Source organism: Beta vulgaris, chromosome 5 (genome assembly GCF_026745355.1).
Source record: "Beta vulgaris subsp. vulgaris cultivar EL10 chromosome 5, EL10.2, whole genome shotgun sequence".
Classification (NCBI taxonomy): Eukaryota; Viridiplantae; Streptophyta; class Magnoliopsida; order Caryophyllales; family Amaranthaceae; genus Beta; species Beta vulgaris.
In genome coordinates this window covers 27,357,208-27,492,202 of record NC_079206.1, presented here as the reverse complement: position 1 = coordinate 27,492,202, position 134,995 = coordinate 27,357,208, and the positions used below count along the sequence as shown (strand labels likewise).

Here is a 134,995-nt window from a genome sequence, read left to right as displayed (position 1 = left end):
CAATAACCATTCACAATTACATACTCATAAATATTACCTATAAACACAAATCTGAGAAAAACATAAGATTTTGACAGTGATATCACACAATCGTCCATCAGCGATTTGCGAACTTTCAAACACGTACATAATTCTTTTAATCTTCAAAGTTATTTCACATTAGTCGACTGTTATGTAGTTGAAAAAATGGAGATAATAGCAATTAGTTGAAGAGGGCTTTTATATAATTAAACTTAAATTTGATTCATTTTCATATAAAATCAGAAAACAAGATGTGTATGAAATTTAATTCATTTATGACACATTTAGTTCTTTTTTCTAAAACTTCCAATATAAATTTTTTGCCCAAAACTTTTGCAAAATATCCATGTTCAGAAATAAATTTTGAAAAACAAAACAATATCAAACCTTTTTGCGAACAACTTTTGCAACAATTCATTTTCAGAAAAAAAAATTACATTAATTTGCGAAAATCATTTCATGTGAAATCAGATTGTTATGAAAATTTTAAAATTTCATTTCACATATAATTAAACACAAAGTGTTAAAATTTAGAAAAGGAGAAAAATTAAAAATGACCATTTCATGCGAAATCAGATTATGTATGAAAAACTTAAAATTTCATTTCAATTATAATTGAAACTCAAAGTGTTAAAATTTAGAAAATGAGAAAAATTAAAATGACCATTTCATGCAAAATCAGTAAAATTTAAAATTTCATTTCAAATATAATTAGAACTCAAAGTGTGAACATTTAGAAAAGGAGAAAAATTAATCTTCACCGATTAAAGTGGCAAATAAGTATATGGTACAACTGTTCCTGGTTAACAAGCAAGATTTTTTTTATAAAAAATCCTCCTAAACTAAATCAGACAGGCAGTGCACAAGTTTTATTGCTCAAAATAAAAATAACCCAAACCAACCCATCATGATTCATTTGAATGTATCCTTGCACGCATCGCGTGCACAAAAGGCTAGTTATATATATTTGAGGTCTTGCGGTCAAATCCTATACTATATAATTTCTAAATTTTTTATTGTACATGGATTACATGAACTAAAACTCCCTAGGGAGAGCGCCACATAGCACAGTTTTTTGTGGATTTTTATTAAAGTCTGTTTTTGGAGAGACGGTCTCACGTTTCTTATTAATGTGAGATCGCTGATGTCATGCTGACATCACGCACGTGCATCAAATCAGCAGTAGAATTAGTTAAACGCTTGCACCTATTAGTTATGCTAGCCTTAAATTGATTCTGGATGAACTAGTTAAGCGTTGAAGTATATTAGTTAAGCACTGGAGTATATTAGTTAAGTGCTGGAGTATATTAGTTATATCATATATTTGAGATTATAATGCAGTTTATTGACCCTAACTTCAGTATCACACATGAACACATTCTCTTTTTCTTCTCTAATCCATCGAGACGCCCCAAAACCTGTATTCTTTTCCTCCATTCTCTGCATACAACTTGTATTGGATGTTTAATTTGGATGTAAGTAAAATATTTGAGCACGAGTTTGCAATGACAATGTCCACAAACACTTACTTTGTTTTTTCACCTAATAAGATGTTTATCATGTTTGAAGTGAAAGAAGAGTTTGACACATATTCATCACAAGAGGGTATATATACTGCTCATTGTTAGATGATAACTTGCACTTGCAAAAACATTAAAGAAACAAATCAGATCACTTTTGGCACAGAAAACTTAACTTTTGCATTTGAAAATTTAAATTTTTGATTTGAAAAACATAACTAATACTTAAATGTTATTAATTATTAATTTATTCGTATTAGTTAAATAATATGAAGTAATAGTTATGCTGCTAGGATTGTTGTATTTTAATGCATTGAGAATCATGCACATCCGTTCAATCACAAAAATACTACATAAGTATATGTTCAAAAGGTGGATTAGATATGTGAAGAGGAAAGTGTGGAAAAGAGAAATGAATAGATAAACCAATGTAACCCCATGTCGATGTGAAACCGTGTGAAAATTAGTTCTACAATCTCATTCTCAAAAGTCAAGATGATGAAGATGCAAGAAAGGCACTCCAAGAAGTCTATGAAAATACTACTGCAATTATAAACGAAGTCTTAACTACAAAACCAATCGTAGAAGAATGATGCTCATCAAGTACAACTACATTGGTTATTTTACACCCATATGGTTCAAAACAAAGAGAGGAAATGCAAGAAAGAAAAATAATTTTTGAGAAGACTAAAAAATATATTCCAAGAACCAAACATAAATTGATACAATAATTACTCCAAATGCTAGGTTGTTTTAAGTAATTTTTTTAAGTTGTCTTTTGTATTTGACATTTTAGATTTGTAAAAATGTTATTTCTTCGTTTATATTAGAAACCAAAATAATGCTCAATTAATCTTAACTAATTATAGAACAATACTTACTAATGTATTGAATTTGTTAACTAAAAAACAATGGAAGTCTATACAAAGATTACCAGCTCTAAACTATTGTGCTAAAATACTTAACTAATTCGCCAAAAATATTAACTAATTCGTCAAAATATTATCGTGAGAATTTGTGAGACGCGGTTCGATTTCTAACGTGAGACCGCCTTTTTTAAGACTTTGTGTTTTCATTACTCCTCAACCGACAAGTCGACAACATAAAAGGAGGAAGGAAAAATGACTTTGGTTTTCTAATTGGGTAAATACAAATCAACAAAATGCTCATTAAACGCGATATATAAAATAATATAATAATAACTTCAAAAAAATTAATATAACGAATATATTACAACAAGACAAATAAAAATAATACTCCAGTGCTCAAATAAAATAAGAATTTCTGAAACATAATTAACTTAATAAATATAATTAGCATTTAAGTAAACGTTCTTCAAAATAGGGCTATTACATACTACCAGCCTTATTTAAAGTTTCGTCCTCGAAACTTGAAAATAACAATTTAAGTAAAACCAAAATCTCAAACTCGTAAGATTTGAGGAATTCAACTTCAATTCTACCATCAGCTTCTGTATCTCCACTTCAACTCAATATCAAAATCGTGGAGCAAAGAAAACAAAAGGGGCAAAATTTCAGTAAAAGATTACAGTCATCTCATTCGTAGAGATCTAGTTTAAAATTCGTTTACTTCAGTAAATCATACATTTTTCTCAAATTATACACCACCATAGGGAACACATGACACTACACATTTACATAAATATATCCATATAGCATACGCCAAAGCGCAACAATCATAGACTCAACCTTCAACATTCCTATCTCCTGATCATCGATTCTCAACCACTAATAATCCCAAATCGATTTCAAACTATCCCAAAGATCTTTTACCCTCGCTAGGTAGCTAACTAGGCATACGATCGCAAGGTTGCTATGATACCATTTGTAACAGCCCACTCTTTCGAGCTGCTAATGGAATACACTCGACAACCATAAACAACAATTAACTCTTAATCAAATTACTTCGCAGCGGAAAATCCAGCTTAATTACACCAATAACTCGACTAATATTCCCAAATATACATACAAACGAAATAACAGTAACTATTCTCAAATCAGCTATCTAAATACAAACTCAATTCTCAATCTAGGACAACATCATAATCTTACTTCACTTCCGAATTCCGAGCTCATAACCACCAAACCTGCAAATTTAGAGAAGAAAGTACAAAACAAACAAAATTCCAAAATGAGTGGAAAACTCGTAACCTTTACTTCAGCCCATTATAAACATTTTATTTTTCTAATCATTTTCATCTCGTTACAACGCTGGCATAGTTCACTCTCTTAAACAAATCAGTGGCAAGTACGGGCTTTGGAAAAAGGACAAACGCTGCCTCCAAGGTTCTTTATGAAGCCCAGCAATACTACCCCCAAGGTTCGTTATGGAGCGTAGCCAACCGCATCAGGTCAAAAGACTAACGTGAGACCGTCTTTTTTAAGACTTTGTGTTTTCATTACTCCTCAACCGACAAGTCGACAACATAAAAGGAGGAAGGAAAAATGACTTTGGTTTTCTAATTGGGTAAATACAAATCAACAAAATGCTCATTAAACGCGCGCGATATATAAAATAATATAATAATAACTTCATAAAAATTAATATAACGGATATATTACAACAAGACAAATAAAAATAATACTCCAGTGCTTAAATAAAAAAAGAATTTCTGAAACATAATTAACTTAATAAATATAATTAGCATTTAAGTAAACGTTCTTCAAAATAGGGCTATTACATACTACCAGCCTTATTTAAAGTTTCGTCCTCGAAACTTGAAAATAACAATTTAAGTAAAACCAAAATCTCAAACTCGTAAGATTTGAGGAATTCAACTTCAATTCTACCATCAGCTTCTGTATCTCCACTTCAACTCAATATCAAAATCGTGGAGCAAAGAAAACAAAAGGGGCAAAATTTCAGTATAAGATTACAGTCATCTCATTCGTAGAGATCTAGTTTAAAATTCGTTTACTTCAGTAAATCATACATTTTTCTCAAATTATACACCACCATAGGGAACACATGACACTACACATTTACATAAATATATCCATATAGCACACGCCAAAGCGCAACAATCATAGACTCAACCTTCAACATTCCTAACTCCTGATCATCGATTCTCAACCACTAATAATCCCAAATCGATTTCAAACTATCCCAAAGATCTTTTACCCTCGCTAAGTAGCTAACTAGGCATACGGTCGCAAGGTTGCTATGATACCATTTGTAACAGCCCACTCTTTCGAGCTGCTAATGGAATACACTCGACAACCATAAACAACAATTAACTCTTAATCAAATTACTTCGCAGCGGAAAATCCAGCTTAATTACACCAATAACTCGACTAATATTCCCAAATATTACATACAAACGAAATAACAGTAACTATTCTCAAATCAGCTATCTAAATACAAACTCAATTCTCAATCTAGGACAACATCATAATCTTACTTCACTTCCGAATTCCGAGCTCATAACCACCAAACCTGCAAATTTAGAGAAGAAAGTACAAAACAAACAAAATTCCAAAATGAGTGGAAAACTCGTAACCTTTACTTCAGCCCATTATAAACATTTTATTTTTCTAATCATTTTCATCTCGTTACAACGCTGGCATAGTTCACTCTCTTAAACAAATCAGTGGCAAGTACGGGCTTTGGAAAAAGGACAAACGCTGCCTCCAAGGTTCTTTATGAAGCCCAGCAATACTACCCCCAAGGTTCGTTATGGAGCGTAGCCAACCGCATCAGGTCAAAAGACTAACGTGAGACCGTCTTTTTTAAGACTTTGTGTTTTCATTACTCCTCAACCGACAAGTCGACAACATAAAAGGAGGAAGGAAAAATGACTTTGGTTTTCTAATTGGGTAAATACAAATCAACAAAATGCTCATTAAACGCGCGCGATATATAAAATAATATAATAATAACTTCATAAAAATTAATATAACGGATATATTACAACAAGACAAATAAAAATAATACTCAAGTGCTTAAATAAAAAAAGAATTTCTGAAACATAATTAACTTAATAAATATAATTAGCATTTAAGTAAACGTTCTTCAAAATAGGGCTATTACATTCTACCAGCCTTATTTAAAGTTTCGTCCTCGAAACTTGAAAATAACAATTTAAGTAAAACCAAAATCTTAAACTCGTAAGATTTGAGAAATTCAACTTCAATTCTACCATCAGCTTCTGTATCTCCACTTCAACTCAATATCAAAATCGTGGAGCAAAGAAAACAAAAGGGGCAAAATTTCAGTATAAGATTACAGTCATCTCATTCGTAGAGATCTAGTTTAAAATTCGTTTACTTCAGTAAATCATACATTTTTCTCAAATTATACACCACCATAGGGAACACATGACACTACACATTTACATAAATATATCCATATAGCACACGCCAAAGCGCAACAATCATAGACTCAACCTTCAACATTCCTAACTCCTGATCATCGATTCTCAACCACTAATAATCCCAAATCGATTTCAAACTATCCCAAAGATCTTTTACCCTCGCTAAGTAGCTAACTAGGCATACGGTCGCAAGGTTGCTATGATACCATTTGTAACAGCCCACTCTTTCGAGCTGCTAATGGAATACACTCGACAACCATAAACAACAATTAACTCTTAATCAAATTACTTCGCAGCGGAAAATCCAGCTTAATTACACCAATAACTCGACTAATATTCCCAAATATTACATACAAACGAAATAACAGTAACTATTCTCAAATCAGCTATCTAAATACAAACTCAATTCTTAATCTAGGACAACATCATAATCTTGCTTCACTTCCAAATTTCGAGCTCATAACCACCAAACCTGCAAATTTTAGAGAAGAAAATACAAAACAAACAAAATTCCCAAATGAGAGGAAAATTTGTAACCTTTACTTCAGCCAGTTATAAACATTTTATTTTTCTAATCATTTTCATCTCGTTACAACGCTGGCATAGTTCACTCGCTTAAATAAATCAGTGGCAAGTACGGGCTTTGGACGAAGGACAAACGCTGCCTCCAAGGCTCTTTATGAAGCCCAACAATACTACCCCCAAGGTTCGTTATGGAGCGTAGCCGACCGCGTCAGGTCAAAAGAAGTAACCATCCTCCACCCATACCTTGCCCACTTTTTATTTTCAGTACATAAACTAAACCAGCAAAACATTTGAATATTCATAATATCGAATAATAACGTTTCCAGAATCAACACATTCATAACTATGGTCATAATACGAACTTAAGTATCAAAAGCAGTTTAAAGATCCATACACACATGGGTATGAGTAAATGATTTTACTGAACATAAAAGTTACCTGATAGCAATTCAAATTCCACCACATAATCTCCTTCATAATCCCGAATGGTTCTTCATTCCAAAATCATCCTCCAACAATCACCTCGCTACAATAACGATAATCAACAACTATCCTTAAACTAATCTAAACTACAAAGCGAACCCATAACCAATTCCAATACGAAAATTATCTACCTTAATATTCTCTTAATTCTCACTTCATAACTATAACTCTAAATCATTGAACTGAGTAAACTAAACTTAACTAGAAAACTTGATGACATAAGTAAGAAATTATAAAACATTCCTCCTTTTGAGAATAACAAAAGTTAGTATTACTAACAGCAACACAACACACTACAACACTTCAATAACCTATTAACAATGAACTACCATCACAACGACACAACAACAACCATCACAGCATCAACAACACACAACCACACCACAATTATAACATTACCTCCACCACCAACAATAATGCCAACCACAACATAACAACAACAATAACAACGGTGACCAACAACGCAACAACACCAAACAACAACAACAATAAACCAAAATCGTGGCACATCACCACCACCATAACAATATATCTCTGCTAAAATAGCAGCGCAGAACAGAGGGATGAAGGGGTTTTGAGGCTTCGGTGCGCGACAGCGGAGCACCGACGAGCAACATTAGGTGCGGTGAGGCGAGGCACATCAGGCGGAGCTACAGCAGCAACCACTAGGTGGTGCAATACACGGCAGCAGCGAACACAAACAACAACAGCAGCGATGAAACAGAGGAGGAGAGAGAAAACGAGAACATCAACGGCGCTCGCTCGCAGCGGCGAAACGAGCTGAGGCTCTGGCAAGCTTGGATTTCGACGAGAACAACAAGAAGAGAGAGATAAATGGGTTTCGGGTTTCGAATTTTGGGGGTTTTTAGGGTTTGTTTCACGGGAGAGAGAGAAAGGTTTAAGGGATGGGTTTGGGGTTTTACGGGGTTGGGTTTTAGTTTAGAAATGCCGACCAAAACAAAAATTAGGAGGATTTTTATTACTCCTCAACCGACAAGTCGACAACATAAAAGGAGGAAGGAAAAAATGACTTTGGTTTCCTAATCGGCTAAATACAAATCAACAAATTGCTCATTAAACACGATATATAAAATAATGTAATAATAACTTCATATAAATTAATATAACAAATATATTACAACAAGACAAATAGAAATAATACTCCACTGCTCAAATAACATAAAATTTCTGAGACATAATTAACTTAACGAATATAATTAGCATTTAAGTAAACGTTCTTAAAAATAGGGCTATTATATACAAAAGAATTACAAAGAAAAATATAAAAACTAATGAAAATATGCAAAATAAAAATCAGTTCATACAAAACAAACCACCAATTACAAAAAACAAAAAAATGTAAAAAAAATATAAATCAAAGTAAATTATCAGACCTGATAATTATCACCAAAAAAACCGAACCACCGCAGACATTGACCGCGCACATCTAGGTCTGCAGCAAAATTATCGAAATTAAACCTTGCAGAAATTTAATAACAAAAACAAGATAAAACTCTAGAAATTAAACCACTATTGTCACCACCGCAGACTCGTCGACAAGAAAAAACCAACGACAAGAAGATCTTCGATCTTAGCAACAACAAGAGAGGGAGGACGATGGATAAATTATCATCGGTGACTCGTCGAACTCAACGAATCATCAAAAAACCAACAATAAAGGAGAGAGAATCATCGAAATTAATCCTTGCATAAATTTAATAACAAAAACAAAATAAAACTCTAGAAAACAGAAAAACCTAAACGTCACCTTATCAGAACCCTCTCGTGTTTCCAGATCTTCGATCTTGGCATCGGGCGAGATCTTCAAGATCGACATGAAAACCATGGTATCATCAACTAATATTATTGATCATCTTAAAATGGAGTTGAGATATGAAAATATCGCCATGAATCGAGTTATAGTGAAGAGTTTCGCCATGGATCTGAATTTCAGTGAAGAGTTCGTCATGGCCTTGTCAAAATCAAGAAGTTGTTGGTTGAAGTCGAAGATGAGATAGGTGAAAATGGTGAAGTCGAGGATGAGAAGATAAGAGAGGCAAAAATGGTGATGGAAGAAACGATAGCCCGACAGAGCACAATCGAAGAAACGGAAAGACCAAAACCGCTAGTGATGGAAGAGAAAGAAGAATGAAAATGGCGAAACTGGTTGTGAACCAGTGATGTAGATGAGTGAGGGATGAGAGAATAGAGAGAAGACTCTGTCCTAGTAAACCCTAGTAAAATGGCTGTGTAGTAAAATGGTTGTGAACCCTAGTGACGTTGCCTCGGCCCTCTACGACCTATTGTGTTTTTTTGAAAAAAAATCATAGATCTATTGTTGCAGTTGACAGGCTAAAGTCGTATCACCTTATCAAAAGTAATCCTAAAGTCCTCTAACAAATAGTAGTCAGGGAAGTAGGGTCAAATCCACATAGAAACAATGTTCTTTTCCTAATTTTCAGTCAAATCTAGAGTATAGGAACGAGTGTTTGTGAGTAATTATACTAAACTAAACTATAACTATATCAAGAATTATCAATAATAAGAAGTCTAGGGCATAGGTTCACCAATGATCAATGTTTCGGGATGAAACACAAAAATCAACAATTAATAATGCAGTTAAATAGGTTGATTTGCTCTCTCAAGTCTAAATCAACCATAGAACGGTATTAACAGGCTCTCGCAATTTATTAATACCAACTCTACCTATTGAAACTAGCCCTAATATCAAGTTTATACCTCTCGGCGCATAACCTAATATTGCAACACTATAACGATCAAATCAGGCCAAATTCGATTGAATAGACATAAAAACATTCAATAGGAATCAACATACATCAATAAAAATCAATACTTATAAACATCCCTTCCTAATCGATCATGGATCCCCCTAAACCCTAGAAATATACTACTCAATCATAATTGGGGAAAACATATTCATAATTAAATAAGCAAACATGAATTAATAATCAAGGATTGAATAGGAATAAGAAGAGAAGAGAAATAATACCAATTGTAGAACCAATCCTGCAAAATCAAAGCTTCTATTGAAAATTCAATGTAAATTGGGGAAAAAGCAAAACTAAGGTTCTTGACTAATTGAGAGAAAAAGAGTTCTAATCTTCGATGAATTAATGATGGAAAAAACAAAAATAGAAAAATAAGATAGGAAATAATAATATTCCCCTGAGTCTTTATATCTTTCTATTTCCTAAAACAACTAGAAAAATAGAGTCTAATTCATCAAAAGATAAGACCCTATTCGACTAAACAACACGGAATAACCCGTGTGCGCAGGTTTTCGTCCTGCAAAACAGCGTCAACTTGTAAAGACCATATCTCGCAAACTGGAAGTCGTATTAGGGCGTGGGATACACCATTAGAAAGCCCTTCAAGTCTAGTTTCCAACCCCACTGGAATCACTAAATTCCGATATCTGCATAATGAGTTATGATCAAAAGAGTGCACATGACTCAGTTTCCATACTTCTTTTAATATGTTTCCGCTATGTTTTGGTTGCAATCTGACTCGAAGATGCCCTTTGGACTTCTCATTTGACTTAGCTCCTTCCTAGATTCTTCTCATGCTTAAGCTTGTCCAATAATACTCCAATTGTGTTCTCAATACCTGAAAACTATCAAAAACACCGAAAACACACACAAGAGTGATATCTTCTCAACTTAAGTAACTATATGCAATTAGGGACTAAAAATGCAACTAAATGATCCTAAAATGCAACCTAAATGCATCATGAAATACCTATATTTGCTTGTCCTCAAGCAATCAAACAATAGACACGAGAAGAAAATGATAACCTACAATATGGGACTAAAATAAGGTTAAGCACACAATCCAAAACACGAGAGATATCAACACTACACAAACCAAGCATCGAGTATCTACGAAACAAAGCCGCATAGCACGTCATGTGACCAATCAACTCAACAATCTTACCACAAAGCCTTTTCCCCAAGCTGGACTTAACAAAACTTGACAGACCTCACTATAGATATGTGCACTAATACCCTCTTGTGTTTAAGGCAGAAATCAATGATACTCAACGGTCTCAACCTATATATATCAACTCAGAAGAAGCAGTACTCTTTAACTTTGACCTTTTGACTCACCTTCAACACGAAAACGCAACACACAAAGATCAAGAGGACTTTCAAGGGTTGTAACGAGGCTAGAGTTAAGGGTATGGATCATATTTTGGGAAATGTGGTGGAAAAGCCAAGAAGGGAAGCAAATATCAATGTAAAAACGGCTGAACAAGGCATTCACAACTTCATATAACACCATCATTACCAAAATATCGCCACAATATCTTTCATGCATAGTAACCCATATATGACCTTTTCACTTTTCTTTCAAAATATGTTCACTTCCTTTGTTTCTTTCATTTCTTTTTCTTCATTCTTTTTCTATATTGCCAAAATCTCTTTGAACCACATTCGAATTCGATGATAAAGCTCATTAATAACACTTTCCTTCAACAAAACCACGCATCAACTACATCCATGTAATACAGTATGACCAAAACTAACACTTGCTCCCCCAAGCTTTGCTTGGGATAATATTCAAATGAGGTTAAGGGTTGTAATATGGGTGAAAGTAACAAACAAAGGTCAGGAAAGCTCAGCGGGGCTAGAGACGGGAAATATGTAAACAAGTAGAACTCTGTGCTAAAATCATGAAATGAACGCCTCAATCATATCAAATAGTGTACACAATCAAGTATCAAGGAGTACCAGGTCAAAATCAAGATCAATACATCAACTGAGGAACTAATCACTCATGAAAGAACATAACTGACAATATCGTCAGTTTATTAGGCACAGAAGCTCACATGGGTCAATTTTGTCTGCACAGTAAAGTTAAAGCCAGCCAGAGAGATCAAACAGTCTTACCAAGGCCAATCAATCGTATCATAATTATGCTATGAAGAATCATGAAACCACTGTACAACAAAGCTGAAGAGCTGTAGTAGAGATATCAACAAAGTTCTCGAAGGTGTGCCAACAATAATCCCATAGATGAAAACTAGAATGAAATGAGCTAGCTAAAATGCAACTATGATGCAACTAAGAAAGCAGTACATTTTTTTGGTTACACGTAAAATCCTATTCCTAATGAACATGCAAAAGCGTGTAACAACTACAAAGCAATAAAAACTACACTAGAAAGCACTAGAGGATAGAATATCCCTCCCCCAAGTTAAATACAGCATAGTGTCTCACTGTGTAAAAAGTAAGGGAAGGGAAAAAAGAAAGCTCACGCAACGGGAGCTTCGTCCATCGAGGATGGCTCAGGAGTAGTGTCAACGCTAGAAGCGATGAGGCCAGAAGCGTCTAGCGGCCGACGTAGATCACGGACCTCGGCACAAAGGTCCTCCACATGACGCTCAACAGTCTCGAGGCGAGATAACATCGTCGTCTGAAATAATGCATAAGAACTCATGAAGCGACTGAAGTGGGCTTCCATGGTCTCAGGAAACACAGTAGTGCTGGACGAGGGGTCCTCGAAAACTGGAGGTGGGGGTGCTGCGAGTGTGGGAGAGACGACAGCTGCTGGGGCTGATAGTGCAACACAATGAGGGCACGGGAATGTTCCCTGAACTATGCCGCCTACCTCTATAGTTTCAAAGATAGCACGAGGATGCCATAACCAAATACTAGAATCCTGAGGATGAGCACTAGGGAGAATATCATAGATGATTCACTTTTCTGTGGAATGACAAGGCTTAACGAACCATATATACCTGTTCTTAGCGTGGTGGACGAGCCATCCATAACGATCCATAGAGGTGAGGTTAAGGAGGTTGGTGGAGGCAGAAGTCACTTTAGAGGCTAAATCGATGCCTCTGTCTAGAGCAAACACAGAAACAAACCCACCCATGGAGATATCACTTTTTTTCACATCCCGCTCCCAAAGAAATCCACTCATAAGGAATTTAGCAAAGTTCACTTTTCCGTGCACAGTCACGGGAGACATAGAAAGAAACCACAGAAGTTTCAAATCTTGTAGAGTTACTTGCTCTGATTCTGATTTGGGACGGAAAAGTTGAAGTATAAAGCGGTGAAGCAGGCGGAGAGCAGGACAACCAATAGATGGGGACTTGCTAGAACCCGATGCCCAATCAGAACGCCCAGTAATCTTCTTCCAAAAGGAGATGGGATCAAAATTATCACAATTTGGGTCAGCTTGTAATTGCATGAAGGTAGATGGACCGACATGACCCCCTGTAGGCTAACCAAACAGAATATTTATCTCATCCCAAGACATGATATGCTCGGTACCCTCAAGGGTGAATACTACATCACCTTTCGACGTCCCGACTGCAAGGGAATCCATAAATTCAACTACGAGCTCAGGACAAATTCGCTCGTTCAATCAGAATACTCGGCCCCAATGATGTGTCTGCTCAATGTACCCAAAAACCCAATCAAAACTGATCTTAGTCACGACATTCAGAGAGAAATAGAGGGTAGGGGCGATGGTGCGCTTTTGGAGTGTAGCAAGGCGCGTTTGGGAAGTGGAGGGTGAGAGTGAGGGAGAAGGTGGCGGGGGTTGAGGGGTTGAAGTGGATGTGGTGGCTTTGGAAGTGGTGGTTTTAGGTGCTTTGGATTTTGAAGTTGTGGAAGTCTTTGAAGGTGGTTTGGAGGGGTTTTTTTTTTGTATTTTTCGTGAGTGCTCATTAGGATTGTAGATGGGTTTAGGTTTAGACAAGACTCTCGCCGATGATCTCATGACGCTTTTCAGCACACAACCAAGAACAATCACCACAAATCAATCACAACAACTGCACAATCAATCTAATCACCACACAACCAATGTAATACCAAGCAATTCAAGCTCAACTAAATGTCGCCAACAAGGGACCCAAAATATACCACGTGAAGTACAAGATTGATTGATGTAGGGGACTTGATTGAGGAAATCCAAGTATGTGTCCAAGAGTCCCAATTGAAATTTCAAAGCACATTCAAGAAGAAATCCCAATTCAATGAGAAAGTTTAGGGTTTGAAGATTATGTGAATGGAAAAAAAAGGGAGGTGGCTGTAATACCCCCAATTTTCAAAGATTATTTTATTATTATTTATTAAGATTTAATATTATTTTCGCTTAAAAATTATTTTGTGATAATGAGATTTCATTTGTTAACTATGTTTATTAAAATAATAATTTATTTTAACAAGCTTCAACTAAATCATTTACTTATTATTCATTTCATAATTAAACTCTTTATTTGTTTATGGATACCCTTATCCAAGTTGCCACCCATGTTGTCCATCCACATTAGTAATCCAAGCCCAAACATTAGTCCATAGTTCAAGTCCATGTGTCTTTTACCAAAAAAAAAAGTTAAAACAAAAAAAAAAAAGAGAGAGTGAAAATCAGCTTCTTTCACCGCCTCCCTCCCTCCTTCCTCTTCTTCAAAAAAAAATCAGCAGTAAAAGAATTAATTAGTTCAGCAACTTGCAATACTTGTCAGTAAAAATTTAATCTTCCCAACTAATATCAGACTTTAGGGGATAGCTTCACCTCCCTACACCATAGCCTCCATTAATGGGGACTTGATCAAGCTTAAAAATTTCTGACCAAATCCCTCTATAAATAGTGACTTCAATCTCATCAGATTCCTCAAGCAAAACCACTTCAAAGGTTTGCTTCACTCTCTTTCTCCCTCTTTAATTTCTGAAATTCTGATTTTTAAAGGTTAAAATAGAAAAATTCTAAACCCACCATTATCACCACCTTCGAACCACCACAAAAAGAAAATCCGACCACCTGAAACGCGGCCAACCACCGCGACCAACCAGCCACCCGCATCACCTAAGTCGCGCCTCCCTTGCGCGCAGCCCCTCGCCCCAACTCCGCGCCCAGCCACCTTCTGTCGCGACCCAACTCTGCCGCCCAGCCCCTCGACCCCGCCTGATTCCCCCTCGCCTGAATCCCGCCGGAAATCGCCGGCCAAACTCCACCCTCAAACCTTCCTCCTTCCCTTCTCTCTGTCGCCCCTGTTGCCTTCCCCTCTCCTTCATTCTTTTTTTTTCCTTCTGTTTAAATGAAGCTAATTCTTAGAATCAGTAAAGTGGAACCCCCCCTTCCCTTTTAAATGATTTTTGTTATTTTACCTTTATTTTAAAAACTAAAACTTTATAAACTCTCTTAAGTTCATTAAGAATTTCTGTAAAGTTATTTGAACTATTTAAATTGTTTACTTTATAAAAAAAGGGGTTATTTAGGAACTAACTTAAATCTCGTTAATATTGTAGACTCCGATTTCGTAGACAAGGACTATCAAGAGCGCTAACACGTTCGTGAACTTAGCTTTGGGCACGCGTCACGAGGTAATCTCCGATGTCCATCTAAACATAGATCCCGCTAGTGTAAAATGAATTGGTTACGTGATTATTGTATGCTTATAAAATTTATAATTATGGACTATAATTATGGATTCGAATAACAAGTGGACAAAGACTCTGGATTCTGATTATGACTTATGAATAACGACGATGGACGATGTACGATATGACAATGAGGTTACTATAACGTTATTAAAAATCGGTTAATGTTATTTAAGAATGATATGATTATTATTATATTATTATTGTTATTATTATTATAATTATTATGATTATTATTATTGTTATTATTATCACTTTATTCATGAATATTATTATCGTTATTAACTTTGAACTTTATGGAAGTTGGAATTGATAAGAAATTGTGATAACAAAATGATTATGAATCTGAAATGATAAATGAACTCAAGTGATTGATAATATGAAATAAGTTATTGAAATCTCTATGAATGGATTGAGATTATGATGGATTGAATATGTTCACACTGGTTTGAACAAGATGACGTAATTGAATAAGATGACGTAATTGAATAAGATGACGTAAATGTATATTGTGAATTATGTGACGACGTGAATTAAAAGATGTTAATCACGTAAAGTGAAATATCGGAGGGAAATGATGAACAGGTTGCCCTGTATGAGTGATTCAGCGGCCCCTACAGGTTATCTGGTTACTATGCTGATTATTCTGTTCATGTCTTCCTTCTAACCTGATGTGATCCAAGTAGAAGGGGTGTGCACACTAGGGACTCTGTTATGGCCAATATGATTTTTCGTAGGTGGTTACAGGGGGTTTCCCCGGCCTACAAGTAGGTGGTTACAGGGGGTTTCCCCGGCCTACTATGTTGAAGTAAGTGGTTACAGGGGGTTTCCCCGGCTTACTGGCGTTCTCTTTCCTCTCCTTGAATAATTGAGATAATTGAATTAATGAAATGATTATTCAGTGTATATATATGTGTACATGTGTTATGACTTCCAAAGCTATGAGTATACTATTTTACAAAGTATTTTCAACTTAAGTATTTTACGGGATGGAGTTGGAATTACTCAGTTTATCTGATTTTTGGGAGCTTGTCTCTCTTGTCTCTTTTCAATGTATTTGTGCAGGTGGGTGATCCCGCGGGTGCATGTTTGAGCTCGTGCTTTCACCTAGGGTCAAAATTAGCACACCAAAACCACTAAACAACACTTGTTAGCATGGTTAGTTTAATAAAAAAAATGAAGATTGAATTCAAGTGAATTCAAAAACTAAAAGAAACTATGAAAAGAAACTAAAAAATAAGAAGCGAATTCAAGTGAATTCAAGATGAAAATATTTTTGTTCTTGGCTTTTTCTTTTTTTTTTTTTTTTATAGAAAAATTAGGAGTAAAAGAAAAAGGAAGAGTTAGAGATTCGGGTTGCCTCCCGAATAGCGCTGGTTTATGCAGGTCCCGCACGACCATTTACCTCTTTTCAATGACTAGTAGGGGTAGGTGTTTGGAGGTAGAGTACCTCAACTAGACCCACAGGAGCGCCTTCATAGTACAACTTCATACGTTGACCATTCACCTTGAACCCTTCACCTTTTTCGTTCATAATCTCTACAGAACCGAACATGTTCACTCTTGTAACTGTGAAAGGGCCTGACCATCTAGACTTTAACTTTCCATGAAAGATTTTTAGCCCAGAATCATAGAGTAAAACCTTATCTCCAATCGTGAACTCCCAAGGGAGGATCTTTTTGTCATGCCACTTCTTGGTTTTCTCCTTGTATACTCGTGCACTATCATACGCTAACAAACGACACTCATCAAGCTCATTGAGTTGTATAAGACGTTTCTCCCCTGCAAGCTTTTGATCCATATTAAGCTCCTTGATCGCCCAAAAAGCTTTATATTCTAATTCAACGGGGAGGTGGAACGCTTTCCCATACACAAGCCTATACGGTGAAGTACCAATTGGTGTCTTGAATGCAGTTCTGTAAGTCTAGAGTGTGTCATCTAATTTCGTGCTCCAATCCTTCCTAGGCCTTGCAACTACCTTCTCAAGAATGAACTTAATTTCGCGGTTTGAAACCTCTACTTGCCCACTCGTTTGAGGATGGTATGCTAATCCAGTATGGTGGTAGACTCCATATTTCTTCAAAAGGGTGTCTAAATGTCGTTCATGAAAATGGGAGCCTCCATCACTAATCACAGCTCGTGGGACCCCAAACCTTGGAAATATGATCTTCTTGAACAAGGCTATGACTACCTTAGAATCATTAGTAGGAGATGCCACGGCTTCAACCCACTTAGAGACATAATCCACAACAACCAATATGTAACAATTTCCATTGGAAGATGGGAACGGTCCCATAAAGTCAATACCCCAAACATCGAAGATTTCAACTTCTAGAATACCTGTTTGGGGCATCTCATGCCTTCTCGAAATATTGTCGGTCCTCTGGCAAGCGTCACATGACATGATGAAAGACTGTGCATCCTTGAACATTGTCGGCCAAAAGAAACCGACTCATGGAGCTTTGCAACAGTCCTGGAAGGGCCATGATGCCCTCCATAAGGTGAGTTATGGCAACGATTCATGACTCCATTGACCTCCCATTCAGGGACACATTTTCGAAAAAGACCATCTGAACATTCACGAAACAAGTGAGGATCATCCCAAAAGTAGAATTTAACATCATGGAGGAACCTTTTCTTCTGTTGGTAGGACATATCAGGAGGTACTACACCGCCTACCAAGTAATTTGCGTAGTCGGCAAACCAAGGAATATGTGCTGTGACTGCGTATAAATGATCGTCAGGAAAAGAATCATCTATAGGAGTTGAGTTCATACCATCTTCATGCCTGATCCTTGACAGGTGGTCTGCAACTACGTTCTCTGCGCCCTTCTTATCACGAATTTCTATGTCGAACTCTTGGAGTAAGAGAATCCATCGAATGAGCCTAGGCTTAGCTTCCTTCTTAGAGAGAAGGTACTTCAAAGCAGCATGATCTGTGTAGATAATAACTTTAGAGCCAATCAGATAAGATCTGACTTCTTTAAAGCATAGACAATAGCCAAAAGCTCCTTTTCTGTAGTAGCATAGTTGACTTGAGCCTCGTCCAATGTCTTGCTAGCGTAGTAGATTGCATGCAAGACCTTATCCTTGCGTTGACCAGTGGCTCCAACGCATAATCACTTGCGTCACACATTATCTCGAAAGGGAGTTCCCAATGGGAGACGAATAATAGGTGCAGTTATCAAAGCTTGCTTGAACCTGTCAAAAGACTCAAGACACTCATAAGTAAAAACAAATGGAGCATCCTTAAGAAGGAGTTGGGTCAGTGGTTTAGCAATTTTAAAAAATCCTTGATAAAACGGCGATAAAATCTTGCATGACCAAGGAAGCTTCGTACCCCTTTAACATTAGCTGGTGGGGGTAATTGCTCAATCACTTGGAACCTTAGCTCGATCTACTTGGATGCCCCTATCAGAAACAATATGGCCTAAGACAACTCCTTCAGTCACCATGAAATGACACTTTTCCCAGTTTAAGACCAAATACACTCTTCACATCTTTTCAAGACTTTAGTGAGATTAACTAAGCATGTACCAAATGTAGTTACATACACACTAAAATCATCCATAAAGACTTCCATGATAGACTCGATGAACTCAGAAAAGATACTCATCATGCAGCGTTGAAAGGTGGCAGGGGCATTACACAAACCAAAGGGCATTCTACGATATGCAAAAGTGCCATAAGGGCATGTGAATGTGTCTTTTCTTGATCATCAGGATGAATGGGAATTTGGAAGAAACCTGAATACCCATCCAAATAGCAAAAATATTTATGACAAGCCAACCATTCAAGCATTTGGTCAATAAAAGGTAGAGGAAAGTGGTCCTTTTTAGTGGCCATGTTGAGTCTCCTATAGTCTATACACATACGCCATCCAGTCACAGTTCTAGTGGGATTAACTCATTCTTTTCATTTTTCACAACAGTCATGCCACCTTTTTTGGTACTACTTGGACAGGACTTACCCACTTAGAGTCAGCAATAGGGTAGATAATACCTGCATCGAGTAGTTTCATCACCTCTTTCTTAACCACTTCCTGCATGTTTGGATTCAATCTCCTTTGTGGTTGAATGCACGGCTTATGATCATCCTCGAGGTGTATCCTGTGCATACAAAAATCGGGGCTAATACCCTTAAATCATCAATACTGTACCCTATAGCCTTCTTGTGATTTTTCAGAACAACTAGAAGTTTGGAAAGTTGGCTATCATCGAGTGCAGCACTGACAATCACAGGATCTAACTCTTGCTCATCTAAGAATACATACTTCAAGTGAGAGGGGAGAGGTTTAAGTTCGGGTTTCTTTACCTCAACATTACACACAGATCGATCTAACCTCTTTACCTGTTGGCATCCATCAAGGTCAGATTCTTCACTTGCTAGCATCTTCTCAATAGCATCTACTTCATTGCTCCATATACTGCCATCACCTGTGGAAGAATCAAGACAAAGTACCGCCTCCAAGGGGTCTCCATAGAGAGCTTGGGGCATGTTATCATGGCAAATTACATCAACCACATCAATATACAACACTTTTCCTCTAGCATAGGACTTTTCAAAGCAGTGCTTAGATTAAAAGTGACCTCATCATCTCCAACAAATAGTGTAAGCTTACCATTTTTCACATCAATGACGGCACCGGCAGTATGAAGGAATGGCCTACCCAAAATGATTGGAATTTGCCTGTCTTCCTCCATATCAAGTACAACAAAGTCCACGGGAATAAAAAATTTACCTACTCTAACAAGCACATCCTCTAAAATACCTAGGGGGTATTTAACAGAACGGTCAGCCATTTGTTAGAGTAATATTGGTAACTTTAAACTCCCATATTCAATTTTGAGGAAACAGACAATGGCATAACACTCACACTAGCCCCCAAATCACATAAAGCTTTATCAATGAACAAACTACCAATGTGACAAGGTATAGAGAAACTACCAGGATCTTTTAATTTTGGTGGAGATTTATTTTGTAAGAGGGCACTATATTCTTCAGTAAAAGCAACTGTCTTCACCTTGTTAAAAGCCCTTTTCCTAGTCAAGATATCTTTCATAAATTTTGCATAAGCAGGCACTTGAGTAATTAATTCCGTGAAAGGAACATGTTACCTGAAGATTCTTGACGACTTCCAAAAACTTACCAAATTGCTTGTCTAGCTTACTCTTGAGGTGACGATTGGGGAAAGGAAGTTTGATAGGAGGAACCTCAATAGCAGGCTTTTTGGCTTCATTGGTCTCTTCATGTTCAGTTGCTTGCTTAGAGTTCTCCTTGTCATTTTTAGCTTCAGCTGGGACCTGTTCCTCATCATTTTTCACACTCAAAGTATCATCAATAGGCATGGTGGTCCATTATAGTGAGAAACACTTCGGAGAGTGATGGCATTTGCCGAATCTGTAGGCTGAACAGGTTGTGCTGGAAGAGCACTTTGTTGGCTAGTAGAGTTCGAAGTAGCCAATTGTGCCAACTGATTCTCCAACATCTTATTGTGAGCAAGAATGGACTCAATTTGTGCTTTGTCAGCTTGTCTATCTTTTTGCATTTGTAGCATCATATTTCTCATCTCAACCATCATTGGATCGGCAGGTGGTCTAGAGAAACCAGGAGGGTGTTGAGAAGGTTGTTGGTAGTACCTCTGGTTCAATTGTTGTGCTTGTGGTTGTGGTGTAGGAGGATTTAGGACATTAGTGCTCTTGTAAGACATATTAGGATGATTTCTCAACCCTGGATTGTATGTGTTGGAGTATGGGTTGTTCGGCCGATATGTTTGAAAAGCATTAACTTGTTCGAGAGAACTTCGACACTCTTGTGCCCAATGTCCAACTATACCACAATTATCACACAAAATCTCGGATGTAGTACCTAAAGCAGCAACACTTGCAGGAGAGGAGAGTTGCATATTATCAAGCTTACTGCTGATTGCATTCATCTATGCAGCTAATAGGGATATAGAATCTATCTCATGCTTTCCACCCTTTTTAGCTAGTCCGCGAGGATTTCCATATTGAGAGTTGTGAATAGCCATCTCCTCGATTAAATCATGTGCATCATCAATTTCTAGTTTCATGAATCTCCCATTTGCTTCAGAGTCAAGGATAAGTCTCGAGTTGTTCCCCAAACCATTGTAGAATCCCTGAACTAGGAACCATTTTTGTAAACCATGATGGGGACATTCTCGCTGAAGATCTTTAAATCTTTCCCATGCCTCATGTAAAGACTCATCATTCCCTTGGGTGAAATTTGTAATCTGACTACGCAACCTAGCAGTCTTCTCTGGAGGGTAGTACTTTCTGTAGAAAGCTAGGGCCAAGGTATTCCAATAAGTGATCCCAAGAGTGGCTCGATTAATCCCATTGTACCACATCTTTGCCTTGTTTCGAAGTGAAAATGGGAAAAGAATCTCCCGAATATGATCTTGTGTCACTCCCTGCTGCTTAATGGTAGAGCAATATTGGCAGAAATCCTGATAATGAAGATTAGGGTCTTCATTAGGTCCACCACCAAATTGTTTTCTTTCGATCATGTTTAACAATGCAGGTTTGATCTCGAAATTTACAGCTTCGATTTCAGGCATTTGATTGCTCTTGGGAAGTTCAGCCAAAGAGGGTTGGGAAAAGTCAGTAAGCCTCTAAGCCATCTCTGATTCTTGTGGAGTAATAGAGACAATGCTGCTAGAATCAGAGTCAGAATCCAAGGGAATATCTTCCCTTGAATTATCTCGCAACTGTCTGGAAAAGTTCTTCTGTCTATGAAAGGATCTTTCGATTTCAGGATCAAATGGCAGGCAATCTGAACTCAAACTGTAACACCCCGATTTTTGAAATAGTTTATTATTTATTTTATTAACTATATTATATATTTTAGTTTATTTAATAATTAAATTCATTTATCTTTAGGAATTATTTTGTAAATAATTTATATGCTTATAATGGAACAAGTTTAGTAAGTAATTTAACTAATAATAATAAAGAGGAAATATACTCACATATATAAAAGAAGGGGAAAAGGGAAAAATAAAACAAGAAAAGAAAAAGGAAAGAAAAAAAAATAACAAACACAAAAGAACGACATTCATAAACAGTGCTTCACCACCGTTCAGCACTTCACCATCTTCACCATCTTCTTCTCTCAAAATCTTTAACATTCTCCCTTCATCACACAACCACCACCGCACCGATGACACAACCACAACCGCCACTAGAGGTGACGCCATAGAAGTAGGCGGCGCAAGGAAGAAAAGGGGGGTCGTCGTTGCTGTAATTTGGAGCATTTGGTGCTCGAATTAGGGGCATTTGCAAGTTATTTCTCATCCCCAATCTTCTATATTAGTGGGTAAGATGAATTCCTCAACTAATTTAAGTTTTCTTTTAAAATTATGAAGTTAGGATTTTTAGATTGAAATTGAATTGGGGTTGCAAAAGTGAATGATTTGTAGGATATAATTAATGCATCCTACCTGCATATGTATTTGGCTTTACAGTATTGAATCTTGCTCAGCCTGTTTGGCTGATACTACATGCTTGATATATGCAGGTACATGAAGGCATAGAGCCGGGGTATGGGCGGAGAGCAACGTCCACTAGTTTTGCGTAAATATAATTATAAGAGTTCTGTTCTGGTGCATTTCTTATATATAATCAATATTTTGAGACTTAGGGTTGTAAATATTAATCCACCTAAATCTTTATCGGTTGGGTTGTAATAGTTTAAAATAAGCTTTAAATTAATTTTGGTGCAGGTAGTTCTTCCTTAGCGATTATTCTCATAATAATCGTGGAATAACACGTTTGGATTTCGAGTAGTTATACAGGAATTTCGTTGGTATTTGAAATGGGTGGAGTTGTTGGGAATTTGGATTTTGGATTGCTGATTTGTTGAATACAGGTTTAAAATTCGGACGCCAGTCCTAAATTAAATTTTAGGCAGTCCATTTTTCAAACGGAACTCTGCCGAATTTTCTGTAGAATTTTAATATTATTTAATTTAATGAATCACTCGAAATTCAGGGGTGTTATAGTTGGTATCAGAGCCTAGGTTAATAAAGGACTGGGTTAAGTTAAAGATGATCGATAGGAAACTAAAATTTTGACAAGCCGAGGTGAGAAAATGAGATGGGTTATACATGGGAAGTGTATATTCTGTGTTGTATATATGCTTATATTAATTATGTGATTGTTTTTGTATATCGTGATTTGAGAGTTAATATTCTTTTATGACAATCAATGTGTTATACTCGTGTTTTATCGAGATTCAAGTTCTTTTACCTTATGTAGTGCTTACAAGATGCACAAGCGTGAAAGAAGTAAATCATCAGAGATGCGCGCTTTGATGCGCCAGATGGCCGAGTCTAATAAGGCCATGACTGAGGCTGTGCAATTGCTAGCGGAAGCACGAGCTGCTACTACTAGCACTAGCAAAGTAGCTATCACTGAAGTTGCTGCTGTGCATAAAGCAATTGACGGGAAGAAGCTGCCTAAGTATGATGGAAAAGGCGACCCCGTGAAGATGGAGAATTGGATTAGAGAGTTTGACAAGATCTTCGTCACTCATTAGGTCCCTGAAGAGATAAGAGTAGACTCCGCAACCTACCATCTCACTGAAGATGCTGATATCTGGTGGACCAACAACAAAGATAATTTTACCACCAAAGTCACATACGATGAGGATGGTTTTGAGGAGGTGGAGACAAAGGAATTTGGTTGGAAAAAGTTCAAGAAGGCGCTACGCGCTGAGTTCTTCCCACCTCATATGAGGAAAAGGAACATATCTGAATTTGAACAGCTGGAGCAAGGAGATATGTCTGTCCAAGACTTTTATACTAAATACCTTGAGTTGTCTCGTTTCGTGCCTCAATTGGTCCCAAATGAATAAGAAAGAGCTCAGAGGTTCGAGGAAAAACTTGATCTGGAACTTCTTAGCAATATGGGAGCGGCCGACTTCACGACCTTGAACGAAGTTTATACTCGTGCTAGCAATGCCGAGAGAATCAAGGAGAGAAGGAAAGCCACAGAAAAGATGAAAGCTCCTACAAAAGAAAGTACCCAACAATGGGATAAGGGTAATAACTTTAGTCAAAACAAGAGCAGAAACTTTGATAATTGGGGTCCTAGGGGTAGCTTCAATAGAGGAGGTCGGAGTTAACAAGCCTCAAGGAGTGCTTAGAGTTCGTTTCAGCCCCGTAGCCAAGCCAGAGCCAATCCCAATCTCAAAACAACCCAGGACCTGTTCGTCGTTATTTCTGCAAAAGATGTGAAAACAATCATCCAGAGAGGGATTATGAAGGCAATAAGGTGACGTGTAATTATTGCAAGAAGGAGGGGCATAGAGCTTATAGTGTTTCACTAACCCTGATGCTAAGATTGGCCGCAATTATGAGGTGTTGAGGACACCCACTGCTAGTACAACTAGTAATCGCCCAACTACTTCTGCAGCTACAAATCGTAGTGTAGGAACGACTAATGCTGCTCAGGCTAAGAGAAGTCTTGAGAAAAAGAACACGGGCAACCTTAATCATCTTAAGCAAGCAGATGCAGATAACTAGGGGAATGCAGTGACCGGTACTTTCTCTATCTATTTTACACCTGCCTACTTAGTATTTGATTCAGGTGCATCACATTCATTTATATCTGAAACTTTTGCAAAAAGGTTAAACTTAGAAAGTGTCACACCTTGTGAGGCCGATATTTCTGTTCCTTCTGGTCTAAGTGTCACGTGCAATAGGATGTATTTAGATGTCCCTATAGCTTATGGTGAAACTACCTTATTCGCTGACCTAATAGTTTTTCCTTTGAAAGATTTTGATATAATACTAGGGATGGACTGGCTAGAAAAGTATAAAGCCAAGATAGACTGTCCGAAACAAAAGTAACAATAGAGAGTCATAAGGGTGTTCATGTGCTTTATAGTCGCCGTCCAGTGAAGATTATTTCTGCTCTTACATTGAAGTCTTATTTAAGGAAGGGATGCCCTATGTACCTTTTCCATATTCATGATACTAGTAAGGAAAGACCACAGCTCGGAGATGTCCCAGTTGTGAATGAGTATCAAGATGTGTTTCCAGATGATATTCTTAATATGCCTCCAAAGCGTGATTTGGAATTTAACATCGATTTGGTACCTGGAATGGGATCCATATCTAAGCCACCTTATCGAATGGCTCCTGCTGAGATGAGAGAACTGAAAACTCAATTAGAAGAGTTGCTAGATAAAGGCTACATTCGACCTAGTGTATCACCTTGGGTGCACCAGTTCTTTTCGTGAAGAAGAAGGATGGTACCCTACGTTATGTATTGACTACAGAGAACTCAATAACGTCACTGTGAAAAACAAGTATCCATTGCCAAGGATAGATGATTTGTTTAATCAGTTGGCCGGTGCAGGTGTATTCTCTAAGATCGACTTGAGATCAGGTTACCATCAGTTCGTGTTGCAGATAAAGATATCCCAAAGACAACTTTTCGTACCCGTTATGGACACTATGAGTTTACAGTTATGCCCTTTGGCTTGACTAATGCTCCAGCGGTGTTCATGGATTTAATGAACAGGTGTATTCAGAGCTTATTTGGATAAATTCGTTGTTGTGTTTATTGATGATATATTGATTTGTTCAAAGAATGCGAGTGAACATGAAGAGCACCTCCGTGCTGTTTTGCAAATACTGAGAGAAAATCACTTGATGCAAAGTTCTCCAAATGTGAATTCTGGCTCGAGAAAGTGGTTTTCTGGGTCATATCATTTCTAAGGAGGGTGTTTCAGTTGATATCTATCTAAAATTCAAGCGGTTTCTGAATGGTGATCTACTCCGAAGAATGTGACTGAAATTCGCAGCTTCCTTGGTCTAGCCGGCTACTATAGGAGATTCGTGAAAGATTTTTCCAAAATAGCTCGCCCATTGACAAGTTTGATGAAGAAGTGCACCAAGTATGAATGTAATGATGATTGTGAGAAGGCTTTTCAGACGTTGAAGGAGTGTCTTACTACAGCTCCAGTCTTAACTTTACCTAATGGGGATCAAGACTACGAGGTGTATACAGATGCTTCGAGAAATGGCCTTGGATGTGTGCTTATGCAGAAACAGAAAGTTGTAGCTTATGCGTCTAGACAATTAAAAGTTCATGAGGCGAACTACCCCACACATGATCTTGAATTAGCTGCTGTAGTCTTTGCTCTTAAAATTTGGCGTCACTATTTGCTTGGTATTTTATTCAAAATATACTCTGATCATAAAAGCCTCATGTATATCTTCACGCAAAAAGAGTTGAACATGAGACAAAGAAGATGGTTAGAGCTGATTAAAGAATTACGATATGGAGATTCAATACCATGAAGGCAAGGCCAATGTTGTTGCTGATGCTCTTAGCAGGAAATCTTCTCACTCATTGTACACAACACTTTCGAGAAGGTTACTTAGAGATGAATTTCAGAATTTTGGTGTCGAACTTGTCCGAGTTGGAGCACAGCTTAACTCCCTTACGTTGCAACCAGATGTGTACGATGAGATTAAGGAGAACCAAGCTACTGATGCACTTCTGAAGAAAAAGATGGAAGAAGTTCAAGATACTGAAGATGCTTATTTTAAGATCCATGCAGATGAGGTCTTCGTTATAAGAGTAGGTGGTGTGTTCCCGACATACCTGACCTGAAGAAGAAAATCTTAGATGAAGCTCATTTGACTCCATATTCGGTACATCCAGGAGGTGACAAGTTGTATAAAGACCTCAAAATCACCTTTTGGTGGCCTCACATGAAGCAACAGGTCGCCGAGTATGTTTCCAAGTGCTTGACTTGCCAAAAAGTCAAGTTTGAGCACAAGAGACCTCAAGGCGAGATTCAACCTTTGGAGATTCCAATGTGGAAGTGGACTCAATTTCTATGGATTTTATCTCTGGACTTCCAAGAACACCTAATGGTAATAACATGATTTGGGTCATTGTGGACCGACTCACCAAGTCTGCCCATTTCGTACCAATGAAAGATACATGGAAACATCAAAATCTAGCCGATGCATATAGGAAGAATGTTTTGCGCTTACATGGTGTGCCAAAGGACATTGTGTCCGATAGAGATAGTAGATTCTTATCTAATTTTTGGCAGAAGCATCAAGAAGCCTTAGGGACACAGTTGAAAATGAGTACATCATTTCATCCTGCTACTGATGGTCAGACAGAGCGCACTATCCAAACACTCGAGGACATGTTGAGGGCATGGGCCTTAGAATTTCAAGGCTCGTGGGAAGATAGACTGGACTTGTCTCGTATAATAATAACTATCATTCTTCAATAGGAATGGCCCCATATGAAGCCTTGTATGGCCGCAAGTGTCGTAGTCCTCTTTGTTGGAGTGATATTGGTGAATCTTGTGTTCTTGACCCTGAAATGATCCAAGAAACTGTAGAACAAGTAAAACTAATACAACAGAAAATGAAAGCGCACAAGATAGACAAAAAGTTATGCTGATAAATACCGACGACATGCAGAGTTTGAAGTCGGTGAGAAAGTACTCTTGAAAGTTTCTCCTATAAAGGGAGTAATGCGATTCGGGATGAAGGGAAAGTTAAGCCCTAAATTCATCGGACCATATGAGATCCTAGAAAGAATAGGTGAAGTTGCTTATAGATTGGCATTACCTCCAGAGATAGCTCGAGTTCACAACGTTTTCCATATTTCTCAACTTCGTCGCTCCATTAGTGACCCCTCACATGTACTCACACCTGATGACTTGCAACTAGAAGATAACCTTTCATATGTTGAGGTCCCTATGAAAATTCTTGATAGTAAAGTTCGAGCAACTCGGAAGGGAGAAGTTAAACTGGTGAAAGTATTGTGGTCGAACCACAAGAACGATGAACTTAGTTGGGAATCCGAGGATGCGATGCGAGCTCAATATCCCCACCTATTTCAATAGGTACGCTTGTAGTTACGAGGACGTAACTAATTTTTTTAGGGAGGGTGGAATTAGTATGATTTCATTTCATTTCAATTCTTAGTATTTAAAGATAATTTTGACTTGTATTAAGTGTTTGATTCTACCTGAAAGTTAATGGCATGTTGAAAGTATGCTAGTGAGATAGTTTATGTGCAAGTTTGATACTATATAGTTATTATCTTTCGCACTTTAATAATAGATAGTTGGCTAAACATGTACATTTAATGGGCTAAAGTAAGTGATAGGATTTTCGCTACGAGTTTAAGAATTGTTTCAAGTTTCGAGGACGAAACTTATTTTAAGGGGGGTAGATTGTAACACCCCGATTTTTGAAACAGTTTATTATTTATTTTATTAACTATATTATATATTTTAGTTTATTTAATAATTAAATTCATTTATCTTTAGGAATTATTTTGTAAATAATTTATATGCTTATAATGGGACAAGTTTAGTAAGTAATTTAACTAATAATAATAATAAGAGGAAATATACTCACATATATGTAAGAAGGGGAAAAGGGAAAAATAAAACAAGAAAAGAAAAAGGAAAGAAAAAAAATAACAAACACAAAAGAACGACATTCATAAACGGTGCTTCACCACCATTCAACACTTCACCATCTTCACCATCTTCTTCTCCCTTCATCACACAACCACCACCGTGCCGATGACACAGCCACAACCGCCACTAGAGGTGACGCCATAGAAGTAGGCGGCGCAAGGAAGGAAAGGGGGGTCGTCGTTGCTGTAATTTGGAGCATTTGGTGCTCGAATTAGGGGCATTTGCAAGTTATTTCTCATCCCCAATCTTCTATATTAGTGGGTAAGATGAATTCCTCAACTAATTTAAGTTTTCTTTTAAAATTATGAAGTTAGGATTTTTAGATTGAAATTGAATTGGGGTTGCAAAAGTGAATGATTTATAGGATATAATTAATGCATCCTACCTGCATATGTATTTGGCTTTACAGTATTGAATCTTGCTCAGCCTGTTTGGCTGATACTACATGCTTGATATATGCAGGTACATGAAGGCATAGAGTCGGGGTATGGGCGGAGAGCAACGTCCACTAGTTTTGCGTAAATATAATTATAAGAGTTCTGTTCTGGTGCATTTCTTATATATAATCAATATTTTGAGACTTAGGGTTGTAAATATTAATCCACCTAAATCTTTATTCGGTTGGGTTGTAATAGTTTAAAATAAGCTTTAAATTAATTTTGGTGCAGGTAGTTCTTCCTTAGCGATTATTCTCATAATAATCGTGGAATAACACGTTTGGATTTCGAGTAGTTATACAGGAATTTCGTTGGTATTTGAAATGGGTGGAGTTATTGAGAATTTGGATTTTGGATTGCTGATTTGTTGAATACAGGTTTAAAATTCGGACGCCAGTCCTAAATTAAATTTTAGGCAGTCCATTTTTCAAACGGAACTCTGCCGAATTTTCTGTAGAATTTTAATATTATTTAATTTAATGAATCACTCGAAATTCAGGGGTGTTATACAAACTCCTACACATAGAGGAACTAAAGAACAAACAATTAAGAGATTTCGTCCCAAAGAACAAGTGTTCTCTGAGACGAGAGTGTATAATCTAGACTCTAAAACAATTAACGAAAATGGAACAAAACCGTTTCCCCGGCAACGGCGCCAAATTTTGACAGGCTAAAGTCGTATCACCTTATCAAAAGTAATCCTAAAGTCCTATAACAAATAGTAGTCAGGGAAGTAGGGTCGAATCCACAGAGAAATAGTATTCTTTTCCTAATTGTCAGTCAAATCTAGAGTATAGGAACGAGTGTTTGTGAGTAATTATACTAAAATAGACTATAACTATATCAAGAATTATCAATAATAAGAAGTCTAGGGCATAGGTTCACCAATGATCAATGTTTCGGGATGAAACACAAAAATCAACAATTAATAATGCAGTTAAATAGGTTGATTCGCTCTCTCAAGTCTAAATAAACCATAGAACGGTATTAACATGCTCTCGCAATTTATTAATACCAACTCTACCTATTGAAACTAGCCCTAATATCAAGTTTATACCTCTCGGCGCATAACCTAATATTGCAACACTATAACGATCTAATCTGGCCAAATTCGATTGAATAAACATAAAAACATTCAATAGGAATCAACATACATCAATAAAAATCAATACTTTATAAACATCCCTTCCTAATCGATCATGGATCCCCCTAAACCCTAGAAATAGACTACTCAATCATAATTGGGGAAAACATATTCATAATTAAATAAGCAAACATGAATTAATAATCAAGGATTGAATAGGAATAAGAAGAGAAGAGAAATAATACCAATTGTAGAACCAATCTTGCAAAATCAAAGCTTCTATTGAAAATTCAATGTAAATTGGGGTAAAAGCAAAACTAGGGTTCTTGACTAATTGAGAGAAAAAGAGTTCTAATCTTCAATGAATTAATGATGGAAAAAACAAAAATAGAAAAATAAGATAGGAAATAATAATATTCCCCTGAGTCTTTATATCTTTCTATTTCCTAAAACAACTAGAAAAATAGAGTCTAATTCGTCAAAAGATAAGACCCTATTCGACTAAACAACACGGAATAACCCGCGGGCGCAGGTTTTCGTCCTGCAAAACAGCGTCAACTTGTAAAGACCATATCTCTCAAACTAGAAGTTGTATCAGGGTGTGTGATACACTGTTGGAAATCCCTTCAAGTCTAGTTTCTAACCCCACTGGAATCACTAAATCTCTGGATAATGAGTTATGATCAACAGAGTGCACCTGACTCAGTTTCCATACTTCTTTTAATATGTATCCTCTATGTTTGGGTTGCAATCTGACTCGAAGATGCCCTTTGGACTTCTCATTTGACTTAGCTCCTTCCTAGATGCTTCTCATGCTTAAGCTTATCCAATAATACTCCAATTATGTTCTCAATACCTGAAAACTATCAAAAATATCGAAAACACACACAAGAGTGATATCTTCTCAACTTAAGTAACTATATGCAATTAGGGACTAAAAATGCAACTAAATGATCCTAAAATGCATATGACTCATCAGCAGTTCCCACCAAAACCGCACCAATATTTTAAATTAATTAAAAAAATAATATTTTAATCTATTGTTGCGGTTTTGGGTGGAAACCGCAGCTATATCTCTGGTCAAACCAATCAAACATTTTTGAAAAATTCATGTTGACATCTATTGCTGCGATTTCCACCCAAAACCTCGGCAATATATTGATTTTTGATTTTTTCCTTTTCTTTTCGCGTGGTTTATTGTTGCGTATGGGTATAACCGAACAATTCATCCACAACAATAAGCAATTATTCTACTAGTAAATCACAAACATCTTCTCTTTTCTTTATAACGTATACGCTGCAGGAGGTAAGTATTTCCGAGTTCCATCATCAACAACATGTAGTTCTCTTCTAATCCCCATTGCCTTCAAATCATATCGATCTTTAACACCGTCTTTTGTTTCCACGGACATTCAATGATGTACTAACACTACAAGAAAAGCTACATATAGAGGCAATCATAAATTGCATCTAAATATATGTTTGTAGCCTCTAATGGTGATTAGAAGCAATTTTCTCGATGCCTCTAATTAGTCCATCGCTAATTATAGGTTGCCCCTAATGCCACCTTTTAGAGGCAGACAAGTTATGGTGCCGATAAAGACACTTCTGTTTAGAGGCAACCATATGTTTGTCGCTAATTATTGGTTGCCCCTAATGCCACCTTTTTGAGGCACAAAACTTATAGTGTTGCTAAATCCACTTACATTTAGAGGCGACCATAAGCCAGTCGGTAATTATAGGTTGCCCCTAATGCCACCTTTTTGGGGCACACATGTTACATTGTTGATAAGGCCATTTATATTTAGAGGCAACCATAAGTTCGTCTCTAATTTTAAGTTGCATCTAATTCAACCATAAGTCTGTCGCTAAAGGATGTTTTTAGATGCAACAACTACTAGAATTTCATGTGATGCTAAAAAATTGCTTTAGAGACAACTAACTTTATGTGATGCTAAAAAAAATGGCTTTAGAGGCAACTAACTTCATGTGATGCTAAAAATATGGCTTTAGAGACAATCAATATTCACGTGATGCTAAAAAATGGCTTTAGAGACAACCAACATTCATTTGATACTAAAATGTATCTTTAGAGGCACCACAATATACTTGACGCTAAAAAACATATGTTTTAGGGGTAATTATGTTTATGTGATGCTAAAAGGGCTTTTAGAGGCAACTTGCCCCAATGAGGTGCCTCTATAACCAATTCTTTTTCGTAGTGTAATCAAACTATCACATACATTCTTCTCGATATGCATCACATCTAGCGCACGCCGGACAAAGATGAATCTCCAATAAGGTAGGCGCCAAAAATATGGACACTTCTTGTATCCCTGTTTAGGAAGAGGGTTCTTTTTATTTTTCATACCAATAAATGTAATATGGATATCCTCAATCTTTCAAAGCACCTCCTCACCACTCTTCACCTTAGGACGTCCCACAAAATATTGTTTACTATTAAAAGTTTTTTTCAACTTATGATAATGTTGATTACAAGGAAGAAATTGACGATTATCATTGAAAACATTCTTTATTTCCATATGCTGTTAACTACATTCCTTCCAAACCGTCCTCACATATAGGACAAGCAGTCTTTCCTTACGTTGTATATCCTGAAAGATTACCATAAGCTGGATAATCTTGGATAGTGCAAAACAAGATTGCTCTTAAAGTGAACTTTTCCTTCTGATAAGAGTCAAACACTTCCACACCTTATTCCCATAAGATTTTCAAATCATCAATAAGAGGTTCCAAGTACACGTCAATGTTATTTCCGGGTTGTTTTGGCCCAGATATCAATATAGTAAGCATCATGTACTTTCTTTTCATACACAATTTGGGAGGCAAGTTGTAAGTCACCAAAATCACAGGCTTAGTACTGTGGGTGCTACCAAGGGAACCAAATGGATTCATACCATCCGTTTTCCTTTACGAATACCATCTATGAAACTCCATTGGGGTGAGTCAGTTGGGTGTCCAGCGGTATTTGGATCTAAAAACAATTGTCTAAACCTTGGTATTATTGGAAAATACCATAATATCTTAGGCGGCACTTCTTTCTTCTTGTACCGTGAGGCATTGCAAAAACAACTCTCTAACAATTCACTTCCATTACGGTATAACATGCAATCGTTATAGGGCAAGCATGAATTTTCTCATAAGGCAAGGCCATTGAGCCTAATACCTTTTTTGCCTCATATGTACTAATTCAGAGGACATTTTCCTCCGGAAACATGTCTTTCATCAATTCAAATCACCACTAGCCTTTAAATTATACAACTTAAGCACACCCAATAATTTCGTGTATTTACAGCTTGGTTATAATGGGTGCTCAGAATCACTTACCAACCTCTCTAATGCAATATGATCCTCATTGTAATCATCCTCATTTACACGCGATAAAAAGTCCTCTATTCCATCCCCCTCATTAAAATTATCCTCCATTTCATATCCATATGTTTAAAATTATGAGCTGAAGTTTCTTCCATAGATTCTCTGTGCCAAATCAAATGCGTATATGTTCTATCAAATGCCCATTTTTCCAAATGATTGAGTATATGGTCAACTCTTTGATGCATAAGTTTATGGCGCATAAAGCAAGGACACCGTAACTTAGATTGACCTCCACTATTTCCTGCAACAAAAGTTATAAATTCTCCAGTTCCAACATAATACTCTTCGTCCCCTGGCTTGGACATCCATATCTAACTTCGATCCATTACTACAAACCAAGTGACAACTGGTACAATTCAAAACAAATAAATTATTTCTAAACTCATCAATTAAAATGCCCTCTACTTCTTGAAATAATTTTTTTAATAAATTAATTAGCTCTCTTCATTACCATTCACTAACCCATCAACAATTTGGATAAATTGGATAAAACCCATCAAAAATTCAGATTAATTCTTGGTTATATCACTCTATATTCAGAAAATTAGAATATATTTAGAGAGAAAAAAAAGGAAAAAAAAAACCTGCTTTTTTTGGAGAGAAGCTTATTTTCGTTGATCTTGCGGCCACCGCCTTTGGTGGTGTTGCTGGCACCAACTTCATTTATCCGAAACTATCACCTTCGCCAATTTCTTCTCACCTAAAACCCACAAATTATTAACACCTTTAATTTATTAAAAAGATGATGGGAAAATAATGTAATTTGAATAAGCAAAACTTTTTTGCAATTGAAAATCGAATATTATGAAATTGGATTAGAGAAAGGAAGAGAAAAACTTACACTTTTCTCACACCTTCTTTTGGTGGCATACAAAATTCTGATGATTTGTGCTTTGCTACTGTCTCGTTCATTTTATGCTTATGTTATGGAATTGAATTGGAACTCTAGAAGTTGAAGAACTCAACTTTTGCGAAATTAAGTAAGATTAAATTTTTTGTTTAAGTGAGATTAAATTTGTATTCGGAACACTACATGACTAAAAAGCTAGAAAATGGGGTAAAAGGGAAACCGATTTTGAAAATTACAACTTGAAAATTAAGAATGACCTGTAATGAAATTGCGAATTGAGATGTAATAGTCGGTTTCTCCCAAAACGATTTGCTAGGTAGATTGAAATTGTGAATTGTGATGAATATTTCGACGTTGTTTGCTGCAATAGAATTGAGGTGTGACGGGAGGAACGTCATACGAAGATCAGAGCCAGAGGTAGAAACCTTGAGGGGGAACTGGAGCTAGAAACCGTGAGGGGAACTAAGGGTACAAGTTACAACAACCAAATAACCTCTGCTCTACCAGTAGGAAATCGTTCATAAGGAAGAAAAAGGGTTTACATCAACTTAGAACTTGAAAACGGCGGGTTTATAGCAAAAATTCAAGGATACGTAGTAAGTGCTCCTAAATTCTAGCCATGACAATTTTTTTTCAATTTAATTATTTTGACAGATTTATTATTATTATTAATACAGCAAAGATAACAGTTTTAATTATTCTCATAAAAAAATTAAAGCATCACATAATAATTTCATAGCAAAGATAACACACATTAAGATAAGTGTTAACAGTTCTACGGTTAAAACGTAATTTATACTTTACATAACGGTTGCTTAAATAAGAGTTAATTTAGGGGTGTTATGTTTACCCTTTTTTGTAGTAGTGACAATTTATGTTGAGGCAAGCAACTATTGGGTTCAAACGAAAGCGTAATAATTAAATTATGCAGCAGAAGGATTGTATGACTATTTTGGTATGGAATTGTTGTGGTATTGAGAGAAGGTGTTTCACGTCGAGATTGCATCATCTTTTGGAGGTACATATTTCAGATGTAGTGTTGGGGGAATCAAAATTAACACAACAAATGATCACTATTGCATTGAAGGGATTTAATCTCTGTCATCTAATTTTTACAAACCCAGAGGGGTCATGTGGTGGAATAACGTTGTTCGCAACCACTAACAAACCCTTTATAGATATATGTTCGAGTAACACTAACAGGTGGTCTGGTGTTATAGAGTACCATTGAAGAACCAAAGTTCTATTACTTTAAGTTTATCAATTGTTTTTGCATCTTATGTGACACCCTTTTTCTTGTACACTTTTAAATGTTGTTGTTCCCATCATGTATCAACTACCAAGTCAATCGTTTTTGTGTTTTTGTTGACATACAATATTGCTCTATTTGGATCAGATCTTATACACAGTTATAAGCCGAATACTTATCATACGGATTTTCAATCATTAAAAGGCGCAATTAATATATTCATGTATTTCGCTGCTCATTGTTAACACTTATAAGGGACCCAATAAATAGGTATTGGTTTCGACCAATACAAATCTGGTCCCATTAATCTTTCCTATACAACTTATCTGGGCCCCACGCCAAAATGTATTAATGAAAACATTGCACAAACCGTGTAAATAAACCTCCTAAGCACAACACATGCCCACAATATGAAAACAAAATGGGACACTTGAACTTCTAACTTTTAACAACAAAAAAATTTCAATTCTATCTCATTTACACTACTAGTTGACCTTAGTTTCATTTCATGTCCATCCTTAATTTCTTTAGGCTAGCTAACAGACCAACCATTTTTTATCTTGCTTCATTTTCAGCACACATTACATCTTCACAAAGTAGCGTTGACGCTCCTTGTACATGTTTTCCTTCACACACATATATTATCAAATTAGTGCACATTTAGTAGCCGTATTTATGTTTGAAGGGGGGAAATGGAAGAAGAGGATTACCAAAACCATGTCCTCAACAAACCAATCATCGCATACTTGGATGCCAAGTAGCATGTGTACCCCACAACTCTGTCTGGTGAAGATAACAAAATTCAAGTCAACAAATTCAATTAACACACGACACTATATTCATATAAACACACGACACTTACATATCATCTTGGAGCTTCAAGCTCAACGACACTTTTGGCCATGCATGGAATATGTCCAGTTTCCCACGTGCTATCAATTAACTTGAACAACATGTCCATTGCATACACCTTAGACACGTATTAAACATCCTAACAATGATAACTGTAGTTAAGGCAAATATACTTCTATTCATACAACTTACCAAACTTGGGTTAAGCTTAGATGATGACTTTCTGCTCCTTTTTTTGGTTCTATCGAGTCAATGATCAAAACCTCCTCCCGATTCGGGGGGTATGATGCACACCACCAATGCATGTTTTCCAACACAGGGACGAATACCTACATTGCATTTCATTTTAAGAGTTGCACGTTTTTTTCAAGAGTTGACATACGTGTACGTGTTTTGTATAAGAGTTGATATAATTTCATTTTATGCATTGCACATGTTTCCAAGAGTTGTACACATGCTAATTATACTATAGCTACAACTTACATGTGCAATCCTTGTTCCTACCGTGTGCTTCGAGTATGAAGAAATCACTTGTTGCAATGATGGTTCAGTCCAATCACCTCCTTGTAATACGCGTATCTACAATTAACAATATTTTTTGTCACATATACAAAAACAATACACGTATATCAACTTATATTCACAAACAACAAACCGCAAAGGTTGGGTCCAACACGAACCTTCTACTTTGGCCATTAATCCGCTTCTCCCAGACTCAGACATGAAGATTACAAGCAACTCTTACATACTATAAAATAAGTCAACAATATCAGGTCATGTAAAACATTTATAACAAATAAACTTCTGTAAATTCAACTTACATTATCATCATCCCATCCACGAGGTCGAACCATAGACGTGCAACTTTCCAACGATGCGTAGTTGCTATTACATTTAATCAGCATCTCATCCTTCAATGACCCTTTGTAGTTAGCTTCAATAAATCTAACAAGTTTCAATTTGTATTGCTTGTACTGGCACGATCGCCATATCTCCTCATACCCCTTTATCCTTTTCGTCGACCACTTTGTCTTGCGTTATCTCCTACTTCGATCACCTCTTACTCCTACATTTTCCAGCTCATTGATTGGGAACTCAATCAATGCACTTCCTTGCGCAACATCGCCCACTTTCTCTTCATCTTCATGCCATTGCTCATCATCAGGAGTCCCCCTCCCCAAGTTCCTCATGACCATCCACGTGCTCACCGTTTAACCCACTCTCATCTTGATCATGACCCCCCCAGCTCTTGTTCTTCTTTTATAAACCCACCGTGCCCAACAACCTTCTCATCGTGACCATCACCATCACCCTGCCCACCCTGCTCACTATCACCCAGCCCACCGTTCTCATCATGACCATCACCATCAGTCTATTCTTCTTGTTGACCTTAAAAACCCCATCTTCTTCTCCATGTAATGACCCTCCCTCATCTTGTTCTCCATGTAAAGACACCCCCTCTCTGCAACGCCCTCAATTACAATCTTAGTGCACAAATATTTACAACCAATCCCCCTATCAGACCACACATCCTTATTGCATTGTTCGCTACCATATTGGCCAACCCTCCGCACAACTTCATCAACGTCTACAGATTTCGTACATGCAACAAAATTAAGGTATTTAATATATTTATTGTTATTCCCATTAAATCATAATCAACCAACCACGACATGTGATTTTTAAGCCAACATCAGCACTTTCTACTACAAATAACGCATATTTCTTTGAATTGTACCGAGTAACATATTGTATATTTCACACAATAATTTAACATGGAACGACTTTGTACTACCAAAAACGCATCAACAAGACGGCTCCTTACCGTTATACCTTATCTCCAAATTGTCCTCTTCATTATCTTCGTCCTCAGCAACATCTACTACAACATGCTCAACATGATTATCTATCACCTGTTTCCCTCCTCTAACAGTCTCACCTACACCTATTGCATTGAATTAATTACACTACGCATTTTTTTATGACATTTCAACATATCACAGGTCAACTACCTACTTGGATGAGTTGATGACCCGCATCCTCTACTTATTTGGAACCTTTTTCTCTTCTGTTTGTCTGAGTATGTTGTTTTAACTTCTTCTATTAACTAATCCTACCTCACCTCAATGCCTTCTACCGAAGGTATGACATCCTTAGCTTTCATTGGATGCGGTCCTCCATATGCAACATCAACACACTACACAAAAAAATTAATACATAATCAAATACGTTAGCAAATTATTATTTTTTAGTTAAGTCTTACATTAACCTTCCTTACTCAATTCTATTACAACATAAAATATGAAGAGTACTAATTGTATACTAATATATATGTCAAATGTTATGTCCGTTTTTCAAAACATATAAAACAAATCCACTTACTTCTCATGCTTCAGGTGTGACAGATTCGCAGCTATGAAAATGCAAATATACTTTTCATGACATAATTCATGTTGCGGCACTAATATGGAAGAAACCAATACACTAGTACATTAATTGCATTCCACTCATTTGATAAATAACTTACAATATAACGTAATAAATATAATATAATCAAAATTTAAATTTACCCCAAGTTTGCGAAAGTCACCAGAATCCAATACATCATCCTTGTTCGCCTTGTCAATGTCGCCCTTAGTCCACACTCGTATTCGAGGGAAAGCACCCACAACAACGACGACATGAAGCATATTGATAGACATGCACTGACATGTTGTTGCACAAATTATATCATTCAGAACCATCATCAAAAAAGCTTTTTTGAACTCCTCCTCATATGTATCTTCTCCTTCCACAACCTTCCTAATTGTTATAGTTTTTATACCCCTACCCTCAGAAGGGGTCATGGACCATAGACATCCCATAATGTCATCACCTCCTCACTTGAAGTACCCATTTTCCTCATCTTCTTCAAACAATGGAAGAACTTTTTCACCAATTGGGATACCAAATATCCAATACACTTGTGCTTTACTCAATGAAATTTCAATGCCACCTGGTCCTAACCATGTCTTACTACTAACATCAACCCTACTACATAACCAGTAGTAAAAACTCCTTGGCAACCTAATCCCCTCCAAGAACAACAGTCCTCCAAACCCCATCTCCCTAACTAACCGCCACTTCTGCTCATCAAAACCCTCTACACACTTACCAAAGGCTTCCACACGACAATTCATATTACTTTCCTACAACATTTACAAGTCAACAGTTCATAATTTTATAAACTACCTTGTTCAAACAATTTATGTCTAGTTACAAAATAATTACCATGTTCAAACATTTACGTAGTTGTGTGGTAACTACATTTTCCTCTTCCTTGACCAGTCCACCTACACTCAGACCATCATCCTAGTACACACACAAATACAGAAAATAAGTATTTCAAATGTATTGTTTTCACATTTATATCTTCTAAAACATACCCGATATACTTATGCCTCAATAACTTTACACCTTCAATATTGTGAACCTCCTCCCTGTCAAAATTGTGCACTACACATTTAACCTCTAACATAAAAAAAATACACAACTAACATTCAAGGGATACACTGAATATAAAAGCATACCTTTACAACATCATCATCAACTACATATTCCTCATCACCACCACTTCTTTGACTTAAATTATCTACCATTTCTTCCATCTTTTAAAAGCAAAGACAAAGGCTTCTCTGTTGCAAAAATGCACTCGATTACACTAAGGGGACGTTTGGTTCACATAGTGGTATGGGTTTGGAATCAGGAATGAAATCAAGGTGGTATAGTTTGGAACTTGATACCTAATACCATGTGTTTGGTTTTATTTAGGAATGAAATTTTTTCTTCTATTTAATACCTAGAGGTATTGATATGAGCCAAACCCACCTCCCCCCTTGGTTTTCTAAACCCCATACCTTATGGGTTTGAAGTATGGGTTTTAAATCTATAAAATTATTAAACAAACACTAGGTATGGGTTTTGCTCATTCTAAACCCATACCTCATACCAAAATGATATGAACCAAACACTCCCTAATTACATTGCAATCATACCTTCAATTTCAAACACATAAACATACATAATTCACACAACCAATTTCAGTACTTAACCATCATTACTCATGCATTTGCGTTTACAATTTCAACATTATAATAGTTACTGATAATTATTCAGACTACTAATTCAACCAATATTCCGGAACTTCAAAACCATAATTTTGCTCATAAATTGTCGCTTTTCACAACTACAAGTAATTCATATCAACAATTGTTCATAATACCGGTAATTATACAATCTACAACCAACGAAGTACTTCACTTTCAACACACTTACCTCATATTTTGGCCTCCAATTTCCAGGTTTTTTTCCTCCAAATTCTGATTTTTTTTGCTCCAAATTTCGGGTTTCTTCCACCAAAATCCGGTTTCTTTTCCTTGTAATTCCGGGTTTTTTTCCTCCTATTTTCAGGATTTCTCCTCTAAATTCCGTGTTTTTTTCTCTCCACTACAGATATTATATAATTTATCTTGGATAATTTTGCACTGCAATAACGAGAGAGTAAACCTATTCAAAGACAGAAGAGAGAGATGAGAGGAAAAAAATTTAAACCCTTTCAAATTGATAGAGTACAGAAGGAAAAAAGTAGAGAGAAATGTGAGAGGACAGGACAATTATCCCTTTCAACATAGTATAGACGAGAGATGAGATAGAAACTAAGTTACTTTTTGCTTTTTTGCCTTCGTACACTCAGCAATCTCGTCCCTATCTTTTCCCTCCACGAAATTACCAATATACCTTGGATAGTGGATTGGCAATCCACTATCCGTTAGTGATTTATCATGCCTCGTCCCCTAACTGGCTCCGCCTCTTGTACCACACTTTATATGATATTTATCATCTAAGGTAAATAGCATCCATGACTTCACGCAATTCGAATATTGTAATATAGTATATCTTTCTCAAATTCTTATATATAAGTCGATCACGTTGTCGTATATGAAGTACAGAAGAAATAGTCCATGTCCACAAATGAAACGATTGAAACAAAAAATAGAAAAAAAAGGTTAAAAATGAAATGAAAAAAATGAAAAAAAAAGAAAAAAGATTTTATTTTGAATGGATTGAGCAAAAGCATTGTTGGTAATATTTGGAGATTATTGGTTGTCATATGGAGTTTTTGTAACATTTCTTGGTTACTTATGTGATACTTCCCCTATTTAGTTTTTGCACCACACCTCACATTATTTCCTACGCCCTTAACCTCAGCCCCATTACAACCCTAAAAGTCTTATTGATCATTATGTATTGTATTGATGAGAAAAAAGTGAGTCAAAAAGTCAAAGTTCAAAGGTATATGTTTTATCTTACTCGACATAATTTAGGTTTAGTTTCATTATTTATCCCTTAAACACATGAGAGTATGAGTGCACATAGTGAGATTTGTCAGGTTGGTTAAATACAGCTTAGGCGAGATGGTTTGGAGAGTCGATTGCATTACATGACGTGCTATATAGCTTTGCTCGAGATTGTTTCAATGCTTGGTTTGTGTAGTGATTATATCTTTCGTATTTTCAGTTGAGCGTTTGGTCCTATTGTCACTACTAGAATTAGCATATATTACATCAGTTTTTAGGGGCGTATTGCTACAGTTTTAGTACCACCGTAAATCAAGGCACATAAACAGGTTAATCTGTTGATGTGGTTGTAGCCCAAACCCACATCAGTAGGTACAATAATCTTTTGTTTTAGCAAATTTCTGGTGAGATCGAGTGATTTATTATAAATTCCAATACTGAAACTTTAATTTTATAAAATTTAAGCATTGATACTCAACTATTCCAACACAATTTTTTTTGAAATATATGTTAGACATTGAAATCCAACATAAACTTACAAGACAAAAAAAATTAAAACTGAAATCCAATACAAGCTTACATCACTAAGCAAACAAACTTACATCACTAAGGAAAATCAAGTATAGTAATAACAACTCGACAAGCCTAATTAAAAAAACCAAAAAAAATAAATAAACAAACCTAATAAAAAAATTAAATTAATTAAAAAAAAAACTTAAGAAATCAAATGAAAAAACTCAATGAATTAAAGAACTCGAAGACTTAAAATGCGACTGAATTCAGCAAACCATTTCTTCAGATCAATTTGAAGATGACGAAGAATGCAAAAATACTAAAGACGACGAAGGCGACTGAAGTCTTGAGATTTGTTAACGATGGAGCACGATGTAGATGAAGGAGGAATCAACATGCCCATTATCGTTGAAGTAAAAACTTAGAACTTATTAGATAAGTATCTTCCAGAAAAACCACTTCCAAACTTATCACATCTGACTTCAAGATAAATTCTCCTGCTAATTGACTCATTATCCTTATGACTCAACATAGGCAGACGAATTGGAGGTAAACCATCATTAATCTGTAGGTGATGGATGTAAATCAATTCCAACAATATTATATAACCAGTATAATGACCCCGAGAACCACTAGTGTACAATGAATTCTTGTATAGAACCGTAGCATGCTTCAACCTCTCAAAAACATATTTACGTTAATTCAAAGAAGCAATTGTGTGAACCTCATTCACAACAAACACCTGCCTCAAATCTAGTGTGTTATTTGCAACTGGAGCTAACAAAAAAGAAAAGGCAAATAAGACAAACAATTTTTTAAACTCTCCTCACCATCAACTACACTAACTAACCATAGTACTACCTCCAGCGAGAACAACAGACATAGGAATCTGCCCTTTATCTAAAAAAATACTACCTCTGGCTCGTTTTCAACTCAAAATGCGGATTGTCCGCAATAACTCCCCTAAAGACATTCACAGCATCCTTTCCTTCACATAGAGAAAACTGAAACACATTATAAACATCATATTGTTAACCTTGAACTCTTTGACCTAACCAACTCTAAACATACCAGAACCACCGTCAAATCTCTCAACTAATCATCCATTTAAAGAATTGTTAGTCCTAGAATTCTTTAAACCCATGAGAGATCCAAAATCGATTTTTATCACAACATTCCTTTGTTCAAGAGTCAAACCTTCATTCAATTCACACAACCTTTAACCATAATAAGTTGTTTTAAAGAGGTTTACTCTCTGGCTTTCAGATTCTACCAATATTTTGATCTTCATTAGAGCTTCCAAGTTATCCTTTTCAACTACAGGATTTAACCTCCTTTTACTTGGTGCATTTTTAATAACAAGTGTACCACTAGGATTATCAGAATCATTTCCTTCATTAGCAAAAGGATTACTAGAATCCACACAAGCATGATCTGCTATTTCAGACGCTAATTAATGGAATTCGGACGGTAATTACCGTCCGGTCCAAAGACGGACGCTAATTTTAGAAAAACGGATGCTAATTTGCGTCTGATTGTTATCTGACGGTAATTTTGAATTTACCGTCCGCTTACGGTGCCGGACGGTAAATCAAGACGCTAAAAGCGCGGATTTTGTTGTGTTCCGTCTTGATGTTCAGTAGAAAGATTACCAGAACCATGTGCAGCTTGCTCTAAAACAAAAAACCATTGTTCAAAACAAACACTCTATATCATGTTAAACATACTATATCATAACAAATATAATTACAAAATACACTATCATGTCAAGATGCTATATATACCAAAAAGTACAACATAATTACAAAATACACTATCTAATATTAAAATAAACTATATCACACCAAAACACACTATATCATGCCAAAAAAACAATATAACATAACATACTATATTAGAGGAAAACAATATCATGTCAAAATACACTATATCATGTGAAGACACACTATCAAAATACACTATATTAGTTTTTTTGTATAATTAGTGTATGTTGTGATTATATTGTAGTTTTTGTTATGATATAACATGTTTTCACATGATATAGTGTATTTTGACATGATATAGTGTGTTTTATTGTTTTGCTTTGATACAGTGTGTTATGCTATAGTGTTTTTTTTAAATTCATCCAGGTAGAGATAAGATGATTTAGGATCTAAAGAAATATTTCTGGTGGAAAGGGTTAAAGCAAGACATCTCGTAATTTGTGGCAAGATGTTTGATTTGTCAAAGGTAAAATTCAAGCGGAAGAAGATGTCCGAATTGCTACAGCCATTGCCAGTACCAGAATGGAAATGGGATTCGATCTCTATGGATTTTGTAACAGGATTACCTAGATCAAGGACGGGAAATGACTCTCCATGGGATTAACTTGATGCATATATCAGGGAAATTGTTCAATTGCACGGCGATCCAACCACTATTATCTCTAACTGGGATACTCGATTTATGTCACATTTCTGGGAGAAATTACAGGAGGGTTTGGGGTCGACTCAAAAATTTAGTACAACGTTCCACCCAGCAACAGATGGATAAAGCGAGCGAATAATCCAGATATTAGAGGACATGTTACGGGATTGCGTACTAGAATTTAAGGGCTCTTGGGAGGACGAATTGGCGTTAATAGAATTTTCCTATAATAACAGTCATCAATATAGCATCGGTATTGCTCCATATGAGGCCTTGTACGGGCGTAAATGTCGACACTAGTGCATAATTAGCCTAAAGTATCACCCCAAAAGTGTTACTTAAAGGCCTAAAAGTGTTGCTTTAGGCAATAGGTAACACTTTTATAAGTGAAACATCTGCCTGTGCTACCTATTATCAAAGGTAACACTTTCAAATGCTAATGTTTGACTTTCTCAAGTGTTACCCAAAATTCTCTAATGTATCACTTTTTTAAACTAATATAACATTTTTACAGTGTTACTTGTAATTTTTTATGCAACACTTTTTCATCTATAGTAGCATTTTCTATGTTATCTCTTGAATTATAGTAACACTTTATTAGATGTCATGTATCATTTTAGGTCAACAAATGTAACACTTTGTTAGATATTAGGCAACACTTATTATTAGCTAGATTTAAAGTTGATCCAAAAACCTAGTCATAATACATATAACTCTGCCCAATCCTAAATTAATCTTAAGATTGTGTCTTTCTTCGTCTTCAATTCCATGTGTCGCCCTATTCATGCATGCATGTTTCCAGAAGCACCATGCCTACCTACTACTCTAATTCATTATCTCCATCATCATCCTGCAGTAATGAGAACAAATAAAAAAGAATGTTCAAAGTCTTTATGATAACACGACTAATTATATACTTGTAAAAAATAAAACAAGTATATTAAATATATGAGGCATAACAAAACTCCTCTTTTTTTTAAACTGTGATACAAGGAAAGACCCTCCTGCTGTCCTGCACACCCACCCTCAAGACAACCCCATGCCCAGCAACCCTCTGCATAAATCGAAAAGAAATAGAAAATGAAAAATAATCGTAGTAATCACTTCCTCCAAAAGTTGTTCGATGTAATAATCAGCAGGTCTCCTTTTTATTTTTATGCACGTGTTTCACATTATGGCATATAACTTACATTTGGTTATCAGATTCGAAAATCAATTTCTTACTTAAGTTTATACTTGAGTCTTTTCTAAACATCAATGAGATTTGATTGCACCAGGATCTTACACCTTTCAAGTATTTTCAACATAATCTGGAGTTGATATAGCTCAATCAAAAATGTCATGATATAGCTGAATCAAATTCCTGGTTGCATGATTGCACGGGCATATATTTCCAAAACTTGAAGATGCACAGAAGAACGTAGCTAGAATCAGGATTATTTCAATCGCGTAGCACCAATAATAAATCAGCCATGAACATTAGCAACCCCATCATTTTTATGTTTCAATCATATTTTCAGAACTCATTTCTCAACATCCATGTAATAAATCAATCGAAATACTTGCAATTATACCTATAATTTGCAATGAAGTTAATGATAATATCCTGTACTGAAGATGAAAATAAGTTAAATTAAAAGAGAGATCAGAAAGGCTAGTACCAACAGAGACAACATCATAAGAGAGAGGAAGAAAAAATAGGGCAGGGCCGCTAGCTTGCGGCGGCCAACGAACAATACGATTAGTTACAGACATGTTGATGCGATCAACGTATCATGTATACTAGAATCTGTCTTCAAAATGGAATAAAGACATAATTCAATGGTAACTCGAAAAATCAGATCGAAATTTACAAAATTCATGGGAAAAAAGACAATAATTTGAGACAGACCTGCTGATCATAAGACTTCTAATGACATTTACCAATTTTCGTTGTCAAATTGTCTAAATTTGCAGCTTCCCAATTGCGTTGAAACTGATGGGAGGTTGAACATGAACGATTCATTGGAACTTCGAACAAAAAAATTGATGAAGATTGACAAATAAAACACTAAAATCGAACAACAAGATTTAAACAAACCGAGTAAATTCTCTAATCACCTGGAAGAACGATGAGGATTGAACGCCAATGGGAATGGACAAATTCAGGAGCAGAATTTAGCCAATTCGTCCTAGGAACTAAACATTCTTGAGTTGTATGTTTACCTGGAAAATGTGGTCTCCGACAAACCTCCATCGAATAGCTTTAAATCAATAAGTTTTCAAACTAAAACCAGTCTGAGTAAATCATTCTACTTCTATCAAGATTAATTTTTTCCAAAAAGATCTGACCAACACATAAAAACTTATGCACCTTTCAATCGATCAGATTCATCCTTGCCTGATCTTAAAGTTGAAACTTGCTGACAAAATTAAATGTTCAATTTTCCACATTGTGTTAGTACACTTTATAGTGTTAATTACATAACCAAAAGTGACTAATCTTTCAAACCCTAGATCAAAATACAAGTTCCCTACTTCAATGAGCTCGGCACTGACAGGTGCACCCTCATCTTCTCATGCATTCGAATTACATCAACTAACAAACCCACAAAACATCAAGATTATTCCATGAAACTAAAAAACAACCAATCATCATTCAACCAATTATGAACCAGAAAACACTAATCAAATTAAATACCCACCACCCGGTAATATTAATTCCAAACATCGAAAGCTAAATACAAATTAACCCAATAAACTAAAAAAAAGGGAGAAATTGAAGACTAAGTAAGAGAGATACCTTGGCGAATTTAATCTCATCTTCAAGCTCATGAAATCGATTATTAAGTTTACTGAATTTGTTAATATTCTGCTGATCTTCCCAAGTGACTTGGGTCTCTGATCCTGAACCATATAAAATGCAAATTATAAGTAAAAATCAGGCACGAATTAATCACCGAGAGATAAAGGTGAATAAAAATTAAGAATGAATTTGAAGATATTGAGCAGGTAGATTCACCTTTTGCATGTTTTGATGAAATGTCACCACGAAGGGGACAGAGAAGACGCGAGCAGGGGACAGAAGCACGTCAGAAACACCGCGCGAGGGGGAAACGACAACACGGCAAGCGCCGGGGAAAACGAGACACCCGTAAGGGGTGGCTGACGGGGCAGCAGCGCAAGGGATCAAAGAAAGAGAGAGCGGGCTTGGGTTGGGGCTTTCACGGGGAAGGAAAGGAGTTGGGGTGAGAGAAATAGAGATGGGTTTAGGGTTTTTTTTCCCAAACTATCCGACTAGGAAAAGAAAATAAAGGAGTAAACGACTTTGACTTTCTATTTTGGTAAAATACTGCTCAACCAATTGCACACGAAATAAAAAATATAAAATAATATTAATAACTTCATAGAATTTGTATGTAAATATATTATAACCACCACAAAAAAAAAATATTTATACGCTAACCCAAATAAAATAAGAATATTTAAAATATAATTAGCTTAATAATTATAATTAACGCTAAATAAAATGCTGTTAAGAATCGGGGTATTACACTTACAGAGCGCCTTACGTAATTTGTCAATATACCAATGCTTTAAGTTTTGGATTTATTGTGTTTGGCAGCTAATAAAGTGCCAAACATAAAATTTGGATTACTCCCCTAAAATAAATTACTTATAAAAACTTTACTTTACAAATTTTCAAAAAGAAAAATACTTATACTCTTAAAAGAAACCTATTCTAAAGTGTTACTTTAAATGTGTTACAAATATAAAAGTGTTACTTAAAAGTGTTACATTTTATAAAGTGTTACATCAAAATTTAAAAAGTGCTACATGAAAATGTTACTTATAGAAAAAGTGTTACATTAAGTGTTACATATTAATAAAGTGCTACCAAGGTGTTACATAAATATTCGAGAAACTTGAATTTTAAAAAGTGTTACCCTATACATGTTACCTTAGACCAACAAATAGGTGTTACATACATATTCGAATTACATCATCCCAACAAATAGGTGTTACATACATATTCGCGAACACCTATTTGTTGGGATGATGTGAGCCCTGGTATACCAGTTGCCCTAAGTTAATTCACGATACAATGGAGTAAGTTTGAGTAATTCGAGACAAAATGAGAGTCGCACAAAATCGACAAAAGAAGTATGCTGACTTACAAAGGACAAAGCTGAAATTCGAAGAAGAGGATAAGGTATTTCTTCGTGTTTCACCTACCAATGGGGTGAAAAGGTTTGGGCTGCAAGGGAAATTGAGTCCTATGTTTATAGGACCATTTGAGGTTTGCGAAGAATTGGCGAAGTTACATATAAAAGCCTTGCGGGTGGAATTGTCAAAGGTTCACAACGTCTTCCACGTCTCTCAACTATGGAAATATATACATGATCCTTCACATGTGTTAGCGTACGAACCGTTATAGATAGATGAGTTGTTATGCTATGAGGAGAGACCTATAAGGATCCTGAATAGACGGGAAAAAGTTTTACGGAACTAGACAATACATTTGGCTAAAGTATTATGGACCAATCATCGAACAGAAGAAGCAACTTGGGAACAAGAAGTGGATATGCGAGAACGACACCTCCAATTATTCCAAGGTATGTTATACGTTTCGGGACGAAAATTCTTTAAGAATGGTAGAGTGTAATATCCTGACTTATTAAGCTAAGATTAGAATTGATAATCCACGGTCATTATGCTAACGATGATTAAATTAAGTCGTGACCGTTAAGTTTTGAATTCTAGGAGTTGAAATGATTGTTATGTGAATTTTGTTGTCGATGTGGATATTATGTGTTATTAGCTAACTAATAATATGAGCTATGTGAGAATTGAGTAATTCATGAACTATGTTAAAAAAGTTAAGTATTATTTTATAGTTATGAGATTTGTAGTAGTCATTGATATCGTTTTGTTGTTCGGGGAATTGAGATTAAAGATTAATTAAGTCAAGATACTTTCATTAAGGTATATAATATACTTTGGAGGACTTTAGTTAAGAATAATTAGTAATTGAGGACATAATCTAAGTTAAAAGCCTTGGTAATTCTGGTTTATTCATAAGCAAGGGATATGACGATTTTACCCCTTATACTGAACCAAAAATTACGATCCTTCCCTCACCCATTCTCCATATATACAAGACTAAAGTCCTCACTCATTTTCATAAAAATCATTCCACAAGAAACATAACAAAACAACACATCTTTACTCTTCTCCTCTTCACACCATTCTGGCGAGCAGCACCCGCTGCTGTTGGCAGCTTGCTTCAGTTGGCTCCTAGCTCTGATTCTTGACCAAGGTGTTCTCCATACTAGGCAGGCATTACTTTTGAGGTTCCATTTCTGTATCATCAAGAAAAACCAATGAAGGTGAGTTGTAGCTGAATTTCAGCATTTATGAGGTATATTAGGTTGAAACTTGATTTCTTTGGTTTAAATGCTAACTTTTAAGGGATGAATGTTTTCTCTAAGGTCCTAAGAAGTTGCCGGAGAAGTGGTAAAAGTTATTAAGTAAGATTTGATTCCTAAACACCGAGTTAAGGTACACAAGAACCACCCTTCGAAGCTTTACTTTCTTAATTGTTTGAATAACACTTGTTTATGGAGAATGATGTAAGCTACAAATATGTATTGTGTTCGAAACCTATTATTTTTTTAAGAATTTATAAGTTGTTGATTTCAATGTGTTAGTTGTGAATTCTTGGAATCGTTCCATGTCAAGTTCCTCTAAAACCGATCAAATCGTGCTTCTACTTTGATTATACCTTGATTAAATGCTTTAAATGTTGCTTTCCTTTCATGGTATACTTCTGGAAAAAGTTAATATCTTGATTGTTGATCAACCTTTGTCTCATATATTTCCTCTTTTGACAAGTACAATCTTTATTTGAGAAGTAAACAACACTTAAAACCCGACTTTTCGCTTAATTACTTTCCGAGCTAGTAAGGGCATGTTCTCCCCAGCTAATATTCAGTTCACTTCAGTTCATTTCATTTCAGTTCAGTTCAGTTCAGTTCAATTCAGTTCAGCTCAGTTCTATTCGATTCAGTTCAGTTCAGTTTAAATCAGTTTAGTTCAGATCAGTTCAGTTCAGCTCTTGACAATAATTTTACTCTGACATATCACAGCTCAGCTCAGCTCAGCTCAGCTCAGCTCAGCTCAGCTCAGCTCAGCTCAGCTCAGCTCAGCTCAGCTCAGCTCAGCTCAGCTCAGCTCAGCTCAGCTCAGCTCAGCTCAGCTCAGCTCAGCTCAGCTCAGCTCAGCTCAGCTCAGCTCAGCTCAGCTCAGCTCAGCTCAGCTCAGCTCAGCTCAGCTCAGCTCAGCTCAGCTCAGCTCAGCTCAGCTCAGCTCAGCTCAGCTCAGCTCAGCTCAGCTCAGCTCAGCTCAGCTCAGCTCAGCTCAGCTCAGCTCAGCTCAGCTCAGCTCAGCTCAGCTCAGCTCAGCTGTTTTATGACGATGAGAACAGACACTAAACCCTTCTTTTTTTGGTTGTTACATGCTTTTGAACGATGAATACCTACTTATATATTAAGTGGTAAACCAAAAATTTGGCTAAACCCAATAGGTACAAGTGATCAGTGATGGAAACCATTGTTCTGTAACACTAAATCGAGAACCATCAAAATTGACCTATGTTTTACTTGTGTGAGATAATCTTTCTATATACTAAAAGCCCTTCTATGAACCCTTTACCTACTGCCATGTCTTGATAACACAGCCTTTAACCACCTCAATCAATCACACCATTCTTCCGAAACATGATTGTTAAGTCACCTTTCCAAAAACAGTGGAACTTGACATAGCAAGCTTGTTTTACGAAACTTATTTTGATAAGTTAAGTTGATTATAAAGTTGGTTCGATCAAGTATTTGTGAATAATGTTTTTGGTATATTTAATTAGAAGTTTTATACGTATTAAAAGACTCGTTTTAAAAGGGAAGTAGTTGTGTAAGCAGTGATGAACAACACTCCCGGAGCGGTTTTTCTCTCTAAGTATTTAAAGCGGCTATAGCTCTTAAGCGCGTATTACTCCGTTATTTAGGGCTATAACCTAGAAAGTCTTGCAAGCATAAGTGGAGAAAGATGGGGAGACGTCCCTTAAGAGTCTGGAGATTTGGCTTTGCCCTCCATTCGTGTACCTTCCCGAAGTTAGAAACATTTTGAGTTTTGTACAAAAATGTTTAAGTGATTGTTGAAAAGAGTATAAATATTATTCATGAAAAGTTACTCGAAAATAAAAATTTATTTTCAGCCACCTTATTATTTTGGAACTGGTGGGACTTGTGTACCAGCATAAGCTGATTGTTTTGTTCTTTTGAACCTAGTCAGGCCAGATTCAACTGTTTTGCACTGAAGGTCAAAGATTACCTTAGTACGGAATGTTCGTGTTATGTGTACTGTTGCTGCGTTGTATTTATTGTATAAAATCGACTATGTTATGTAACTTATATTTTGAACTCGGATATCTAAATACTTAGACTATGATGTAATAATTAAATTATTTAAGTTGTTTTCATAAATATGCTTAGATACTTCCACATTTCCTAACCTCCCAAGGACAGGTTGGTTTGAAAATCTGTACTAACCACATCTCTAATTGGGAGCTTAACTCATTGATTAATTATAATTAGTCTTAATTAAGCTGTTATTTAGGAAGGATTGTTACACTTCAATCTCAATTATCGCATTACCTTCCTCTGCCCGACTCACCATTCCCTCTTGTTGTACAATATTATCTCCACTTGGGGACCTCAACCTAACGGCTCTTACGTAACATTCTACCACCACCCTATTCCTACTCAACCAATTCATTCCCAAAATCACATCATAATATTCCAGATTAAACGGTATCAAATCTACCCGCAAATCTGACCCTGCTATCCTAATTTCACAATCTCTAAATATTTATTTACAACAAGTCGACTCCCTACTAAGCATACAGATAGTCATATTTAAAGGTTCAACACAGGGCTTATATGGCATGTTGCCAACAAACATATTTGAAATAAATGAATGGAGAATCAAATAACACATTGACCATCGAGTTACATACAGGAAATCACCCTGAAATCGCATTACATGATACAACCTTCAGTTCTGGCACTCCCTTTGCCTATGTCTTAACAACGAATAGCTTCCTCGGTGCTTTTCCCTGACTGACAGGCTGAAATCCTTTTTCGATTTCACCTTGGCTCGGGATCCCATCTCCAGTGGTCAGCAACAACATATTCCCCAATTTATTATTTCCTCTTGGCCTTCCCGATTATTTCCACGAGGGACACTCACTAATTCGGTGTCCAACGTTCTCGCACTTAAAACACACCATTTAACCCGAGCAATTTTTGCCATAGTGATTCCTTCCGCAATGGTTGCACTTCCATTTTATTCTTCCACCCTTACTATTCCCAACTTGCCCTTTGAACATAAATGGGGATGACACTTCTGTTCTTGCCTTCTTGAATCCTCCCTCCTTAAATTTTCCTCCACGCCTTTTCTTCCTGAACTCCTCATCCTTCAATTATGTTCGCTCCTGTTCTAGAGCGTGATCATATAGTTCTTCAAAAGTTGTATATGTCCCAATTCGCTTTTGGTACTTCAGATTTAGGCCTTCAAAGAACCGCATCATCTTCATCCTTTCATTGCCTACAAAATCAGGCGCTAATCGGGACAGTTCCAAGAATTTTGTTGCATAATCCAATACTGACATCTTTGCTTGCTTCAAGAATAAGAACTCGTTCTCCATTCTCCGCAATGCCGGAGGGAACAACTTATCCTTCATCTTCTCAACAAACTCCACCCAAGTAAACTCTGGCTGCTGAGCTACTCCTTTGGTAGCGTCCACCATATATCAGCTGGTCCTTTCAGATATAAGGCATCAATTTTAACCTTCATGGTCTCAGGGTAACTGACCACGTCAAGCAACTTACTCATGTATGTAATCTAGTCCTCAAATTTGACGGGATCAGGTTCACCATCATAAGTGCGTGGCTTATGAGCAGCTAAGCGCTTATAAAATTTCCCCTCATCATCATTCTTGTTTTGTTTTCAAGTATTTGCAACAGTAGAGCATTCATTTCCTTGATTTCCTGTAATTGCTCAACATCCAGCGATTGGGATAAACCTCCTTGGCTTGCCATTTCCCTACATATTCAAATGCAATGCTGTGTTGAAATTCCACACATTTTTTTCTTCATAAGTTCACTTAATACATTTATTTCAGCTTCACATATTTATTTCATACATATTTCTATTTCACAAGCATACCAATTTACTCATCTTTCATACATATATTCCATAATAACATAGCAACTTCTCTTATTATTTATTTACATACTTCATACAAACATGCTGAACTTCTCTTATCATTTATTTACATACCTCATACAAACATGCTGGTCCTTATTACATAGAAACTTAACATTACATAAAGAAAGACATATAATAGTAGTTTCCTTGTGCTTATTTCCACTCCTTGACTACACTCCCCGATTAATCCAACCTGCACGGGTCATAATAGTATCCACCATCATCACAACTAATGGGCGGGGTCTCTGGAACATAATCAGGGCCACAAGTCTTACATCCTTCCTCAGATCCATAGGTGGTACTTGATTGGGTTGTGTAAGTAGTACTTGAACTTGGTACTGTTGGGGTTCTCGAGCTAGAACGACTCTTAGTTTCACTAGACGACCCAGACAAACCTCCATACATCCTAGCCGCCCATTCTTCCTTTCTATGGGCGATTCACTCATACATTTCCCTCCAATGAGGATCATTCAAGTAAATTTGCCCCTGTTTTTGATATTCAAAGGTAATATCCATTTCCTTCCTAACCTCCTCTGTTGTGCCTTCCCATCTTATGAGACTTTTATTTATATTTTCCATCATCACACCATACCCTTGAATTGCTCTTGTAGCCACATATAATTTTAACAGACTCCAGTAGGTTCTACGAAAGCTAACCCATGACTCATAGGCCGGTAATATCTTTATTATATCATATGCTTGAATTCATGTCCGCCAATAATGATTGGTACTAGCATGAGCCATAACCTTATTCCATTCTTGAATATGCCCTAACACTTCATTAGCATGATCGATCGCATCATCCCACCATTTCCCTACCGGGACATAGGTGTCGGCGTCCTTTAAATAGGTACATTTTCATTCATGCTCTCACTTGATTTACTTGAAGTCATCGACACATAATTTCTAATGTTTATACAGTCATCACATACATAATCTATTCACATCATCACATATTTTTTTCAAAAATATTTTTATAATTATGTATATCATTATTCATTATTTTTGAAATCCAAAATACTTAATTTTAGAGTGTTGGAAACTTTTGCTCTGATACCAAGTGTAACAGCGCTCCCTAAATAGCAGTTTAATTAAGATTAACTATAATTAATTAAAGAGTTAAGTTATCAATTAGAGATGTTGTTAGTACAAATTTCCAAACTACCTTTCCTTTGGGAGGTTAGGAAATCTGGAAGTATATAAGCATATTTATGAAAAAAACTTGAATTATTTCATCATAGTCTAAGTACTTAGATATCCGAGTTCAAAATATAATAAGTTACATAAAATAGTCAATTTTATACAATAAACACAACGCAAGTGTAGTACACATAACACGAACAATCCAGACTAAGGTAATCTTTGACCATCAGTTTATTACTACAAAATCGTTGAATCTGCCCCCACCAGGACGGGTTCAAAAGAACAAAACAGCCAGCTCACGCTGGTACACAAGTCCCACCAGTTCCAAAATAATAAGGTGGCTTAAAATAGATTTTTATTTTGAATTAATACCATAATCTATATCTTAAACACTTTTATTCGCTTAATTACAAAGTTACCTCTTCTTTTGAATAAAGTAGAATAATAACAACCACATAAACATATCGAGTAACTTTCCATGAATAATATTTATACTCTTTTCAACAATCACTTAAACATTTTTGTACAGAACTCAAAATGTTTTAAGTCTAGGAAGGAACACGAATGGAGGGAAAAGCCAAATCTCCATATATTTGAGGGACGTCTCCCCACCTTTCTTAACATCTTCTTGCAAGACTTTATAGGTCATGACCCTACATAACGGAGCAATACCCTCTCCAGACCAATACTCGCTTTGAAGAAATAACCGCTCTAAATACTTAAAGAGCAAAGCCGCTCCGCAAGTGTTGTTCATCACTGCTTACACAACTACTTCCCTTCTGAAACTAGTCTTTTAATACTTATAAAACTTATACTTCAATATACCAAAAACTTCATTTTCAAATACTTGATCGAACCAACTTTATAATCAACTTAGCTTGTCAAAACAAGTTTCGTAAAACAAGCTTGCCATGTCAAGTTCCACTGTTTTTGGAAAGGTGACTTAATAATCATGTTTCGAAAGAATGGTGTGATTAATTGAGGTGGTTAAAGGTTGTGTTATCAAGACATGGCAGTAGGTAAAAGGTTCATAGAAGGGCTCTTAATATATAGAAAGATTATCTCACACAAGAAAAACATAGGTCAATTTTGATGGTTCTCGGTTTGGTGTTAAAGAACAATGGTTTCCGTACAATGATCACTTGTAACTCTTGGGTTTAGCCAAAGTTATGATTTACCACTTAATATATGAAGAGGGAAGTAGGTATTCATCATTCAAAAGAATTTAAAGAACCAAAAAAACAAGGGTTTACTAGCTCGGAAAGTCATTAAGCGAAAAGTCGGGTTTTAAGTGTTGTTTACTTCTAAAACAAAGGTTGTACTTGTCATAAGAGGAAAAATATGAGACAAAGGTTGATCAAAAATCAAGATATAGGTTATGTTTCCCGTCTATTTCCCATCTATCTAGGATCGTTTTATAGGTTATGTTTCCGCTACAAGTGAATATAAGGAAAAACTTTGTTTAGAAAGTTCATATCTTGGTTTTTGATCAACCTTTGTCTCATATTTTTCCTCTTATGACAAATACAACCTTTGTTTGAGAAGTAAACAACACTTTAAACCCCACTTTTTCGCTTAATTACTTTTCGAAGCTAGTAAACCTTGTTTTTTTGGTTCTTTAAATGCTTTTGAATGATGAATACCTACTGCCCTCTTCATATATTAAGTGGTAAATCAAAACATTGGCTAAACCCAAGAGTTACAAGTGATCATTGTATGGAAACCATTGTTCTTTAACACCAAACCAAAAACCATCAAAATTGACCTATGTTTTTCTTGTGTGAGATAATCTTGCTATATATTAAGATCCCTTCTATGAACCCTTTCCCTACTGCCATGTCTTGATAACACAACCTTTAACCACCTCAATTAATCACACCATTCTTTTTAAACATGATTGTTAATTCACCTTTCCGAAAACAGTGAAACATGACATAGCAAGCTTGTTTTCCGAAACTTGTTTTGATAAGTTAAGTTGCTTATAAAGTTGGTTCGATCAAGTATTTGAGAATGAAGTTTGTGGTATATTTAAGTATTAAGTTTATAAGTATTAAAAGACTAGTTTTTGAAGGGAAGTAGTTGCGTAAGTAGTGATGAATAACACTCGCGAAGCAGTTTTGCTCTTTAAGTATTTAGAGCGGGTATTTCTTCAAAGTGGGTATTGGTCTGGAGAGGGTATTGCTCCGTTATGTAGGGTCATGACCTAGAAAGTCTTGCAAGTAGAAGTTAAGAAAGGTAGGGAAACGTCCCCTCAAAAATCTGGAGATTTGGCTTTGCCTTCCATTCGTGTTCCTCGCCAGAGTTATAAACATTTTGAGTTATGTACAAAAATGTTTAAGTGATTGTTGGAAAGAGTATAAATATTATTCATGGAAAGTTACTCGATATGTTTATGTGATTGTTATTATTCTACTTTATTCAAAGGGAGAGGTAACTTTGTAATTAAGCGAATAAAAGTGTTTGAGACATCAATTATGTTATTACTTCAAAATAAGAACCTATTTTCAGCCACGTTATTATTTTGGAACTGGTGGGACTTGTGTACCAACGTAAGCTGACTGTTTTGTTCTTTTGAACCTCTCTTGATGGGGGCAGATTCAACTGTTTTATAGGAATGAAATGAAGGTCAAAGATTACCTTAGTCTGGAATGTTCATGTTATGTGTATTGTCGTTGCGTTGCGTTTATTGTATAAATTCAATTATGTTATGTAACTTATATTTTGAACTCGGGTATGTATATACTTAGACTATGATGTAATGAGTAAATAATTAAAGTTGTTTTCATAAATATGCTTCGATATTTCCAAATTTCCTAACCTCCCAAGGGCAAGGTGGTTTGGAAATCTGTACGAACAACTTCTCTAATAGGCAGCTTAACTCTTTAATTAATTATAGTTAGTCTTACTTAAGCTGCTATTTAGGGAAGGTTGTTACACTTGGTATCAGAGCAAACGTTTCCGAAACTCTAAAATTAAGTATTTTGGATTTAAAAAATAATGAATAATGATATATATATTTATAAGAATATTTTTGAAAAAAATAAGTGATGATGTGAATGTGTGTTTATGTGCATAGATTATGTATGTGATGACTGTATAAACATTAGAAATTCTGTGTCGATGACTTCAAGAGATCAAGTGAGAGGATAAATGAAAATGTACCCTATTTGAAAGAACCCGACACCTCTGCCCCAGTGGGGAAATGGTGGGATGATTCAATCGATCATGCTAATGAAGTGTTAGGGCATATTCAAGAATGGAATGAGGTTATGGGTCATGCTAGTAACAATCATTATTGGCGGACAGGAATTCAAGCATATGCTATAATAAAGACCTTACCGGCCTGTGAGTCATGGGCTAGCTTTCGTAGAACCTACTAGAGTCTGTTAAAATTATATGTGGCTACAGGAGCAATTAAAGGGTATGGTGTGATCATGGAAAATATAAATAAAAGTCTCATAAGGTGGGAAGGCACAGTAGAGGAGGTTAGGCAGGAAATGCATATTACCCTTGAACATCAAAAACAGACGCAAATTTACCTGAATGATCCTTATTGGAGGGAAATGTATGAGTGAATCTCCCATAGAAAGGAAGAATGGGCGGCTAGGATGTATGGAGGTTGGTCTGGGTCGTCTAGTGAAACTAAGAGTTGTTCTAGCTCGAGAGCCCCAACAGCAACAAGTTCAAGTACTACTTACACAACCCAATCAAGTACCACTTATGGATCTGAGGAAGGATGTAAGACTTGTGGCCCTGATTATGTTCCCGAGACCCCGCCCATTAGTTGTGATGATGGTGGATTCTATTATGACCCGTGCAGGTTGGATTAAGCGGGGAGTGTAGTCAAGGAGTGGAAATAAGCACAAGGAAACTACTATTATATGTCTTTCTTTATGTAATGTTAAGCTTCTATGTAATAAGGACCAGCATGTTTGTATGAGGTATGTAAATAAATGATAAGAGAAGTTCAGCATGTTTGTATGAAGTATGTAAATAAATAATAAGAGAAGTTGTTATGTTATTATGGAATATATGTATGAAAGATGAGTAAATTGGTATGCTTGTGAAATAGAAATATGTATGAAATAAATATGTGAAGTTGAAATAAATGTATTAAGTGAAATTATGAAGAAAAAAATGTGTGGAATTTCAACACAGCATTGCAATTGAATATGTAGGGAAATGGCAAGCCAAGGAGGTTTATCCCAATCGTTGGATGCTGAGCAATTACAAGAAATGAAGGAAATGAATGCTTGACTGTTGCAAATACTTGAAAACAAAATCAAAACAAGAATGATGATGAGGGGAAATTTTATAAGCGCTTAGCTGCTCATAAGCCACGCACTTATGATGGTGAAACTGATCTCGTCAAATTTGAGGACTTTTTTACATACATGAGTAAGTTGCTTGACGTGGTCAGTTACCCTGAGACCATGAAGGTTAAAATTGATGCCTGATATCTGAAAGGACCAGGTGATATATGGTGGACACTACCAAAGGAGTAGCTCAGCAGCCAGAGTTTACTTGGGTGGAGTTTGTTGAGAAGATGAAGGATAAGTTGTTCCCTCCGGCATTGCGGAGAATGGAGAACGAGTTCTTATTCTTGAAGCAAGCAAAGATGTCAGTATTGGATTATGCAACAAAATTCTTGGAATTGTCCCGGTTTGCGCCTGATTTTGTAGGCAATGAAAGGATGAAGATGATGCGGTTCTTTGAATGCCTAAATCTGAAGTACCAAAAGCGAATTGGGACATATACAACTTTTGAAGAATTATATGATCACGCTCTAGAACAGGAGCGAACAGAATTGAAGGATGAGGAGTTCAGGAAGAAAAGGCGTGGAGGAAAATTTAAGGAGGGAGGATTCAAGAAGGCAAGAACAGAAGTGTCATCCCCATTTATGTTCAAAGGGCAAGCTGGGAATAGTAAGGGTGGAAGAATAAAATGTAAGTGCAACCGTTGCGGAAGAATCACTATGGCAAAAATTGCTCGGGTTAAATGGTGTGTTTTAAGTGCGAGAACGTTGGACACCGAATTAGTGAGTGTCCCTCATGGAAAGAATCGGGAAGGTTAGGAGGAAATAATAAACCGGGGAATATGTTGTCGCTGACCACTGGAGATGGGATCCCGAGCCAAGGTGAAATCGAAAAAGGATTTCAGCCTGTCAGTCAGGGAAAAGCACCGAGGAAGCTATTCGTTGTTAAGACATAAGCAAAGGGAGTACCAGAACTGAAGGTTGTATCATGTAATGCGATTTCAGGGTGATTTCCTGTATGTAACTCGATGGTCAATGTGTTATTTGATTCTCCATTCATTTATTTCAAATATGTTTGTTGGCAACATGCCATATAAGCCCTGTGTTGAACCTTTAAATATGACTATATGTATGCTTAATAGGGAGTCGACTTGTCGTAAATGAATATTTAGAGATTGTGAAATTAGGATAGCAGGGTCAGAACTGCGGGTAGATTTGATACCCTTTAATTTGGAAATTATGATGTGATTTTGGGAATGAATTGGTTGGGTAGGAATAGGGCGGTGGTAGAATGTTACGTTAGAGCCGTTAGGTTGAGGTCCCCAAGTGGAGATAATATTGTACATCAAGAGGAAATGGTGAGCCGGGCAGAGGAAGGTAATGCGATATTTGAGATTGATACAAAAAATAGTACCTGAGGGTGTTGGTTATGTGAATCAAAGGGAAGGGGGTAAAAAGGAAGAAAGCAAGATTGAAGGGATTCCGGATGTGAGAGTATTTCTGGATGTACGTCCAGGAGACTTACCGGGATTGCCACCACATCGGGTGGTCGATTTTCATATTGATCTGGTGCCAGAGGCAACAGCGATATCTAGAGCTCCTTATAGAATGGCACCGGTCGAAATGGTTGAGTTGAAAAAGCAATTAGAAGAATTGTTGCAAAAAGGTTATATCCGACCTAGTATGTTTATGTGGGGTGCACCAGTGTTATTTGTGAAGAAGAAAGATGGTAAAATGAGATTGTGTATAGATTATTGGGAAATTAATAAAATCACAATCAGGAATAGATATCCATTACCACGAATAGATGATATGTTCGAGCAGTTAAAAGGGGGCAGGGATATTTCCAAATATAGATTTAAGGTCTGGAAATCATCAGATGTGCATAGCGGAAGAAGACATTCCGAAGACAACGTTCAGAACCGATATGGTCATTATGAGTTTGTGGTGATGCTGTTTGGGCTCACCAATGCACCAGCAGCATTTATGGATTTAAGCAGAGATACTTTAAGCCTTTGCTCGATCGGTTAGTGGTAATCTTTATTGACGACATATTGGTTGGATAAAGTAATGTTCCTAGTACATGTTGTAACCAAAGAGCGTATAGTAGTGGATCCTGAGAAGATCAAAGCGGTAAAAGAATGGCCTGCACCTACCAATGTTGGGGAAGTTAGGAGTTTCCTTGGGCTTGCTGGATACTATAGGAGGTTCATGGAGAATTTCTCGCAAATAGCTCTGCCGATTACGAATCTAATCAAGAAGAGTAAAAAATTTTAGTGGACGGAGAAATGCGAGAAGGCCTTTCATGAATTAAAGAAAAGATTGACTAGCGCTCTAGTCTTAGCTCTACCTTCGGGAACAGAATGGTTTGAGGTCTATAGTGATGCCTCCTAGGAAGGGTTAGGGTGTGTCCTAATGCACAACGAGTTATAGCTTACGCTTCTAGGCAATTGAAACTGCATGAGAAAAACTACCTTGTACGTGATTTAGAGTTGGCAGCAGTCATCTTTGCACTAAAATTGTGGAGACATTATTTATTCGGAGTCGCTTGCAAGGTTTACACTGATCACAAAAGCCTAAAGTACATCTTCACCTAGAAGGAAATGAACATGAGGCAATGGAGATGGTTGGAATTACTTAAAGATTATGATATAGATATTCAATATCATCCAGGAAAAGCAAATAAAGTAGCGGATGCTCTAAGTAGAACACCTCGTTGGGAGATAAATTCATTGATATTCGTGCCAGAAGAGTTGTATAAAGAACTGGTGCAATTGGATTTACGTCTGGTTGCAAGGGGCAGACTACAAGGGGAATTGAATGCCATTGTGATGCATTCGTCTCTCTTTGAGGAAATTCGGGGAAAGCAGGAAAAGGGTGACTTTATCAAGGAGTTGAAATCAAAGATAGAATGGAATGAGACCACAGACTTCCAAGTATATGCTGATGGGAGTGTTCAATTAAATGGAAGATGGTGCATTCCTAATGACAAGGAATTAAGAAATAAGATTTTAAAAGAGGCGCATAGCAGTGCTTATTCAGTTCATCCAGGTAGAGATAAGATGATTCAGGATGTAAAGAAATATTTCTAGTGGAAAGGGTTAAAGCGAGACATCTCGCAATTTTGGCAAGATGTTTGATTTGTCAAAAGGTAAACTTTGAACGGAAGAAAATGTTCAGATTGCTACATCCATTGCCAGTAGCAGAATGGAAATGGAATTCGATCTCTATGGATTTTGTAACAGGATTACCTAGATCAAGGAGGGGAAATGACTCTGTATGGGTTGTGGTTGACAGACTGACAAAGACGGGCCGATTAATTTCCATGGGAGTAACTTGGAGCAACAAAAAACTAGATGATGCATATATTAGGGAAATTGTTCGATTGCACGGAGTTCCAACCACCATTATCTCTGGTCAAGATACTCCATTTCTGTCACATTTTTGGGAGAAACTACAGTAGGCTTTGGCATCGACTCAGGAATTTAGTACATCGTTCCACCCAGCAACGGATGGACAAACCGAGCGAATAATCCAGATATTAGAGTTTAAGGGCTTTTGGGAGGACAAATTGGCGTTAATAGAATTTTCCTATAATAATTGTCATCAATCTAGCATCGGTATGGTTCCATATGAGGCCTTGTACGGGCGTAAATGTCGAACACCCATTTGTTGGGATGATGTGAGCCCTGGTATACCAATTGGCCCTTAGGTAATTCACGATACAATGGAGCAAGTTCGAGTAATTCGAGAAAAAATGAGAGTCGCGCAAGATCGACAAAAGAAGTATGCTGACTTGCGAAGGACAAAGCTAGAATTCGAAGGGGATAAGGTATTTCTTCGTGTTCACCTACCAAAGGGGTGAAGAGGTTTGGGCTGCGAGGGAAATTAAGTCCTAAGTTTATACGACCATTTGAGGTTTTGCGAAGAATTAGCGAAGTTGCATATGAACTAGCCTTGCCAGTGGAATCGTCCAAGGTTCCCAACGTCTTCCACGTCTCTCAACTACGGAAATATATACATGATCCTTCAGATATGTTATCGTACGTGTTATTTCACTATTTTAATAATGACATATAATTAAAGTTTACGTGATTTTAGTTTATTAAGTCCGGTTTTTAGTTTATTATGTTAGAAGTAATTTCATGTGTTTAAGATTTATTTTTCCTGATTTGTTTATTTTATTTTGTTAGATTTATTCTTTTCGTTTTAATTAGTTTATTTATTTTTAGACTTCACGAATAACATGTTAAATAACTTATGAAGAATTGATTAGGAGTTTAATCAAGATTAAGTTGTTAATATCTTATTTGTGATATTCGGTTAATATTATGGAGGTAACAAATTTAATATATAAAGTTTCCATAATATTTTGTTTATTTAGTGTGTGCAGCTTTTTTGGTTTTCCTACAATCTAGGAGCCACCAAACACTAACCTAAGCAAGCGCTTAAAAATAGATCGTTGAGGTAGTTCCTACATTTTAGGAACCACAACAACTAATCTATTTATAAGGCGTGTGAACATGGAGAAGTGGCTAAGTTTAAGGAAGCCCAACTGCCAACAAAAATAACACAACGGACATATTGTGGAGAAGTGGCTGAAGCTACGTGTGATCATGGAGAAGATCATGGAGAAGATCGTGGAGAAGAACTCGAGAAGAAAGGTCCCTACAAATAGAGTTTTGTAATGATCTTATTAGAAATACTTTCAGAATTTTATGTAATATTCTTAGTGAAAGTACATTCGGTTTTCTTCTTCTTAGAAATTGATGTATTATAGATTGGGTTGAGTGAATCTAAATCTATAATCATTTTTGAGAGAAAAAGAGAAAGAGAAGAGAGAAAGAGAAAAGACTTCGAGTGAAGTCAAGGGAGAAGTCAACTGTTCAGGGGGAACAGGCTGACAGGGAACCAGTTCCTAGAGGAACAGAGTTGGTCCGAGTTTAGGTTGTACAAAAGAGACTCTTTTGGCCTAAAAGTTACTAAAGGAAAATTTAGTCAAAATCCCTCGTGGTCAAGGTTTTTCTTCCTATTGGGCCTAGGAAGTTTTCCTTGTAAAAATATCGTGTTCCTAGTTCTTTCCTATTTCATGCAATTATTTCTTTCTTATTCAGTCATTTTTTTATTTCCGCAAAAGGTTTGAAAATCTCTCCAACTACAATTCACCCCCTCTCTTGTAGTTGCTTAAGTGTTCGTCCAAGACTAACAATTGGTATCAGAGCCTAGTTCCTCCAAAATCAGTTAACACTAAGGAGCTAGTTCCTGGAAACGATGAACACATCAGGAGAAAGATTGGAAGAAGGTTACTCAACTCAGTGTCCACCAATGTTTAATGGCAAGTATTATCCATACTGGAAGAATCGTATGGATATATTTATCAAGGCCGAAAATTATCAAGTTTGGAGAGTAATAGAGATTGGTGACTTCGAAGTCACAGAGAAAAATGAAAAAGGCGAAGAAATTCCCAAGCCACTCTCCAAATATGATAAAGATGACTTCGACAAGATGGAGATGAATAACTTGGCCAAAAAGATTCTCCACTGTGGTCTTGGTCCCATGAACACAATAGAATCATGGGATGCAAATCAGCCAAGCAAATGTGGGAACTTCTTCAAGTTACTCACGAAGGAACAAACGAAGTCAAGAGATCAAAGATTGACATGCTCATGCACAAATATGAGCTATTTCAAATGAAGCCTAAGGAGTCTGTTCAAGAGATGCTCACAAGGTTCTCCAACATCATTAATGAACTTGAATCTCTAGGAAAGATCATCACTCCGGAGGAACAAGTCAGAAAAGTTCTACGAAGTCTTCCTCAGGATGAAAAATGGATGGCAAAGGTCACTGCCCTGCTTGAAACAAAAGATTTCACCACATTCAATATCGAACAACTTTCCGGTTCCTTGTTAACTCACGAAATCCATCTAGGAACTCATGAAGTTGACTCAAATAGGCTTAAGGCATTGGCTCTCAAGTCCTGTGACTTAGAGGATTCAGAAACTGATGATGAAGAGGCACCACTGATCGTGAAAAGATTCAAAAAGTTGTTCAACAAAAACTACAAATGAAAGAACTTGAAAAAGCCAGGAAAGTTAAGCTGTCACAAGTGTGGAAGTCCATATCACTTTATAAAGGAATGCCCTCTCTGGGAAAATGAAAAGAGCAAAGGAAAGTACAAAGAGAAGGGAAAGGAACAGCAAAAACCTTTCTCAAAAGTTGATATGAGAAGGGCCATGGTTGCTGCATGGGAAGAATCCGATTCAGGCGAGAAGCAGGAACAACCAGAAGAGGAGACAGCTCATTTATGTCTCATGGCAAAACCAAATGAGGAAAAAGACTTGCCAAACAACAAGGTACGCATAAATGTTATTGAAGAAGAGTTAAAAGAACTTTCAAATAATCATTTAATAAAACTACTTTTGGAAACTTTGGATGACTACAAGGTCATTTGTGTTAGAGAAAAAAATTTAGAAAAAGTCTTGAAGTCACCAAAGGACATTCAAATTGGTTTAAAACAGTGAATGCAAACATTGAGGAAAGATTCTTTGAAGTCTTTGATGAAAACCGACGTATTCGAGAAGCTTTTGAAAATGCTAAAAATGAGAATTATTTCTTGAATATGGAAATGGCTGAATTGAAACTATTCGTTCCTGAATGAACCAGTTCCTCTATAAATACTAGATCCGAGTTCGAAAAGTTAAAATTCGAACATGAAAAAGTTTTAAGTAAATATTTGGTACTTAAAGAGAAAATGGAATCTTCAAGAACGACTCTTCCTGATCCAGTGAGCTGGATACAAAAATATAAAAATGAAAGAAGAAGTGGGTTAGGTTTCAATCACAAGAAGAAAAACAAAATGAAAAAAAATGTTGATCTTCCAAGCAGCCGAATATGCTCTTATTGTGGGAACAGCGGACACTTAGTGTCTGACTCTTCCTCCAGAGAAGAACATATTGAAATGAACACCCACTTAGTTAGACAAGTTTGGAAAGTTAAGAGAAATACAAGCCCGGCTGAGGAACCCAAGTCAAACTGTGGTACCTCGATAGCGGTTGTTCTAAACACATGACAGGAGATAAAGAGAAATTTCTCTCGCTTTCAGCCTATGATGGAGGAATTGTGACCTTCGGAGACAATCTTACCGGTAACATAGTTGCAATAGGGAAGGTAGGAAAGTCTAAGTCACATTCCATCGACAATGTATTCTTGGTCGAGGGTTTAAAACATAATCTGCTTAGTATTTCTCAATTTTGCGACAAAGGGAACAGTGTAAATTTTACTGATGAATGTTGTGTAGTAAGTAATGCAGGAACAGGTACCAAAATTCTAGAAGGAACAAGGAAAGGGAACACCTACGTGGTTGATCTCAACCTTGTTCCTAGGAACAATCTAACGTGTTTAAGTGTCGTCGATAATGAACCACTTCTTTGGCATAAACGATGTGGTCACGCAAGTATGGCATTACTCCAGAAGCTAAGTGGTAAGGACTTGGTGGTTGGATTACCAACTATCAAAGTCTCAAACCATGAAGTTTGTGGACCATGTGCAAAAGGTAAACAAGTCAGATCCTCGGTCAAATCAAAGAAAATGGTAAGCACACAAAGTCCCCTTGAATTGATTCATATGGACTTATGTGGCCCTGTTTGAATCCAAAGTCGATCTGGTAAGAGATATGTGCTTGTAATAGTTGATGATTTTTCAAGATACACTTAGGTTATTTTTCTCCATAGCAAAGATGTGACATTTGATGAATTTGTTAACTTTGCAAAAAGAACTCAAAGAATAAGTGGTTTTAAAATTAAGCACTTGCAATCTGATCATGGTAAGGAGTTTGAAAACTCCAAATTTGATGAGTTTTGCAGAAATGAAGGCCTTGATCACAACTTCTCAGCTCCTAGAACTCCACAACAAAATGGCGTGGTAGAACGGAAGAATCGCACCTTGGAGGACATGGCAAGAACAATGATCATAGCAAGCAATCTTCCGAAGAATTTCTGGGCTGAAGCAGTGAATACGGCATGCTACATAATCAATAGGGTCATGCTAAGACCTATTGTCTTGAATAGGAATGGCAACGGGTCAGACTTGGACCGGATTATGCATAATCCGACTCCGACCCTACAGGAAGTCGGATTTTAAATCTGAGTCTGACTCCGACTCCGAGATCCGACTTTGAAAATCTGAATCCGACCCGACCTAAAATCCGAACATCCGACTCCGAGATCCTACCCGACTTAAAATCCGGACATCCGACTTAAAATCCGGACATCCGACTTAAAATCCGAACATCCGACTCCGAACCTGACCCGACTTATTTTTCTTCCAATTTTTTAATCATTTTTTCTGTGGGAAAATCCTATATAATATAACTGGCTGAAAGTCGAAGTCAGATTATACATAAATAATACATTACATAAATAAGAAAAAAGGATTGATTGACTCAAAGTCGGAGTCGGATTCGGATGTCGGATTATTTTATGAGATCCGACTTCGACCCTCCTCCGACTCGGAGTCGGATTTCTTAAACGGAGTCGGAGTCGGATTACTTCTTTGTCGGAGTCAACTCGAATTTTTTCCTTCGGATCGGAGCGGACTAGGGTCGGATCCGGATTGGATTGCCATCCCTAGTCTTGAAGACCCCTTATGAGCTTCTCAAAGGAAGAAAACCCAATATCTCGTACTTTAGAATCTTTGGCTGTAGATGATTTGTACATAACAAGGGTAAAGACAATTTAGGAAAGTTTGATGCTAGAAGCGATGAGGCTTTTTATTGGATATGCTTTAAGTAGTAAGGCATATAGAGTTTACAACAAACGAACAATGTGTGTTGAGGAAAGTGTCATGTTATTTTTGATGAAACTAACTCTCTGCAGGAACCAAGTCATGAAAATGACTTTGAAATAGACTGACTCGTATTGAGGAGTCAGTAAACATTGATGAGGAACTAACACCTGCAGGAACCGACAAAAAGCATATTTCTGAAGAAGAGATAGTTGTTCCTGATCCTGTTATACAGGAGGAACAGGCACCAAAAATTCATCCAGTAGACGAGATAAATGAAGCTCCTCAAACTAGAGGAGCAGAGACAAGGAGATTTGAACCAAGACCATGGAAACACTTGAAATCCCATTCATTGGATTTAATAGTAAGTGATATTGAAAAGGGAACTCATACGAGATCCCAACTGAAAAATTTCTGTGTTTTCCATGCCTTTTTGTCTATGACAGAACCACGAGATCACAATGATGCCCTACTGGAGTCTGACTGGATAAACGTCATGCAAGAAAAACTGAATGAGTTCCAAAGGAACAAGGTCTGGCATCTTGAGACCAAGCCTAAAAATCAAAAGGTGATTGGACTAAAATGGGTCTTCAGGAACAAGCTAGACGAACATGGAACAGTCATAAGAAACAAAGCCAGACTCGTAGCCAAAGGGTACAATCAACAAGAAGGTATTGACTTTGATGAAACTTTGCTCCTGTAGCTAGAATAGAAGCAATAAGAATTTTGATTGCCTTTGCAGCATTCATGGGTTTTAGGTTGTACCAAATGGACGTCAAATGTGCCTTTTTAAATGGATATTTGATTGAAGACGTCTATGTGGAACAACCTCCTGGTTTTGAAAACCCGGATCTTCCAATCATGTCTATAAGCTAGATAAACTCTTTATGGGCTTAAGCAAGCTTCTAGATCATGGTATGAAAGACTTTCAAAATTCTTAACTAATGACTTTATACGAGGCAAAGTTGATAGGACCTGTTCCTTCGATCCAAAGGAACAGACATCCTAGTGGTTCAGATTTATGTGGATGATATAATTTTTGGTGCAACTAACGAATCTCTTTGTAAAGAATTTGCTGAGTTAATGCGTAGTGAATTTGAAATGAGATGATGGGAGAGTTAAACTTCTTTCTAGTTTGCAAATCAAGCAAACTGAAAAAGGAACAATGATCCATCAACAAAAATACGTAAAGGAGTTATTGAAAAAATATGGACTGGATCAAGCAAAATCAAACCATACTCCTATAGGAACAGGTACAAGGTTAGATGAGGATCAAAGTGGTAAGTCCGTAGATCAGAAACTCTATAGAGGTATGATTGGTTCCTTACTTTATCTAACTGCTAGTAGGCCTGATATATCCTTTAGTGTTGGTTTATGTGCTAGATTCCAATCAAATCCTAAGGAATCTCATTTGACAGCTGTCAAAAGGATTCTTAGATATTTGAAAGGAAGTGATGATCTTTGTTTGTTCTATCCTCGAAGTGACATCTTTGATCTAGTAAGCTATTCCGATGCTGACTATGCTGGAGACTTGGTGAATCGCAAAAGCACATCGGGTATTGTCCAGTTCCTAGGATCAAGCTTGGTTTCTTGGAGCTCAAAGAAACAACACTGTTGCTCTTTCCACAGCAAAAGCTAAATACGTGGCAGCTGCTGCACGCTGCTCTCAAGTATTATGGATCAAGCAACAGGTACGTGACTTTGGCATAAAATTTAAGTGTGTTCCTATATTCTGTGAAACACTAGTGCTATTTGCATTTCCAAGGATCCAGTTCATCACTCTAGAGTCAAGCATATTCACATTAGACATCATTTCCTAAAAGACAATGTAGAGAAGGGATTAGTCAAAGTTGATTTTTGTCCAACTGAAAATCAAATAGCTGACATATTGACTAAACCTCTATCTAGGGACAGGTTCTAAAAGATACGCTTGGAACTAGGAATGATAAAAATTGTTTAAATGTTCACATGATGTTGATTCCCCCCAATTGTTTCTTACTAAGTTGTCCTGCAACTTCATGAATTAAATTTCATACACCTAGGGTCAAGTATAAGGACTCACATGTCTCTGAATATTACCCTTAGTGTCCTTGCACATATTTGGTACGTATGTAGTTTGTATATTATGGACACATTTTTATCATATGCAAGAGTAAATTTTCTGATTTTCTATTTTCCTAATTTCCTCCAAATTTCCTTATTTCTTTTTCTTTTCACACCTTTCCGTCCAAATTAAAAACATAAATCTGAATTATGGCCACAACTACGCGTTCAATTAATCTAAAGTTAAATGAAGAAACTTCATTAATTGCCTTCCAAAAACCCAAAAATCGTTTCATTAAACCTAACTCTCCATTTCTATTTCACACGGAATCATGATTACATTATAAACCCAACCCATCACATCACTGACCCCTCTCCCTCTCACATCAACTCACTTCTCTCTCTCTCTCTCCTTTCTCATCTTCAACCTCACACCAAAACTCAGTCACCATGTCTTCCAAAACTCAAAATTCCGGTGATCATGAAAATTTCCCAAGAGAGAAAACACCATCCCATGATGAATTAAGTGCTCAAGAATCATCCAAGAACGAAGCAGATTCTACCGGGTCAAAATCGGCATCCTCTGCTCCTGTTTCTCTCTCTCCGAAAAAGGAAGAAGGTGAAAACGAGATTGAAAGCGATCAAGAACAATAGATTACTGTACCTACAAAGCGAGTAAGAAAACAAAATCTTCACAATTTCTTGTGGGCTTTTGTGTATATGTTGCATGGTGCAAAAAGTCTAAGTGGAATGAGTTATTGAAAATTTTGAAATTTCAAAAATGGTTAAAAATTGTTAGCGTAGATGAGGGTCTTTATGAAAAGAAGATGAAAGCTTTTTGTTCTGGGTTTACCATAACTGAGGGTGTTTGTGTGTCAATTGTCAATGGGTCTGTAGTTACCATCACTGAGAAGAAACTGGGGGAATGGTTTGATGTTCCAATGAGGGTTACAAGGACTACATTAAGGGTAGGGCTAAGCTGAACATAAATGGAGTTTCAATGCTCAAATTCTTGCTTTCTTTAACGGAAATTCACATGATTTATCTTTAGATCAAAAAGAATTGTCTCCATTTCATAAGCTGTTATTTCAATTGGTTTGGCGTTTCATTTTACCCCGTTCCTCAAAAAGAACCCAGACAAGTCTAATGGATCTTTACATTATATATTGCCTTGCGAAAACATAAAAATCAACCTTCCCTCCTTGATAATTTCACATCTCTCTCACTGCATTACCCATAACACAAAAGTGGGTTATGGAAATCTTCTTTCCTCTGTTTTCAAACAATGCAAAGTTAAACTGCCTACCAGTCTCTCCTTTTCTCCTGAGCCAGAAAATTATCTTACAAAGAAACTCTGACTAGGCTGAGCTTGAGGTTGGTAAATGGGAAGATAGATTTTGAGAAGAAGAAACTCCGTAAAGGTTGAAGTGGGTAGTAAGAGGAAGTTGGATGAAGAAGGGGTTCCAGTGGGTCTGTCAGGAAGAGCCAAAGGTTGGCTGGGTCCAAGTCCAGAAGGAGCAGGATCAAGGTGACACAGTTTTATTCACCTAGATTCTGATCCTGTCCCTTCTACTGCTCTGGATTTTCCGTTGCTGTCTACAACTGGGCTTAACAAGCTACTCCGGGAAATTCAGGACTCCTTGACCCTTCTACACACCAGGATCAATTCCATTGAAGCTACGTCAATGTTCTGGACTCTCAGCAGCAACAACAAATGCTTGCAATCAAGAATGCTGATACTGAGATCAGGAACAAGGTGGATGGTGTGCTCTCCAAGATAGATTTTGTGGTCTCCTCTCTCTTCAAAAGAACCAAACCCTAACTTCTCTTAACTTTGGAACAATTGAACAATTTTTTTTTGTGTGGCTGTAATTATTAAACAATCTTTTGGATTTCTCTTCTTGTGTCCTTCTGAGACACATGAAGTACTTTAAATTTCTCTTTAATTTCTTCACTTTCTTTTGCCTTACTCTGCATATTGCGTAATTTTTGTTGTCTATAATGTTGCTTTCTGCATGCCTATTCTGTTTGTGTGTTTGGATGGCTAATATTATGAGATGTATGTTTGAGCAACTTGCTTTTTGCTAACTTTGACTCTCTAGTGTGCAGGTAAATCTTGGTTTTGATAATGACAAAGGGGGAAGAGATATGAGTGTCTAAAATTTTTTATCTTAGTTCCTATGCATATTTTTCTCATCCCTGTTCCCAATCAAGTCTTATGCTGTTCCCAGTCTCAGTAGAGTTTTAATTAAGTTAGGTTGTGTATATTTTGTGTATTTTATTTTCTTAGTCTTTAGATTCTTTAGATTTTTTTTCAAAAACATAAAAAAAAAATTAATTATTTGTCATAATAAAAAAGGGGGAATATTGTTATTTCACTATTTTGAAAATGACATATAATTAAAGTTTACGTGATTTTAGTTTATTAAGTCCGGTTTTTAGTTTATTATGTTAGAAGTAATTTCATGTGTTTTAGATTTATTTTTCCTGTTTATTTTATTTTGTTAGATTTATTCTTTTAGTTTTAATTAGTTTATTTATTTTTAGACTTCACGAATAACATGTTAAATAACTTATCAGAATGATTAGGAGTTTAATCAAGATTAAGTATTTTATAATCTTATTTGTGATATTCGGTTAATATTATGGAGGTAACAAATTTAATATATTAAGTTTCCATAATATTTTGTTTATTAGTGTGTGCAGCTTTTTGTTTTCCTTCAAATCTAGGAGCCACCAAACACTAACCTAAGCAAGCGCTTAAAAATAGATCGTTGAGGTAGTTCCTACATTTTAGGAACCACAACAACTAATCTATATAAGGCGTGTGAACATGGAGAAGTGGCTAAGTTTCAGGAAGCCCAACTGCCAACAAAAATAACACAACGGACATATTGTGGAGAAGTGGCTGAAGCTACGTGTGATCATGGAGAAGATCATGGAGAAGATCGTGGAGAAGAACTCGAGAAGAAAGGTCCCTACAAATAGAGTTTTGTAATGATCTTATTAGAAATACTTTCAGAATTTTATGTAATATTCTTAGTGAAAGTACATTCGGTTTTCTTCTTCTTAGAAATTGATGTATTATAGATTGGGTTGAGTGAATCTAATCTTAATCATTTTTGAGAGAAAAAGAGAAAGAGAAAGAGAAGAGAAAGAGAAAAGACTTCGAGTGAAGTCAAGGGAGAAGTCAATTGTTCAGGGGAACAGGATGACATGGAACCAGTTCCTAGAGGAACAGAGTTGGTCCGAGTTTAGGTTGTACAAAAGAGATCTTTTGGCCTAAAAGTTATTAAAGAAATTAGTCAAAATCCCTCGTGGTCAAGGTTTTTCTTCCTATTGGGCCTAGGAAGTTTTCCTTGTAAAAATCTCGTGTTCCTAGTTCTTTCCTATTTCATGCAATTATTTCTTTCTTATTCAGTCATTTTTTTATTTCCGCAAAAAGTTTGAAAATCTCTCCAACTACAATTCACCCCCTCTCTTGTAGTTGCTTAAGTGTTCGTCCAAGACTAACAATTGGTATCAGAGCCTAGTTCCTCCAAAATCAGTTAACACTAAGGAGCTAGTTCCTGGAAACGATGAACACATCAGGAGAAAGATTGGAAGAAGGTTACTCAACTCAGTGTCCACCAATGTTTAATGGCAAGTATTATCCATACTGGAAGAATCGTATGGAAATATTTATCAAGGCCGAAAATTATCAAGTTTGGAGAGTAATAGAGATTGGTGACTTCGAAGTCACAGAGAAAAATGAAAAAGGCGAAGAAATTCCCAAGCCACTCTCCAAATATGATAAAGATGACTTCGACAAGATGGAGATGAATAACTTGGCCAAAAAGATTCTCCACTGTGGTCTTGGTCCCCATGAACACAATCGAATCATGGGATGCAAATCAGCCAAGCAAATGTGGGAACTTCTTCAAGTTACTCACGAAGGAACAAACGAAGTCAAGAGATCAAAGATTGACATGCTCATGCACAAATATGAGCTATTTCAAATGAAGCCTAAGGAGTCTGTTCAAGAGATGCTCACAAGGTTCTCCAACATCATTAATGAACTTGAATCTCTAGGAAAGATCATCACTCCGGAGGAACAAGTCAGAAAAGTTCTACGAAATCTTCCTCAGGATGAAAAATGGATGGCAAAGGTCAGTGCCCTGCTTGAAACAAAAGATTTCACCACATTCAATATCGAACAACTTTCCGGTTCCTTGTTAACTCACGAAATCCATCTAGGAACTCATGAAGTTGACTCAAATAGGCTTAAGGCATTGGCTCTCAAGTCCGGTGACTTAGACGATTCAGAAACTGATGATGAAGAGGCAGCACTGATCGTGAAAAGATTCAAAAAGTTGTTCAACAAAAACTACAAAGGAAAGAACTTGAAAAAGCCAGGAAAGTTAAGCTGTCACAAGTGTGGAAGTCCATATCACTTTATAAAGGAATGCCCTCTCTGGGAAAATGAAAAGAGCAAAGGAAAGTACAAAGAGAAGGGAAAGGAACAGCAAAAACCTTTCTCAAAAGTTGATATGAGAAGGGCCATAGTTGCTGCATGGGGAGAATCCGATTCAGACGAGAAGCAGGAACAACCAGAAGAGGAGACAGCTCATTTATATCTTATGGCAAAAACAGATGAGGAAGAAGACTTGACAAACAACAAGGTACGCATAAATTGATGTATTATAGATTGGGTTGAGTGAATTTAAGTCTGTAATCATTTTTGAGAGAAAAAGAGAGATAGAAAGAGAAAAGACTTCGAGTGAAGTCAAGGGAGAAGTCAACTGTTCAGGGGGAACAGGCTGACAGGGAAACAGTTCCTAGAGGAACAGAGTTGGTCCGAGTTTAGGTTGTACAAAAGAGACTCTTTTGGCCTAAAAGTTATTAAAGGAAAATTGAGTCAAAATCCCTCGTGGTCAAGGTTTTTCTTCCTATTGGGCCTAGGAAGTTTTCCTTGTAAAAATCCCGTGTTCCTAGTTCTCTCTTATTTCATGCAATTATTTCTTTCTTATTCAATCATTCTTTTATTTCTGCAAAAAGTTTGAAAATCTCTCCAACTACAATTCACCCCCCTCTTGTAGTTGCTTAAGTGTTCGTCCAAGACTAACAGTACGAACCGTTACAGATAGACGAGTCGTTATGTTATGAGGAGAGACCTATAAGGATCCTGGATAGACGGGAAAAAGTGTTACGGAACCAAACAATACTTTTGGTTAAACTAGTCTGGACCAATCATGGAACGGAAGAAGCAACTTGGGAAAAAGAAGTGGATATGCGAGAACGATACCCTAATTATTCCAAGGTATGTTATACGTTTCAGGACGAAACTTCTTTAAGGGTCGTAGAGTGTAATAACCTCACTTATTAAGCTAAGATTAGAATCGATAATCAACGGTGATTATGCTAACGATGATTGAATTAAGCTATGACCGTTACGTTTTGAAATCTAAGAGTTGAAATGACTGTTATGTGAATTTTGTTGTCGATATGGATATTATGTGTTATTAGCTAACTAATAACATGAGCTATGTGATAATTGAATAATTCATGAATTATGTTAGAAAGTTAAGTATCGTTTTAGAGTTATGAGATTTGTAGTAGTCATTGATATCGTTTTGTTGTTCGAGGAAGTGAATTAAGGATTAATTAAGTCAAGATACTTTCATTAAGGTATATAATATACTTTAGAGGAATTTACTTAAGAACGATTAAGGATTAGGAAGTAATTGTGGAAAGAACCTACGTTAAAAACCTTGAAAATTCTGGTTTATTCATAAGCAAGGGAAATGACGATTTTACCCCTAATACTAAACCAAAAATTACGATAATGCCCTTACCCATTCTCCATATATATAAGGTCCTCACTCATTTTTATCAGAATCATTCCACAAGAAACACAACAAAACAACACATCTTCACTCTTCTCTTCTTCACGTCATTCTAGCGAGGAGCACCTAATGTTGTTGGAAGCTAGCTTGCTTTGGCTCCTAGCTCTGAGTCTTGCATGCAATCACTTCCCTAGGTCTACCAAGGTGTTCTCCATACTAGGAAGGCGTTAATTTTGAGGTTACATTTATGTATCATCAAGAAAAACCAAAGAAAGGTGAGTTGTGGCTGAATTTCAGCATTTATGAGGTATATTAGGTTAATACCTGCTTTCTTTGGGTTAATTGCTAACTTTTAAGTGATGAATGTTTTCTCTAAGGTCCTAATAAGTTGATGGAGAAGTGGTAAAAGTGATTAAGTAAGATTTGATTCCTAAACACCGAGTTAAGGTACACAAGAACCACCCTTCGAATCCTTACTTTCTTAATTGTTTCTATAACACTTGTTTATGGAGAATTGTGGAAGCTACGAATATGTATCGTGTTAAAGATATAGTGTGTTTTGACAGGATATACTTTATTTTGATATTATATAGTGTATTTTGTAATTATACAGTACATGTTATTATATATAATATCTTGACATGATAGTGTATGTTTAATTATTTTTGTTATGATGTAGTATGTTTTGACATCATATAGTGTATTTTGACATGATACAATGTGTTTTGATATGATATAGTGTATTTTGACATAATATATTGTTTTCTTTTGATATCGTATGTGTTTGCTTTGAACAATTGTTTTTTGTTGCAAATTAAGCTGCACATGATTTTCGTAATCCTTCTAATGAACATCAAATTGGAAGAACTGATTCTGCTAATCCTGCTTGTATGCATTCTAGTGATCCTCGTGCTAATGAAGGAAATGCTTATGGTAATCCTGGTGGTACACTTGTTACTAAAAAGGCACCAAGTAAGAAGAGGTTAAATCATGGTTCTGGTGATCTTTCTATTGGACATCAAGATGGAAAAACTTATTCTGCTAATCATGCTTGTGTGGATTCTAGTAATCCTTCTGCTAACGAAGGAAATGATTTTGATGATCCTAGTGGTACACTTGTTATTAAAAATGCACCAAGTAAAAAGAGGTTAAACCATGTAGTTGAAAAGAATAACTTGAAAGCTCCAAAGAAGAGCAAAATATTGGTAGAATCTGAATGATAGAGAGTAAACCTCTTCAAAACAACTTGTTTTGGTAAAAGCTGTGTGAATTTGACTTTTGAACAATGGGATGTTGTGATAAAAATTGGTTTTGATCTCTGCTGGATTTAAAGATTTTTAGGACTAACAATTCTTTAAGTAGATGGTTGGTTGAGAGGTTTAACGATGGTACTGGTATGTTTAGAGTTGGTTATGCCAAAAAGTTTAAGGTTGACTAATAGGATGTTTATAATGTGTTTCAGTTTCCTCTACATGAAGGAAATGATGTTGTGGATGTCTCTAAGGGAGCTAATGCAAACCATCCGCATTTTGAGTTGAAAGGGAGCTAGAGGGTGTATTTTTTAGTTTGTCGGGATAAAGAGTAGATTCTTATGTCTGTTGTTCTTGTTGAGTTAGTTAGCTTAGTTGATAGTCGGGAGAAGTTTAAAAAGTTGTATGTGTAATTTTTTGTTCTTCTTTTTTAGCTCCAGTTGCAAATAACATACTAGATTTGAGGCTGATTTTTGCTGTGAATGAGGTTTGCACAATTGCTTCTTTAAATTGGTGTAAATATGTTTTGGAGAGGTTGAAACATGCTACAGTTTTGTACAAGAATTCATTGTACACTAAAAGTTCTCGGGGTCATTATAGTGGTTGTATAATATTGTTTGAGTTGATTTACTTCCATCACCTACAGATTGGTGATGGTTTACCTCCAACTTGCCTGACTCTATTGAGTCATTGGGATAATGTGTCAATTAGGATTAAAATTCATTTTGAAGTCGGATGTGAAAAGTTTGGAAGTGATTTGTTGGATGATAGTTATTCGATAAGTGCTAAGCTTTTACTTCAATGACGATGGGCATATTGATTTCTGTCGGATGAAGCCAATTCAAAAAATTGACGTTCAGGTTGTACCACGTTTTGTATCCACTGATGATGCACAAAGTGCAGAAGTGATGTAGAAAAGGAGGTTGTGCGAAAGAGGAAGGTGAAGGGCATGTTTTATATTCAGTTTGACCTTCCACCAGGAAACCTCACTGATGAAAAAATCACAGCCAAAGCTATAGAAGGAAGTTTTAAATTTTAGAATAATATTCACTTTCTGATATAGTATAGTTTTGATTGATATAATGTGATTGTATGTAGTATAGTGTAGTTTTATATTGTGATATAGTGATTATATGTGATATAGTGGTTGTATTTGATATAGTGTGGTTGTATGTGATATAGTGTTTTTGAATGTGATGTAGTGTGTATTATATTGTTTGTGCATTACAAAAATTTAGAATAATATTCACTTTTGATATGGTATAGTTTTGAATGATATAGTGTTGTTTTATATGATATAGTGTATTTACCAAGGATGTCTTGGCCTAGTGGTTAAGATTGAGGTGCTGTGAACGATAGGTCACAGGTTCGAATCCCCGTCCCCTTCTTTGTACTTTGTATCGCCTTCGTGGCTCATATGGATCAAAAAAAAAATATGATATAGTGTATTTTGTATGTGATATAGTTTATGTGTTTTATTGTTTATTTTTTGTAGTGGTATACTGATGACATAATGTGTTCTTGCTCTGATATAGTTGGAGTTATTTTCATATAATTGGTCTTGTTTTGATATAATGTATTTTTTACCTATTTACATATGTAATATTACAAATTAATTGTCTTTGTTTAGATTTGTAGAAACTTCATGTCTTTGTGGTTGATTTGAAAGAAGGATTTAGAAGTTGTCTCCCTTTGCCACATTGATGCTTTTAAATGTTTGAAGGACTCTTTTTCTTCTGATAAACCTTCCCAAGATGATTTTGACAAAAATTTGTCAAATTCAATTTATCAGAAGTTCTTTGATGAGATAGTATCAAAGCCATATACTGTGAAGGATTTGCATGCCGATTGGGATAAAGTTTTTAATCTTTCAACTACTGCCTTTCCTAGCTTTATTGTACTCGATTAAGTTAGAAGAGCACTGATATTATCAACAATGTTGTCAACAACGTTTTTTATGATATATTAGTTAACATATCAATGTTATAGTGTGTTTTTTAAACTTAACTAAAATGACAATCGAATTAGATTCATCAGTTAATACTATAGCATATTTCTCGTCGAACTTGACTTTCGAGCTCATCATGAAACAACTCCACATTTTCTAAAGAAAAATATTGTGTTAATGCTTCGCTTAATCAAATGGATGTAATTATTGAGTTGAAAGTTGTTACCTTCAAAACTTGGTGTATTATTGAGATCTATTGCGATTGAATCTTGATGCTCAATTCGTAATGAATTGTGATGTTCTTCGTCATCGAATGCTTCAATGCTCCGATTTAGGTCGTCTATATTACATGCTATAATACTCTAATTGAGATCTATTTGCTCAATTAAACTCGAATTTTCCATGAATTTTTCGTAGTTGCTCAATTGAACATGAAATTGCTGAAGAATCAATTTCGAAACATATAGCGTTACAATTATTAATCAAATGAAAAGAATTATTTTGAAAGAGATGTACGTCAATTTAGGTTTTGTAGGAAAATTGAGAAATAATTTAAATGAAAATAGAGAATAATTTGCAGAAATTTTGGAAAAGAATCTACGATTTTGAAAATATTGAATAGAGAAAGAAAATCACAGATTTGGAAAGTGGGAGTGAGTAGTGTTTGTCGAGGCTCACGTACTTGGACGGGTGCACAATATTTTTAATGTGAACCGGGTCCATGCAAGTCAGATTGCTAATTATAATTCTGAATTGTAATATGATCCAAACCCATTTATTAAATAGATCAACAATTGAATTATCTTGAATCTCCTTGTCGCATCCATATCAAGAGGTTATCTCCGTTGAGGGTCTAACTCCCATCCTTCTTGCCATTAACAAATTAGTTATTGCTTTGGCGTTGAAAGAGCAGCGCGATGAAGTAGGCCAAACAGTGAAACCCTCTTTCGTTTCCCTTTGCTCAATACAATGACAATGTCGCTTGTGCCGCAGCGCCCCAGGCGAGCCATCTATGGGCATTAAATCAAGAGATTGGCTACAATGAAGTTGGGATTCCCGCCGCTTCTTGCCACGAAATTTAATACTTTGAACATCGAATCTGGACTTTAATATAATTATGCAAACCATGCAAATTCAATTGAGGCGAATCTGCAGCGGAATGACAAAAGCCAAAGCAGCACGCAAAGATCTTTATACTCATATTGTAACTCCAAGCTACCTTGGCTTGCCATCTGGTGAGAATATGCTACTAGGGTTTCCACTTCCACCCTAAAATTCAAATGAGGCTAGAGATTATAATCCGTCTTTGTATGCTTGTTGTCATGATGATGAACACTACTGTGGGTTTCATCAGAAACTTCACTTCGAGCTTAAATGATGTTGTCATCTGAATGATGGGAGAAATCCTTCAAGGATTAGTATGGGCATAAGACGTTGCACTTTGATCGACGATTCTTGAAATTCACCTGGAGATTCCATGGAGTGTAATGCTCATCCGATGGGTTATAATTGTGTGGTGCCAAGTGATACAGATCACCATACAAATTCGTACACATGCATGTGAGTAGGGGTGGGAATGAGCCAAGCCTGCTCGCGAACTATTCGAGTTCGGCTCGGTCAAAGCTCGGCTCAACTCGAGTTCGGGTTCGGCTCGAGACCTAACGATACGAGCCACGAGCTAGGCTAAGCTCGGCTCGAAAAGCTCGCGAACGGCTCGAGTTATTTTTTTTATTAGAAAAATATAAAATTAGTATTATTATTCATTAGTAAAAAAAAAGGCAAAACATTTAAAATGTATATTTAAAAAAAAGAAAAAAAACAAAAAAAAACAAAATTAAGTGAATATTGGTTCCTACTTCCTAGTTCATACATCCACTTCCCACGCACATTCCTTATTCAACTTCAGAAAATTCATCTGTCAAAATTCAAAAACTCCAAAACCCTAAGTCCGTAACTGGTAAAGCTACTCACGCGACAGGCCTCAGATATCACGTCTCACCGCCGCCCCTACCTCGCCTCACCGCCGCTGGAACAACCATGGCCAGCGACCCACCAACAGGTATTCGGCCCCCTGTCCTCCCTCCCTCTTAGGTGTTAGCTTTCCTCCCTTATAGTTTTTCTAATGTCATCCCTTGCCTTTTATCCCTCTCCCTCGTATGAATTTGCTCAGTTGTAAGTACATCTACAGATTAAAGTATTGTTTTTTTGATTAGTAATGAATGTATGAATTGGGCCACTTGAACTAAAGCAACACCAAAGCATAATTTGGTTTTTAAATACCAATTCAATGAAACTACTATACTTTTTCGTGGATGTAAGTTAACTGTGCCGTGAATGATGAATCATGAATTCATGTAGTATCTTATATTTTCCTTTTGTTTTGGACTTTGGTTCAAAAAGTTGGAACTTTGATTAATTCCTGTTAAATTGTATGCAACAAAATGACAAAGTTTATGTCATTTTCAAGTGGAATTCATGTATAGATAAATTCATAAATCCAAGGTCCATTTCTATTATTCTTCTTTATTTTACTCCACTGATTAGTTTTTCTATAATAACTTTTGTAATATTCTACTTTCTAATTGTAATGCAAACATGTTTAACTTCTTAATGTAATCTGCTATATGGCAGCAAATCAGTTTTGCCCTTTAGGTGGGTTTATGCATTTAGAATTTAGTATTTATTTGTTACCAATGATTCAATGTATCACAAGTTTGTGATTACTTAATAGTATTTGCTGTAATTTCAAGTATCTTTACTTCTTATTTGTATTCATTAGTAGTTGTTTCTATTCAATAGGTGATAGTGATGTTCCATCATCAACTCCTAACTGTCCTTCTACACCAACTGTGGAAAAGTTTTTTGTAAATGTTGAAAATGAGAACCCTTATGAACCAGAACAAGATGATGATGAACTTATTGAATCTGAAAATCCCGATGAAGTCGATGAGGCTAATGCAGAAGTTGGTGATGAAGATCCCGATCATCCACATAAGAGACCACGGACATAAAGCGTGTGGGAGGAGATGGAGAAAGTAGCACTTGTTAGTGGAAAATGGAAAACCAAATGTAAGCATTGTCAAAAACCTCTTAGCATTGCAAAATCTAGTACTACTAGTCATTTGCAACGACACTTGCGTACTTGTGTAAAATAAAAGTATCATTGAAACAACAAAATATGATAAACTTCTTGCCTTCTAATTTAATTGCTGGTAAACCTGATTCTGGATTTGTTAGTGCTTTACATAATGGTAAGCTTGATATGCTAAGTATGAGAGAAGGGATTGCAAATTGGATTGTTATGCATGAAAAACCTTTTTCAGTTGTTGAAGAGGAGGGGTTTGATATGATGCTAAAACAAGGGATACCACAATGGACTAGTGTGACACGTCGCACTATAAAAGCCGATGCATTCAATGTTTATGAGGCCGAAAATAAAAAGTTGAAGGCAATTTTAAAAGATGTGGATAGGATTTCTTTGACCACTGATCTTTGGCGTAATAAGCCACAAAGGATTGAGTACATGGTACTCACGGGGCATTTTGTTGATAAGGATTGGAAACTACAAAAGCGGAGCTTTGTGCATATTCCTCCTCCTAGAAAAGGAAAAGATATAGCAAATTGCATATTTAAATGCTTGAAGGAGTGGGAAATTGAGAATAAAGTAAGTGTCTTCATACTTAATCTCTTTTGGTTATTTAGTTATGTCTTGTTTTGTTTAGGAAAGTATGATTTTCTAAAGCATGTTGGTTTTTGGTTTCTTTAATAGGTGTTCACGGTTTCCGTAGACAATGCTACGGCAAATGACACTTGCATCCAAATCATGAAAGATACCTTTTCACTTTCTAAAAGGTTAATGTGTGGTGGTAAATTATTTCACGTTCGTTGTTGTGCACACATTTTGAATATCATGATGCAACATGGTTTGAAGCAAGTCAAAACTATCATAAATAATGTGCATGATACGGTGGATTATCTCAATGGAAGTGAAGCTAGGATGAGGAAGTTTGCTGAACTTGTGCAACAATTCAATCTTAAAGAGAGGAAACTCATTCTTGAATGCAAGACTCGGTGGAATACCACATATGATATGTTGGCTTCAGCAATCAAGTTTAAGGAGGTATTCTTTAGACCTGCTTTGGAGGATAGTGAATATGTTTGCTGTCCTGGTATTGAAGATTGGATAAAATTGAAAAGTTGCTTGACATTTTAAAAATCTTCTATACTACTACTAATATCATCTCAGGATCAGAATATCCAACTTCTAATGTGTTTCTTAGTGAAGTTTGTTACATCAAAGAGATGTTAGATAAATATGCCAACTCTTCTGATGATTTTGTGAAAGACATGGTAAAAAACATGAAAGAAAGGTTTGATAAGTATTTGGGTGAATGCAATTTGATCATGGCCATAGGTGGTATTTTGGACCCTCGTGTGAAAATAGAGGTACTTGACATTACTTTCCCCCAAATGTTTCCTTCGGAACTTGTTAGAGGTAACATTCTCAAGGTTAGAGATACTTTGTACGAGTTGTATGATGAGTACAAGACCTTGTATTCTTCTCCAACGGAAGTAGTTTGAGAATGTGATTATGGAACTTCAAATGAAAATGACAGGAGCCTTCCCGGAATGTATAGGGTGTTACAAGCTGTGAAAAGTGGAAAAAAACTCAAACTAAGAAATCGGAAGTTGATATGTATTTTGAGGAAGAATACAACGAGGAAGGAAAGTTTGATATATTGAAATGGTGGAAAGAAAAATCTGTGAAGTATCGTATTTTATCTAAAATCGATGTTGATGTCTTGGCTATTCCGATTACCACTGTTGCATCTGAGGCTACATTTAGTGCAAGGAGTCGTGTTATCGATTATTATCGAGCTTCGTTGCTTCCAGAAACTATGCAAATGCTAATTTGCACGGGAGATTGGACTAGTTCGACTTTTGGGATCAAAAGAAAGAACAAAGTAAGTTCAACCATTTCTTTTTATTGTTTGTTGTTTTGGGCATTTAAAGGATTTTTTACATGCTACTACTACTGATTTTGGGCTGATTTTTAATTATTTTGTACACTAACGCAGGATATTGAAGATGATCAACCAAAAGAAATCGTTATTCCTATTCCATAAGTTGTTTTGGCACAAAATTTGTGAAGATCGACATACATGGCATGGAATATTGAACCAAATTGCATTATTGTAAACTTTGGTGGTGAAACTTATTTGAATTTGTAATGTATGTATGACTTGTTGCAGACTTTTTTTATTTGTCTTTACTTGTTGGAGACTTTTTTTATTTGTGTTTACTTGGAGTCTGGAGACTTTTTTTTAATTTAATTTGTGTTTACTTGTTGGAGATGAGATTTGTATCACCTATAAATTATGTATTAGTGTATGAATTTTTTTGTTTTTGAGATTTCGAACCATTTTTTTCGAGCTTATGCCTCGAGCCTGAAACGAGCTCAAGCCTCAAGCCTCAAACGAGCCCGAGCCTCGAACCTGAAACGAGCCCGAGCCTCGAGCCTGAGCCCCGAGCCTCAAACGAGCTCGAGCCGAGCCTCATATTCCATGACACGAGCTCGAGCTGAGCTCCATTTTGAGGCTCGACGAGCCTCGAGCTCGAGTCGAGCCTCGTTTTTGAAACTCGAGCTCGAGCCGAGCCTGGCACTATTCAGGCTCGGCTCGGCTCATTCCCACCCCTACATGTGAGATCTAAGCTTGCATTACGGAAGTAAAACCAGTTAGGAAGCCTGCAAATGAGGTTCAACCAAAGAGAAGAGGAAGAAGCCAAGGGATAGGGAGCTGCTCTTAGGGCTTGCATGGGGTGGGGGTGGGGGTGGGGGTGGGGGAGGATTAGGGCTGCTAGTGGGTAGTTGTGGCAACGAGGTGTAGTGGCAGGAGGTGGATGATGGTTTAAGAAAAAGAAAGAAAAGGTTAGAAATGTAATTTCAACTTTTTTTGAAAAGAATTTAAATAATTTTAGGATGACAAATAATAGAGAATAGAGATGATGTGAAGCCGGTTAGATGGTGAGGATGACCCAAACTGCATTTTGGGTGTTTTGGTAGGTATTTAGTGTATAACCGATGAAGGTAAAATTAAGATCGCAACGAAATTAAAGCTAACGTGAAAGAAGAGGAAATTAACGCGAGTAAATAAAAAAAAGGAAGAGGTTGATTTTCGATTAATATATTCGGAAAAAGGAAAGCTCGGAAAATGGGAATTAAAGAGGATAGAACTTACCGGAGGACTGCATGCACCGTTACACCTGTCAACTACTGGAGCGAAATTAAAGCTAACTACTGTACTACTCATTTTACAATGCTATACATCATAACGATACCTTAGCCAACTTGTGCAATTAAGAATTAAATGATCTGTCTAATTTGTTATAGCATATTTTGTACTACTCGTTTTTATGAAGTCATATTCATTACTTAAATGTTTATTTCTTACGCTTTCTTTTTAAAATTAATGTTTTTAATCAATAAGAAAGGATAGAAAAATGTTGAATAATTAAATTTGTTTCCTTCAAAGACAAATAAAGGAGAAAAGAAATGAAGTGATTTTGAATTTCATTTTCATAAAGTTAAGCTTTTTTAACACATAAGAAAGAACAGAAAAATGTTCAATAATTAAATTTCTTTCCTTCAAACACAAAAAAAAAATAGAAAAAAAGAAATGAAGTGTGATTTGGAAAACAGTGAAGTCGCCAAAGTCGGGCAACACAAACCCTAAGCAACAATTCAACAAAGTTTAACACTCGTTCTCATTTTCTCACCCATCCACCATCTCCCTCAGACCCTCACTCTCACTCACTCTGAAAACCAGCGCTTCCCCCAACCACCACTCAAAAACATCGCAGGCCCGCCATACTCAACGCAAGCGAATCAATGTCTCCTTCACGCAAGTCGAGTAGCGAATTTGTTCCTTCATTTGTCTGCTTAAGTAACATATTTGTTCCTTGACTGTGATATTTATCATTTTTCATTTTCATGTTTGAGTTATCATTTTTCTGTTGTGTTCATATTAAATATTTCAATTTTACATTTTTCTATTGTTCACGCCAAATTTCATTTTTTTTTTAAGTTTCAAATTTATAGTTGAGTTGGATTTTGTCTTTTTTTTTGTTGTGTTCGAGTTTTATTTTTCAAATTTTTTTTTATAACGTATACAAGTTTTTTAAGTTTCAAATTTACAGTTTTTTTTTATTTGCAATTTAATATAATGAAAAGTTGAAGAAAAGTTAATGGCATTAATTGATTAGTTTCCATGGGACGAAGATTCTTATTGTTGTATGTACCTTAGATTGATTTGGATGAAGTTGAAAACTTTGTTTTATGGACCTTTCTTTTTAATCATGTATTTGCCTATTTAATCTTATGTGCTTAGTTAAATTTAAATTATTGTCATATGAATATATAATTGTTAGTAATGATTACATTATATTTATTATACAAGTTTTTTTTTATAATATAAAACCATATGAAAACGTGCAAAAAAAAAGTCGGATATTCGAATTATCGAGGTCGAATGTCATATTCGGAGTCGGATCGTAGTCGGATGTTCAAATTTTAAGTCGGATCGAATTCAAATTATCGGAGTCGGAGTCAGATTTAAAATCCGACTTCTTGTAAGGTTAGAGTCGGATTATACATAATCCAATCCAAGTCCGACCCGTTGCAATTCCTACCTCCCCCCAACCAAAAGAGAGAGAGAGAGCACACATTCACTTAGCCTATAAGGAATACATATAAGGAAATACATGTAGGATAATAAGATCACATAAATTAGATTTCTCAGGTATGGCAGTGCATGAAAAGCTTTACACAAAACAAAATCTCTGCAACGTAGGATAATAAAAGATCACATATATTAGATTTCTCGATATGGCAGTGCATGAAAAGTTTTACACAAAACAAAATCTCTGCACAATAATGGCATAGATGGTACATCAAAGGGGATGTATATGACCAAGTGCCCTAGTTGCAAAATGAGTGCAACTTGCTTTAGATGGATTGCTCAAAATACCTTTCATCTTAGGTTACAACACTCTTTACGGATCTAAAGAACTTTTCGGGGTGTAACCTGCAGATTTGCTGGCAGGTTACAAAGTTTTATAAGCCAGAATGAGAACCCAATATTTGCAATTCTGGAAATTGTGAAGGACCGTATTTGCATATAAGAATATTTTAGCCATATGGTATAAAACTGGCAACTGAAGCATATTCAGTTATAGATGACACTTTTGTCCTTCCATAAAATAGATGACACTTTTGTCCTTCACTTGCATTTTTGACAGAAATACCATATTCAGTTATACTTCAAAGTGTTGAAACTTGGTAGAAAATAATTGATTATGGTAGGTTCAAAATGTGTTTGCGCATTAGAAACATTTTTTCTGGTATTATTACACGGCTAATATTTGATGGATGATATCAATGACAGTTTTGAAAGCCAGAAATGGAACAAAACGAAGAAAAAGCTAGTGCCAGATGCTGAGGCGCTGTAACTAGAAGTACAAACATGCTCTTTGGATCACCAGTTTCATTTGGAGTATGTTGCATTGACAAAGTCTAAAAACTGTCTCGACCAGTTAGGATAGCTTAAGTTTTGTCACTGGATCCTTATAGGCAAAGACGAAGGTGCACTGTGATCAGACACCATTAAAGATGTCTTGGATAAAGAATGTTTTGAGACAGAGTTCAACACTTGATGAACAAGCTAAGATGAACTGTTTCAACTTTCAAAGTAGTATAATACGAACAATCCTTGCAAATTCGAAAAAGAAGACATAATGACCTTCATTCACTACCGGAAGTTATTTTATATTGCAGAAAGAGAGTAAATTCTAACAGCCTAATTTGGAAATATCACATCACAAGGAAAGAAGACGAATAAAATTACCGCTTGACAATCATACTAATTGATTGTGAGACCATTCTGATACCAGGCTACATCTCATCACGCCAAGTTACCATTCTCTTCAGTCTTCCAACTGTTAATCTGTAAAAGGCTTGTGTAAAGACTCTTATATATAGCTATGCTTGGAGAACAACCTAGACTACTCTTATAAAACATTGGCATTCACCAAAGAACACAAGAAATTTAAGCGTTTTTGGAAACATCATTCAAAACATATAGACCCCATCATATTCACAGAGGTTGGTCTAAAACCAAGACAGAAGAATCTGAAGAGTAGCCCCTTGTATTAATTCAAGACTTGTTTTGTAGAGAAAATGAGTAATTCAAACAATACAACGGATTTCTCACTATTGCATTTACATGATTCGCTCATAAAAACTCATAGTTCCAACTTCCAATACTTGATCAGAAAAGGTTATACTCTATCCCCATATATCAGTGTTAGCAAAAAAGGCCACATTATGCGCAGACTGCAGTGCATCTACAGAGGAGATCGGTTTCTAATTTCTTGGTTAAATAAGAGGGTAAATATTTGATATATTCAGGCAGTTCAATTTCCACAAGAAGCAAAAATTTAACGGGAAATGTGAGGATCATGTGGGTATTAATTTTTGAGAAAGGTTCCAGAGAGAGACAAACAAAAAGAAAAGATCTTGTCAAACCTGCAGTTTAAATTTGCAACAAATCCACCTCGCCCACCCATATTGATAACGTACCGTAGACGTGGCAAGAAGGGACCACAAGGAGAAGAAGAGGAGCAAAGGACACCTGCAAAACTTATTGAAATGACAGAATAATCAAGGAATGTCAGGGAATATCCTGGACCCAGGGATGAGTGAGCTGGATAGTGAGGTGTCCTTAAGAGGAGAAAAGGGGAGCTTCAGGAGCTATAAATAATAGAAGAGAGAAAGGGCGAAGGTATCCAGAAATTGAGTGATTACTTAAAGAGTAATTGGGAGAGATCTTGGCCTCTTGAAAGCCCTGACTTATCTTGTAAACCTTTGTTCTCATTAATCAACACACCACCTATTTTCTGTGATTATTTCTTCTGTTCTTGACTGTTATTTGCATTGTTGAGCACATTTCCATAGTTGAGAGGTGACAGCAGGTCTGGCTTGTTACATCTTGGTATCAGAGCACGAAGATCCATGGCACCACCAACGTCAGTCCAAAATGCTCAACGCATGGACAGGTTCGAGGAAGAGGTAGCTAACGTAAGGAACACGATGACGGAGGAGATAGCTGCTGCAGTAGCGAAGGCGGCAGCTGACATGCAGTCATCCATCACCAACCACATTGTTTCCAGCATGGAACTCTCCCTCTAAAGATTGGAAGGTTGGATTGAGCGTTCCAGAGAGACGCAAGAAGGTATGATAGAAAAACTCCGGTCAGATCAAAACAAGTTTAAGGAGGAGGTGAGGAATGCCCTGACTCGACACAGAACACCTTCCCTAAGGGCACACGAAGAGGAGGAGTACCAAGGAGAAGATGTTGAGCAAGGAGGGTTCAGGCCCGCAACAACAAGGAGAGAAGAGGTGATGAGGAGATGACCTTCGCCGAAAACCCCGGAGGAGGAGGGGCATTTATGGGAACCCTTGGTGGAGGAGGATCGGGGCCTAGTGGAAGACAGGGCATGGGTTGGGAAGGAAACACCGGAGGCTGGGAAGGAAACACCGGAGGCTGGGAAGGAAACGCCGGAGGGTGGTGGGAACTGGGACCGCGGAGGAAGAAACGGTGGAGGAGCTGGGAAGAACCCAGGAGTGGAGACCACGGAGGGACAGCGGATCTGGGTGGGGCGGACACGGTGGTGGTAATAGGAGGTATAGGAAGTTGGACATGCCCCTTTTTGACGATCAAGAACCAGATGGCTGGGTGGTTAAAGCAGAGAGATATTTTAATTTCTATTATCTCACGGAGGATGAGAAAATGAAGGCAGCGGTGGTAGGGTTGGAGAGAAACGCCCTATCGTGGTACAATTGAGAACACCGTCGTCGACCAATACGGCGCTGGTCAAAGGTACGAAAACTCTACAGCAAGAACAATGGGTGGCGGTTAGACAAGTGGACACCGTGGTCAATTACCGCCGGCAGTTCATAAAGTTCGCAGCTCCCTTAGACCAAGTACCAGAACGGATATTAATGGAGCGGTTTTTACATGGGCTAAAGGATGATATCAAAGCAGAAGTGAGGCAGATGGGGCCGATGACATTGGATCAAGGCATCAAGCCATGGATTACGCATCACGAGCTGAGGAGAAGATCCGAGTAGCAAAAGGGCCCAAGTCTTATACCATGGTGGGCCAGAGAGGGCAAGGCACATGGGGAATCCAAAACAAAAACCCTTCCTACTAAACACACAAAAAACCCACTAAACACACCAACCCTTAACCCAAACACACCAACCCAGTCCACTAACTATCTTAACAAAAATTGGGCCGGTTCAATAGCCCAAAACTCGCCTACAGGGGGAATTACTATTCACCTAGACCCACACGTGAAATACGACGCCTCACTGAACGAGAACTCCAGGAAAAGAAAGAAAAGGGTTTGTGTTTTAGATGCGACGAAAAATGGAACATAGGCCACCAACAACGGTGTCGGAAAAAGGAGTTGAGCGTATTGCTAACTTACGAAGGCGAGGAAGAAGAAGGGGAATTCAACGAAAGGGAAGTTAGAGAAGAGGTAGAGGTCGAAGCCGCAACGCCCTCGGAAGTATCATTGAATTCAGTAATCGGGCTCACAAATCCGAAAACAATGAAGATATTGGGGGAAATTCATGGGGTATCGGTGGTGGTGATGGTTGACCCAGGCGCCACCCACAATTTCGTTTCACTCGAGGCGGTGGCCAAGCTAGGAATACGGTGATCGAGGCAAGGAATTTTGAGGTATCATTGGGCAACGAGGACTCCATGAAGGCATCGGTCGTGGTATCGGCGGTGGTGGTGGTTGACCCAGAGGTACAATGGTTGGAGAAAATGGGGGTTGTAGTGACCAACTGGAAAGAACAGACCATGAGGTTTAATCATGAAGGCAGAATGGTCACTATGAAGGGGGACTCCTCCTTGACTCGATCATGCATCTCCCTTAGAGTTATGATTCGAACTATTAGGAGGGAAAGAGGGGGTATTCGAGACAAATGGAAAGGCAACCTGCAGAGGGAGTGCAAGAAGAAGTAAGGCAAAAGATACCAGCTTACTTGGAAAAAGTTATGAGGCAGTACTAAGGAGTATTTCAGCCACCCACTGGGTTACCTCCTCGCCGGGAACACGAGCATCAAATTGTTCTAAAACAAGGCAGCAATCCGGTAGGAGTACGACCGTACCGATACCCCCACGACGAAATTGAGCGTTTGATTACTGAGATGTTAGAAGCTGGAATTATAAGGCTGTCAACAACCCCCTTCCCAAGTCTGGTGTTACTTGTGCGGTAAAAAGACGGGTCTTGGCGATTTTGTGTTGACTATCGGGCCCTCAACAAGGAGACCGTGCACGATAAATACCCCATTTCGGTTATCGACGAACTCTTGGACAAACTACATGGATCCAAAATATTCACCAAGTTGGACTTAAGGCCGGGTTATCACCAAATTCTGCTCAAACCCGACAATGCCAACAAAACCGCCTTCCGAACCCACGAAGGACATTTTGAATTCTTAGTAATGCCTTTCGGATTGACTAATGCTCCGGCGACATTTCAGTCACTCATGAACGAGGTATTCCGACCCTTTCTTTGTAAATTCGTCCTTGTATTTTTTGACGATATTCTTGTGTATAGTGCCAATGAAAAGGAACATGAAGCACATTTGGCAATGTGCTGCAAACACGAAGAAAATCAGTTATTTGTGAATTTGAAGAAATGTGAGATTGGGCTGCCAGAGGTTGCTTATTTGGGCCATCGGATATCCAAAGATGGGGTAGCAGCGGATTATGAAAAGATACGAGCCAATGGTGGATCCCCCCCCCCCCAAGAATTTGAGGGAATTACGTGGGTCTTAGGGCTCACGGGGGTACTACAGAAAATTTGTGGCTAATTATGCTCAAATTGGGCAACCCCTCACTGCTCAATTAAAGAGGGATAGTTTTGGGTGGTCCAAGGAAGCACACCAAGCCTTCCAAGCCCTCAAAGAAGCCATGACAAATACTCCGGTGTTGCTTTACCTAACTTCAAGATTACATTCGTTCTAGAAATCGATGCCAGTGGGTATGGAGTAGGGGCGGTGTTGATGCAAGAACAGTACCCAATAGCTTTTTATAGCAAGTTAGTGGGGCCGAAATATCAGGCCAAATCCGTATACGAAAAGATATTAATGGCGATATGTATGGCCATTCAAAAGTGGCGCCATTACCTTCTCGGACGACACTTTATGGTGAGAACAGACCAACAAAGTCTAAGATATATTATGCAACAAAGGGAAGTCGGTTCTCAATACCAAAAATGGGTTAGTAAGCTCATCGGGCTGGACTTTGAAATTCAGTACAAACCTGGGGCTTCCAATAGAGTGGAAGACACGTTGTCCCGCAAAAATCATGGGGAGGTAGAGTTGGGAGCTGTGATTTGCACGCAAGAGGTAGACTCGGCAGAATTGGATAAAGAAGTGGAGCAAGACGCCATGTTGTAGCAAATAGTAGCAGATCTTAAGAAGGATCTAGATGCCCACCCATACTTTTCACTGCTTGAAGGGCGCTTGTTGTACAAAGGGAGGGTGGTTATCCCTAAGTCATCAGTGTCCATCTTACTAGAGGCATATCATGATTCTCCTATTGGAAGGCATTCGGGGTACCTGAAAACTTACTTACGGTTGGCATCGAAATGGTATTGGGTAGCCATGAGAAGGGATGTGGAGGCATATGTGCTAAAATGTCGAATCTCAGTTCAAGGCTACCAATTTAAGTCCATTGGGGCTTTTGCATCCCCTTCCTCTTCCAAAGATGGTGTGAGATGAGATCACTATGGATTTCATCGAAGGTCTGCCACGTTCCAAAGGATGCGATACGTTGTTTGTCGTAGTGGACCGCCTCACGTAATATGCTCACTTTTTACCTCTCAAACATCCCTTTACAGCGTATACGGTGGCCAGAATACTCATCATGGAAGTAGTGAGGTTACATGGGTTTCCCTCTTCCATTGTGTCGCATAGGGATCGCATTTTTATGAGTTTGTTCTGGAATGAATTGTTCCGCCTCCAAGGAACTCTGTTGAAGAGAAGCACCGCTTACCACCCGCAAATCGATGGTCAGTTGGAGGTGGTAAACAAGTGCCTCGAGACATACCTTTAGATGCTTCACTACAGGACAGCCAAGACAGTGGGGAGCATGGCTACATTGCGCAGAATTTTGGTACAATTCATCCCCGCACTTATCTACAAAAACCACGCCCTTCGAGGCACTCTATGAAAGGGACCCCCGCAATTGCTTCGCTCGGGAAAAGGGCACACCGCGGTGGATAGTTTGGAGAGTTTGTTGGTAGAGCGAGAAGCGGTGCTGGATGATCTTAGGACCAACCTTATTAAAGCCCAACAAAGGATGTCCAAGTATGCTAATCAACATCGTCGAGAAGAAATGTTCGAGGTCGGGGATCAAGTCTACCTGAAATTGCAGCCCCATCGTCAACAATCATTAGCCAAGCGCCCCTTTGAAAAGTTAGCACCCCGTTTCTATGGTCCCTATACCATTATAAAACGCATTGGTTAAGTTGCCTATGGGCATCAACTCCCAGCACATAGCAAGGTACACCTCGTATTTCACGTGTCTCAACTAAAGAAGGCAGTAGGAGATGCAACAGCTGTGACTGGAATTCCAAACACCATCAATCAAGACCTTGAGTGGATGGCACTTCCACCTTGAGGACAAGGTGAGTGTTTGGGCCGGGGTAATGCAACAAATCCACCTCACCCATATTAATAACGTACCGTATACGTGACAAGAAGGGACCACAAGGAGAAGAAGAGGAGCAACGGACACCTGCAAAACTTACCGAAATGACTGAATAATCAAGGAATGTCAGGGAATATCCTGGACCCAAGGATGAGTGAGCTGGATAGTGAGGTGTCCTTAAGAGGAGAGAAGGGGAGCTTCAGGAGCTATAAATAATAGAAGAGAGAAAGGGTGAAGGTATCCAGAAATTGAGTGATTACTTAGAGTAATTGGGAGAGATCTTGGCCTCTCGAAAGCCCCGACTTATCTTGTAAACCTTTGTTCTCATTAATCAATACACCACCTATTTTCTGTGATTATTTCTTCTGTTCTTGACTGTTATTTGCATTGCTGAGCACATTTCCATAGTTGAGAGGTGACAGCAGGTCTGGTTTGTTACAAAATTATACGTAGGATTGATGTTAGCCAAATGCTTCGTACTCGGGATAGATGATGAAAATGGAAACTAATAGCAACAATGACACAACTTTCAAGAAAATCTTTGTCTGTCCCTTTTTATTTATCACATTTGGGTTTGTAGCATATATTAGGAAAAATGGATCAGAATACCCGGCCCGTCCGCTTTTAATACCCCCAACTATTGGGGAGGTCCACCAGAAATGCACCCAGATGATCGGTAACCTGTTAACAAGGTATTTTTTTTTATTTTTTTATCTCTATTAACTTTTGTAAATAAAAACTCCCATCACCCCCTACCACCCACTGCCAGCTTCCCTCACCCCCCCACTACCACCCTTCCCTCACCCCAGCCCCCCTCCCCTACCCCAGTAGTCCCCCCAACCACCCCAGCATCCCCCCTTCCCCCACCACCCCGTCGAATCCCCCCCCTCCCCTAACCCCCTTCCAAACCACAATTTCAAAAACAGGGTAGCACTACTACCCCTTGCATTCATATACCTCCGCCACCGCCCAAATGGCCACAATCACGTCTGTTTTTTTTTTGTTAAGGTAGGGCGGGACCTATAGTGAGGTCTGAGTTTCTCTTCGGAAACTTTTAACTTTTTACATATGCTTGACCATTCAGATGCTCAAAAGTGATACTTTGCATATATATTTGTAGAGATTGTTTACTCCCCTCAACCTTCTTCACATGTCCAACCGACTAATTAGATTTTTTAGACTCACACCAACAAGCACACATGAGATTTGAGAACAATTTTCGATGATTTTACCTCTTCAATCTATGCTTAGGATTGTCTTTTTGAGGATCCAACTATTAATTTCCGTGGTAATAATTGGGTGCACAACCTCTGGTATTAGATGGTTATGTTGAAACTTTTATCACTATTAAGGGAAAATGGATGGGGTCTAGAAAGGGCGGTAGTGGGGGTGAGGGAAAGTGGCAGTGGGTGGTGGGGGAAGGTAGGCTGTTGGGTTTTGGGGGGTGGTGTGAAGGGGAGGGGTGGGGGAGGAGGGGGACTGATGGTTGAGGTGGGGGAGAAGGGGGAGGGGTAGGAATAGAAAATGGTAAGGGTGGGGTGATAAAAAAAACAAAAAACAAAAAAACTAATAAGAGCACGACATATGACATTTTTAACCTGCTAAACCGGTTCTTTTAGGTCAGGGTGCATTCTTGGCGGACATCCCCAATAGTTGGGGGTATTTAAAGAAAAACTCAAAGTTTGGGGTATTAAAAGTGTCGGGCCAAAGTTGGGGTTATTTTGATCCATTTTTCCCATATATTAAAGATAGTTGTTAGTATGTGAAAGAAAAAAAATTGGTAGATAGAGATAGAAAAAATAGTAAGACTGTTGGGGTGAATACAAATTGATGTGATGAAGAGAATACTGGAAAGGTTGACTAGAAAAATGTGAAGTGGATTTTGGTTCTCTAAGAGGGAAAAGCTCAAACTGTGATAAATCGAAGGAGTACATTGGTTCTCTAGAAATACAATTTCTAGACCCACCCTAACCACCAAGGCACCAACCCCTCCACACAAGGTAAAGTAGGGATACAGATCTATATCTGATTTTAAGAGAATATCTAACTGATCTTATAGCATTATCGAAGTTTTGTACAAGACATGCAAGTTCATAATAACCACACAAGGGGTGAAGAAACTGAATCCTATAATGAGACAATTGAAAATAGCACCTTTTAGTAGCAAAAACATTTTAGCACCTTAGTAGCATGAACAATTCAGCACCTTAGTAGCAGCATGAGCATTTTGACACAACATAGACTATCAACACACGTTGCATGCAGCAAGGTTTACGCACAGGACGGGGAGTGGGGAGCTTGGTTGAGTTACTTACATCGCCGATATAGGAAACTGCTCTCATGTGCATTATCCCTGATCTGCCAAAACAAGAGACAGCAGAAGCATGTCAGAGAGTCAGAAACTCCTTCCATTTCGAGCAGAGGTGCTCCATGAAGAGAAATACACAAGACACTTACTAAACATATACTTCCTCCGTTTCTAAATAAGTGCAACATTTGCATAGTGTTTACTATTCACAGTTTAAACTTTAATTAGCTTTGGTGATTTACATTTTAGGAAAAACATAGTCATGTGGGATCTTGTTAGATTCGTCTGAATGTGAATTTTTTTAATATCAACTTTTTATAATTTTTATTTATTGATAATTGAAGATATTAATGGTTAAAATAATGCATTGGCAAACGTGAAAACAAGAAGTGTTGCACTTATTTAGAAACGGAGGAAGTACTTTATTTTGGGGGAACAGGGGAGGAGTTTGGAATTCAACTATACAAGTAGACAAAATCATCATATCTAAAATGACCAACTTGCTTGATAGGTAATATAATAGTAACAAAGTTTCAACTCCAAACCACCAAATGTGAAGTTTCAAGGAAAGACTGGAGCAAGAGAGATTAGTGGAGGCAAGTAAATGGGTGACCCAGCCTCCAAAATAGCGAACTTGCTTGGTGAGTAATAGGAGTATTTCTGAAGGATACATAGTATAAACATTTTCAAAAATTATAGAGCAAGACAAAAGACCAACAACTAATGTTGGCATTTTTAACATCATGCTAATTTTTGATTGGATGCCTCATGAAGCGAGGCAAGTGACATGGATAAAAGAAAATTGTGGTTTACTTTTCTTTTTCTTTTTCTTTTAAGCTAGGGCTAGCAGTTTCTTCATGATATGTTTGGGTGCAACTAGGGCTAGTAGATTAAAATCAGACAGTAGGTCTGCATTGGGTTCAATTATAAGCAAACACACCACTAGTAGTAAACTAGGCACAAGTGAACGGTGTCCAACATACCTCGGCATTGTATGCATAATGTCTACCCCCATAAAGTGATCCTGGATACATAAAGAAAAAAGAAATCCTAGTAAGCAAAACATCGATAAATTACTCCTATAGACAGAAAATACAGTCCAACAAAAAACTGAAAATTCCAAGTCCACATACCAGAAGGATACCCAGTATGTCGCTGATGGTAAGCCATGGGGCTTGTAAGACCACTAGGTGGCACTCTATTGTGACTGAAACAAGCAATAATAGCTTATTATTGGACATGTAAAGCATAAATAAATATGGCGTGAATACTAACATTACCCAAAAGCTGTATAATTATACATGGATAAACAGTGAACAACCTAGAGTTTGCAGCTGCATAAGAAGCATCTAAACGGGAGTGATGATATCTGTTGAAGTCTCCAGACAGTGGATCGGTTTCCTAGTAGCATAAAAACAAGGGATATATTACAAAAGGCAACTGAAAAAAAAGCACCTGCATATTGATAACACTTACCAACAAAGAAAACTGACGTTTTCTCCCAGATAAAGGGCTAGAGTAGTGGACATCCATAGGACCTGCAAGTAGACCAAAAAGTTACACTATTCCATATCATTTCCAACGACCGTAAGAGAGTCGGAAAGGAAAGCTCAAGTTCCATCACAGGGCTTCCAGTGACGTGATATTGGATAAACCAAACAGCACATAACATACGAGTGCACTGGCCACTGAGCAAGATATGGTTGGATGACAGCTTTTATAATCATATATGATTAGCATCTTGCAAACATGAACTTTTTTCCAAGAAAAGAAAAGAAATCAAAGCTTTAAAGGATAACAACATTGATAAGATTAAACAGGAGCAAACACTAGTATTACGAGCTTTTTGAAGCTTACTTCCACTTTAAAGTCTAAACCCAATTCTTGTCTTAATAAAAATTGTTCTACCAAAGGGTGTTTAGTATTCACCCATCCATGCAAACATCCCTTGGCACGAAACGATGATGATTACATGCTTTAAGAGATACACAGGCCAAGGGAGCAGGTTATATCAACTAGACGTGGTAAAAGGAAGCTTCCTTCTTTTTTGGTGCTGAAAAGGAAACTATTGGAAGCTGTTATTTACTCATACATCCTATTGTTTTTAGTATTGATTTTTTACTTCTAAGTTATATGCTTCTTGTTATTTCTTCAGTATACATCCATGTGATTCATCTCTTAACATGTATTGGAGGAGATGTTTGTTAGTCACATAAGAGCTGGCAGGAGCTCTCTCCATGTAAATCCTTCATGCCATAAAAAAAATGCATAACTTTAAAGTTCATCTACAGTTTGGGACCGATGGCAAATAGTGAAAAGCATATTTATTCGGAAACAAAAAACTTAAAGAGAGTTTCCAGACAATGCTAGAAATATATATCCAGCCAAATTCATATCTTTGGCTAAAGATGCAATGCAAGACTTTGATACTACAGCCAAGAAAGAATATGATTACTGTTTCTTAAGCTTGCATGTGGCGGCCTCCCGGAAGCTTGCTCCCTCAACAATCGGACTAATTCCACATTTGTAGAAGACATCTCAGGAATTTGAATACCATAATGAGGTACATTTGGCTGTGTCCTGTATCGCTGATCACTTGGCCTAACTTTACCTGTATAGAGTCGATATATCCACCCATCATTGTCGATTAATTATCAATATATAACATATATCGACAAACATAAGGACACTAGACATTGAGAGATACATTTCTATGAACATCCACCAATTGAACCTAAATACAATATGGGAATTATGTGCATTATTAGCCAAAAAAAACACCTCTGTTTAATGGGCAAAAATACATGGTAGATCGACAATACAAAAGGCAGGCAACTTCTAAATAACTCAGAGTTACATCGCCTATAGCAATCATAACAAAGCAACTGAGGAGGCAGCTGATTCCTCAACAGACTCCCAGTCCTCCACAACAAGAGAATGTCAATGAAAAAAGAAGACTGGCTCCAGATATTGCAAAAATATCACTTCTACCTCCCATCCTACAGGTAACTTAAACCATAGATTGCAAAATCCTTCCTTCAACTGTAATCTATGCCTACATAACTACGTTATCTGAACTCATTTTGGGTGATGGATAAAGGTATGTGTCCACATGTAACTAGTAAAGGCTCAAAATTCTAGGACAAGGAGACGTTGTCCCGTGTTCAGATATGTATAAAGGAAGCATCGTCTATAATATGATAGTAATCCCAAGTTGTCCAGCTCCCAATAAACTAACTAGTGACTATGCTACATATTAGAATCCAAATTTGTATTCCAAAAGTCTTGGCCCAATTGCCTACCTATTGCATTTAGCAGATGGTTTTTTGTCCATACAAGAGCACATATAAACAATCACTCGGGACTTCACCAGGGCATAGTTACTAATATATATACAACCCATCAACATTTATCATCAGCAGTGAAGAGACAAAAGGAATAACATACAAGCTATTAAGCAGCTCAAAGCTGAGAGTATTACCAGATAGCTACACAGAGAGAGAGAGAGAGAGAGAGCTGAGAGTTGCCGATTTCCAGCACAGAGAGAAACAACGGCTTGTCAGCGAATAGATCAAGCCCAAGGAGTCATAAAGAGAGGCTGGAAAATTACCAGTTATGAATACGACAGGTTTATCCAAAAGTTTATCTACACCTTAAAAGTAGAATCTCGGCTACAATATCAGATAAAAGTCTGAAATAGGTATTAGGTATGCACAAGGGTGGCAAGAATCTGAGTGAGGCAAAGAAAAAGGAGTTGAACAAAAATCCAAGTATCAAAAGCAGCTGAACAGATTCCTCATACTATAGCTCTTGTTAGAATGAGAAAACTTCTAATTGACAGAAGCCAATATGTCTTGGATACACGATTTTGTAAGTGCTCTAAAAATGCTTCAATGCTAAATAATCAATAGCCCAACTGCTCAAATTTCAAATTCTAAACATTAGCCTTGACATGAGATAGGTCATGAAACTATTGCATGTTCATCTCTAATAATCTTCACAGAGTGTCTTTATAGTCCTTTACCATCAACCTACAGTAACATTTTAATACATCATGATAAATTATTATTATTATACTACCTACTATAATAACTTAATGTGAACAATTAACTTATCAGAAAAGTTCCGGAAAACTACCTTATCAAATATCTTTTGTTGCAAAACACTACGTTTGGGTGGATTTTGGGCTATTGACCTTTTCTCCGAGTTGACCAGTCACACCATGCATCTTTGCTTTGATGAGCCCTTTTCCCTCCATTTTTTAGCTGATTTTCAACTCCCCCATTCTTTTCATTAGTTCCCTTATTTCCAAGCTTCACATTTACTCCCTCTATCCAATTCCTGAATAAATCATATGAATCTACTCTTAGCTATATATTGCCTTCATGCTCACCCATAGCTGGTAATAAGTTAGTGTGGGTATTCACTAAACATGGCAACTACTCCGTCAAAATAGCATACCATTTTGCTCGTTTTAGGAAGATATGTAGCATGGCAGCATCATTGACAGTTGTCAACGGGTTCATTTGGAAGAAGCTTCTGAAGGTCCTGGTTCATCTCAAGGTTAGAGTGTCTGTGTGGCCTCTCTGTAAAGCAACTCAACCTCTTAAAGGAAACAACAAAAAGTGTATAGGGGGTGTAGTTGCAAGCTCCCTAGGAGCTCAAGTTCATTTGTGATCTTCATGTTTCGCTGCATTACCCTTTTGCTGCTTGGGTTTGGGAGGTAGCTGATAGCCTGATATGGAAGATTTGATGACTGTTGACAGACTGCTAGAACTATAGATTGAGTAGGACTGTAGGTGGAGACTACAGATAATGCAACAGGGAACAAAAGAAACCAAAAAAAAAGCAGTTTTTGGACAGAGAGTACGAGTGGGAGGCTTTAAAGCAGTGGGACAGAAGAATGAAAAGGGGAGTTCAAAGTAGCTAAGATATGGAGGGAAAGGGGGGGAGGCCTCATCAAAGAAAAATATGCCGCGAAGGTCAAAGATCTGGAATTACGCCAAAAGCAGTGATTTGCAACAAAATGTAATGGGAGCTTTTCACAAATTTCATCTTTTAGGGTAGTTTTTCACAAAAAGTTGATTTAGGTAGGATCTGACAACTTTTCCCCTATAATTTATATTAGTACTATGTTTAGAATTTTATTAATATTATCAAAAATCTTATAAATGCAATTAGCTGATCAATCACGCAATATTCAATCAACAGATTTGCTACAAGCCTACAACTACATCCTTCATCTTAATTCTCTCAAGCAAGTAATTGATTGACATGTACAACATTAACTCACTACGGATGGTTTTTGGCTTTGGTATGTGGGCCTCCTTAACAACAGGATGTGCGTCTGTTTTTTTCTTTCCCTTTGTCATTGGTTTAGCAAGGGATACCTTCACATTTACCTATAAAAAACATAATTACACAAAATTGTTAAATCCAGATATTGATGTAAGCATCAACAAACTGTTAGCATAAGGGCAGAAACCTTAGTTCCATCTTCATCTCTTAACTCATGACCAAATGATTCAATGCATCCGATAGCAGCAACTCGGGTTTTATAGCGAATAAATGCAAAGTCCTTTCTCTTGGATGTTTTTAAGTTCCGGGCAAGAACGACATCATCTATTTCCCCAAACTTCTTAAAAGAATCTCTCACTTTCTCTTCATCCCAAGACGATGGTATGAACTCAGCATACACGGTTTTGACCTGCAAAGTGTTAATTAAACCACCAACAGTCATGCTCAATTTCTAGAAGATCTATCAACTATCCATTAAAAAATGAAGATGCAATTAAAGTGCTCAAAACCATTCCTACACATGCTAATGAAAACTCAATAGCTCAACTTTACTGGTCATTAGGCCAAACCTTGGAAGTCTCTTTCCATCAATAGCATCAACAGATTAACATACCTTTAGCATTTCTTCTTCATCAAGCTCCTTCAAAGGTTCAGCCCAAGCAACTTTTAATCTCTGATTCTTCCCAGATACACCTTTCTCTTGAAGTTTCGTATAAGCGACCTGAGCATCCTTGATGGTTTCAAATTCAACAAACGCAAACCCACGATTGCATTCTCTGTTATTTGGATTTATCATAACTGTGACCTTGTCTATTTTGTCAATTCCAATTTTGTTTAACAATTTGACAACCTACCCAAACATAATTCAGTTAGTCAAGCCACCCATAAAAGTAAGCTAGTTGAGATTATAAATGGCAAGAGACGTACATCCTCATCCTTCCATTTCTTGTCGATGTTACCAAGAAAAATAGTATCATTGCCCTCAGCAGGAGAAGCACCACACTCTTTACCGCATATCTTTAATCACGTGAATTTACAGTCAGAAATCATACAATACCAAAATACATTTAAATTTGCACAGGAACAAAACAGACTATACAAAAGTACTCTTCCAGTCGAGATATGGTGAACTGCAGTGCTAGGGTTCCCAGAGAGTGGGCATAATGTAATTGGCAATTACCACAGCCAGGTGGAGCTAGGCTCACCTTCATCAATCAAAAACATGTTCATTCATATACCTAGGATTTCACTAGTTCCACAAATCAGTATGATTACATGATCTTATAGGCACTATTTCTACAAAAGCTGTTATTCTGTTGTAAGAAACAGAATAGAATTACAGGAAGAAGTTAGCAAGTAGCAAATATTATAATTAGAGATGGGAGTGCAAGGTAGGTAGGTTTCAGGCTTAAAATAAATGTAGCCAGAAATTTTTCTTGTTTTATATGTTGGAATAGATAGTAACTGGAAACCGTAGTCCTTGTTGAGCTTACGGGTTCTATACATCTTGGTTACCAGGAATATAAGTAGTTACTGCTTTCCCCTTTTAACTCCTTTTTTATCTCTTTTATGGAGTATATTGTTTTCTTTCCTCTAACTCAATTGATTTACAAAGAATAACTTACATTTCATCAAATATATTCTTCTTTTCTATATCTCTCTTTACTAATACCAAAGATAAAATGGAGCTACTACATCTAAAGCTACTCATCCCAAAAGCATAGGTTCTCTTAGATAAGCTCCAAAAAATCCTAAAAACAAGTTTATTGCTCCCCACATACCAAGATGCAGCAACAGTCAGATAAACCAAACATACAATAGGACATATATATTCACAATTGATGATCCCAAGCCATGAGTATTCTATAATTCTAAGTACATAATAAAAGTCAGTATAGTTAAACCACTGTCTAGACTTCCAAATTCTAATCATAAGCATTAAAACAGCAGTCCATATATAGAAAATTCGATAAGGTCTCACAAACAACCAGCAGGAAATATTCCACAAACAACACACTTTCCCTTCATTCAGCAGCCAAACAGCAAATGAATCAAATAAGCAAATAAAAAAACAAATACCTCTACTTTGGCAAACTTTTCCAAAGCCCTCTTCGCCTCTTCTGCAGACGAATAACGCAGAAAGGCGAATTGCTTTCCAGTCTTGCTATTCATCATCATTCTCAAATCCACAATATGACCAGCCTCTCCATAAACCTTCCTTATATCTTCCTCCTTAGCATCCTTATCCAACCTACCAATAAAAATTTCTGTCTTCCTACGCTTCCTTCGCTCCATCGCCTCCAATTCCCCTCTAAACAACTTCCCCTCTTCTCCCTCCCTCTCCTCTTCCTTTCCCAAATGCACACCTTCCTTTCCACATTCTCCACCTCTTTCCTCCACAACACCCTCATTATTAGCAGCATTATCCACTTCCATCAATTCACTTTCTTTTACTCCTTCACTATTACCTTTAAAAACTCCTTCTAAATCATCCTTCTTCTCCTCGACCTTGACCTCAACCTCGACCTCCTTCTCCCCCTCCTCCACTTTCACACTAACCAAACCCTCAGAATCATGATCTTCCACCTTCAATTGATCACTAATACTAACTAAACCGTCACCAAAAGTCGACTTTGTGTTCGAAATGGAATCAACATCACCACTAGCCTTATCAAGTTGATCACTTTTCGCCACAATCTCTTCTTCCACAACCTTCCTAGGAACCTTCTTAATCACATCTTCCTCGACCTCCTTCTCTCCCTCCTCCACTTTCACACTGGCCAAACCATCAGAAACATGATTTTCCACCTTTAATTGATCACCAATACTAACTATATCATCAGCAATCGTCGAAATAGCTTCCGGCATCGAATTAACATCACCACTAGCCTTATCAAATTGATCACCTTTCGGCGCAACCTCATCTTTCACAACCTTCCTAGGAACCTTCTTAATCACCTTCTTCACAACCTTAACTGTCTTCTTCACCACCTTCTTCACCTTCCCTACATTGCCACTACTACTAGCAATACTGGCACCGCCATCAGCAACAACAACAACGCCGTCTCCCTTAACAGTATCCTCAACTGGAGCTAGGGTTTCCAAAACGACGTCGTCCTCATGCACGGAGACGGTTTCCGATGTACCGGAGATTAGAGATTCGGAGGAGGTACCTAAAACGACGTCGCATGACGAAGCCTCGACGAGTGGTTGCTCCTTAACGGTGTTTTCTTCTGCGGCGGGTTCTGTTGGAGGAGTGGAGGGTTTAAGCGCCGCTTTTTGGGCAGCGGCGCGTCGTGGACGGCCTCTTGGCGGCATCTTATTGTGCCGAGTGCGTGTTGCGGTGTTTGCTACTGACTACTGGTAGGGTGATATTTTTGGCGCTTTTGTTGAAAAATTTTCTGGAAATGCCGAAATGGAGATGGAAGTTATAGTGCACGAGTGAACTCAAAGTGGACGACAACTTCGATGAAAATACTAAGGGGACGTTTGGTTGGGGTGGTGTGGCAAGGATATGGGATTAAGGAATGAGGGAATTTGATTCTCTTATTTATTATTTGTTTGTTCAAATTAATGAAATTTTTTAGAGTTTTTTGCAGGGATATACCAGGGTAATAGGGCATTTTGTGGGAGATATACCTCACTAATTTTTTTTTGTGGGAATATACCAACTTAAATTTAAGTTTTGTTAAAAGGTACCAAAAACACTATTTTCGGCGAAAAAGTCAAATTTTCGACTCTTGACTTGGTAGGAACTCGCGAGTGAGCCACAAAGTGACAGTGAGGAAGTTGGAGGAAAATGAATGTAATAGAAGAAATTGAATGTCACACACTATACAAAGAGTAATTAAGCAAGTCAAAAGCTGTAAATTTGACTTTCTCGCCAAAAATAGTGTTTTTGGTACCTTTTAACAAAACTTAAATTTAGGTTGGTATATCCCGACAAAAAAATTTTAGTGAGGTATATCTCCACAAAACGCCCTATTACTTTGGTATATCCCCGCAAAAAACTCAATTTTTTATCCTTTCTTTATCTTTAAAGTCCTCTAATTTTATTAACCCACTCCTAAGGATTTCACTTACCCTTTCTTTGACTCATAATTGACCATGTCTTTGACCATCCATCTGAACACCCAACCATTCAACCATATCTGACCACCCAACCACCACCACCTATGCACCTTACCACCATAACTCGACACCTCCACCTCAACACACCCTACCACCGCAAACCAGCCGTTGAGTAACATCACTATCATCCACCACCTAAATCACCACTAACCCACAAGGCAACTCTTAGAAAAAAAATTGGAAGAACAACGCACCAGCAGCGAGAAAGGGATGGAGAGAAGGCGACAACATAGAGAAGGGGAGAGGAGAAATCGACGGCGTAGAAGGGGAGGGGGAGAAAGCGATCGCGCGGCACAGGGGAGAGGGAGAAAGCGACAGCGTAGAGAAGAGGTGGGGAGAAAGCGACAACGAGGTGCATTGAGGGGGTCAAAACGACGGTGCAGGGGAGGGAGTGAGCACGACAGAGCGGCACAGGGAGGGGAGGATCGAGGTGAACGCGGCGGCTCAGGGGAGGGACAGGGAACACGAGACAGCGAAAAGGGAAGGGGGTAACAAGGTGGCGTTACTTGGGTGGGGAGGCGGCAGGGGAACAGCAAAAGAGGAAGGAGTGATGGTGCTATGATGGGAGAAGGATAAAAGGAGGAAGAAAGACGATTGACATTATATTAACCAAACACCACTCTAAATCGAAGGGTTTTGATTTCCTTTGCCCTTCTAACCCTTTCTTAATTTCATTCTCTTTACCCCATAGAAACCAAATGCCCCCTTAAATACTAGCAATAAAGTAGTACTCCTTCGTATTATATTTAACGATTTTTTCACCAAATACCCCTGACTTTTTTTTATTCACCAGGTACCCCAAAATTTTTTTTCGAAATCACCATATACCCACGACTTTCTAAAAAAAACATCCATATGCCCTTATTGACTAACGACGGTTAACTCATTTAATTATTAACGTTAATCAACCCTAAAAACCCTAATTAATTCTAAATATCCTAAGTAAACCCTAAGTAACACTAACTCAACCCTAGCCGCACCAGCTCCCCTCCCCCGCAGCCCCCACGCAGGCCCCCTCCCCTCGACCTCCCTCGCGCCTCCCCCTCCCTCACTCTCATCGACGCACTCATTAATACCAACCGAAATTTCTCACGTTCAACACCAGCTTCTGACCATCAAATCCTCCCTCACTCTCATCGACACACTCGTAAACACCAAATCCTCACTCGTCAACGATGGGAATAATTCGCGATTTTGCTACAGGGGAAGGGGAGCGACTAAGTTCGAAGGGGTAGGGGGGAGAAGAGGGGATTCAGGCTAGGGATGGTGGGGGAGGGGGAGGCGCGGCTGCGGGGGAGGGGGTTGTTGGGGGGGTGGTGGGCAGGGGTTGGTTTAGGGTTTGTGTAACACCCCGATAATTCTCTCTTTTCCAAAAATATTTTTCGAATATAAAACTTAGATAATCATCAAAGCATTATCGTCCGTGTGATAACGTATCGACTTATTCAGAATTTTGCAGCGGAAAACATATAACTAGACTTTAGAATTGAAATATAATAAATAACAAAGTAACTTTAAAACCAAACAACATTGTTAACTATAACTTCAAACCAAACTTAAATGTAAATGTATCTACTAAAACAATAAATATTAATATGCTACACAAGCTATCCATTCTCGAAACTCCATGATGCATCATCTGCACACCTATAGATGTCAATGCACTAGAGAATCTGTTCACCAAGAATGGGTCATCACATGATCAACACATACAAACAAAACATGTAGTCAACAAAGCTGAGTAATACATAATAATAAATAAATATTCTTAATATGATACTAATAAATATTAAGCAGGGGTAAATAATAACATAATAATCTGCAGATAACTTTTACTGAACTAAACTTTAACAACCTTTTTTATTACTTTAATGGAATAGACATTGGACCGAGTTGTCTAACTAAAATTCAGCCTTCACCTAGGAAGATGAAATACAGGCGTGACTCCATATTCCATAATGACCTACGATATCGATGAATCTTTTAAATAAAAATAGGAACGGTGATCAATCTGATTCCCGAAAAAAGCCATGGAACGATCACCATGTACCCCAACTCCTGATTGTCCAACTTCAAACGTGCACCAATTTAAAGTTTATTACTATCCAAGTTTCACTTTACATGATTTACCAATTATTACTTGTTATGACACACAAGCAACACATATAAAATATAATCAGATAAAATATAATCAAACATCCACAACTTTATTTCTTTTATTTCAGGATTAAATAAGTGATCATACAACTTTCAATCCAAGATTAATTCCTTCTTTATTACAATCCTCATAGAGTAGTGAAAATAATAATATAAGGGAACACATGATTCAATCATGATCCAACTAATAAATATATTAATCCCCCCATTTGAATTAATAAATAAAGTTCCCAACCAACATGCTTGCATCAATATTCCATTTAAACATGATATAAATCTCATACTTAACATGTTCATACACAAGCATAAAACATGTAAAATCAAACATAACAACAATCATATATGAACTCACAAAGTTCTTATACATGATACTACATAACTTTCCTTCCCAAATATGATACTACATCAAACAAAACATAGGTATGCACGTACCTTGTGTAGACAAATTGATAGGCCACTTTAACAACTTTAGAAGTCGCCTACAGAGAAATCTCTGCCTAAAATAACCATTAGAATTTATAATCAATACTCCGAAAAAATTTCAACAATTTTAAAATACTTTAATGGCCTGTTTGGATACAAACATTTCATTTGAAATGCTGGAATTGGGTCAATTCATATGTTTGGCAAACCATAGAATTTATAATTGGATTTGACCCAATTCCACATCCATATTAAACATACCTAAACCTATGTCATTTGAAATCCATTAAAAATTGTTGTCATTTGAAATGCAAAATACTTCAACTTATCTCATTTCACTCCATCTCCTTCAACCGACAAACATCATCTCTTCCTTTCTCTCTCACTCTTTTTCTCTCTCTTCCATTGGAGCTTTCTCAAGCTCGAATATGTTTGTTTTTCTAATCTTGATTATTTATTTTATTAGTGAACTCTCTCCTTCATTGAAGCTTTCTCTCTCCTCCATTAACAAACCATCGAATTTGTTTTTGTTTGATTGGAAACAAATTCATACTAAAGCTTTGCTTGATTGGAAGCAAATTCATTACTAAGGCTTTGACTCATATGAATTAAACTAGTTTTGCAATTTTGGAGGTAGTTTGGTGATTTTTCATCCAAATCATCAAATTGGGGAAGAAATTAGGGTTTATAGTTTTGAAATCAAAAAATAAAAATGCAATATGAATTCAGGGGGAAAAAAATTCAATTAAAAAATACTCCCTCCGTCCCATAATATAGTGCTTGCATTCCTCTTTGGGTGTCCCAAAATATTATGCCTATTTCTTTTTTATCAATTTGTTTGGACTAAATTATCCTTCATTTCTACATAAAACTTTTCAAAATACCCCTACTTTCTTTTAAAATATGTGCCCCTATTTATTGTTTTACACCATTCCAAGGTATATTTATTGCTCTTTGATTTTATTTTAAAGGAAAAAGAAGAAAAAAACTAGTTGCAAGACAAAAATACCCAATAAACATTTACTTAAATATATATTTTTGTGAAATCCTAAAACTCTTTCCATTTTCCTTAATTCTTGTGAAAAATGAGAAGTGAGCACTATATTATGGGACGGAGGGAGTAAAATATAAATGTATTGCAATTTACAAAGCTTGGAACAATTCAATTCCTATTTTGCAAAGTTACGATATTTGATCAATGGTAGTTTGAACTGTACAATTGAAAGAAATCATCAATGATTTGCTTTTTTTTTTGCCCAAATTTTGAGATTTTTATATACGAAGTACTCGTAGTTATTATTTTGATCTCTGTTTTTTTGGCATTTTTTTATTTGAAATTTTATGTCCTCTCTGTTTTTGACATCACCAAACACCATGTGAAATTTGAAATCATGAAATTGAAATTCTAATTTTTCCCAAACACTTGTTTTAGAATTGAATTCTATAATTTCAAATTCAGAATTTAAAATCCAACATTTGAAATGAATAACCCAAATCCAAACACAACCTAAATTTCTTTTAAAAATATTTAAAAGTTGATTTCATCATTAAAACTTCAATTACTTACACTTCATAGCATAGTACTACTATACTAGTCATTAAAATCCATAAAACTCCATTACTAACAACCTTTCTAAAATTTTAGCAACTTATAATTTATTAAAACTCCCTTTAAACATACTTAAACATGCTTAAATTCATAAGTTAAATCAATTTGCATAGTTTATAACATGCTACTATTATTTTCCAATCTTTAACACCCTAAATATCCATGCTTTGATAATTAAAATCCCAATTTAAACATAATAATCAAATCTAAATTTTTATTCTTTACATACATAATTTATATAGTCATAGATTCATCATTAAAATAGTAAATTAATGCTTCTAATCATAATTAGTACTAAAATAAAACATAATCTTTAATCAAAACTTGAGGAAGAAGAAAGTAATCAAACCAACACAAGAAGAAGAACAAGGAAGAGGGCCGGCCGTGGAGGACAGTAGCAGCCACACGGTGGTGGTCGGTGGTGATGTAATCCCCTATATTTTTAAAATGTTTAATTAAATAGTCTTAATCATTTTTGAATTATGAAAGCTATTTAATTTTAGTATTTAAGAGCATAAGGGTATTTTGGTCATTTTACCCAAAAGAGTACTTGAGTATTTTCACAAAGAAGTATTTTAGTCTTTTCAAGAAAGTATTTTAGTAATATTAGTAGGAAGATTGTTTGGAATTTCATCATCAAATGTATTTTGGTAATTTGATGAGTAAGGGTATTTTAGTCTTTTACCCAAAAAGACTACCACTATAAAAAGGGAAACCCTAGTTTCCCCATCATTTTGGTAGCCACCATTTCTCAAAAAAGAGTAAAATGGGTTTTCTCTCTCAAACCCTAGTTTTCTTCAAGCATGTTCTTCAATTATTCAAGCTTCTAATCTAGTTTTGTTTTTGAAAATTATAGGAAGATCTTGCAAATATCAAAGGGAAGCAAAATGGTTAAATTATCTGATTTTTAGTTTCTTCCTCTTTATATCTTTTTGGACTCTCTCTCCTCCTCGCGTTTTCCGGCCACCACGATGGTGGTTCGCCGACGGGCCTCGACGTGGGTGCGTGGGACACTACCGTGCTGGCAGTGGTGGCCGCGGCTGGGCCGACGAGCACCATCCTGCCCACTATCGTGCCGGTGGTGGTGCAGGCGGTGCGTGGTGGCGCCGGTTGCCATTTTTCCAGATCTGTGGTTTTCGAACCACATGTAAAAAAAATTGTTAGCATTTATTAACTAAATTACAGCAGTATGTAAGTTAATAAATAATTAATTTTAGGAGGTTTTAAGTATTAGTTTATAGTGAGTTTTGCCTACTAGTAAAGGTTTTCAAGTTTATGACCCAAAAATAGTTTTAAAGCATTTTAAAGGAAAAATCAGCTTTATTATTATTTTAAAAGTGTTGATTTTTATTTATTAGTAGCCTTGAATTGTTCTTGGTAAGTACTAATTGATAGTACTTTATTCTTGGTAGGTTTTAAGCATAGTAAAAAGCAAGTAACTTTTATTGTTGATTTTTGTGTGTTATCAAGGTACATACACTTGACCTTTGACCTTTGACTTTAGTAGTTTTAAAGGTTATTTATTGAGCATGAGAAGTAAGGAGAGGCTTATGCCTTATAATTGTTTGAGACGTACCTGTTGAGAACTTAGAAAGGAGATTAGGAATGAAACTTTTGAGTTATTCCTATATTTAGTAAGCATGTGATTGATGATTATTGCTGCTTTTGAGCATGGTTAAAGTATTAAAGTTATCTTGAAGTTAGGCTTGTATGAGATATATTTTATTGAGAGGTCTCATTGAGAGTTATATATTTATTGAGAAGATTCTCATTAGAAGTTATATTTTATTGAGCAAGGTCTCATTAGAAGTTATATATTTATTGAGCAGGTCTCATTAGAAGTTATTATTTTATTGAGCAAGGTCTCATAGAAGTTATATTTTGTTGAGCAAGGTCTCAAAGTTTTAAAGTATTGAGCAAGGTCTCACAAGTTTAAAGTTATTGAGCAAGGTCTCACAAGTAGTTGAATCATTAAGCAAGGACTCAATTGATTGGATCATAGATCCTTAAGAAAGTAAGAAAGGACTCATGGAATCATTAAAGTAATAAGATGAGCAAGGTCTCAAAGAATTTAGAATTGAGTTATTGGTGTTTGTTGCATTCACTTGTTAAAGAAAGATAAGAAATTAATTTATTTGCTAGATGTATATTATTGTGATTTTATCTCACATAATGGGCTTTGGCAATAAAACTCTTGGGATGGATCCCCCATGAGTATTGAACATAAGGGGGGAGTTAGTGTGAAATTACACTCCTGCATATAGCTTAGCATGACGATGCTAATGCTTTTATTTTATCAAACAAGTTTATGGAATTCCAATTATCAAGATCTTTGAGTGGACTAGGTGTCACTCGTATTCTTTATCTCTGAGATGTTGAATCTAGAGGCTCATTCTCACCCTCTTTCATTACTAACAAGCTTAAAATTCCCGAGTCAAGTTATTTAAAGTTCATGGAACTTTAGTAAGAGGTGTGAGATCTCTTACACAAGGATTAGTAGCCCGTATGATTCCAAGAGGAGGACGGTGCGCGTTCATTGCCAAATAATATTAAAAAGAAGTATTCAGTAAGTACAGTTATGTGCTTGTCGCATGTAGAGTCATAAGAAGAGCAAGTCGAAGTTGTTGAGAATTGCATGAATGCATGCATTACTATTCGCATTAGTTTAATTGTATTATGTACTCAGCGTTACTGATGTATGTGTTTCTTTGTTTCCTTTTGGTTGTTGTTTTTCCTCAACAATCATGTGATGACCCATTTGGCGAGCAGAGCTTAGAGGAGAAGTTTTAGGTACAAGTTGTTGATGTGCATGGGAATCATAAGCATCCGGATGGAAGTTCTGATACATGAGTACTTTCTTAATAAAGTTAATTTGAATTTTATGTTGGACTTTACTTGACCATTGGGGTCAAGGTTTGACTTGTTTTGAAGATGGGGCTAGTATGGGATAGTCTTCGAGTTTGTAACTCATTTACATACTTTCCTATTTCAGTTGTACTAAAGTATTTCTAGTTTATTTTAAAAGACTTCCGATGTATTCTCTGATTAGCCTTACGTATTATCATGCGTGGCATAACAACTCCCGTAACTTCTCCTAGTTTATATAAGGAGGGGTTGTGGGGGTGTTATAGGTGAAGGTGGTGGTCTGAAGTTGCGGAGTTTCTTGGTGAAGAAGAAAGTGTTTCTTGAAAGAGAAGAAAAGAAGAAGGAAAGAGGAAAAACGTGAGGAGGGAGATTAGAATAGTGGCTGGCTATTGTGAGTGGGAGGGAGGAGAAAGAAGATTTGTGTGAGTAAAATATTTTTGTTTAGAGGTATTTATAAGTAAGTTTTCCTTTCGGGCCTAGAAAAAGGCAATTGGGGTTTTAAGTAGAGTTAAATGATGAATATATAGGATTGATGAATAACTCCCAACATCACAAGAAGTTCCTTTTCCTAGTCTAATTAATATTTGGGTTCATCAAGTCCATTCAAAAACTCCTTTTGCAAATCCAAATAGTATTTTAAATATTTTTCAAATCATGCCTTAACAAAATATTTTAACTTCCTTAAATCCTTTAAATAAATCCTTTGACTTTCAAAATAGTCAACCTTTTAAATAAATAAATTATTTTAAACTACCACTAGTAGAATAAATGATTATTGTTGCGGTCATTAAGTGGCTTATTGCGGCGGTTTTGACCGCGCAACAATTAAGGGGGCAACAATATGTAATCAATATATAGTTGTGGTTATAACCGCAGCAATATTTTAACATATTGATGCGGTTTCTAGTGAGAATCGCAACAATATGTTTATTTTATATTAACAAAATTTAGTATATTGCTGCAGTTTCTAGGGCAAACCGCAGCAATATATACTCTATTTTATAATAAATAATCAGCATATTGTTGTGGTTCTTAGCAAAAACCGCAACAATATTTAGAGGTACAGGTCAATTTTTTTTTTTTTTTTTTTTTTGCATTTTGTCATTAAATTCAAAAGATGAACAAAATTCAGAAAAATAGCCAAAATTCATAAACTTTGAACAAAATCTAACTACAAAACATAAAAATTGAAAAAAAAATAAGACAAACTTAACATTACATCAGAAAAGCTTAACATTAATTATAACACATAAACAAAAAATAAAGAGACAAACTTAATATTACATGAGAAAAAACGAAAAAAATAAATCTGAAATAATAAAAAAAATGAAAAAAAAACAGAAACCCAGAAATCAAAGTCCATAAATCCGTCGAAGAAGATTTTCACTTTTTGATTTCCATTATCTTTTAACATCTGCACAACTGCACTAGGGGGCAACTTATGAATAGATTGTGTTCCCCAATTCACTCCAAGTCCTTTAACAATCTCACTCCATAACAAAAACCCAGAAATCAAACAACATCCACACTTTTCCCACTGAAAAATTCATGATTTTTATCATGTGGGTATTAATCAAATCTATCTTTTTTTTATCAAAGATGTAAATGTTGTGTATGAAGTGCAAAAAACGGAATGTGGGTCTTACTACAAATTTTGACCAAATATGAGGAAAATAAAAGGGCAGCTGATAAAATGAAGTGAATGTTAGACAAGAAGCGGTTTTATATAGTGGTGTGAGTGGGTCGGTGGTAAGCAAAAATTCTGGGTTTATTCTCTCTCCAACTTTGGTTTTCCCATGCAAATGGAGATCGTGAATTCATGGAGTTGAACTGGATTGAAGAATGGCCGCCATTAAAGAAGAATGACGAAGAAGCATGACTGATGGAGAGCAACAAGGAAGAACGAAGGGATTGAGAACGGTCGCCATTAAAGAAGAACGACGAAGAAGAAGTACGACTGATGGAGAGCAACAAAGAAGAACGACGGGATTGAGAACGGTCGCCATTAAAGAAGAACGACGAAGAAGAATGATTGATGGAGAGCAACAAAGAAGAATGACGAAGAACGACCGCCATTAAGATCTGATTGAGAGCAACGATTGAGGAGGAGTGAGGAGAGAGATCGCGTGAGAGGTCTGGTTTAGGGTTTAGTGAAGGAGGCGCATGATTGAGGGAGAAGTGAGAGTAGGGTTTGGTTTAGGGTTTAGTGAGGGAGGCGCTGGAGTGAGTGGGGAGCGCGCCTTTTGTTAGGGTTTAGTTTATATTGCTGCTGTTCTTTAAAAAATTGCAGAAATAGATTAAAATATAATATTTTAATCTATTGCTGCGGTTTTTCAAAGAAACTGTAGCAATATATTTGGTTAAATAATTTTGAAAATCTCTCGTTGACATCTATTGTTGCGGTTTTCGCCCAAAACCGTAGCAATAGGTTAATTTTCGATTTTACTTTATTTTTTACTTGGTTTATTGTTGCATATGGGTAAAACCGCAGCAATTCAGGCGCAACAATAAGCAATTATTCTACTAGTGTAAATTATATTTATATATATATACTAAAATATATTTATATATATATACTAAAATATATTTATAAAATTCATAAATTTACGGGAGATTACAATTTGGTGGGCTGATGGGTGGATTAGGGGAGAGAGTGTGCGTTAGGGTTAGTTAATGTTTTTAGGGTTAATTAGAGTTTTGATGGGTTAATTAGAGTTTTTAAGGTTAATTAATGTTAGTAACTAACGGAGTTAACCATCGTTAGTCATTAAGGGCATATTGATGTATTTTTTTAGAAAGTTGGGATATATGGTGAATTTAGAAAAAAGTTAGGATATCTGTTGAATAAAAAAATTTGTCAGTGGTATTCTTGGTGAAAAAACCGTATATTTAATTGCTATATTTTCTTAATGTTAAACACCGCCCCAAAAATTCTTAAAATCGCTCTGGATCCACCAAACATTTTCAACTTTACCCTTCTCTTTTTTTTTTCTCTTCTTTTCCCAAACCACCACCTCTATCCCGCAACCACCCCCTCCAACACCCACCAGCAGTCCCTCGCCCCACCCTCCGTCCACCCCCACCAGCAGCCCCCCCACCCTAACCCTTGCAACCACCACGAGCAAGCAGCATAAACCAAACAAAATGTTACCCTCTCACCACAAACGTCCGGTGAGGACGTTTCCGCCATGGTGGAAACATCTGGCCAGGACGTTTCCATCGCTAAACGTTCTAGGCAGACGTTTCTACCATGGCAGACCTGGCCGGACGTTCTGTGGGGAAGGAGGGTAATTTTTTTTGTTTCGTTGGTGGTTGTGTGTGGTTTAGTTGTGGTGTGCGTGACCTCGATGGTGGTTTGCGTGGTTTTAGTGGTGGTTGTGTATGGTGGTGGTAGTGGTTGGGTAGTGAGGGGGTTTATTGATAGTGACGATGGAATTAAGAGTTAAGGGTAAAATTTTATTTTCAATTGTGCTTTTGGGTTTATTAAACCTCACCCTAATTACTTAAAATCGCCCCAATCCCATCAAACATTTACAACTCTACCCTTCCTTTTTTTTTCACAACCACCACCTCTATCCCCACAACCACCATCGAAACCACGCAAACCACCACTGATGCCACACACACCACCAAACTAAACCACACACAACCACCAAAGAACCTTAGAAAAGAAATTTTAGCCCCGTCCATGGCAGAAACGTTGCTCTGGACGTTTCTACCATGGACGAGGCTATTTTTTCTACCATGGACGAGGCTATTTTTTTTTGTTTTAGCAACTTACTCGTGGTGATTTGCACAAGGGTGGAGGATGCTGGTGGGGATTGGGGAGGGTGGGGGTGCTGGTGGATGGTTATGGCATTGGGGGCTGGTGGTAGGAGTTGGATGGTGGTGGATTAAGGTGGCGGGTGGTGGAAGTGGTGGTTTAGGAAAAAAAATTATAAATATTTCAACTTTTTTTTTTTGAGACGATTTTAAGTAATTTTTTGAAGAGACGAATAATATATGAGCCGCCGTGATCCCAACTCCCAAGTCCTAGCTCCTGCAGCGTCCTTTTTTAGTCCTAACTCCAGAGTCCAGATTCTATATTCGTCTCATCTGATATACACAACTCACAAGGTTCCAAGGCAAGCCATTTTTCCTCTGCAGAAGATGTTTCCTCACCATTCCATTCACAAAATAATGACATCTTCTCATGTAACCCATATCAATCTTAATTCCAACAGGCAAATTCACTCTCTAAAACCCTCATTTCACCTTCATCCACCAACCCCTTATAAAAATTCCAAATTAATCCCCCCTAAAATCATCAAATACCCGATTTTCCTCATCTCCACAACAAAATCAACTCCCTTAAATTGTAATCTAGACAATGCTGCTCAATCCCCTAAAAATTGCTTCGTCGGAGATGAACCCAGTAATTCTCAACTTACCCAAGAATGTAAAAAAGAAGAAAATAAGAACTTTTGGGCAGCTGTTAGTTTGATAATTGGGACTGCTGTAGGTCCCGGAATGTTGGGTTTGCCATCTGCAACCATAAAATCAGGTCCATTACCATCTTCTTTAGCTATTTTACTTTCATGGGTTTATGTCATTTCCTCCATAATCTTAGTTGCTGAGCTTAGTTTTGCAACAATGGAGGAAGATGGGGTGAAAGAAGTTAGCTTTACTGGGTTAGCAACTAAAGCATTTGGTCCCCAATTTGGTGCATTTGTGTCAATAGTCTATGCTAGCCTTAGTTTTGCTCTTCTTGTTGCTTGTGTTTCTGGGATTGGTTCTATTGTATCTCAATGGTTTCCTGACTTAAATCAATTAACTTCCCATGCTTTATTTCCTCTGATTCTTGGAAATATCATGTGGTTCTTCCCATTCCGAGCTATCGATTCGACCAATCGATTTCTGTGTTTTTTGATGCTTATTTCTATCATTACTTTAGTGGGTATTGGTGTTTCAGTTGCAAGAGCTAATCTTTTGGTTTCTTTGTCCAATTCATCTTGGTCTATTTTCTCTCTTCTACCTGCCATTCCTGTCACTGTTCTTACCTTAGGGTTTCATGTAATTACCCCTTTCATCTGTAGAGTTGCTGGTGATACTATCGATGATGCTCGAAAGGCAATTCTCATCGGTGGTACTGTTCCATTGATAATGGTGTTGTCATGGAATCTTATTGTGTTAGGACTTGCTGGAACTGGGAAAGCTCAATCATCTTCTTTCCCAGGAGACCCTATTAAACTGTTGTTGTCTGTTAAGTCTTCTGCTTTGTTTGCTGTCCAGGGATTTGCATTTTCTGCTTTGGCTACTAGCTTCATTGGTTATGCTGTTAGTTTTCCCAAACAGCTAATTGACACTTTGGAGTTGATTTTTCGGTCCAGTAAATCAGAAAATGAATTAGGTCTGAAACATTCAATGAGGGAAACTACGATTGGAGATGCAAGTGATGAATCAAGCTTGAGTAAAAATTGTTTTAAGAATCTTGAGGGGTTGATATCTGTTCCTCTACTTCTTGTTCCGGTTCTTGTTGCTTCGTTCTATCCATCGACATTCTCGAAGGCTCTCGACTTTGCTGGGGTGTACGCAAATTGTTTTTTGTTTGGTATTCTTCCTCCAGCTATGGCATACATATATAAATCCAGGAGGAAACTCAGGTACCATCAGTATTTTCACTCTTATTTCAAACAATGTTAAAAGCTGTTTTTATTCATAAGGTAACACAATAGATAAATAAGAAAAACAGAGTAGAACTTCAATCTGATAATAATTGTGATCATTTCTATGAATTCTGGAAATTTAAATATTTTTTGCTTCACAATTAGAGCTTGTTCTAGAGGATTGGTTCGTTGATATGTGTCCAATTGAATTGAAGATATCCATTTGATTGTGTGATGATATAGCACGCAAGTCTTGGACTTGATTAGACACAGGTTGGTTTAGGGCAAAGTCCCAGTAAATGGGAATATAGCATGGTTGTGATTATGCTGGCATCGATGACAGATACAAGCTACCCTAAAATGTGGCTTCTAGTAGGAACCACTCTTTCTAGACATCAATTACTGATTTTTGTTGGTGTGCGTGCGTGCGCGCGCTTGTGTGTGTGTGTGTGTGTGTGTGTGTGTGGGTTGGGGGTTAGAGGTTTGAGGTGGAATGGTGAAGCTGCCATCTTACATAAAAGTTACACAACCTGGTAGATTTTCAGCTTTGAATTAGTTTGTCAGCTCTGAAGTTACAACTTAGGCAAGCATTCTAAACTAAAATTGTTTGAATTTACAGGTCTTCTTTGCCTGGTGGAAATGTGGTGCTCTTGATCCTATTCAGCATTGCTGTCATACTGAGCATCTGGCATTAGATAAATGAAGATGATCAACTTCAGAATTCGAAATTTGTTCTGCCAAGCATAAATCCGACCAAGTTTGATGAACTAATTTTCTCTCTGCATGCTTTCTCTCTGCATGGCTAATGCCATTAGAGGCTGATCATGAGAACATCTCACCGAGGTAACTTGGCGAATATTATTCCTGAGTACTTGTAAAGTTGGAACTATTCAATTAATTGAGTGGTAAATTTCTTAGAAATGATTCCTCATAGGTTAATGATTGCTCTTGGAATCAACATTTTTTCTTTGTGAATCACAAGTATGCACATTGATTAATCATATGCTTTTGTTATCATTTATCATGTTAGTCAACTGGGATCACTAACTTCTTTTTAACAATTATGAATTGTATTTGCTTTTGTTTCCCTGACCCATTTGTTAGAACAATTGAAGTATTGACATAGATACACTATTCATTATTTGAAGCATTCTTGTCATGCATGAACTTATCTATACACTTGATGAAGAATACAATTTCTTAAAGACCAACATATAAACACATAGAGCGGGACACAATGTAAGACGAGGCTAACTTAGGCCTTACTCCTCAATATGTGAAGGAGGAGGGCTAGATCCATATTTATAAGCCACAAAGGCTCCAATCGCCACCATTGCTGCAACTGCAACTCCTAAACTCACGGCAACCTTCTTCTGCACTTGCAATCTTCCTTGGGAGTAGCTTCCATTTCCAAATATGTTATCATAAATAGTACTTGTTCCTCCTGCTTTACCATTTTCAGAACTTGAAGCCTTTAGATTGTCACCGTTAGGAGCCAGGGCCTCTGCTTTCGGCTTTTGTGTAATCTCTGATTCTGGAGCACTTGATGATGTTATCTCTGGCTTTGGCTTTTGCTGCTGCTGCACAGGGGGAGCGGCTTTTATCGGCATGACAACATGAAGGTGGCCACCACTGAATTTTGCTCGAATGTCATTTATTTCGCAGCCTTGTGGAATCTTGGTTTCCTTGAGGAAGCGGCTTCTTTGGGTTCCATCTGCAGTTGTCTGCCTCTCTCCGCTTACTTTGATAACTCCAAGATTATTAACTTGAACTCTGAGTTGATCTCTTTTGAAATCTACACATTTAGAGGGATGATCACAAAAATGTTAGTGCTATGTTTTAATACCAATCCATGTTATTATATTAATATGTTCAATATTACATTGCATTTATCTTTATTGATTCTCATTTGTCTTGTCTTTTGAGCATATGATGTGAGATTAGGTGTAGAAACGAAACTGCTATTCAAAGTGATAATCTTTTAAGCTTGACTTCTCTATTATGCTTGATTGTGATAATATCTTAATCATCTGGTATGTTACGAAGCTTAGAAGCACCAGAATTATATACCCTGGTGAGTTGTTTATGAGTAAGTATTTTTTCTGTATTCATATGAAATTAAATCTAATCATCCCTCAAAAGACAAAAGTTAAAAAGCAAACAAGAATCATGGGAACTTGAGATATACCAGGGAGATGGAAGACTAAGGTTTCAACTCCGTCATCTTTCTTCCATTCACAATAAGGTTCAAAATCGACGTAAGAAGGTGACGCAATAGTTGAAGTCTTGGATTTGATTGCCATTGGCTTTTGTTGTGCTTAGCTTTTTGTATATTAAAGAAAGTATTGAGTTAATTGTGTGGATATTCTGTTTGATGAATGCACCTTCCCCTTTTATATATGGTTATGAAGAGCATCTTAAAAGTCTTCCCCTCAGATTTCCTCTGAAAACAATTATTCCTGTTTGCTTTCTTGAGTTTTAAGTTGCTTTTATGTCTTTTGCTGTGATTAGTTTTCTTTCTTCTGCATAGGCATACAATATTCCTTTTACATATCAATTTCTAGATATCTTTGCATGTAGAATTCATTAGATAGGCAATCATGGAATCTGTTGTTAACCCGCTTTGCTTCCCGTTTATTATTTGGTTTATCACGACTTTTAAGTGCCATCATTTTATGACTGTTGTTTAATAATACATAAGTGATAGTAGATACAATTATCTGAATAATTTTTTTAGCTTATGTTTCCTAAATTGTAGTATTTATTTATTAAGTCTCATATAAGACCGACCATAAATATAGGTAACTTGCTGTCTTAAAGGGGTCACTTATGGTACAAGTGACCTCTTTAAGACATGGGATACAAAACTTACAAGTATTTATTTAGGTGTTCTTATGAAACCTTCTCTAATATTCCGCTTGAAAGCTGATGTACTCTTTCCTATTCGACTAGGAAACATATATATAAATTGTTCACATAATTATATTTTCGTTTTTTTTCCCACCAAATACCCATGACAAAAATTTATTCACCAAATACCCCAATTTTTTTCAAAATTCGCCAGATACCCTTAACCTTTTAAAAAAATCACCAGATACCCCAAATGTTGACGGACGTTAGTCTCCGTTAGTGTTTATTTACAAGTTTGCCCCAAGTTAAATTAGCCCTAAATCAAACTAATTAATTTCAAGTCAACCTAATTAACCCTAATTAATACTAACCCTCTCTTTCCTAACTCACCAGCTCCCCACCCCCTAACAACCCCAGCCCCACTAGCCCTTGCCCACCACCCACCACCCACCACCAACCCCAACCCCACCAACCCCTTCCCCTGCAACCACCAACACCAACCCCACCAGCCCCCTTCCCCTCCCCCTCCCCTGCGCCCCCAACACCAGACCCACCCCTACCCCAACCCCTCCCTCGCAACCACCAACACCAGACCCACCCCTACCCTTCCCCCGCAACCACCAACACCAGACCCATCCCTACCCCTCTCTCGCAACCACCAACACTAGACCCACACCTTACCCCTCCCCCGTAGCCACCAACACCAGACCCACCCCCTACCCCTCCCTCGCAACCACCAACATCGGGTCCACCCTCTCGCGACTCCCTCTCCCGTAACCCCCTGCATGCAGCTTCCATTTTGACGATGGAAGTTGTGTTTCTCTCTCTCTTCACTTGCGGTGGTAGTGGACGACCGTGAAGATGATGTTGATGACGTGCCGGAGACAGAGGGAGAACGAGTGAGAGTGGGAGGCGCAGCTGCGGCCAGGGGGAGGGGGGTTGCAGGGGAGGAGGAGGGGGATGGGGAGCTGCGTGGGAGGTGGAGGGGGGCTGGTGGGGATAAGATTGTTGGGGGGTGGTGGGTTAGGGGAGAGGGAGGGGGTTAGGGTTTGTTAGGTTTTTATGATTTTTAGGGTTAATTAGAGTTTTTTAGGATTAATTAACACTAATAACTAACGAAGTTATTCGCCGTTAGTCATTTAGGGCATTGTTTGTCATTTTTAAAAAAATTTGGGGTATCTAGTGAATTTTTTAAAAGGTTATAGGGGTATCTGGTGAATTTTGAAAAAAGTTGGGGTATTTGGTGAATAAATTTTTTTGTTAGGGGTATTTGGTGAAAAAACCGTTATATTTTATATGTCACTTTTGCGAGAAATAACTTTTTAAATATTTTCTAGCAACAAGAATTTGTTTGTGAGAAACAAACTAAGGCCACTTTTAGGCATAGTTGAAGTGAAGGAATTCAATGAACAACCACTTAATGTAGTAAGCATTCATTATTCTTCTTCAATTTTTATAGTGAAGCTTTTGGGGTGTTTGGCAATTAGAGTTTAGAGCAAAAAGAGAGTTTTGACTAGTCAAAAACTCTAAAAGGAGTGTTTGGTAAAAGAGAGTTTTGGAAACAAAACTCCCAAAATGAAAAAGCTCCTAATAATAGCTTTTTTAGGTAAAAATATGTTCAATGACTTTTTTGCCTCTAATAATAATACTATCCATATGTATTAAAAGGTCTATAAATGTCATTTGACACAAACAAATGGCAGTAAACTTTTAGCAATCAGTTAATTATTACCAAACACATTTATAAAAACAAGTTGTCAAATCTGCAGTCAAATCTGGTGAACAAAAAGTTAAAGGGAAATTTCCTCAGGTACCCTTGAGATTCGGCGTAATTCCCAAATTACCCCCCACATTTGGGGAATTCCTCTGATATCCCTGAGGTTTGAGTTTGGGTCTAAAATGCCCTTACTACTGGCGGTGGGTTAACAAACGTTGAGTGGTTTGTATTTTTAGGCGCACCAATGGAGGTTTAGGTTATTAAATGGGACCCAAATAGGTTTGTTCTTCATCTTCAACCAATTCAAACCTAGTATGACGTTACTTTCCCCAATTCTCTCTTCTTCTCTCTTCTTTGCTCAAAAAATTGCGAACTCTAAAATGTCGTCCTCTTTTGAAATTGTTGGTGAAATTGTGTATTCTTTTGTGTATGAAGCAATAAGATGCAGCAAGTGCAGGAAGAAGATGGAACTTCACGTTTCCGAATCCGGAGACAACCCTAACAAATTATACTATAAGTGTGTACCTTGTGACAACCACTATTTTTGGGCACACCAAAGGTGTCTGAAGGGGAAATTGGGTGAATGTGGTGAAGACAAAGTCATACAGACCTTGTGAGATTTGCAGAAGAAGATTGTTGAGATGACTTTTCTCATTAGGTTAATCGGTTGGGGGCTGTTTATTGTGATTATTATTGTGCTAATGCAGGTACACATTCTTCCCATAATGATGTAACCGCTCATTAATCATATCCTCATCACAAATAGGGTATGCCTTTGCTCCTTTAACTTTATACCCTGACAAATTCCCATAAGTCGGGAAATCATTAATCGTGCAAAGTATCATGGCACACAATGTAAAGTCAGTTTTCACATACGCATATGCATCGAACGTCGAAACACCTTCATCCCACAACAATTTCAGATCGTGAAGGAGTGGGTCAAGATTAGAGATGGCAGTGGATCCCGGACCCGGCCCGGATCCGTGGACCCGAATCCGATTTTCCGGGTCTGGATCCTAAAATTATAGACCCGTTGAATCTGGGTTGGATCCGGGTCCACTTGTCAGATCACGGATTCGGGTCCGGATCTGTACAATAAACCCGGACCCGGATGCACAGATCCGTTTTAATAAAGGGATTGCTACATTTAAGACCTGGTATTTCTAAAAACCCTAAGCACTACCCGAAGACCTCAACTCCACACCCTCTTATCCCCCCCTTTTTTTTCTCTCTCTCCTCATCCTCTCTCCCTCCTCAATCCTCATCCTCTCATCCTCTCTCTCTCTCCTCATACTCTCTAACACTGTGCTTCTCTCTGCGGTGCCGGTGTTCATCCGAATTCAGGTCTCCTTATTTCTCCTTGGTCAACCACCACCCACGTACAGCCGCCACCAACAACCACCCACTCGCCAGTAAAAGAGAAGTCCTAGTCTCCCAGGCCCGCGACCAGTAATCCGTACCCACCACCAACAGTTCATAATTGACTGATTTTTCGTTTAGGTTCTCTAGTTTTTTCGTTTGATTTGTTTTTTTATTTTCATATATATTTTCGTTCTCTTGTATTTTCATAACAATTTATTTTTTGGTTGATTTTCGTTTAGATCTAGTCATTATGTAATTTATTTCTATTTTAGGGTTTATGTTTCAATTTTCGTTTATCAGTGGATTTTCGTTTAATTTTTTGATTCATTTTCGTTTATTTGTTGATTTTTGAGTTTATGTTGATATTTGTTTTGATTTTGCTGCTGTTTCGGTTTTGTTCTGATTTTGTTGTTCTTTCGATTTGTTGCTGCAATTTTGAAGCATAATTTGAAATAATTTGTTGATTGCAATTGCGGTACTGTTTATGTGAATTTGTTCATTTCAATTTTGTGATAAAGTTTGTAAATAGTTAAAAACCAAGTAGAATAGTAGGGATCCGTTTTGGACCCGTTTTGGACCCGGATCCGTAGGATCCGTCGGATCTGGATCTGGGTCCAACATTTTCAGACCCGCTGGATCCGGGTCGGATCTGGATCCAGCGTCTGGAAACGGATCTGGATCCGGGTCCACCTGGACCCGGTCCAGATCCGACCCGTTGCCATCCCTAGTCAAGATACACATCTATGTCGATTTCGGGTTGCTTAGGACCCGAAATAAGAAGCGATAAGATAATAAATTTACACTTCATACATAACCAGGGAGGGAGATTATAAATGGTTAGTAGAGCCGGCCAAGTGCTATGCTGGGTACCTAGTGTGCCAAATGGATTCATCCTATCTGTACAAAGTCCAAGTCTAAGATTTTGAGGTTCTTTACCAAAATAGGAGAAAACCTTCGGTCGATATTTCTCCACTGCGGAGAATCGGCCGAATGTCTAAGCATCCCATGTTTCTTTCTCTCGTTTGCATGCCACCTTAATAATTTAGCATTATTTTCATTTGAAAATAAACGCCTAAATCTCGGAATGATTGGAAGATACCAAAGAACCTTCGCCAGAGTTTCTTTCTTTGTCACCCCCTCATATTCTCCTTTATCTTGTATCGAGACTTTCCACACTTAGGACACTCACGCAAATCCTTGTGCTTGTTTGATACAGCACACAATCATTTTGACATGAATGTATCTTCTCATATTCCATACCTAATGGACACAAGAATTTCTTTGCATCGTAGGTAGAGTTGGGAATTTCATTCCCTTCAGGTAGCAATTCTTGTAAAAAAGTGAACAACTCACTTAGATTTTTATGTGTCCAACTATGCTTCGGTTTCATATTACACAATGTGAGGATGCCAGAAAGTTTAGTGAAATTCTTACACCCCGGATACATAGGTTTGTCCGCCGCACTTAAAATACTATCATACATATGTAGACGTTCGGTTCCTTCATCCTCCAAATTGCGCAACATCTCATCTACCCTATCATTCTCATTATCATCCTCTCATTCAACCTCAACCTCATCATCAATGTGATCGACATGCAAATTATCGCACAAGCTAGTGGAGCTCATACCCTGATCATAAAACTCTCCATGCCATGTCCACCTAGTATAGTTACTCTGAAACCCACGACGAATCAAATGATCTTAAATTTGATCCACATCACGATACCCCCTTGAGTCATTGCAATCACAACAAGGACACAAGACTAACTTTGACCCATTCTGCAATTGATGTTCTAACGCAACCCTGAGAAATTCATCAACCCCTTGTAGAAATGTCGCCGAAATCCGATTACCATACATCCAGTTTCGATCCATATTCATACAATAGAGACACTAAACAAGAACACAATCAATCACATCATTCAATGTGGCTTATAAAATGCAGTCATGTCCGTTTGAGTCCTTATCACTCCAACCTAAATCATCCTTGAGTTTCTCATCTCACTAGTGAAGGAACATTTGGTTTTCAATTCCAAAAAAAATCCGGCAGCACTTTCCTACAGTTCTCCAAGTACACGATGAAGATAGTAGTTAAACTATCAACATATGTACCCAGAGAACGCTTAGGGAAATGAGCGGGATCTTTCTTAGAATCGAAAACCAAACATTCATTCACATCCTAAGTGAGATAAGAAACTCAAAGACAGTCCCAAATCAGGGAATATTCAAGATTTACTCCTAATGCGTAAGTCTCGAACGGGTATTTAGGCGAATGATGCACATTGCAATTAAATAACACAAACCAATTCATTCCTTAGATTTCCCTCCCCCGACCACCCCATTAAGGTATGTCCACATAGGTTTGGTTATAATTCAACACATACTTTTCCAATCACATAATAACCAAACAATTCACATATACTTTCCCAATCATATAACCAAACAATTCCTTAGATTTCTCGACCCCCCATATAGGTTTGGTCATAATTCAACATTATAGAGACAATTAAAAAAAAACCACAATTCCAAACTAATGGTTAAATTAACGTAAATCAGAAAATAACAAAAGGTATAATACATAACTCTGCTCTCAAGGAGCAGTGAAGACAAGCACAACGACGTGAGCTTGGAGAACCGGCAAACCGACAAGCACTAAGGTGACAACACTAGTAGAATAAATGCTTATTGTTGCGGTCATAAAGTGGCATATTGCTGCGGTTTTGGGCGTGCAACAATTAAGGGGGCAGCAATAGGTAATTAATATATTGCTGCGGTTTTGAACCGCAACAATATTTGAACATATTGCTGCGATTTTGAACCGCAGCAATATTTGAGCATATTGCTGCCGTTTCTAGGTAAAACCGCAGCAATATATTTTTTTATATCAAATTTATACAGCATATTGCTGCGGTTCCAGGCCAAAACCGCAGCAATATATTACACATATTGCTGCGGTTCCTAGCCAAAACCGCAACACTATGTACTGGTACAGGTAATTTGATTTTTTTTTTTTTTTGCATTTTGCCATCAAATTTGAAAGACAAAAAGACTAAAAGAAAATAAAACACTATTGATTGAAACTAATGACAAAAGAATATTATACAAAATTCAAAAACATAAAAAAATACAAAAAGACAGATCTGAAAAAAATTATAACAATTATCCTACACCCAACATAAGAATAAGAAGGTGACTCCAAAAAGAATAAAAAAAAAATATATACTACAACTATAATAGAATAATACCACAAAATACTAGATCTGAAAATAATATAACAACAATCATATTATTCATAAGTTGTAATTTCGTATAAAACTAATTACAAAAAAATAATACAACCACCATTACAAAACGCAGAACGAACTGGAAGAAGATGAACGAACTGGAAGACGAACGAACGAACTGGAAGACGACGAACGAACTGATAGACGGCTGAATCTGGCGAGCCACGTTGAATAGCTTGCTAGCGGACGAATATCGCGAGCCACGTCGAACGGCCTGCGAGCGAAATTACGCCGTCGGACGACGAAGGGTCTGCGAGTAAACTTACGCCGTCGAGTCTGACGAGCGATGAAGCAACAGTTGAATCAAGGGAACCATGGAAACTGTCGAGCGGCCGAATCTGGCGGTTGAAGCCTCGCGAGAGGATGAGAGGGTGCGTGAAACTGAGGAGAGGGGGAGAGAGAGAACTGAAGAGGTCAAGAGGCGTGCGTGAGAGGAGAGAGGAAGAGAGGAGGAGAGGAGAGAGAGAGAGGAAGAGAGGAAAAACTGAAGAGGGCTGTGTGAGAGGAGAGAGAGAGAACTGAAGAGTGCGTGAGAGGAGAGAGAGAACTGAAGAGTGAGCGCTTAAAACCCTAGTGAAATTTTTAATATTAATTTTAAAAGCCTATTGTTGCGGTTTTTTTAGGAACCGCAACTATAGGTTCAAATAATAAATTTTTATATTATTTTAATATATTGCTGCTGTTTTTGTCAGAAACCGCAACAATATATTTGGTCAAATAGTCAAAAAATTTCAAAAAAAGTTTCGTTCAAACCATATTGCTGCGGTTTTCAGCCAAAACCGCAGCAATATGATTATTTTATATTTTTCCTTTTCCTTTTACGTTATATATTGCTGCGTATGGGTAAAACCGCAGCAATATCACCACAACAATAAGCAATTATTCTACTAGTGCAACTGAAATACAATGTAAAGGAATGACAAAGTGAGAGAATGCAACACCATCAAAAGAGATGATTTTGGATAGTCACACAACATATCACTAAATTTCACAAATTCAAAGTAAATAGGAAACTATAATATAAATTCTAATAAGTTTGAAATTCTAAAGTGAGCATTCAAGAATTCTAACTCATAATCGAAACACATAATTCTAATTAAAGTGAGCATTCAAGAATTCTAACTCATAATCGAAACACATAATTCTAAAGTGAGTATTCAAGAAACACATGCAACAAATTGATTCAATACAAAACTTATGAATATAATTATATATTAGCTAGCAAGGAAGTATTTAGAACACTACAAAAACTATACAAATTCATAAGTTACAAACATCCTAAATTCAATCTCAAAATTGATTTCACACGTGTTTATCATGATTTGAATTGTAATTTTAATCGCTTATCAAAAATTAGAACTAAAATTATTCAAAGCAACCCCTAAAAAATTAAGAGAACTTGAAAATACATGGTTAATGTAAATTAATACAAAAAAATAAAAAAAAACAAGGATTACATACATTTTCGGCAGTGACGACGGTGACGATGGGTCAGTCTAAGCGGCGACAACTGAGAGAGAAAGAGTGCACCGTGAAAATCGAGTGATCGAATGAATGAGAGAGGGTGTGGGATGAGACTCAAAACCTAGTGACTGTTAATGGCACCAGCGGCGAGATGAACGCAAGTTTTCGCCGGCGAAGTGGGGCGGAGAAGCACCACTGAGAATGAGAGAGAGAGAGAGAAAGTGCGGACCGTACTGAGAATGAGAGAGAGAAAGTGCGAATTAAATTTGAAAACACCAAAAACCACCGGAGAGGGGTTGAAGTTCACCGAAGAAGCAATGGTTGCCGGCAAGGGTGAGGGAGCGCCGATGAGTGTGAGGGCGAAGGGTCGTTTGCAGGTGAGAGTGAGAGAGAGTGAGTTCGGTTTTTGCATGTAATTTAGGGCTCGAAATAATGTTGTTGGGAGCAAAAACCGTCGGAGAGGGGCTGAAGTTTGCTGGAGAAGCAACGGTCGTCGGTGAAGGTGAGGGAGCGTCGACAAGTGTGAGAGCAAGAGAGAGAAAGAGAGAGATAGATAGATAGAGAGAGAGAGTGAGTGAGAGTGAGAGAGTGAGTGAGTGAGTGAGTGAGTGAGTGAGTGTGTGAGTGTGAGAGAATGAGTGAGTGAGTGAGCGAGAGTGTGAGAGAGTGAGTGGGTGAGTGAGTGAGGTTTTTACATGTAATTTAGGGCTCAAAATAATGCCGTTGGGGCGAAAAATGATTGTGGTTAAAAGTTGATTTGCGTCGAATGGGCCAACTGGTCCGACACAAATTAGCCTTTTGCAACGCACCTTAGTGAAGTGCGACGCAGATAGGGGCCTATCCAAGATGCAACGATGTGTTGATGGGCCAACGGGTCCGACGCAAATTAGCCTTTTGCAACGCACCTTAGTGAAGTGCGACGCAGATAGGGGCCTATCCAAGATGCAACAATGTACGTCGTATGGGACTCAGTGTCCGACGCACATCCTTGTTTTTGAGCTATATGCGTCGCACATCAAGAGGGTACGACGCATATAGCTCGTATCTAGTGCTTATGCAATGATGTTTTGCGTCGCACTCTGGATCGCATGCAACACAAATTATGTTTTTGCATCATTTTGTTTGTCGTGCGGCGCACTTGAGGGAACACAAATCGGCCCTTTTCTACTAGTGTTGGCAGATTTAGTGGGATTTTTTTTTTATTTTAGGAATTGTGTTTACTATAATGATTGACTATGCATATGACTCCTAATTATTTGCTTTGATTCAGATCATGCTTGATTGGACTTCCCTATTTATTATGCGGACCTTCTATTATTCTATTAGTATCAAACACGGGTGTGTTTCACCAAAGGCATGACACATCATTAATATTTAAGTTTGAAGTTTATACAAAGGCTTGGTACCTCAATATTTTAACATAGTCATGACACCTAAGCAAATACTTATTGCTATATAGTATTATATAGATGTGTTATATAAGGTAGTTTTTTGAAAGAAAATTTTTAAAATGTAGTTTTTTGAGGAAAAATTGATTATAAAATATTAAATTTTCCCTAAAAAGAAATAGAAGTAGTATGTAATGATATCTAACGGGTGACTTTTCTGATTTTAATGGTACTCTTTAGGGCTTATGGAGCCTTTTACAATTTCTTTGAAGTGAATCAAGTGATTATTAGTCTCTAAGTATGCAACAATATACGAAGGTGGGTGTATGCAACACCTGCCCTTGTTCATTTCTTGTCATTGATATTATAAAGCAAAGCTACTAAAAATCATTTCTTACTTGTTGGGGATGTTATTCATGGATTTGAATATTTTAATTGTGGATTTGAAGACTTATGTTGCATGGAAAATTCATGAAAGTTACATGTCCATTTCGAAAATCTCTAGGAAATTTTTTTATGGGTAAAAAATATCATAATAATACTTAATACATGTTTTTTGTTTATACATGTCCGTTTTGCATCCATGTCTTGTTCCCGTATCTGTAAAACATGGGTTAATGAATGCCTTCAGGAAATTGATGGGTCTAAGTACCTCAAGTATCATTGTCAACTATCGGTAAGAAATGTTGCTTATGCATTTCCAAGTATGTTTCATGTGATTGTTGTTTCGGTTGTGAAACGGTTAGCGACCTAAATGAAGTCCGCCAAAGATCTGGAGAGTAAAGTCCTTAGTGAATAGCCGCACAGCAAACAAACATGAGCTACCCTCGGGGTGGTTGTGAGGAAACCCCCTCCGACGCTCAAGTCAGTATTGGTCCAACTAAGATTTAGAGAGAGAAACTAGAGAGAGAGATAAGCTATTTTTAGTATGAAAGAGAATGTACCTGCAGAATAGTACTATTGGGGTATTTATAGAAGTATTATTCCTTTGACAGGGCGTGTAATCCTTCGACACGTGTAGGGCTATGACGCACTTGACAGGTGGGAAGATTCCCATGCTTTTGTCTTGTTAGGCGACCTCCAACGTTGTCGGACCACGATGGTGAACTGACTTTGATGGAGCTGTGGATGACATTGCCATGCTCGCGTCCATGATTATGCTTGCGAACTCGTCATGAGGATCCGTTAAGGTACTCGGGTTATACCCATACAACTAGCCTCCCAACATCATTTGGGGTCTTGACCGCTAAGGATATTTTTGGTGGACGCGAGTCATTTTTGTCGTGTTCGATTTCTTGAAGAAATGAATTTGATGGATGCCACGTGTCTGATAAGAGGTTTTTAGTGTGTCGTTCAGGCACTAAGAACCGCTTTCCAAACAATATTTATAATCCTAACAAGCAACTACTAAGGGAATAGTAAGGGCAAGTCAAGGGTCGATCCACAGGGAAAATGGGATTGATTAGAATCTATCTAGTCTAGACTACCTAATTGAAAGGTATTTGGGGGTTTGAAAAATGTTTGGTAACAATTAAAACTATCTAACAACTAGAACAAGCAAATATCACGAGTTTAAATATCAAATAAAAGACACTAGAGTTAAGGTTACTAGTATGAATAAGAACGGATGATGATTGTTAATGCGATTGCGAAGCAACAAAGACGATTATGCAAGGTTTAGTTTCCCTCTAAATTACTTGAGTCCTCTTCTCGAATGGTCCTCAAGAGTAATCACTCAATCAATCAACTAAATCCTCTCTCGAATGGTCTTTTAGTTAATTGATTAAGAGATTCAATAAGTTTGGAAAACCCCTAATGAAGGATCCCCTTAATTTTCCATCCAATATCTTGGTGTAGAAATTAAGTTGATTCTTGGGGATGATAAAAGAGTTCAAAATCCCGATTTAAGAACGTTTGAATCAAAATACCAAAAGTATAAATGTGATCAATATCTATCCTAAGTCTCAAAACACCAAGATCAATGCATAAACTTCTCCATACATCACAATCACATCAACATCATAATTAAAAACCCTAATTCATACTTTCACCCTAACCCTAGATATGAAACTACTCACTAATCATGGAGTTTAAGCAATTAAACAAAAATCTATGACTAATCTAAGGTTAAACATGATTAAGAAATTATTAAACTAATAGAAATCACAATTATTAAACTAAGAGAATGAAGATCTTAAATAATATAAGAACATAAACAAACACCAAGAGAATGAAATAAAAACTGAATCTTTGAATTGAATTGAATGAAAAGTACCTCGAATGTAAATCGAATCACAAACTATGATCTCTAATCTCAATTACCAATGAAAACTAAAGTGTTTTCTCTCTAATACAAAACCCTAAAATATTGTGTGAAAGATAGAATAAAGCGTAAGTCTCCAACTCCTCTCGAAAAGAGGGTTTAATGATCGATTTTTTTTTTGTCCGGATCGTGAGGTGCGGGCGCACCATAAGGAGGTGCGGGCGCACCTTGCTCAGGTGCGGGGGCACCAGACCTCAGGTGCGGGCGCACCAGACCTCAGGTGCGGGCGCATCAGACCTCAGGTGCGGGCGCACCTGAGTCTTCTGCCTCAAGGTGGAAATCTCTCGTCAAATGGTGCGGGCGCACCAGATGAAGGTGCGGGCGCACCACATGTAAGGTGCGAGCGCACCTAAGTCTCCTGCCTCAGCCTGAATTACTTCGTCAGAATGTGCGGGCGCACCACGGTTTGGTGCGGGCGCACCTTATGCTTTGTGCGGGCGCACCAATGTAGTCTGTTTTGTGCTCCAGAATTGGTCGATGGTGCGGGCGCACCTCAGGCTACCTCTCAGCCTCTAGGTCGTTCCCTTGTGCCATGTCTCGCATTTCTCGGGCCCGAAAAGGGCAATACCTGAAATAGAAACACGAAAACACATGGTGAAAGCATATGTGCTAGAAATTCGATCAAAATAGATCGAAAATCTAGCAAAATGTCACTATGATCAAGTATGATCAAGTGAATGAAATAGAAGGGAAAAGTGAGGAGAAAGAAGGAAGAAAAGGGGGGAAAAGGGAGCTAAAACAAGCCAAAAGAAAGTCATAAAGTGCGTTAGAAACGCACTTATCAAACTCCCCCAAGCTTAGCGTTTTGCTTGCTCTCAAGTAAACCAAGAATGAGAGTGAAGGAAAGAAAAAGAAAAGGAGAATAAAAAGAAAAGGGAAACATGCAACAAACTAACCTATATGCTCTAAATGCAAGGTTACAAACATGACATGCAAGCTAAATGAGTTCATATCAAGATTTAGGAGACCAACCAAACACAAGAGGGAAGATGATTAGGAAGCACAAGAGTGACTCTAAGGTCTCAATCCACCGATCAACCGAGTCTTTTTGAAAGAAAGCTTTCCAAGAATGATTTCTCACTCTTCTCCACTTCCAAGACCCAAGTTTGACTCCTCCCTAGGGATGCTCAACCATAATTGCTCGCCTCTACCATGTTTTGATGACCCTCATCATGACTTGCACAAAATCTCACCCGCCACTACTAATAGATCAAGACCAATCTAGAAGTCAAAAGGGACTTTGTTAAGGTTGTAAGGGGCTAGGTTAGGGGTGTGGATTCATATTCTAGGAATTGGTGCAAAAAGGGTAAGTGGAGTACAAACTAGGGGTAAATACTCCCCAAGTAGTCCTAACACTATTCTCAATTAAAGAATCTCACACATACCTTGAATTTCACTTGTTTCTTTTTCACTTTGTGAATTTTTCCTTTTTCTCATCAATTTGATCTTTTTCTTTTCATTTAATATAACAAATCAAACAATAAGAATTTTATTTCTTTTGTCTTTCTTTTTCACAAAATTTTTCAACTTTTGCTATCATACAAGCACATTAACTCTCTTTCAACCAAGACTTAATATCAAAACCACTTAACTCAACAAAAACTACACATGTACTCCACTTTGGGGAAAGTTTGGCCATGACTCATTATGTGGGTTAAGCAAAAATAGGATAGAAAGGCTCAGATGGGTTGAGAAGCGAATATTATGCAGGTATTCAAGCTTTTGGCTCTGTAGCTCCTATTACTAGCAAAAGAAACGCCCTAAATCATTCTCCTAGAGGCTCGTCTTATGTAATCTTGGGGAGCTAAAATGCAAGTCACAAGTTAGGCGATCAATGGTGAGGGTTGTAGTGAGTCTTACGAGGTTCTTGGCCCTCCTTCGGGATTCATCGCACAAGGGGCAAGGCAATCCATTCAT

At 37.2% G+C, this 134,995-nt stretch overlaps 5 protein-coding genes and 1 non-coding gene across 12 annotated transcripts; 4 read left to right on the top strand and 2 right to left on the bottom strand.

Moving 5' to 3' along the window:
• Positions 1 to 21,454: 21,454 nt before the first annotated feature.
• LOC125498022 (small nucleolar RNA R71) lies at positions 21,455 to 21,561 on the top strand. Its single transcript, XR_007274793.1, has one exon. It is a non-coding gene; the product is annotated as a small nucleolar RNA R71 (small nucleolar RNA).
• A 5,705-nt stretch (positions 21,562 to 27,266) lies between these two features.
• On the top strand, positions 27,267 to 28,202 carry LOC104886455 (uncharacterized). The gene is made up of 2 exons (XM_010670904.2): positions 27,267 to 27,552; positions 27,775 to 28,202. The coding sequence occupies exons 1-2, from the start codon at positions 27,267 to 27,269 to the stop codon at positions 28,200 to 28,202; spliced, it is 714 nt and encodes a 237-aa protein (XP_010669206.2).
• Positions 28,203 to 47,264: 19,062 nt separating this feature from the next.
• Positions 47,265 to 105,374, bottom strand: LOC104893408 (nucleolin 2). Of its 6 annotated transcripts, XR_007274388.2 has the most exons (15): positions 103,939 to 105,372; positions 102,787 to 102,876; positions 102,473 to 102,709; positions 102,047 to 102,268; positions 101,855 to 101,963; positions 99,017 to 99,172; positions 98,038 to 98,099; positions 97,880 to 97,962; positions 97,695 to 97,768; positions 97,545 to 97,585; positions 96,569 to 96,611; positions 88,365 to 88,463; positions 47,912 to 50,252; positions 47,693 to 47,796; positions 47,265 to 47,488 (listed from the first exon to the last, which is right to left on the bottom strand). XR_007274388.2 is itself a non-coding variant. In XM_010679511.4 (12 exons), exons 1-12 carry the CDS (start codon positions 105,175 to 105,177, stop codon positions 88,459 to 88,461), a joined length of 2,361 nt encoding a protein of 786 aa, XP_010677813.1. In that variant the 5' UTR covers positions 105,178 to 105,371; the 3' UTR covers positions 88,104 to 88,458. The 6 variants fall into 6 exon arrangements, 3 of the variants coding, with proteins under 3 accessions (XP_010677813.1, XP_010677815.1, XP_048500620.1); XR_002039950.3 differs by lacking the exon at positions 47,912 to 50,252; XM_010679511.4 differs by lacking the exons at positions 47,265 to 47,488; positions 47,693 to 47,796; positions 47,912 to 50,252 and having other exon boundaries at positions 88,104 to 88,463; positions 103,939 to 105,371.
• Positions 82,640 to 84,042, top strand: LOC104893442 (zinc finger BED domain-containing protein RICESLEEPER 2-like). The gene is made up of 3 exons (XM_010679550.1): positions 82,640 to 83,125; positions 83,231 to 83,630; positions 83,708 to 84,042. The coding sequence occupies exons 1-3, from the start codon at positions 82,640 to 82,642 to the stop codon at positions 84,040 to 84,042; spliced, it is 1,221 nt and encodes a 406-aa protein (XP_010677852.1).
• Positions 105,375 to 116,855: 11,481 nt separating the features above from the next.
• LOC104893410 (hypothetical protein) lies at positions 116,856 to 120,597 on the top strand. Of its 2 annotated transcripts, XR_002039951.3 has the most exons (3): positions 116,856 to 118,686; positions 119,309 to 119,532; positions 120,278 to 120,597. XR_002039951.3 is itself a non-coding variant. In XM_019249592.3 (2 exons), the coding sequence occupies exons 1-2, from the start codon at positions 117,047 to 117,049 to the stop codon at positions 119,382 to 119,384; spliced, it is 1,716 nt and encodes a 571-aa protein (XP_019105137.2). In that variant the 5' UTR covers positions 116,856 to 117,046; the 3' UTR covers positions 119,385 to 120,597. The 2 variants fall into 2 exon arrangements, 1 of the variants encoding a protein (XP_019105137.2); XM_019249592.3 differs by having other exon boundaries at positions 119,309 to 120,597.
• LOC104893409 (22.0 kDa heat shock protein) lies at positions 119,828 to 121,063 on the bottom strand. Its single transcript, XM_010679514.4, has 2 exons — positions 120,878 to 121,063; positions 119,828 to 120,484 (listed from the first exon to the last, which is right to left on the bottom strand). The coding sequence occupies exons 1-2, from the start codon at positions 120,990 to 120,992 to the stop codon at positions 119,952 to 119,954; spliced, it is 648 nt and encodes a 215-aa protein (XP_010677816.1). The 5' UTR covers positions 120,993 to 121,063; the 3' UTR covers positions 119,828 to 119,951.
• Positions 121,064 to 134,995: the final 13,932 nt, after the last annotated feature.

Excerpts from the sequence above, each read along its gene's own strand:
- LOC104886455 (XM_010670904.2), top strand. The coding sequence starts at position 27,267 with ATGAAAGATACATGGAAACATCAAAATCTAGCCGATGCATATAGGAAG. Across the intron at positions 27,553-27,774 it reads AGATAGACTGGACTTGTCTC|AGTTTGAAGTCGGTGAGAAA; the intron begins GTATAATAATAA and ends GACGACATGCAG.
- LOC104893442 (XM_010679550.1), top strand. The coding sequence starts at position 82,640 with ATGATAAACTTCTTGCCTTCTAATTTAATTGCTGGTAAACCTGATTCT. Across the intron at positions 83,126-83,230 it reads AGTGGGAAATTGAGAATAAA|GTGTTCACGGTTTCCGTAGA; the intron begins GTAAGTGTCTTC and ends TTTCTTTAATAG. Across the intron at positions 83,631-83,707 it reads TGAATATGTTTGCTGTCCTG|GATCAGAATATCCAACTTCT; the intron begins GTATTGAAGATT and ends ATATCATCTCAG.
- LOC104893408 (XM_010679511.4), bottom strand. The coding sequence starts at position 105,177 with ATGCCGCCAAGAGGCCGTCCACGACGCGCCGCTGCCCAAAAAGCGGCG. Across the intron at positions 102,877-103,938 it reads AAAAGTTTGCCAAAGTAGAG|ATATGCGGTAAAGAGTGTGG; the intron begins GTATTTGTTTTT and ends ACGTGATTAAAG. Across the intron at positions 97,586-97,694 it reads ACATACTGGGTATCCTTCTG|GATCACTTTATGGGGGTAGA; the intron begins GTATGTGGACTT and ends TTATGTATCCAG.
- LOC104893410 (XM_019249592.3), top strand. The coding sequence starts at position 117,047 with ATGAGCCGCCGTGATCCCAACTCCCAAGTCCTAGCTCCTGCAGCGTCC. Across the intron at positions 118,687-119,308 it reads AAATCCAGGAGGAAACTCAG|GTCTTCTTTGCCTGGTGGAA; the intron begins GTACCATCAGTA and ends TTGAATTTACAG.
- LOC104893409 (XM_010679514.4), bottom strand. The coding sequence starts at position 120,992 with ATGGCAATCAAATCCAAGACTTCAACTATTGCGTCACCTTCTTACGTC. Across the intron at positions 120,485-120,877 it reads CTTAGTCTTCCATCTCCCTG|ATTTCAAAAGAGATCAACTC; the intron begins GTATATCTCAAG and ends CTAAATGTGTAG.